Source organism: Vigna unguiculata, chromosome 4 (genome assembly GCF_037176805.1).
Source record: "Vigna unguiculata cultivar grain cowpea cultivar isolate G323 ecotype 2 chromosome 4, ASM3717680v1, whole genome shotgun sequence".
NCBI classification, from domain to species: Eukaryota; Viridiplantae; Streptophyta; class Magnoliopsida; order Fabales; family Fabaceae; genus Vigna; species Vigna unguiculata.
In genome coordinates this window covers 46,791,678-46,935,856 of record NC_140795.1, presented here as the reverse complement: position 1 = coordinate 46,935,856, position 144,179 = coordinate 46,791,678, and the positions used below count along the sequence as shown (strand labels likewise).

Here is a 144,179-nt window from a genome sequence, read left to right as displayed (position 1 = left end):
TCTATGGTCACTGTCCCTTTCAGAGGATCATAGAATCTCTCTATTAGCCCTATTATTGTTGATTTTCCAGACCCACTTTGCCCTACCAGTGCTGTTGATTTTCCTGCATCTATTCTGATCGAGAAGCCTTGAAAGATCATCACATTAGGCCTTGCTGGGTATGCAAAATGAACATCATGAAGCTCTATTTTCCCTGTTAATTTCTCAGCCTTGTGCCCATCTATCTCATCATCAGGCTCGATTTTAGTGTACCTATCTAGGATTGCAAAAACTGAACCAACAGCATCAGCACCTTTTGCTAGGTCATTGGTCATGCTTCCAGCATCTGCAATGACTCTACCTGTACTCACCAAGATCATGAAGGTCTCAAACAATGCTTTGGCACTGATGAGCCCTTTGAACACAAGTTTTCCACCATACCAGAAATCTAAGGCCCAGGTGCAAAATGTAAGGCTCTGCGAACATGCAAGACCAAGCCCTGCAAACCATGATTGCCGAACGCTTTCGTGACTTGGTCCCTCTTGTGCCTTCTCAAGCATCTTTAGGATCCTCTCTTGGGAAGAAAATGCTGTGATGGTTCTGAGATTGGAAACAGCTTCTGCAGCTATCTTGCTACTCTCATCTTGCGCCTTGATGGCCTTGCTGGACATGCTTTTCAGAAGAACACGCCTTGTGTAGAAGCAGACTATGATGATCGGTTGAACTGCTATCATAACAATGGCCAACCTCCATGCAATGACCAGGCCCATAGTGAAAGCTATCACCACTGCAGAAATTGTTTGCACCACCAGAGCCATTCTGTCTCCCACCAATGACCTTACCTGAAATGAAACAACAAAGGTATAAGGACAACATAGTTAAAGTGTTTGGTCTTTGTTAAACATACATTGATCATGTCTATAGAGAATCCAAATTCCATAAAAATGCATACCACATTGGCTTCTTTGGCAAGTCTAGAACAAACAGCACCAGTGGAATTTTCATCTTGATCGAACCATCCAACTTCGAAAGTGAGAATCTTTGAGAGCATTCGTTCTCTGATCCTTTTGGTCAAGTACTCTCCCATGTACGCAAAGTTATAGTGTTGGAGGATGTTAACCACCAAGGAGAACACGGCCAACCCTAGAAAACAAAGGGAGTAGATCCTGGTTTTCTCTTTTATCTCATCATGGTCTGGGAGAAAATAAACAGATATCACGGACCCCATTGAAAATGCATACACAGGTTGTATTGCGCCAAACAACACTGCGTTCAAACACCCCATGCACGCTTGCTTCCACTCGGGAACATTCAGTGCTAGCAATCTCCGAAAGGAGGGAAGTGGCAGCTTCATATCTTCCACCACAACCTCTTCAACAACATCATCATCACCACCGACAACAACACGAGGGATTGAGTTGGCGGAGCTGGATCGACTCACGAGAGACAACCTACGACTGCTTGTGCTGTGATTGTTGTCTTTGTTTGATATGGATGATGATGATAATAATGATGATGATGAAGGAGGAGGAGGAAGAGGGTGAAAAGGGGTGTCTTCTTTTTCATGTTTTGCTTGTTGCAGACGAACGAGAGAGGTGTAGAGGCCATTGTCGTTTTGGATGAGTTCATGGTGTGAACCCATTTCCATGATCTTCCCACTTTGCACGACAGCAATGACATCTGCATTTCTGATGGTGGATAATCGATGAGCGATGATGATGGTGGTGCGCCCCACTGCTGCTTTGTCCAAGGCTTCTTGCACAACTCGTTCGGATTCAGAATCTAGTGCACTCGTTGCTTCATCCAACAACAGAATTCGTGGCTTCTTTATTATTGCTCGTGCTATAGCAATTCTCTGCTTTTGTCCCCCTGACATTTGAATTCCTCTCTCTCCTACCTGCAAACAATCTCCACTGTAAAATCTTTCAACTAGTTTAACTTTGAAACACTGTAAAACTTCAAGAACACATATATACTTTATCCCACATCGACTGTACACTCATTATTTCTCTTAAATTATATATTTTAAGTACTAAATTTTGACCACCTTCTCTTATAATATAATATGTCATTTTTTAAGTGGTTTTGAAATATTAAGAATGAGAAAATAGAAAAATGAAAAACTAATTGGAAGATGCCAACTAAGGTAGTAAGAGAAAGTTGTCAAAATTTAGTAGTCATAAAATCATTTTCCTCATTTTTTTTTTCAAATGTCAAATGTGGATGAGTTAAATTTAAAATTTACTTTTTAATATATATATATATATATATATATATATATATATATATGGAAAATGATTTTTTGACTACTAAATTTTGATAAATTTCTCTTACAACTTTAGGTGGCATCTTCTAAGTGATTTTCCATTATTCTATTTTCTCATTTTCAATATTTTAAGACTACTTCAAAAATGACACATCATGTTGTAAGATAAAATTTTCAAAATTTAATAATCAAAATATCATCGTCATATATATATATATATATAATATGAACTTAGAGTCAAAAACTTATGAACACCCTGGAAAAAGCATTCTTTTACTATATATTTTGATGTTCATTACATTTTTTTTATCTGAAAATAATTTATATATATATATATATATATATATATATATATATATATATATATATATATATATAACAATAAATATAGCAATTTGATCTTCACTACATACTTTTGATGCATTGAACTTGGCAACACTATTTTTTTTTTTTTGGAATGATTGGAAAGTATGTGGAAGAGGTTCTATCTAGTGATTTAAAAAAAAAAATGTTTTAAAAACGAGTTGTACAATGATAGGAGTGAAGTAAATAAAATTATTAATCGGTTGCATAAACTCATGTGATGTAAGGCAATTTTTAAACATTTTTGGGGATAGTCAATGATAATCATTGATAATGTTAGTGTATATTAATTAATTGGTTATTTTGCAATTTCCCATGAGCCACTTTCGTGTATGCATGATATTGTTATATTTTTCCAAATGATTTTTTAAGCCTAAAATTCAGTGTTTCCTGAAATTCTCCTAATAATTAATAATTTTAAATTTAAATAAAGCTTAAATAGTAAATTAACCTCACATAATGTTGTAGATAAAAACAAATTTTTCAATTTTAAAAGATGAAAAACAGGAAAAAAGTTACATCAAACTAAAAAAGAAAAATCCATTTGTTAAAAGAGATTAAGTCTTTAATAAGAGTTGACTAATAACAAATATAAATAAAAAAGTATTTTAAAAAGGTGTTAATTAGTACAACATTTTGTAATAATATTTTGATTTTCAAATCTAAAATTGTATTGTCATGAGTTGTAGCATAACATGGTTTGAGAAACATTCTACTATTAGATGATTTGATTTAAAATGATTAAGTTGCCGGCCATTTATGGAACTTGTAATTAAAAAGCATTTGGGGGAAAGTTTATGTGCTTTATGTGCGTGGACCACCAAATTATTAGTTGGACTTTTCTATTTTCTTCCAACAAAATTATTATACTTAACATCAACACGTTTCACTTCCATGGATTACACCATGAACTCAAAGAATCACTAATGTCACCCCATTATTATATATATTTTAGTTTATTCGTTTAAAAGTCTTAATTTAATGTTTTTAAACGGCCATGAATTGAGTTTATAAAAAACTTCATATAAGTTTTTAACCTATATATATATATATATATATATATATATATATATATATATATATATATATATATATGCTTAAAAGATTTTACACTATCATCAACTAATAAAAATTGATTTTGACTTAACGGTGAAAGTAATTATTATATAAAAAAAATCAATAAATTCATTATATGATAGTTTATTTATGGATAATGATATTTTAATCCACTTTTTTTTATTTATTTTTAACCTATCACTACAATCACCCTTCAATTATCTCTATTTTAATTTATTGTAATGGTGTGATGTAATAATCTAAAGGTGATTGAAGTTAAAAATGGGTTAAGAAAATGAATCAAAATATCATTATCTTTTATTTATAAAAAAAACTTTGACCTAAAAACATTTAAGTTTTGTCATTTCACTTTTCTTTAAATTTAAATTTTAGTACTATATATTACTTTCACACCCAAAATAATTTTAATACCTTTCAAACATTTTATCATTATAATGAGTTATTAAATGATAGTTATCGGTGTTAAAAAGTTTTTTCTTTTTTTTTTATAAATAACCTTTTTAATAACTAAAATACCTTTAAAAGTAAGTTATCAAGTAACAAGTGTGTAAAAAAACATTTTTCTGTAAATCAGTTGACAACCTTTGAAGGAAAATATTTTTTTCCATACTACTTTACACCGGTTGATTTAATTTAACTTTCTTTTATATAAAAACAACTAAAGACTACACTTGCATGCATAGACTCGAATCATAAAAAAAAAAATGATATTTTAATTATTAAAGTTTGATAAATTTATTTTGATAACATGAGATGAGATGTAATCTTTTAAATGGATTTAAAATAATGAGAATGAAAACGTGAAAAGAAGAGAAAACTATTTAAAAAATAATATCTAAAATTATAAAGAAAAAGTTGTTAAAATATAATATGAGTAGATATATATGAGATGATAGCACTGACCTGAGTATGATATCCCTGTGGCAACTGTGAGATGAAATTATGAGCATTGGAAGCTTTCGCAGCTTCCACAACCTCTTCCTCACTTGCATCTTCTCTTCCAAACAGAATATTCTCCTTGATGCTCGTCGCAAACAGTGCAGGCTCTTGACTCACCAACCCCATTTGAGACCTTAACCACTTCAGCTGCAACCTCTGAATCGCCACGCCATCAACACGTATCTCTCCTTCAACCGGGTCATAGAACCTCTGCAGAAGAGATATCACAGTGGATTTTCCCGACCCACTTCCTCCCACCAGCGCCACCGTTTTCCCTGCAGGCACCCTCAGGGAAAACTCCTTCAGAACCACACTGTCGGGCCTCGATGGGTACACGAAGCTCACATTCTCAAACTCAACCTCGCCACGAACCTCCCCCAGAATCTCCCCACCCATGTTGTCTGAATCGATCTTCGGAACCCTTTTTATCACTTCCATTATGCGTTCTCCCGCAGTGCTCGCCTCTGAGAAGTACTTCACGTTCGACAAACCAGCACCTAAGGCCCTGTCTCAAACAAAAACATGTGTCACCTTAAAATCATCAAATGTTTTGGTAATGAAATGAGATAAAGGGTAGGAATGATTACAATCCTCCGAGTGCTATGGCTGCTCCAACTGCAAACACAGTTCCACCTTTGGCACCATGGTACATGACCAATCTGCTACCATAATAGGATATGAAAGCCCAAATTGCAAACACAACACCATTGCTTCCGATGGCTAAGCCTTTTGCCAAGCCTTGTCTGAGTCCTAACTCCACCGAGCCTTGTAAAGCATCAGAGAAAGCATCAATGGTCTTGCTTTCGCCCACAAAGGAGTAAACGGTTCTGATGGAAGATATTGCTTGTTCTGCCACTGTACCAGCTTTGTTGTACTCTTCTCTTATCTTACTGGCCAACCCCATCAGTGTCCTCCCATACATAAAACCAGGGATCACAAGTAGAACCACAAAAGGGAACCCCACAAGTGTCAATCTCCATAATAATGCAAAACCCACTATGTAGCTCCCCACAAACATAGAGGCATTCATCAAAAAATTTGGAACCTACAGTTTTCAAAATTGGAACAAACTGTTAAATCAAATGATGTGACCATGAGTAGATCTCAACCACATGATTTGTGAACTGTTGCTAAGATGAAAAAAAAATTGTTAAAAGTTTTACAGTAGTATACTAGTACCATGATTTTGACTCCACTCGATATACTTCACTTTATAGAAAGTATACATGTTTCATTTTTGTTTGTTGGAATTTATTATTCTGTCTATAAGAATGTTACATCAACTTAAACTAGTAAAAAGTAGTTTTTGTGTCCGGTTACACTGAGTTTTGATGTCAACTTTGTCCTGAAATCAATTTTATATTATCAATAATAGCTAACATATTAATTAAAGTAATTTTTGGATAGCTATATACAAAAGCACAACATTACTTTAATAAATCTTGTATCATTCAAGGAATTTATTACGACAGTGAAGTGAAACACTTTGTTTAGTATGAAAATTGAAAGTGAAGAAAAAAACAAGTTACTGGTTTTGGTTTTATGCAGACCTTTTCACTAAGAACATCCTGAATTACGAGGCTGTCGTTAGAGACACTGGTGATGACCTCAGATGTGCTACTGACATGCAAATCAAAGTATGCAACTTCTTGCCTCAACACTGCCTTTAGGTACCTCACTCTCATTCTTGCAGCTTGTCTTTCACCGGTTCTTGTCCAACAATAACCCTCTGAAATCCACCACAGTGTTCAAGCTTTAGCATCATGAAAAATGAAGATATATATAAGTTGGTCAAAGTCAAAACCAGAATCATACTCACCTAGAAAACAAGCCACAAAAGACCCACCAGCCAGGTATAACAAAACCACAGCATTCTGCATCACATAGGTAATAATAAATCCAAATCAAATAATCAAGCTACTTTCTCATATTTTGAATTCTCTGGCTAGATTTTCCTGTATTGTTCTTCTGGACTCAGTTTCTAATATTTTGTCATGTGTGTTGAACTAGAGAAAAAAGAGAAAAGTGAGAAAAACAGAAAATAAAACAAATGAAAAACCTTGTTGATGCCATGGATGAAAGTGCTATCTATGCCACCAGAAAAGTTTCCAATATTGTTCATGATTTTGCTGGTGATAAACAACACCAAAGGGGTGCCTATGCCATCACCAATGGCTCCAATCAATCCAAAAATCATGAGAAACACGTCTAGGCGATCAGCATGCATAAAAATGGAGCTAAAGGAGCCACTCTTCTTGTTCTTAGCAGCAGCCATGGAAATAGAAGTATTATTATGGTCAGCATCACCATTATCAGCACTACCACCACTACCACCACCCATTTGGTGCAACCCTTTTGGTTAATTAATAATTTCCTCAGAAACAACCAACAGTAAGATTCTCTGACAACTACTGTGTGACTGGCTCCTTCTTCTTCTTCTTCTTGTTCTGTCTTCTTCCTTTAAAGACCCTCTGAGTGGCCTTATATTATTTTCAATATTGCTGCTGCAACGTTATGATGGAATTTATAGGCACAATTAGAGAGTGGTGTGAGAGAGAGTTGGAATGTGGAGTGGTGGGGGCCAAAAGTAGCAGAAGAAAACAAAAAAGGTGAGGGTTTGTGTTATTCCTGGTAGCATGTGTGGAGAGGCTTATTGCAAGGAGGGTGGAGGAGAGTGACATTTGGAAAATCAATAAACTAATGAAAAACCACAGGTTTGACTTTATTATAATGCACCTCTTAAAGCGTCATTAATGACGTTTCTTAGTAGCAACACAGCATAATCCACACAAACACTTGTCTTTCAAACTTAATTTTGCAGACAAGAAGAGGATACATGTGTTTTGTTCTTATAAACTCTACTGCAAGTAAACCTAAAACTGAAAGTATGATGCTACAAAAGTAAACAAAACTTAACTTTTCGTTTTGTTTAATGAAGTTATTTTTATTCAATTTAGATTATATATAATAACTTTTCTCATGATAATAACAATAAGGCTTCTAAAATAGAAAGAGTTTTCTGGTTTTGATGTAAGTTTTCAAAAAGATTGAAGTCTTCCATGGTGCAAAGTTTAGGTTGTATTCCTTTTTTTTTTCTAATTAATGAAGGTTGCGTGCAGCGAAAATAGTCAAAGAAAAATGAGAAAGAATGGAGAAATGGTGGGAAAAAAATAGAGACAGATAGATTCATGGGGTGGTTGGACTCAGTAGAATTCAGTATTCTTTTCTTAAAATATTCTCTCTCTTTTTCCGCATTTATTATAGAGTTTAATTTATATACTTGCTAACATTTTAAAATGAATTTTTTATGTATTTTAAAGAAACATGTTACGTACATTACTTTTAAATAGTTATCATAAAATTTAACGAACTTATTAAATATGATAATTTTCCATTGGTTTAAAACATAAAAAATCTTTACACATATATTATTTTCTTTAGCTTATTATTACCCTTTTCGAATATACGGGTGAAAAAATAATTTTGTTTTTTCAAAAGAAAAAAAAGAAGAAGAAAAAAAGCTATGTATTCTACACAATCATTTTCTTGTAAAGACCTAAAAAATAGCTAAGAGTAGAAATAGTCTTAAAAATGATATTTGATTATTTTATTATTAAAAGTCAAATTATAAATAAATTTTATTATTAATCGAGTTTTATTTTATAAGAACAATGGTTCCTCTTAAATATTTTGTAAACTTTTCTTTGTTTTTTTTTTACATTATTGATTTCATCATTCATCTATTTGACAATTAGAGACCATTAATAAATTTCTGGTGTCGAGGTTTACAATCCTACCTTATTAGAATCTTAAACATAATAAGTTCAATTTTTGTCCTTAATTTTGGTCTTTTAAGAATTCTGTTGCATGTAAGATGTTTTTAGCTTGCGTGTGGCTTTTAAGGCTTAAGAGGGATACTTGTTCAATTAGGATTGTTACAATGTGTTTTTATTGCGTTAATTAGAGTTTTACATCTGAAGATAGAGCAACATGTTTGAGATAGAGTATGAGTGAAGCATTCTTTTTAATTAGGAGCATTTATCTTGGTAGAACAAATTAGTTATTTAAAATTTATTTCTTCGTGGTAGTGAATTTTTGTATACATCTATTTTGAGCTTATTGAAATTGATGGATGAGATTAATTGGTTGGTTTGAAGAAATAAATAGTGTTTAGTTGATTGGATAGTCTTATTATAGTAGTATATGTGTAGTTGTGATTTGATGGTGTGTTAGTCTCAAGGAATGATAAACTAGACTCAATTTGGTTTCATATGGTGCAGTAGGGGTGGGCAAAAAATCTAATTTTCTTGATCCAATCCACTTTTGCTCCAATCCAATCCATTTATAATCCATTTTATTAAAAACCCAATCCATTTAAAATCCATTTAATGGATCTGGATTTCAATCTAATCTACATTTTATTTATTTTATGGATTAGATATCCATTTTATAAATCAAGATTTTTAAATATGGATAATCCAAAAAATCCAATCCAAATTTTCAATTTAAATTTTTAGTTGGGTCTAAAGATTGAGATGGACTATGCTAAATTCAAACTAGGACGGGCCTTGCTCGACGACCTATACAGATCGGGCAGGCCCGACGACCATAAAAGGTTGGGCGGGCCTAAAGATATGAACGGGCTAGGTGAGCCCGACAAACCGAACGAGTTGATCGGGCCCAACGATCCGAAAAATTTGAGTGAGCCCGATGAACCGAACGGGGCAGGTGGGCCCGAAGATCCGAACGGGCCAAGCGGGCTCGAAGACCCGAACGGGCCAAGCGGGCCCGATGACCCAAATGACTCAAGCGAGCTCACAGAACCGAATGGGTCAGGCAGGCCCGAAGACCCGAACGACCCAGACGAGCCTGATGACCCAGACGGGCCCGACGACCTGAACGGGCCCGAAGACCCGGATGGGGTGGAGGACCTGGACGGGCCCGGCGACCCGGACAGGCATGACGACCCGGACGGGCCGGACGAGTCTAACGACCTACACGAGCCTTACGACCCGGATGGGCACGACGACACGAACGGGCCGAACGACCCATGGGTCGGACGATCCGAACGGACCTGACGACTCAAACGACCCAGACGGGCCTGACGACCTACACAGGCCTTACAACCCAGATGGCACGACGACACGAAAAGGCTCATCTACCCAAACGTGCCCTACGACTCAGACCGGCTCGAAGTCTTGGACGAGCCCTACAACCCGGACGGGCCTGACGACCCAAACGGGCTTGACGACCTGGATATAATCGACGACCTGGATGGGCCCGACAACTCGGATGGGCCTGACGACGTTGACGTACCCGACGACCCAGACGAGCCTCACGACTCGAACGTGTCTGACTACCCGATTAGGCTCGACTGTTTGGACGGGTCCGTTCGGGTCGTCGGGCCCATTCGGGTCGTCGGGCCTGTTCACGTCGTCGAGCTTGTTCATGTTGTCGGGCCCGTCCGGGTTGTTCGGCCCGTCCAGGTCATCGGGCCCCTCTGGGTTGTCAGGCTCGTCCGGGTCGTCGGTCTCATCCGGGTCATCCGGGCCTTAATGACATAAGTTTTAAAAAAAACAATTTAAATTTATTTTATAAAAAATGGATTCTGGATTTTGAACTTGATCTAAATATTTGGATTGGATTTAAATCTTTATCCAAATATTTGGATCTGGATTTTAAAAAAATCCAAACTACTTTTGCTAAAGAAATGGATTTGGATCAAAAATCTAATCTAATTATTTGGATATAAAATGGATGTGGATTGGATCATTAAAAATCCAATCCATGTCCACCCCTATGGTGCAATTTATAAGTTGAAATTTGTTGTGGTTTGTTAAAAGGAAAGAAAAACACCATCAAAGACCAAAAGCGAAAATATACCATCCATTATATTTGTGTTAAAATGTTGATGTGTGAAATTGTGTCTGATGATGGTTTTGCTTTAGGGATAGGTAACTCTTATTCAATTGGTTTCAAAGGGTACATTTTGACTTGGTAAAATTGGCTTTGATATGCTGAAATGGAGAAAAATACCATCTGACGTCAAGGAAGAAATTTACCAATCTGTCGTGACTATTATTCAAACTCGTCGAGCGAGTGTTTCTCTCGTTGAGGAAAGCATAATTTGCAAAGTCAAAGAGGCAGGGGAGGGTTCATTCGTTGGGTGAGTAACATTGTTGAGCGAGAATGTATTTTTGTGCAAGATAGAGAAATAGGGGAGCCTTACACGTTAGTCATGATAGGTCTCGTTGGACGAATTTATGTGAATTACTCTCGGTAGTCCTATTCGTTGAGCGATTCAGGCCTCGTTAGGCGGATATTTCAAATAATTACTTTCAATATTCACTCGTTGCGCGAGCCATAGTGTCGCCCAACAAGAAATGACTTTAGTTATGTTATTAATCTATATATAGTTTGAAATGTTTTTAGAGATATATGTATGTATATAGTTGTGATGACTTATTTTGAATGAGATTATGATATGTGATTGTGATGTGGTGTATGTGGAATGGCTTTCAAGGGAGAAAAAATTTAACTCTTTTATTAGGTGTATTGAGTAGGGACTCAAAAAAAGATTATCCATAACTCATGTAGAGTAAGATATCTAGTTAGTGAGAGTCGATGGAGGTTCCTATGACGAAAATTGGTTTTAAATGTAACCTTTCTTGCTGTCATAGGTGAACTAACCTTGCTATATAGGAAGGTGTTCGGAATAATCCAAGTGTAAATCAAAGTCTCACATCGAACAGAAAAGACAAAGTTAAATATTATATAAGTGTAAAGACCCATAATCCCATTGTCTTAAGGTTTTGGGTTAAAAGTGGTGTCAAATAACTTATATGTATAAAACTAATGTCATATATATATATATATATATATATATATATATATATATATATATATATATATATATATATATATATATATATAACTACAATCTCTCAATGACCAACCCATATGAAACATAACCCATCAGAAGATTGCATAGAGCTATGGTTTGTAAGCTAAAATCTATTAGGATCCTTATGACACGTGCAAAATGTTTGAGGTCTAATTCAAACCTTTGGAGGTAGTAGCAATAGTTAGTACAAATGAGTGTGAATATTTGAAATTAAATGGTTTGTAAGTGATTATTTGCTTTAAGTCTTTTGGTCTATTTTATACCTTTTTTAATAAAAGTAGGAGGGTTGAGAAGTAGTGAAACTATTGATGGTCGTTGCTTTATTAAAGAATATAATAATTATATTTCATAGATCCTCTAATTGTTGAAAACTTTTATATATTTTGAGTTTTCAAAGAAGATTGTAAATACATAATATATTTTTGTGTTTGTTTAATGCTTAATACTCAATTTGTAATTCTTCACTTAGCTATATAAATTTGCTAAGTTAGGATGTTAATGTTATAAATTAAAGTTTTCTTTTAAATGATTAAGATGATTGTATGTTTTAGATTTCAACACCTTTGTATTAGTTTTTGTTCATGTATATTTAGTAATACGATTCATAAGCAACTATACACTATTTTATTAAAAACATTTATTATACTACAATATAGTGATAAAGTTATTAATTTTTTTAATTCAATAATTTAAAATATTAATATTATTTTTTAGCATATAAACCAATGATAGCATATGAGAAAAAAACAAAAGATTTTTTGAACATAATATATAACTGTGTTTAAGTTTAGTAGCCAACTTATACTCAATTATCATATGAAAATTATAGTCAATTAAAGTTTTGTCCCACTTATTCCTAAATTACTATTTCTAGAAAATCTTTACATAATTTGAAGAAAAATAATATAACTGACTAAATATAGGAAAATTTTATCACTATTTTAATTCATTGAAAACATCTTTACCAAACACAACCTTAAAATAGAACTACTATTAAAATAGGTAAACTCTTTTTCACGGTCGGCCATTACACCTTCACCAACATGCTTTTAGAGATTAAACTGTCTATCAAGTGTACCAACTCTTATCGTGCAAAAGCTCATCCAAAAATATTACACATATATACTCGTAAATTTTTCTTTTTTAAGCTATTTTTTAACATAAAAAAAATTAAATGAGGGATTTGAGGTTTTATTTGTTCAATCTTTTATTAAAGTTATTTGATAAACATGTTTTTGTTTTCTAAAAAGTATGTTCCTTAAGCCCATAAAGAAAAAAGAAGGGGATGAAAAAAGTACTTTTTAGTTCTTTTGTTTTCTGATTTTTAAAATACTTATTGCTTTTAAATAATTTTCAGCAACCAATGACAATTTGAATGTCGAAGGTGTTGGAGATTTTATATCAACGGAATCAAGTTATAATATTAGGTTAAAAATGTTGTTGATTCGTTAACTTTAAGTAAATTTTGGAATTAATTTATTTTAAAATTTTGGAGTAATTTAGTCATTCATATTTCGAAATATGTGAATTTAATCCTTTTAATCAAATTTTGTTAGGTTTATTTGATGTTTCTATGTATTTCAAGATTGTATTTGAGTTGTTTATATTGTTTGACATATTTTTATTTTAATGTTAAGTTAAATATTATTATGAAACACACTTGAAATATCAAATAAACTTAACAAAATTTGATTAAAATGATTAAATTCACATATTTCGAAAGATGAAAAACTAAATTGGTCAAATTTTTTGAAATAGACTAATTCCAAAATTCACTTAAAGTTAAGGATCAAAAACATATTTAACCCTATAATATTTATTCTATTATATAAAGAGTTTGTTTTTTATGCACACAATTTTCTTTTTAATTTTATCATTTAAGTAATTTTTTTCAACTGAAATAATTATGCTTTATTTCTTAAGTGATTTTTTAAACTTAACTATTATTTTATTTGACTATTTATTTTTTAAATTTATTCATTCTCTTAAACTAAACTAACTACATATACTACAAAAGTAAATATAAATAACTTTTATAATTTTATTATAAATAATTTTCATTTATTTTGTAGGGAACTTTTTATTATAGATAGTTATTTTAGTTTAAAAGATAGTTAAATTAAAAAAAGTCAAATAAAAAAAAGATAGATTTAAAAATAAATATCATTTAAAGAATAAAATTAATAAACTAATTATCTTAGTTTAAGAAAATGATTACTTAAAAAATAAAATTGAATTTTATTATTTTTTGTTATCATAAAAAAATACACACATGTGCGTAAAACATATATTTTACTAGTATAATTAAATATAAATTAATTTTTATAAAATTGAATTATATTTAAAATTCACTTTCTAACCTAATATATCTTATTGACCACATTGTGTTGGTACTTAAAGTGGAATTCTTTGGTGCAAAGTAAGAAAAAGTTATTGTTTCAAACTTTGTGATGGTTTCACTAATTATAGTTGTCCTGGAATCATGCAAACTTAATCATATAATTCACAAATAATGTTGATTGAACAAAATATAGTTCTCTTTATTTCCTTTACGCAACATCAAAAGCTATGTGCAAAGGAATCTTCAAATTTTTCCTTTTAAATTTTTCTTGTTTCCATCACCCACTTTATTATTTTTATAAAAATTATCAAATAGTGTCAAATAACTTTTTTTCTTCATATTTATTAATTAAATTTAAAAAGATCGATATAAGTTTAAAATATTAACTACTAAACTCATTGAATTCATTGAGTTTTGAAGAAATAGTGCATTCAATACAATAATATCGACATATTTTGTTTCTGGTATAATAAAAGAAAACTTGTACAATAACTTAAATTATGTTAGTTTTATTTGAATTTTTTGACTATTGATATGATTCAACACATGTTTGGTATTTAGTAGTTATCACGTATGTTTATTAAATAAAGAATAAATAATAATATGTAATTAAGGTTGAATGAAGTATGAAGGACTTGAAAAAAGAAATTCTTCAAAGTTAATTGTATACTAATAGTAATTTTTTCCTCCAATAAACATACGTCACAAATCTTAAAAATTTCACACATGCTCAATTACCTCAATCATTAACGAAATTCAGAAAAAAAAATTAACGAAATTAAAGTTAACATATTTATACCGTAATTTGTTTTAGTATACTAAAAGCAAAATACATTAATATTTATTGTACTAAACCAACTATATATATATATATATATATATATATATATATATATATATATATATATATATATATATATATATATATATATAAGTTATTTACTAATATAATATAATCTTTTAGATCAAATTATTCTCCTATAATATATAATCCCAAGCGAAGAAAAAGAGTGAAAAGACTGATATTTTATAAACAATTTCGATGTCTTGTAGACTATTCGAATAATCAACACAAACTACTCTTACATATTAATCTTATAATTTTAAAGAAACATGTCCATAAAGTTGTCACGTTTAATAAAATCATGGGTTAAAATTTAGTATAAATTAATAAAAGTAAGAAAAATGATTATTGTGAATGATAAATTTGTCATTAATAATCTTAAATATATATTAATTATTCCTAACTTTCTTATATGCACCTTTCTTTTCATTGTCTTTCATATCTCACATTCCCCTAATTTATGCGTGATGGTGGCTCCACTGAGTCCCACATGGTCACGATCTTCTGAGAATTTATTAACACAGTGACGAGGAACAACGTTATTCAATTTAGTTATTATAAACATAGGATTTTCAATGTCTTCCGATATATAAGTTTTTTTATGAGTATTTTGACGGTGATCATACTATATATATATATATATATATATATATATATATATATATATATATATATATATATTAATTATTAATTAATTACATGATAATATAAAGGGTCCAACGGACCAGCCCGTTAGCCCGTGCTAAAAGGAATGGACTGGGTTGAAGATTTCAACCCGTCAGTCCATTCTGGCCCGTCCTGTCCAGCCCGTCAACTTGACGGGCCAAAGTACGGGCCAGTCCGTCTTGGTCCGTTGGCCTGTTTTAAAAAAATAAAATAAAATAAAAATAATTAAAAAGATTAATTTTTTAGATTATATATTTTAAATGTATAAATATATAATAGTATTATAATTTAAATCATTAACACTTACAAATTAAGTTTGAATTATTAGTTATAATTGAATAATTTAATATGTAAATTTAATAATTATTTTAACTTATCTAATTAAAAACATTAACTAATCAATTAAAAGTTAAAATAATATTTTATTTGATTAAGTATGACTTTAATAATAATTTATATGTATATATAAAAAAATTTAAAAAATAAAACAAATTAAAAAATTTGAAAACTAATTAAAAAAAAAAAACTAGACGGGCCAGCCCGGCCCGGCCCGTTAGCCCGTCCTATACGGGACGGGTCGTGGCTATTGACCCGTTTCTGTTTGACGGGCCAGTCCGGCCCAGCCCGTTTTTTGACGGGCCACATACGGGCCGGGCCAAAACGGGCCGGGCTGGCCCGTTTGCCACCCCTAAAGTTAACTTTAAATTTAACTCAATTTTATAAAATAAGGTCGTAGGATGAGGTCTGTGCTTATTTATAGTATCTAAATTGACCTTATTTTTAGTTGACGTGAGATTTTCAACACACTTCCTCATGTCGACTCAAGCGTTGACATTAATGGATAGTTCGACGAGTGAAATAATATTTTTAACAAACAACAAATCTCATTATAGGAACTCTAATAATGATTTAAATACCAAGTTAAGAAATATATATATATATATATATATATATATATATATATATATATATATATTCTAAAATTTTAAATAGACATTTTCTTTAGTCGATGTGGAACTTTCTTGAGTTCAGTTTCTTTACCGAGTTTGTTATGTTTTCCTCTGCTGAGCATTAAAAATACATTGTTTTAGTATTTTAAAGATAATTTTAATATATTTTAAAATTTTAAAATTAATGACCACCAGTGTAATCTAAAGACACAACAGAAAAACAATAGAGAAAAATCAATAGAGAATCCAAATTCAACTTTCTAACACAATTATTTTGTAGTGTTTTAAATGGTACTTTTTTAAGTTACACTTGAATCTTTTACTTTTTGATGAAATAATTTGACCGACAAAAGTTAGATTCATGTCGGTTTAACCGATGAATATGTTGGTGTCTTATAGCAAGGATGAATTGTTTGAGGGATTATTATTATTATACATGTGTAAACATCTTCTTCTTCCTCGTGCCGTATGCAAACACGTCAAACCTGAAATAAAATCATTTTAAATACTTGTAGCAAAACACATATGATCACATGCAAAAACATATTCTAAACTGAGAAGAATATTATTTGCAAAAAATAAACACAGACATCACTATCATTAAATCATATATCATTAATCTATACTTTTACGTGACATTCAAGTAAGTATTATTATTTCTAATAATGATCTACATTATCTTTATTGATTATGGTTACATTCCACCACCGTTCATAATAAAATATAATTTCTCTTCATAAATTATGTTTATGGGCCTAAACTAAACCCTGCTTTTTTGTTACCAAGATGAAAATTTTCCAAGTCATGAGAGAAAATCATATACACATGGGTAGAAAAATTTAGAAACCTAAGTTGTTACTCTTGGTTTCTATATTCCATGTTAAGAATAAGAATATAATAACAACAAAATGCTTCAACGCGTATGCTGTTACGTATTCATTGTTTATATCCCTGCTCATCACGTATGCAAATACGTCATACCAAACAATTTCGTACATTTTTTTACGTTAATATTTAAAAGAAATTATTAAGAATAATTATTATAAAAACCAATTATTATCAAGGCAACACTTAGTTCTTATTGTGTTTTTAAAAATTATTATAAAGTTGTGTTTCCTACGTTGCATGAGTTGACAAGATTCAAATTCAGTGTTTTGAAGAAAAAAAAAAGGTGTGGATTTTGAAGAATATAAATTAGGAATGTTTGAAAGAAAATCCAGAATAAAGCATGAATCTTGGTGATTAATATTGGTGAGTGAAACTAGAAATGGGAGAGTCATGTGTGATCGACATTGTTTGTGGATGTCAGTCACAAGTAGTGGAGATGGAGTCACTCCAAACAAAATGAAACTAAAAGTTCATATAAAGATGGAAAAGCCAACCATGATAAGTTAATGTTGGATTTATATTAGATGGATAGTAATTGTAGAATCATAAGTACTAATTTATTATTATTATTATTATTAAATCTTGAAATTCGAGTAGTATATTGACCATGTCCACTTTAAGCAGCATCATTAAACTCATTGAAATAAGGTTAGTTAAGTGATGTCAATTAAGCTAATGTTATTCTACTATTAAGCTTTTAAATTAAGTGAGATTTAACTTTGGCTTATTTCACAACTAAGATAAGAATATTTAAAAAAGTTATTTCACAGTCCTAAATAAATACTAGTGAAAGGATAGTATTTTATGCATGTTAGAAAAGATTTTTTTTATTTCAGGAATCGAAAAAAGAAAGATTTTACTTTCTATGTTGTTTTTAGACCCAGCTTAGAAAGTCCACATTCTATATTGGTTTGCGATAACACACGAAGGAAGTTTCAAAAAAGTGAGAGAAATGAGTCTTTTCACTGGACAAGGGCTTGGATGAAGAAGCCCTTGATGAGTTCATGGTTGGACTTCGCCATGTTGAGGTAGGTGTAGATGTGAAAGCCACTCGTGAACTTCGTGGAGGGCATGTAGGTGTTATTGTGGTCGTTGAGCTTCTGGACCTTGTTGTCAAAGAGTATAAGGAAGGAGGCGACGTCGACTAGTGTGACAACACGTGGGTTAGAGGAGATGAAGGACCCTAGTGGCATGTTGGTGTTGATGACGGTGGAGTATTGGCAACGGATTCTGGAAACCTAAAATATTGATTAAGAGAGACAGATATAAGGAATGAAAAAAATTCTAAATGAGAGAAAAGTACCCATTTACCAAAAGAGGGAGTTGTGAAAGCAAGAGGAAGAGTAATAGCAAGAGGGTAGTGTAGTAGGAAGGCGAGGAGGAGACAAGGAGGCAAAGAGGTGCAAAGAGTAGGAAAGTTGAGTGTGTAAAGTGCAGCGCAAGAAGACTAGGAAGGAAGAAGGAAACTAAAGATTTTATTGTGGTTCTTATGATAACCAACATAGAAAATTTTGTAATTTATTATAAAATTTTCACCACTCTCACTTATGTCGATTCTAAATACAACTGACATAAAAAGTCTTGTACTTTATTAAAAGATTGTTATCACTCCCACTTTCTATGCTGGTTACTTTGTATGCTGATTCTAGGAATAACTGGCATATAAAGTCCTATATTTTATTACAAACTTGTCACCTCTCCCATTTTCTATGTCAATTCTAATTACAACCAACATAAAAAATATCATAATATTTACAATTCTACCACCACTTCACTTATTGTGGTAGGTGGATTATAACTATTATAATAATTCATCATATAAAGTTTACATATTCAAAACACATCTTATTTTCTTTACCATTAAAACTACAAATATTGATAATATACAATACCAAAAACCTACATATCATCATATTTTCAACCTCCTTGAATAATAGAAGAATCCTAAGAGGATAAACCATGAGCACTGATATGTGTTGATAGACCTTTTCTTCTCTACAAAATTGACACCAAGGCACCCAAAGAGTAATTGGTCATTCAAGGTTTCATGGATTTCAACGCCAAAGACAAAAGCTTGAATTTTTTGCCATCTAAGGTGCACATGGTTCTATGTAGTATAATTTCCTTGATAGCTTAGTTTCCATTATGTCTTGACCCCATCAAATACATACATCATTTGTGAGTGTCCTAATAATACTAAATTTGATTTCTTAACAGATTTGAATTAGCAAAAGTTTAGGATATGTATCCCTTAAAGAAATTTCTTCTAATCAAATGTCCTTTCAAAGTATTTTATTTCTTGATCCTCTTTTCCAACAAATACTATTGTCAAATCAGTTTTCCCTTTGCCCTATCTTGCACACTCTTCTAATATCTCTCTGTCATCCCAAGTCTTGACTATGATCCTTATTCTCATTTAATGCTCTCCATGACCCATATTTTGACATCAAAATGTATTTCCACAATCTAGGTTGTTCCTTTCATAAATTACATTTTCACTTGCTAAATATTGCAACGTTTAAAGAGTTTTAAATCTTTCACTCCCAACCACCCTTTTCCTTAGTTTCACAAATTGTTTCCATTTACCCATGCAATCTTCCTACCCTCATACCATCATCCCTATAGGAAATTGCAATGTATTTTTGTTAACTCCTTAGCACACTTGGAAATTTGATAAGAAATATAGGAGCATTGTTGATAACCAAATTTTATCAAAAGTAACTCTACTTGCAAAATATTTTGACAACATTTTAGCACTTTGTATCATTTCTCTTGTTTTTTTTTAATAATTATACAAAGAGCTTTGAAGAAGGAGTCATTGCAATTCCCTTTTTAATCATTAAGAGCTTTTGAACTCAAATATCTCCATCTTTTTCATATGAAAAGTATGGACATGAAGGTGGATTAAATGTGCTTCATGCATTATTAAATGTCACTCTCACCTTCAAGCAACATCTCGATAGCAATTAGTATTTATCAGTACTAGATCAAATAGCTTTTTGGTCAAAAACAAAGTAAAAGTAAATATTGTATAAGGCATATAATTGAGTCATTAAGTCATAATTGTTGTTGAAGCAAAATAATTTTAGCTCGTAGCCTAAGAAATCGTAGACTTGTGTTTTGCAAGGATCATCTTGGTAGATGAAAGATGAAGGCATTTCCTGCAAGAGAGTGATAAGGTAAAACATGTTTTCATTAAGTACAATGTAAATTTAAAGTTGTGTGAATTTACATTTTGATGAATGTTTCAATTATTAAACTGTTATATCATATGTCAAACAAAACAATTGCCTTATTTGATATGCTTATATTTTATATTTTAACATATTATGATGAAGCTTTTTTGTGTCTTTTACTTTCTTAGTGTTGATTTAATTGTCACTAATCTAAATAAATATCAAAATTAATTTAAAGAAATAAAATATCAAAAATAATTAAAAGTAGTTAAGTCAATACAAATTTAATAAATATTAAAAATAAATAAGATTACCTTAAATAGATATTAAAAATAAATTAAAATAATATTAACTAGATTGACATTAACTTTAATAAATTAAACATTAAATATAAATAACATTAACATAAACTTAAGGAACATAACTTAAATATATACAAATATTAAATATAACTTATATTAGTGTTGATTACATTAATACTACCTTAAATAAATACTAGCGTAAACACAGGCGCTATCACGTCTGTGTGTACGCATTTTTTACATATGTATGATATTATATTAGTAGGTGATATATTATAATGTTATTTAGTCAATATATAAAATAAAATTATATTTATTAAAAATAAAAGGGAATATATTAGAAAAGATAAGAAAATAACGGTTGATAAATAGGAAAAAAAGAAAAAAAGTAGAGATAGACAATTTTATATAAAGGTTGTAAAAATAACGGTCAATTTTCAAAAATTTAATAAATAATTATATTTTAAAGGGTAAAATTAAAATTTTGAAATATGGACACAAAAAAATAAATAAAAATAACGGTCAATTTTTAAAAATTTAATAAATAATTATATTTTAAAGGATAAAATTTAAATTTTGAAATATGAACATAAAGAAAATCTCCTTTATATATTGTTATAGATTAATAATAAATTATACTAATGTTGATCAGGCTATTGCTAATTTAAATGAATAAAAACATTAAAACTAAATAAAATCAACCTTCATTAAATATTAGAAATAAATAAGATTATATATATTTAGTGTGTAGTAAACTACCATATAGTATTTTCTTTATTTTTTTATTCTACCTCGAGTTAGAGTGAAATTGACTGACACTATTTGCATCGACGAATATATACTATTTTTGGCTCATATTATTTGTTCTGTTAAATGTCTTTTGGGCAACTATAGTATATAAGACTCATTTGATGTGATGGTTATGGTAGGGTCAAAATGAAAAAGAATATTTTGTTGTAAATTTTTATTATGTATATAAATTTATTTTATGAGTTGTAACATCTCATTTATTTTTTTAATAAAAAAAATCATATTGACATGTGACTTTGTACCATGTTAAGATTTTGAAATATATTCAATAATCTCTTATTATAAAAAAAATTCATATTTTTTTGTTAATTTTGTTTTAAAATTTTTTTTAGGAAATACTTACAAATTTTATGAAAAAAATTTATAAGAAATTGCTATTAATTTTCTTGTAAAATATTTTGTATAAAACACTTTTCGCGACAAATTTAATAATAAATACTTACAAATTTTATAATTTTGTAAGAAATGATTATTCATGAAGAAATTACTTGTCAATTAAAATTTTTAAAAAATACGATAGAAAAAATTTTTTTTTTACAATTATTTTAACAAATTTATAAGAAAAATCTTATGTAATATAAAAATTTCTAATAATTAATAATCAGAATTGGTACGTAGTTAAGGTGAGAAAGACACTTCTACTAGTCTAATATCATCTTAAGTTGATTTAAACATATTTAAATTTTGAAATTAAACTTCATTTATTTATATCACAGTTTCAATCTATGTTTTGAATCATTCCATTCAGTTTAAAAGGTACATTTGTCTGTCAGATACAATAAGTCAAACTCATTATATATTTGGAAACCAACTTATACTAGAAGATTTTGTCAAAACCTATAATCAAATTATCTGAATTTTGAAGAGTATATAATTCATTTGAGAAAATATTTAATTTAAGTAAAAAAATATATGTAGCCTATAATTAATTTGGAAAAGCTACTTAAGCATATAAATGACTTTGTGATAATTAATTATACTAAAAATGTGAAAGATATAAGAATATTTGTGAAACTAAATTAAAAGCAAAGAATAATGGACTACAAGTTTTTGCGTTGAGAAATAATTTAGTACACACTCCAGATTTTCTTCATAACTACAAGATATGCAGGTGACAAATATATTATTCATTTTTGTATTAAGTTTGGTAGGAATTCAAGTGTAAGTCTAAGTCTCACATTAGTTAGAAATAAGAAAGTAAAGAATAAAAACTCATAAATTCATTGTCTTAAGATTTTGGGTTGAGAATGATGTCAATGTCTTCTGATTGGGCTCATGTCTCATTGGTATTTTGTTCTCCTCAGTGATACTCCTCCTCTGTAAACGAGACACACTTACGTGGAATTATTGTCGGAAATTTTCTCCTGATTAAAATGGATTTGATACTAAATTATATACATATATAAAAATTGAAATATATTATTTTACTAAACCATTGTGTGTCTGTAAATTTTGCAGCTACTCGAAACAGGGATGGCAACGGGGCGGGGCGGGGACGGGTTTCGCTATCCCATACCCATCCCCGCATAAAAAATTCATCCCCATCCCCATACCCAAACCCAACGGGTATCAAACTTTTTTCCCATCCCCATCCCCACCGGGTAACGGGTATAATCTCGTACCCATACCCGTACCCGTGTTCTAACTACTTCAATATTAATTTTTATAAAAGAAAAAAAATTACGGTAAAGAAAACATAATATTATGAAATATTCAATATTAGGAGGATTTTCTTCGATGCCAAATACCTTAAAATAAATTATAATTGTTTACATTTTATATTAGAATACCAAATAAAATTTCATGTGAACCAAAACATTTGTTAAATTTGCAAACTACAACATTGATGAACTTAGTTGATAAAATTAAAAAATATTTCAAAAAAATATAAAAGGAAAACAAATATTTAAATTAAAATATATTTTAAATGTTTGTTTACTTCAATTTTTTAAATTCTAATGAATATCTTTTTTATACACTAATAAAAGTTATAATATATCACTTGATCAAAATGACACAAAGAATAAATAATAAACATAATAATAAAAGGAAAACAAATATTCAAATTAAAATATATTTTAAATGTTTGTTTACTTCAATTTTTTAAATTATAATGAATCTCTTTTTTATACACTAATAAAAGTTATAATACATCACTTGATCAAAATGACACAAAGAACAAATAATAAACATAATAATAAAATTTTGACATAGATTTTGTATCTTTTGAACTTCAATATATGTTGGATAGTGACAAAAAAATATTCATAGCAATTACATTAAATTTTTATATTGTAGTAAATAAAAGTTATTTATACAATTAAAGTGGAAAAAATTACAGTATGATTAATAGTGAGTTATAAAATAACAAATAAGTAGATAGAATATATCGAAATATTATTCTACATGATGAAAATAAACAATAAATAAAAATATTAAAAGACTAACAAATGTGTGTTTTAGAAATAATTTGAGAGACTATCGAAAGAAATTGCACAAAGGAAATCAAATGTATAATTAAGGTATGATAAAATGAAAAATACCTTACAGAACTAATTATTAAATTATGTTTGAAGTGGTTAAAATTAAATAGAAATATCATTAGTGACCAAAAAATTTGTCATTAAATTACATATAAATTAGTAATTAAATTGGTCACTAAATCAAGTACAGATTCGATCATTGAATCGGTCACTAATTTAGTCATTGATTCAGACAATAAATCAACTACTACCACCAATGACGAAAAATAGTGACTGATATGGGTTACTGACTAAATCAGTCACCATTTCATGTTTTTCTTGTAGTGAATTATCATATACTATTCCTAAATATCATTATATATATATATATATATATATATATATATATATATATATATATATATATATATATATATAATTTTAACCACTTCAAACAGAATTTAAAGTGAAAAAATTACATTATGATTAATAATGAGTTATAAAATAAAAAATAATTAGATAGAATATATCGAAATATTATTCTACATGATGAAAATAAAAAAAATAAATAAAAATATTAAAAAACTAACAAATGTGTGTTTTAGAAATAATTTGAGAGACTATCGAAAAAAATCACACAAAGGAAATCAAATGTATAACTAAGGTATGATAAGACGAAAAATATCTTAGAGAATTAAGAAAACTTTTCAAATATTAACATATAATTAATGGTTGAAAAATAACGAAAATTATTTTAATGAAACAAAAGAGTTCTTCAAATTAAACAAAAATTAATAATAATAATAAGTAAAGAATTTTTTTTATATTATCTTAAATTGAGAGTATAAACATTCTCATGTGAAAGAAAAATTTATAATAAATAAAAATATTAAAAAATAATATAAATATTCAAATGTGAGGCATAATTTTTTTTTTAATTAACATACATCATTTTAACATAATTACATAAAGGTTATGATAAGATAAAAAATATATTGGAGATGAGAATGAGTTTCATGACAAATGAAATAATTAAAAGAAATAAAAAATAGAAAAAAAATATATATATATATAGGGGTTACTTGATTAATTGTGAATATTTTAATAATTTAAACGAGAATGGAGATATGGCGGGGACGGGTATTATGGCGGGTATATGTACATCCCCATACCCATCCCCATACCCAACTGAAAAAGTCGGGGATTCCCCATACCCATACCCATACCCAGTCAATGCGGGGATTCCCCGTCAAAACGGGGACGAGTTCGGGCAATACCCACGGGGACGGGTTTATTTGCCATCTCTAACTCGAAATCAAGAACAGTAAGGGTTTTTAAAATAGACGTATATGTGAATATGATGCGCATGTATGAAAAGTTCTATAATAAATAATTTTGATTTAGTCCGAAATTTCATGTTAATACCAAATGTTCGATGGTGATGGATGATTATTAAACAAAGTAGTTAAGATTACTTAGATTTCACAATCGATTAAATGAAAGACTACTAATAAATATGAAGTTGAAATTGAACAAAATAGAAAGGAAAAAATATAATTTTGCTTTCCTCTTTTAGTATGATTTGACGAAGTTGATAATAACTGAATGCATGTGAGTCATGTTCGTCACATAGCCATCTTGGACCCTTTGAATCTGATGATTATTGTTCAATACTAATGGACAAAGTCTTCGATTATATTTTGATTTTAATCATCTTTTTATCCATCACCTTCTATTTGAAGGGACTTTCATGACTATTACATTTTCATTTAACAATCAATTACAATAAAATTAGTTATCGTACGAAACTGGATTTACTTGTACAACTCTCTAAACTCATGAGAGCCTTTTTCATGGGACTCGTAGTAAGTTAAATTATTTGAACTGTTTAAACTTTTAAAATTTCATTTTGCTTAGTGTCTTTTGACTCGTCGAACGAGTCTGCATAATTTTAGAAACTCAACAAATGTATTAGATCATTAAATTGATTTATCAAAGTAATTCTATTACTAACTTTCAAAATGTCGCCATTTATTTCAAATTTTCGTTTCAATAGAACAATTTAACTAAAATGATACATTAAAGTAAATCATCAAACTCATGCAACCATGCATACTTCAAATCAATGGCGAATCTTGATCAAGAGTTTTGGAGGGACTAGAATAATATAATTTTTTGATCATTTGATTGGACCATTAGTATAACACTTTAAAAATTGACTCTTCTATAAAACAATTGGATCGTTAGATTGGATTATTAGTATAATGTTTTAAATACTTTAAAAGATGTGAAGAAATATAATTTAACTTGTTTTCATCTTCACGTGTAGCTTCCCTTTTACTACTCCTACAAAATAAATTCATTATTTTATTCTTCATCGATATGCTTTTTTTTAAATATACTAAAAAATAATTTATCATAATCTAATAAAATATTGAGAGACATAAGTATTAGAAGAAAAATATATTATAATCAAGTCACAATTAAAAATCGGTTATAAAAAAACATATAATACATGATTTTTTTTCTTCTATAATCATAAAAAGTAAGTATACAAAAGGCTCATGATATAAAAAATAATTTAGTAACTATTAAAGTAATATTTCATCATCAAGTAAGACAAGAGAGAGTTACATTTTTCTTTCTTCGAGAAATGAAGGAAACAGATGAGAAATGAGAGCAAACATAATGAGTATGTGTCTAACTTCATTTTTTCTTCAAAAAACAACATATGATAGTGAGATATGAGTACAATTTTGTCAAAATTTTAAAAGTCAATGACAGAAGAAAATAAAAAATATTTTAATAAATGTTTGATTTAATTACTCTTTTGGTTATTGTTTCCAAAAATGTAAGTTGATCTTCCAGTTCTTTTACTTTCAATTTAATGGCAATTTGATATTTTAATACGAAAACAGATACCAGAAGACTAATTAAACCTAAATTTTTATTTTTTATTTTTTTATTAATATTAAATATTGTATTTTATAAAATAAATAAAGAGACACAATTTAATTATCATCAATTTCTAAAATATACTATATATAATTTTAAAGTTTTCAAAATTTTTAAAAATTAAAAAAAATGAATATATAATTTTGGAAAAAATCAAAAATATTTGGGGGGGCCTAGGCCCCTCCCTACTCCTATGAGGCTCCGCCTCTGCTTCAAATCGTCAGGTTTATCTATAATTTCAATCACAACTAATTTTTTACAAATCAAATCAGCATACTAAAAAAAAATAGTAATCATATCTCCAAATCATTCAATTAAAGCACTACTAGAAAATAACTTTCTTTTACTTGGATTGAGCCATATGCATCTACATTAGGGAGCTTGATGTATGTTATATTTTGCACCAGACCTGACATAGCAGGGAGTTGTGAGCAGGTTTCTATCAAATCCCATAAAGGAGCATTGGAAAGGCGTGAAGTGAATATTGAGATATTAAATGACACTTCAAAGATGCATTTGCCTTGTAGAAGAAGTAATCTCGCTGTACAAGGGTTTTCTGATGCAGATTTGGGAGGTGATTTGGATGGTAGAAAGAGTACAACAGGTTACATTTTTACGTTGGGTGGTGCAGCACAACTGGTAGCATCTGCTGGTGAACCAGAGGTGTTAAAGGGTGAGGGGTGATAATCCAACTGATATGTTGACTAAGATTCCTGACATTTTTATACCAATTATTTTAGATTTTTTACGTTAAAGATGTATCCAACTGATATGTTGACTAAGATTCCTGACATTTTTATGCTAATTGTTTTAGATTTTTTACATTAAAGATGTAATTAGGTCACATGACATAAATTTTACATCTTATAGGAGAATATACTATATAAATTTACATCAGACTGGAAGTTTACTTTAGACACTTTTATGGGTCCAATATAAATACTCATATAATATTTTTCTTTTTCTTTCTTTTTACAGGTCCAACATAAATATTCATACAGTATTTTTTTTTTCTTTTTTCTCTCAGCATTATGTTCAGAGATTTCTTATAGTTATATTTCAAAATTTTGTCTTCTATATAGTTGTTGGAAATAGATATTATGTTGCATCTCTTTAGCAATGTAATTATTTTGTCTATAGAAGAAAATCTACAACAGTTTCAGATCAACCTGAACAGAACATGGTTCTTGAGTTATTTAACAAGAAAAATATTCAGAAAATGATAGTGATAATTTGACTAGAAAAAGAGAAAAAAAAGGCAATTATTACTATGAATTTGTGTATCCTATGGTTTGGCAAACAGTGGTGTCCCCTACACTAGTTGTGTGTTGGAAGTGACACTTAGATGTGAAAAGTAATAGACAGATAAAATGATAGATGAGTGAAAAATCATTAACTTGTTGTATCTGATTTGTGATACAATTTCAGAATTCAATTATGAAAATGTGATTGTGACTAGACAATGCACATTTATAGGTACCACACAATGGACACTTCTCCAAAGTGTCTTAAGACATGAAATCACTACCATTTCATTATCTTTTTTATTATCTTTTTTGTTCCCATCAATTAATCTATCATCCAACAACATAATCATCATGCTTAATGCATTAATTAAGGAAACTATTCCACATTAATTGGAGCTTATATCTTCATGTCCTTTCTATCCAATCCACTTATTAAGGTTGTAAAATCTCAATTAATTTAGTCAAAATAATAAGTTTATTCCAAACTTAGTATATGTTTTGTAAATCATGGATTGTCATTAATATTCATCTCTCTTTTGATTATTTAAAATACTATTTCTTTTAATTTATTAAAAAAAATAATTAATTCAAGACATTGAATTCAATGATATAGAAAGAAACAAATATATATCATTTTAGATCTTCTAAATTAAAATAAAGGAACTATTATGATCCCATTTTAGTTGTGGTACCACTTAAAGAGATATCCAGCAATAAAATATAAAAGTGTTATTGGTGTGGTGTTTTGTTTTGTACTATTTTTTTTTTCTTCTATACTTTGATCATGGTCTCTCTCATTACTAAATAATTTTACATTACATGAATTTTTTTTTAAATTTATTAAAAGAAAATTATAAGAAAAAAATTTTTCGGCTAACAAATAATTTTTTCGTGAATAATTATTTTCTACAAAATTATAAATTTTGTAAATATTTTTTACAAAATTTGTAGTCAAAAGTGATTTATACAAAATATTTTAAAAGAAAAATAGTTAAAATTTTTTTCCATAACAAAATTTATAAATATTTTTTACGAAAAAAATTTTAAAATAAAATTAATAAAAAATATGAGTTTTTTTAGTGAACAAACTTTTTGTAATGTGAGAGTACTTCTTGTACAGTTTATATTAATTTTGCAGAAGAAAAAAAAACATTTTAAAAGTGTTGTTATGATTTAAAATCAGCAAATATATTATTGTTGTTTTGAAATTATGTAAGTACCAAATGATTGAAACAAAGAATTAAAGAAAGAGGACCATAGACATCGACCCCTCAAAAAATATTATTTAATGATATTCATCACACGTTCTAAATTAAATGTTACAATATTTAACAGACATGATCATATATGGGTTGTTTACATACTAATTAATTCCTTTAAAAATAACTCTTTCAAACATATATGTTTTTTTTTTTCAGAAAATGAAACACGCGACTCATAATACAATGAGTATTATAATAAAAAATGCAACAAGGTAATATGTTGCTTCAGCAATAGTATTATAGTTCATCAAAATAGTATCTAATTTATTATGAATCATGAGTAATTTAAAATAATTATTTTCTCTACCTTTTGAAAGTATTTTTTAGAGTAAAATTGTGATAGAGCAACTAGTATAAAAAAGTAATGTTTTAATTGTCATAAGTCATAATTCTTTCGGGGACTTTGTTGGATAAAATATAACATTAAATCTATGTTGAACCTACATAATATATTCACACATTTTTTTTAAAACCTTAATAAATCCCCTTCCTTATCATATACTCAATTTATATATATATATATATATATATATATATATATATATATATATATATATATATATATATATATATAATACAAGACTTAGTCTCACACACTTAAGTTTCTAATAATATATTTAATAATAAGAACCAACTTAAGATGGAAACATGATAATTAAAAAAAGAACTTACATCACCCATTTTAATAAACTTTTAAATATTTTAATGTAACGAGTAAATTAATATCCCGTGACTTAAGAATAGAAGATAAATTTAATTTATAAATACATTTTCTTCCTCAATCTACCCGTACACCAATAGAATAAAGTACGAATATAACTATAAATACCAAAATATGAAAGTAAATAATATTTGTCATACAACATGTTTAGATAGTTCAGATGAAAGTTGGTACAGAAATTAGTTAATAAATCTAATAATAACTCTGACAATTTAAAAACATTATTTTAAATGGATCGGGAGAAAATGGTGAGATGAGAATAATATTGTTCTTGCGGGTCTACAAACATAATACTTTTTTACTATGATCTATTTTTTTAATCAAAATTTTACCAATTCTTCTTGCAGAATCATTTTAATCATCGATTCTGATTTCACTAGTTAGATTTTTAAGGGAGAGTTTTATTGGAAAGAAACAACAACAATAAAAACTAAGTCTAACCACATAAGACATTGACAATACTCTCAGCCCAAAATCTTAAAACAATGGGTTTATGGGTCTTTATCCTTAATTAGTGTTCTACTTTTTCATTTCTAATCAATATGGAACTTAAACTCATACTTGCATTCTTAACAATAATATTACTACTATGGAGATGTTATTAGTCTAGATGATGTCGTATTAGGTTAACGACATCGCTTCGGCTTCACAGTGTCCAAATATAAAAAAAAAATAATAGTTGTTGATTAGTATGGTATTTGTTCACATATGAAACGAAAATGATTCCAAAATCTTAAGGCAATGAGTTTATGGGTCTTTATCCTTATATAGTGTTATTTTCATTTCTAATTAATATGGAACTTAAACTCACACTTGCATTCTTAACAATATTACCACTATAGAGATGTTATTAGTCTAGATGATGTCGTATTAAGTTAACGACATCGTTTCAGCTTCACAGTGTCTAAATATAAAAGAAAAAAAAAATAATAATAGTTGTTGATTAGTATGGTATTTGTTCACATCTGAAACGAAAATGATTGCAGGATTGATTAAGAGCAGGTGGTATATCCCGGAGTATGATAAATTGTGGTGTTGAAAGTTATGAAAGGTTAATTATTAGTTGATAAAGGAGATTTTTGTGTCCCAAAAAGTACATTCTCTCATCAATAAATCAGACCCTACCAACAAGATGCTCCATCCACATTCTAACGTGGTGTCACTGTGAGATCTAGTTGCCCTTCACTTTTATAATGTGTTAGTGTTTCAAACATTCAACTTCATCACCCTTATTCCTTTCACATCTTCATTTCTTGCTTTACAACCTTTTTTTTCTTTTATTTTTCACTCTTTATACATATTATTCTTGATCTCTTCTACATTGCAAGCTTTAAAGAGATTAAAAATTACACTAGAGCATATATGTAAGAATATAAAAGGTCGATAAAGATACTCTAAGACTCAAACACATATGATACACACAATAAATGTAATAATTAATAGTTAGTGTGTATCTCGTAAAATATACTTTATTTATAGTATTTTAATGAATCATTACCTAGATGGACATAGAACAATTAGATTCATGGTGTTTTAATGTTTGATTATCACTCCTTATCATGTCTTAGTATGATAATTTTAGGTTTAATTAGTCGGATGGTACCCATTTTCATTTAGATGTATCACTTTGATACCCACTTTTTAAAAGGGTGTCAATTGAGTCTCGAATTTTGAAAAAATGTCTCAATTAGGTCCTTTTCAGCAAAAAAATTATTAACACCGTTAACGGTATTGATATTTAAAATGACTTACAAAATTAAGTATTGATATTTATATCAAAATTTAGTGGTAAATGTCATGAATTAAATTAACGGCTTTAGTATTTTTTGTCCGAAACGAACCTGATTAAGACACTTTTCCAAAAGTTTGGACTAGATTGACACATTTTTAAAAGCGGATATCAAACTAACACATCTGAATGAAAGTGGATATCATCCGACTAATTAAACCATAATCTTATTTACATAGATATTCTGAGATGATGTTGTTCTACAGAAAACGAATTCATCTAAGATCATACACAATACACAAATTATTACTTTGTATTTTGTAAACAAATAATTGAAGGGAATGTATATTTTTTTTTAATATATATTTCTATAAATTAGGTTGGTGTAAGTTAGCAAACTTCATATGCATTATGTCTATCTATTTTGTTAGAAAAATAAGATATAATTATTGAATGTATTTTAGGAAATTTGTAGCATTGATTGAACATGTTGTGACATATGATGAACAGAAGCAAATTAGGGTTGGCAAAGATGGGTTGTGAAATCTGGAAAAGACAATATCACAAGGATCATAACCCATTAGGAGAGGTGGGTCATGAAAGCATGCTCTATTCCCATTACTTTCCTTCTCAAAATAATTAGGTCAAATGTGTGGAAGGATCCTCAAGAATAGAGGGACTATTATTTTACCAGCTAAGCTACACCTTCTTCCTTTAATTTCTTGTTTTTCCCAACTAAGGATAGTGGGAATTTTCTAGGTGGGGTGGATCTTCATGCTGCTTTGCCTTTAAAAAAAGATCTTATCGATTTTTATTCATCCAACTTCTTGTCTACATTTCATAAACATGCTCGTGATCAATAATGGAGATTTTGTTTGTGTTACATGATCAAACCTTTAATTACTAGTGTTTTCCACACGTTCATAATTATCATTTTCAATCAATTTTTCATTTTTTTAGCAACTATTTCTGATACACTAATATATATTAAAAATAATAATTTATTTGCTTTCATTCTATTTTTCCATCATTTAATGTTTCTACCCGAATTTCTTATGCAAACAAGTTTTTTTTTTCGGAGTCTAGAATGGATTTTTTTGATGTTATATTTTGTTGAACATTAAACACTACTAAAAATTCTTATATTACATGAGAATTTTCTTGCATATTTATTTAAACAATTTGTAAGAAAATATTTTTTCCTTCTATTTTTTATAAGAATTTTAATTGACAGATAATTCTTTCGTGGTTAATTATTTTCTACAAAATTATAAAATTCGTAAGTATTTTCTACAAAAATTGTTGTGAAAAGTATTTTATACAAAAATATTTCACAAAAACATTGACAACAATTTCTGCAAAAAAAAATTCATAAAAAAATTGTAAGTATTTCTTGAAAAAAAAAATCAAAACAAAATTAACATAAAATATGAATTTTTTATAGTGAAAAATCTATTAATATTAGTATATTAAAAAATAATATATTTTAAAACATCAAAACTAATATTTATTATTATATTTTAAAAACACGACAGAAAAATAATATAAAAAAATTTAACAGAGGATCCAAATCCCTCGAATTTCTTTTCAATAGTGGAATTTTATAATTTAAAAGTTTTCATTTTTTTTCTAACAAGTGAAATTGGACTATAGCTAGATTTGAAGATCAAATAACATGAAATCATTTTAGTTTAATTCATGGTATTGAATTTGAACCAGTTATAATATAAAAAAGAGTTGTGTTCCTCGTACCTTTGTTTTACTTTAGTAGGGGGGAACACGATGTCTTTTACATATATACATACGTGAAGTGTTTAGAAGAAAAAGTTAAATTGGTTTCTAACTACCAATTAAATCTCTTTTTTTCTAGTATAGAATGGAACAAGTGACTTCATATATGTTATGCACCATAAATTGGTATTATTCTATAAGTTGAAGACAGTCCAACATCAAGAGAAAAGCTTTGATTGAGAATTTTTCATTTTCTTGATGAAAGTTTATTTATTAAAAAAATACATAAATGAATTGATATGATTATTTGAAGGGAGAAATTAGAAAGATTTAACATCAATAAAGGTGTGAACGAATTGATATATAAGAAAGTAAAACATTATTTTTAATCTAAAATTTTAACATGACATGTTTATGGATTTTTTTATGGGTTAAATATGTTTTTAGTCCCTTAAGTTTTAGTGAATTTTGGAATTAGTCCCGTTTGAAAATTTTATACCAATTTAGTCTTTCAACTTTAGAAATGCGTGAATTTAATCCTTTTTACCAAATTTTGTTAAGTTTATTTGACATTTTAAATGTATTTTATGATAATATTTGAGTTAACATTGAAACGAAAATGTATTAAACGAGGTAAATAATTCAAATATTATCATGAAATACGCTTGAAATGTCAGATAAATTTAATAAAATTTGGTTAAAAAGACTATATTCACGCATTTTTAAAGATGAAAGACTAAATTAGTCAAAAATTTAGAAGAGGGACTAATTCCAAATTCCACTAAAACTTGAGGGATCAAAAACATATTTAACCTTTTTTTATTTATATAACTTATCTTGCTCCTTTCTATTTAATGTGTGATTCACTTTTGAAGATTCCACATCCATTAAAGCTAAAGTGAATTTACACATAAGTAGATGTGAACTCATCTTACAAGTTGTTTTTGTAGAATTAGGTTACACTTTCACTTCTTAACATCAAAGTCATTGAAACTTATTGTAACGAGATTTATTATTTGTTGGGTATATAGTATCACCCACTATCGAACTATCATTAGTCTAGTCCCACACTATGTTAGGAGAGCATATTGAAAAACTCTATCGATTAGAGATAATAAAATTTACAGAGATACAAATCTCACTTTACAAATTATTTTTGTAAAAATTATTTTTGTAGAGTTAAGTTTCACTTCTTAATACCGAAAGCTTTATAATTAGTTTTACTTTATTTAAGAAATATTGTCTTTTGTAAAAGATATATATAGAGTCTTAGGTAGGACAAAAAAAAGAATGAAAGTGGTTTCTATTTGAAGTCACTATCTTTATTTTATGTATAGTAATACACATGGAATGGGAACCTTTTTAAGGTCTATCTCTAAGAGTTTAGTGTGATCTCTATCGACCATTATTTCTTTCTTATTTCTCTCATTTGATTTCTTTTAATATAAGATGAAGAGAATCCAAGACTAAAACAAAAGTTTTAATTTTGTTTTAGTGAAAGTATATTTTATGTATATAATTGAGGTGACATATATTGAACAATGATAGTAATAAAGATTAAGAGTGCATGCATTAAGAGGTAAAGAGTTCTCACATATTGAGACATAGTTCTCAATTCAAAGTCTTGTCTTGTCCCTTTTCTCTCTGTTCCCCATTGCCACTTTCATCACTCTTTGCCCAATTTGATGCCTCCATTGAAGCCCACACTTAGCTGTGTTCTTCCAAAAACCACTCACAACCACAATAACTCATTATAATTACCTACTACCTTTAGGGTTTAGTTTTCATTCATCATTAATCCCTCTATTTAAGAATATAACTAAACATCTATAGTAAGATCTTCTTTTAATTTATTTTTTTTCAATTCACAATGGAACTTGGCTATAATATTGTTGAAAACTTTTTCAAGGCTGAGTTTTATTCTTTCCAACATAATTTTAATTTAGGGTTAAATATGTTTTTGGTCCCCTAAGTTTCAGTGAATTTTGGAATTAGTTCATCTTCGAAATTTTATATCAATTTAGTCTTTCATATTTAGACATGCGTAAATTTAGTCCTTCTTACCAAATTTTGTTAAGTTTATTTGACATTTTAAACGCATTTTATGATAATATTTAAGTTAACATTGAAGCGAAAATGTGTCAAACGTTGTAAACAATTCAAATACTATCATGAAATGCGCGCTTGAAACGTCAAATAAACTTAACAAAATTTGGTAAAAATGACTAAATCCACACATTTTTAAAGATAAATGACTAAATTGGTATAAAGTTTCGAAGATTGACTAATTTCAAATTTTACTGAAACTTGAGGAACCAAAAACATATTTAACCCTTTAATTTATATTTGAAGTAGTATTTTACTTCTAATATTTTTTTTTTCTTGTAAATGTTGAATCGCTATCTTTACAACACTTGATAATATTTATATATTTTTAAGCCAATGGAGATGGCTAGCTGTCATGTACTTTGCGCATGACAATAGAAAAAACTTTTCTTCCTTCAAAACACTAATTGTGGGTGCCAATGAATCATGCTTCAAAAATAAAATAAAATAAAATAGTAAGCTGAAAATGGATTATTTCAAACCTTGCATTATTGATGTCACAGGACAAAAATTAAAAATATCAAAATTAGAAAATCTTGGTTATACACAGTCATATAATAATAACCATCAACATTAAAGTTTAATTAATAATCATTTAGATCTTGTTGTAAATGGTTAAGAGTAAAACGTAAAACTTATGCAAGATTTTAGAAAATTATTTGACTTTTTTAAATGTTCGCATTACATGTAATTTAAAAAATTCATGTGTAGTTACTCTTCTCACTTTCATATTTTTAAACCTTTTGCTTCATCCGGTCTCAGAATTACTATCTCATATGATTCGAAAAACTTATTCTAAAAAACTTGTTTCAAAATACTTACTCCGAAAAACATCTAATGTATTCCAGAAATCTTGTTTCATAAATTGTTGAGATTCTTGTTACAGAAATTTTGAAAATTTTGTTCGAAAATATTTCCAAAATAGATATTCTATAAGTCAAGCTATGAAGGATTATTGAAGGATATAATGGTTAATTTAAGAAATTATAAAGGTAAAATTAGTAATTCTAAGGTTGCAGTAAGCAAAACCCGACACAAATGATAATAGGACACTTTCTTTTTGCACATCCTTAACTTCTTTCCTGCACCTTATAATTTCTTTCCTATATTAATCTAAAAATTATTTTTTGAGTTTTGAATTGAATAATTTAAAATTCATTTATATTTTTTAACAAAAATATTTTTAATTGTACAATCTAAAGTCAAAATAGCTTTTAGAATGTGTAATTCAGAAATTAATTTTGAAAAAGTAAATTACAGATTCATGATCTATAAGTTATTTTTTAGTTATAAATTTAGAATCCTAAAGCTATTTTTTACTTCTAAATTTATGTAATTTGAAATTATTTAAAAAAAAATCTGAATTATATAATTAAAAAAAAATAATTGTAAAATCTTAAAAAGTAGTATGAGAAAAAAAAATGAGTGCAGGAAGAAAACTGTGGAGTTGCATGAAGAAACCGCTTGACAATGAATCACAACATGGCTAAATGATTCACAAAAATAACCCAAAGACATCTCCCTTCACCTCCAAACAGTTATTCTACACTTCAAAAATATTCTTAAATTCTCACTTTATCTTAAGTTAAAATATATTTTCTTTTTTTCTCTTTCCTATTTAATGCAGAGTAATTGAACCCCACACTCAAATTCCACCAATGTCAGCATTCAGTTTCTGTTTGAAATTTTTTTTTTTTGTCTCTTAAAGGATGTCAAAACATTTGGTGCTTTTTTTTTTTCTCAAATCCAGTGAACGTTGACGTTCGGTTCTTGTTTGTTTGTTTTTTTTTTTTTTACGGATGTCAAGATTCAATATTTTTTTAGGGTTAAATATGGTTTTTTTTTAAGTAAAATTTAGAATTAGTCTTTCATCAAAACTTGTTTATTTTTAAAAATACGTGAATTTAATCTTTTTAATCAAATTTTGTTAAATTTATTTAAAGTTTCAAATGCATTTTATGATAATATTTGAATTATTATTAAAATAAAAATGGTTCAAACGATGTAAACAATTCAAATATTATCATGAAGTACACTTGAAACGTCAGATCTGGTTTAAATGACTAAATGTACACATTTCTAAAAATAAAGAACAACTAAATTGATCAAAAGTTTCGAAGAGATCAATTTCAAATTTTACTAAAACTCGAGGAACAAAAAACATATTTAACTTTTCTTTTTTACAAATGTAAACATTTATAGTTGTTTTGTTTTTTTATACGTAGATTTATTGTAATTATTCTTTTTCATAATTATTTTTAATTTATTTATCATTTTTATAATTTTGTTTTAATTATTTAAATTTAGTAGAAAACAATTGATTCAGTTTTAGGGTTTTTTAAATAATTTAATATCTTTTGTAAAAGAAAAAAAAATTAAACAAATACCAGATATTCACATTCATACAAATCGTAACCGGGTATAAACATGTGTTATCCGTTGTGTAACTATTTTTTTTAATTTATTTTTATTTTTTGTAATTAATTTTTGTTCATAATTATTTTTAATTTATTTATTATTTTTATAATTTTTTTTAATTATTTAAATTTGATAGTAAACAATTAATTCAATTTTAGGGTTTTTAAATAATTTAATTACAGAAAAAAAATTAAATAAATATCGGATGTCTAATACAAATCTTCACCAGAAGCAGACATTTCTTAGGGCGATGCAGATAAATTAGAAGATTAAGAGTCGTGACCAATATTTATTAAAAAAATATTAGAAAAATTATTTAGATATTGGTTTATGAAATTAGATTTTTGAGGTTGGAAGTTAATTACTTAATATTTCTTTGTTAAGTTAGTTATTGTTAGTATTATAATTATGTAAAAATATGATATGTGAGAATATTATATTTTATATCATATTTTGTATATTTATAACTTGACAGAAATAGTTTTATGCTTCTACAAATTTTCAAATGCAATGAAAGAATTAGAGTTTTGTGGTTTTTGGATTAAAAAATTATTCTGTATTGATTTTTTTTTTCAATATTAAATTTCAAGATTTCTAAACTTATGTGATGAAAAATAAATTAAGAGAAATGTACATCAAAATTAATCTCAACAAAATCTTGTTGTTATGTTTCTTTGTTCAAGAGATTGCAATCAGTATAATAGACAATATTTATGCTGTAATTTTTTCTTAGTTAGAACATGACCATATTAGACCTACCATCCACCTTGATTATCAATTGTATTTACCATACCTTGAATTCTAAGAACAACCTTCCAAATCCTGCTATCCAAAAAAATGTTGGGTTTTAGGAAGAAGACCAATTACGAATCATTCATTTTTGTGATGACCATGACCTGTTTGAAAATATGCGTCAACCCTTTAATCTAAAGTTTGTGTTAGCATCTAGTACATTCTTGGTTAACAGTGACAATAAGGAAGATTTTCCATCTTCTTCTCCCACTCCCCTGTTCATCCCCTGCCACAATTAATCAAAATCATAACATGAGAATATGAACACTTTTTCCAACATGATTTTGACAGAATGGTCTTTAACTTTGTGTTAACTGTTACAGAATAGCAATGAGAACTTACATTCTTGGGGTTCAACACTGTTTGAGGTATATTCTGCAACTCCATAAGTCCTCTGCTTGATGATTTGATTTCAATCTGTGTAGAGAAAAGTGCTGAAACTGGGCGATGATCAGAGAACTTGCTTTCACTCCTGAAATAGTTAAGTTGCTCCACTCCTTTGCCATACCATAGAATTCTGTCACACCTGCTCACATATAATTATTCAGTCACCACCTGTTTGATGCAGACACATTCTCTTAACAGTAACTTTAGTTTGTTTATTTTCATCAACATATCTTTAGTAGTATAAGTGAGTGATTGTTATGTACATACCATGCTGGAGTTCTTTGTTTTTCCCCTGATCTGTTTGGGAGGCTACCACAGTATCTATTGGTAGTGGAAGATGAGTATTTATATGTTGGAGCAAATTCTATGTCACCTTCTTTCCAACCCTCAAACACTCCACCTTCTTCTAGTTCTTTCTGGAGTTGATCAAACTCTTGCAGAGCCTTCCAATCTTGTTTCCTTATCAGATGCCTTGCAAAATTGTCCTCCAAGTATAACCTATAGTTGAGGTCCCCAAACCAGAATATTCGGCTGAATCATGAGTTAAAACATGGTACATGGTTAGCATAACATGTTATGTTGCACATTTAAACATTTAACTAAACTCATGTTTCGCCTATGAAGAGTAGTGGTAAGGTGTGTTTAACTAAACTCATGTGGTGTACTTCATTTCAAAATTATTGATGCTGCCATGACATGTGCATGTGGTTTTGGCCAATTAAGATATTAATTTGTTAAGAATGAAGTTTGTATCATCTTTCTTCTTTCACTTTGATTCCTTAACTAAACATACAACAACTAAAGTACAGAGTGACTTGAGTTCCTTCAATAATGCAAGCTAAGAATTTTGTAGCATGTAGAGGTGATTCTAACTATGTTCCTCAATTTAATTAACATGACTCTAGCTACCTCACTAGCTATTTTTTTAGTGGACATAGAGGTCTCATAATTGAAAATTACCTAGTGATGTCCCATTTTTCATTTTGTCACACCTAGAATTGTCACCACATGATTTACTTTTTTTATCACAACTTTTACTAGGCAACTCTAGCTACCATTTAAAACCATATTCTCAATAATTGAACTGGTATTGAACACGAACTATAGGGTAGATTTAATTTTCAGGTTGGTCTTGTCATAACTAGAAACCTTGAAGATTCTCCCATGCACCATTCAACACTTTTTCTTTTCTCCTGCCCAATTATGCAGTCCTCTGGAAACCACTCTCAGTCTAATTAGAAACAATTCAAAATATTCTAACCGATAGAAACAAAAACCAGTCTTATCAGCTAAAAACAGGAAGTAATAGTAAATGTTTATACATAATTACACTCTTCATATCCTTAAGTTTTGGTTCATTCACAAATTTGACATCTAATATGTAATAGAAATACTGATGTGATGTGACAGTCTTCTGCATATTTATGTTGATACATTCGTGCCAATATTAGATATGAAGTTAAGGGATAAAATGAAACAAAATTTCTGAATAATAAATAAAGGAGTGATGCAAGGTAGAGACAAACTCACTCGTGGCCTAAGATGGTTAGAGGATAATGATGGTCTTTTGTGGTCCTAGAAAAAGAGGTTCTCCTAAAAATCTCTGCTACTTGATGGTTCCTTCTCCCTTCATCACCCTTCTTCTCACCAGATGCTAAGTGTGCTGCTACAAAACAAAAACTTGTCCCTTCAATTGACATGCTAACTGCCACTGATCCTTTGTTTCCCAAGTACCCCATCACCCCACATGCCACTGAGCACACTCTCACATTTGAGACACTGTACTTCCTCAACACCTCTTCCCTCAGCCACACACTTATGAACACTCCAACCATCTTCTTGCTGGCCACTAGTGTGTACTTGTCTCTGTTGCTGTTGCCACCTCTGCTGTTTGGATTCTCCACATACTGATAACTGCTGTCATCACATGATAACAGTGATGAAGAATTCAGCACTGGTGTCATCCATGGACATCCAAACTTTGCATTCAGAGTTTTCCCTATTAACTGGTTCCAGCTTGTTGCCACTGCTGGATCCTCTGCTCCTATCACAGTTAAGGTCTTCAGAGGTACAATCTCTTGAAACCTGATAACAAGATCCAAAAGTTTTCATCATCTTAAGAGGTGTAATAATCAAGGAAGGTTCTAATCAGATGCAACATAAACTGAGGATTTTTGTCTAAATAACTTAGGCCAATTTGTTGATTGACTAAAAAAAATAACATAATCAGAAGGGTTTTTTCATTTTTTAAAGAAAATTATTCAAATTTGGAACTGTATACTGTATATACATACCCAAGAACATATATATCTGCAGCATTCTTGAGATTCAACCACTCGTCCAAGTCAACAGCCAAACTTCCTACAGGGGATCTACCAGCAACATTCCATGTACCAACAAAGATCCTGAAACATGAACAGAACTATATATATGTCAAACAAACAAAAACCATAACATTTGAGATAGATAGGAAGAACTGTACACACTCATGCAGTTAATACTATCTCTCACAAGGCAGAGAACAAACAACCCAGAAGATTTTATATATGCATAGTAATAGTTAATTGGTTTACCTTAGTTCATTTGTTGAAATGCATGGATCCAATTCCAGTGAGCGAAGGGAAAGGTTGCCTTCATAGTCATCACTCTCATCTTCTGCTCCATCTGAAATTAACACATGGTGCATGCAGGACCCTCTTGATTAATTCTAGTCTTCGAAAGCAGAAGAAGAAGAAGAAGAAGAGCATAGATACATACACAAAAAACACACACACACGTATATATATAAACCTTGAATCTCGTTCAAACTGAATGATGAAGGTCTATTTTCTTCCTTCTGCTTGCTGTTGAACCAATTGCGGAGCCTGTGATGATACTTTCTTGCCTTCTGATTCTCCACCTCCATGACAAGAAAGGAGGGTGCCCTCTCTCCGAGAAGTTCCTTTTACATACAAATTCAGTTAAAAGATGACAACTTGATGTGATATGTGAAGGGTTATTGTGTTAATCGCCCTTAGAAGTAAACCAACAAGAGGAAGTGATGTGGCTTAAGAAGGGGTTGGTCAGTGTATTGGTTTGATCGTTAAACACAAGAGAGGGAAACTAACAAAACACAGTTTTCAACATTTTTTTTTTTTTCTTAGTCAAAACTGAAGAGAAGTAGCTAAGAAGGTGAAGAGGGTGAAGGGTAAGTGATGCAATAAATGATTTGAATCGAAATTGAAGAAGTTAGATATAGGCCTCAAAAGGTTCCATCATTAGATTGATTATTAGAGCCCCGTTAGGTGGTGCTGGTCACGTATGTCTCATGGATATCTACGTGACATAGCTGTTGTTTCGTTATTATTGCATGTTAAGTCAAATAATTTTGTATACCCTAGCTAATGTTCCTAGCTCCCCCCACTGTTTGGATAATTGGACCATTGTTCATCGAATGAAGACTACTAATATTATTGTTGTACTTAAATACAGTCACTTGCTTCTGCAATGTTTGTCACTCACAGATAAGCCTACACAGCCACTAGTCCAGGTTGTTTTGGTTATGCATCATAGATATATTGTCTTTAATTCATATAGCATTTTGTATGAACATGTGTATATAACATGTTTTGGTTACATCATATTATGTTGTTGTGTCCTAGATTGTTTTCGATCTAATTACAAGGTTTTCAAGTTTTGAATACCCACCTACACTACAACAATGTATTCATTAGATTTTCTTCAAAAAATTGTTCCGGTAGATTGGATTTATAAGTCTTTCAAGAGAATTTACTGAAAGAACGTGATTTCAATTCAATACGAGTTCAACAGGATTGACATCATTTTCAAACCAAAGTCTTAAAATAATAAGTTTAGAGATTTTATTTTTTTGTCATTCGGATATATTCACTAGTCCTACATCATTTAGGAGTCGTGATAAAGTGCAATTTAAATATTTTTTTTACTTTTTAAAACGTTTTTAAAAATAAAACTGTGACGAAACTACCAACTTCAAAGCAGATAATACTTCAAATATTTTGATGGACCACAACAATATTATTCGACCGACTTAGGATCAGACCATTTATAGAATGTTGAATTCAATGTGAAATTTAAACTTACACTTTAATTATCCATGGCTTTTTGTATTTTTAATGAAACCATTTTATTAAGAATAATTCATTGCTTTTTGTATTTCTAAATAAATGAAACAATTTTTTAAAAATAGTTCATTGTTTTATACAAATGTGTGATGTGTGTATGTACTAGTTTATGAATTACCGAATAGATTCCCAACTCTGTGGAAGAATATAGTTCTATATATAATTATTTTTAGTATACTACACATGACTTGAGATGCTTTTTTTTGTCTTATCATATATTAAAAATAAGTTAATGATTATCCAATAATAATCTTGATATCAAGATCCTAAAAGATATGACTCTAGAGGCTAATTTAGAAATTGTTACTAAACAAGTCTTCATGAGGCGTTATGAAATTTATGTGATAAATGGAATGACCTAATTAATGGATTTCTGTGAACTTAGGTCTAGTTTCAAAACAAAATAAGTATTTCGTAAATTATTTAGATCATATGTATCATCATGTACACCAAAATTAAGAAAAATTACATTAATTTAATTTTGTTTATTAATAATTAAGTACAATTCAACTACATTCGTTGAAACTTTTTCCCTATTTGAACAGAACCTTTATACGGGTAGAATTTGAAGATTCAATTGTTAAATTGTATAAATGGGTGTATTTTTATTTTTTTTTTCATTTTGGTTTCTGAACTTGTTTCTATGAATATGTATATTATGATCTTGTATTGTATGTACTATTATTTGCATATATTATCTAATGTGTCTGTATGCAATGAATAAAACCATCGTTTTCCAAAAAAGGTCTAAGAAAATAGTATGAAATTAATTGTTAGCTTATCATAGAGTTTGACTTTGGGGTTGTGGTTTGATTTCAGAATTAAAAAATGGTATGATATGTCTTTTAGATATTATTTCATTCACAATAATAATAATAATAATAATAATAATAATAATAATTATTATTATTATTATTATTATTATTATTATTATTATTAATCTTAAAATCACTATTAATATTAATATTATTATTAAATTTTAAAAAAAAAATGTATAGTTGAAAAGTGATGCATTTGGTACGGATAAGGAAAATTCCGTGGTGGTTAGTTGAAGTTGAACAAAGGCAACAGTGATGTTGTTGGTAGTTTCAACTCAAATCTAGTTCACCAATTTCTCAATAAACAATTTTTAATAAATAAATAAATTTGGACTTTTGTATCTGACGTTAAAAATTTGGACTTATTATAGCAATAATTTCTTAACTTTTATATTATAAATTGAAGTATTTATTCGTAAATAAAAACCAGTACTTTTTTTTATTACACATTTTCTTTGGAAAAAAATTACAGTTTTCTTTCTCGTTAATTTTTGTACATTAAACTTTTAAATTCTAAAATCTCAAATTTAACTGTTTCTTTTTCTAATTTACATTAAGGCTTTTTTAGTCTTAAATATTTACTTCATTATACTTTAAAATTGATTTTCTTTATTATTTATTTTAATTAATGTTTTCTCCCGAATTTGCTTTGCTTTTTTACCTAAATTTAAAAAGTAATACTCCTATAAATGATAGATATTTTCCATTGATATAATATATAAAAAATAAATAAATTTGATGATCATTGAATTGGTCAAAATTTTGTACGAATGTATGTTTGTCTAAATTTTAAAGAATTCAACTTTTCTTAAGACAACATAATTGAAGTTTTTATGATGAACAAAATAAAGGAATAACTACATATAGAAATTTATACTTTTAAATAGTTCATACAAGTTTTAAATATAATTGAGAGCTATTATTCAAAGTAAAAATTGATAATCTTTTTATGAATTTTACAAATTTGAAGCTGTCTGATGGATGAGTTTCATGCTTTATCTTTTCAAAGGACAATATATACAGCTGTAACCCATAGTAAGCAGAAAAGGAAAGTTTAGAGTTTAATAATAATAATTATATATTCTAGCCTATAAAAAAATAATCAGATATTTTTAAAACTTTTTATAAAACTATTATTAAAATCAATAAATTTATTATATTATATAATGGTGGAAACACTTACTGTGTTGCGGATACTTTAATACATTATTATGTTTAATTTATTGAATTTAATTGGATATATTTTATAATAATTTTATTAGATATATATATATATATATATATATTAACTTTTAAAAGTTAAGAGAGATATAAAAAATTAAAATAATGTATAATGACAATTAAAAATTAAGATAATAAAATTTAAAGTATAAAAATGGCTTTACCTTAACATATAAAATTGTTGATAGAAATTTAAATTAGAATTTATTTAGTTGATTTATTTTTAAGTAAATAAAAATGTTTTTTAAAATATTCACTAAAAAAGTATACCAACTTCATAATTGTTATAAATAACCATTATATAATGAGATAATAGTGTAAAATTTAGTTTAAATATATAGAATATTTTCTACATTCCAACAATTAGACCAAATCGATCAATGATATAGAAAGGTTTATATAAAATCAGAAATCAACCAACCACTTAAATGATAGATTAATATTAGCCGCATAATTTAATTAAAGAAACTTAATGAAAAAAAAAAAAAAACAAGTGACAAAAATCAGTTTAGAATAGGTCAATAGAATATCTTAATCAAAACCATTAAGCTTTCTTAAAAGATTAAAATAAACCTAAAACATGATTGTATATTATTAATAGATATTAATGTACATACTTTCAACTTTAACTTTTTTTTTATCAAAGTACGTGACTTAAAAATACTATACCATAATTCATTGAAAACCTATAAAATTATGTTTTGTTTTATTTTTAGAGTTATGAAATTATGATTTTCTATATTACTTTGTATGTTATTAGTTATTAGGGTTAAATATGTTTTTGGTCCCTCAAGTTTCAGTGAAATTTAAAATTAGTTCTTCTTCGAAACTTTTGATCAATTTATTCTTTCTTCTTTAAAAATACGTGAATTTAGTCATTTTAGCTAAATTTTGTTAAGTTTATTTAACATTTCAAGTACGTTTCATTATAGTATTTGAATTGTTTACACCATTTGACACATAAAACGTCAAATAAACTTAACAAAATTCGGTTAAAAAGACTAAATCCACGCATTTCTAAAGATGAATGACTAAAATGGTCAAAAATGTCAAAGATTGACTAATTTCAAGTTTCGTTGAAACTTGAAGGACAAAAGAATATTTAACCCCTAGTTATAACTATTTTATTAACACTTCCTTTAATTATAGTTGAATTATTAAATCTTCAACCAATTTTAAATAGCATGTCTAATTAGCCATATATATATATATATATATATATATATATATATATATATTGATTATTTTTGCAAGTTGAAAGTTAAAAATCTATGATGAATTAATCCTCTCCTCACATTTTGTCCATATTTGAAGCTTAACACCATTCATCCATTATCTCATAATTCTCTCTTTTCATATCCAACAAGATCTTTTATGTGTACCCATTCTCATACATCACCATCATCATGTCACATAATCACACTGTTTTCATCCATAAAAAAAAAAATTAAACCTAACATACTAATTCTCTAAAAGATCAAATTAAAAAAAATAAACTAATGTAACTTTTTCAACATGTTCCTACCATGAATTAGTTTATCTCTTCTTGTCTTCCATTAATACAATAATAGCTTTTATAGCATTTACAAATTAGCACAATCAATCTAAAATACCATTTTGTTTTATAAAATTGTTTTCAATAAAAGAAACACATACAATATTAAAAAAAATTATAATAATCTAATATATTTTTCTCACACTTTTTTTTCATGGCCCAAGGCCCATTTGACGAACTGAGCTTTCTTATTTATTTCTCAAAAAAACGAAATTGAGATTTGTATTTTTGTAGTGTGGATTTTGTGTTGTGGGCTATTTAAGAAAGTGACCCTACTTTACAATATTCAATGGCTGTTATTTTATGAGTTCCTTTGTTTTATTTTGTGTATAATTTCATTTTTGGCTTATGGCAAATCTCAATATGTCTAATTATTGGTTTCTTTTTTGGTTTATGTAAACGTGTTCACTTTCATTTTATGTGTCTTTCATTTTCTTGAGAGATTACCAGTGCTATGTTTTATGTGATACATCAGGATGTCAACAGTGCGAGTAGGGTACAAGTAGTAATTTCTTGTATCTTATCCGTTGGATATATATCAACCATGTACCTGTACTCATATCCATTGAGTATCCGTTATACGGATACTCGTATAATTTTTTAATATTTATGGATATCCACAAGTATCCGTGAGTATCTACAAAAAAATAAAAATAAATATTTAATAACATATTTTAATCTTAAATATAAATTCAAATAAAATACAATATATAACATTCATAAATTTTAAACAAAGTTCAAATAACTCATTTAAATAGTGTTGAAAAACAGATTACAAAGAAATAATTTTTTTTTAAAACTAATTGATAAAAAAAAATAACTCATTCAAAATCAATATGTTAATATTTTAATCATTTTTTTAATTTTTTTTAAATTTAAATTAGAGTATAGCGGGTACGAGTATCCATGGGTACGAATAATATGATACTCGTACCCGTCCTGTTAACATGCGGGTATTAAAAATACCTACCTGCGGGTATCCATTTACAATATCAATTTCCTACCCGTTGCGGATTTTATCCGCGGATACTCGTAGGTACATATTTTTTTGACGTCCTTAGTGACACTATTCTTGTCCTAGATGTGCAGGTGTGCTAGGGTTTATAGTTGAAAATGATTTTTTTATTTAATCTAAAATTATAATATGTTTTTTCAACTTATTAAAATTAATACATGACCTAAAGTTCTTTAAGATAATATCATTTATATTTAATTAGTTTTAAGATCTTTGTTTTTTACTCTAAAACTTTTGTGGTAATTTTACTTTAAAAAGGTGTCTCAAATTATTAAAAAGAAATTATATTTATTTTATTTTAATCTCCGACTCTTCTTTAAGATAATATCATTTAGATTTAAATAGTTTTAAGATCTTTAAGAGATGTTATTTACTTTTTTAGCCTAAAACTTTTGTAGTAATTTTACTTTAAAATGGTGTCTCAAATTGTTAAAAAAAAATTATATTTATTTTATTTTAATCTGGCCTATTAAACAGTGTAAAATTTTTGGATAGCGGAACAAAATATCTTTTTATAATTGATACTATAACACAAATAACATCAATATTATTCGTATTAAGTTATAATTTTGATATTCTTTAACTCCTGATTCATGATTTTGGGTTTTCTGTTACTCACACTCCAAATGTTAGAAAAAAGTTGTGATTGAAAGTTAATTCTCAAGTTTTGGTACATTTATTGTCTTTAATTTTATGTTTTGATAATTAACAGTTTTTTTTATGTATTAAGTTTACTCGTTAGGTTTAGATTTCACAGAATTGAGAGTTGAATTGAAATTGTAATATTAACGTGGAGACTAAAATCATAAAAAAGTAATTATAAATATCAAAATCACGAAAAAGAAAATAAAGAAAAACAAAGACACACTTTAGTTTATTATTCATCAAATCAATAAATTATATTTAAAAAAAATATAATTTCTTAACTTTAAGTTCTTCATAAATATGCCATGAAGTAGGATTAGAAATATGGTGTATGTACAACGAGCAAAGACAAAATAAAATACGAATATTCTTTCCTCGTAAAGTATCTTCTTTACGTTAAGACAAATACACTAAGAATTAATTAATTACGGTTAATTAAAATATCATTTTTTGAATACTCTACTCTAATTGAAAACAAGAGTATATTTGAAAAGAAATAATAATAGCATCTTGCGGAAACAAGAGTATTTTTATTCTCAGCCGTTTTTTTGTGGGAAATAATTTGTTTGCGAAACATTTTTTTAAAAATTTAGTCATTTTCATGACTTTTAAAATTCACAATTTATTGTTTTTTTTTTCTAGATTTATTGCCACTATTTTTTTCCAAACAAAATAATATTTTAAAAACATTTAAGTGGCTTACCTAAAAAAAAATAGTTATGACTATAAAAAATTATAAATTAGATAATGATATTTTGATCCATTTTTTTTATTTACTTTTAACATATCACTTCAATCACTCTTCAATCGTCTATTCTGATCTTTATTTATAGTAGTTTGATGTAATGATCTAAGGTTGACTGAAATAGTAGGTCAAGAAAAGTAAGTCAAAATATTATTATTCTTATAAATGAGCGAAACCAAACTCTTCTGATTAGTGAAAGTTTGAAAATAATAAAGTTAAATATATATATTTTTTAACTTTTAATAAAAATTGAAAATTAATGTCTTTTCAAAATTTTAACTCAATTTAGTTCTATAACTTAAAAAATATATGAATTTGTTTATTTTAACCAAATTTGGTTAATTTTAGTTGACTAATCAAACGCGTTTCATAATAACATTTGAGTTGTTTATATTGTTTGACATAATTTTACTTCAATGTTAACTGAAAAAACGCATTTGATATGTAGAATAAATTTAATAAAATTTAATTAAAAATATTAAATATAAGTTCAGTATTAATTGAGAAACGTGAAATAAACATAACGATGAAATATATGCATTTTTAAAGAGGATGAACTAAATTGATCTAAAATTTCATATCCAAATTTTACAAAGAACAAAAACATATTTAATTCAAAAATAAATCTTAAACAAACTTTATAATAAATCATAAACAAACTTTTAACTGTGGAAAACGATTGAATTTTATAGTCAATACACAGAATGATGAAATGGAACTTTATTAAACTTTGACATAACTAATAATTTTATTGAGGTTCATTATTAAGCTTCTCAGTTAAGTTTCTTTGTTCATAATTGGATTTAGGTTTGCATGATTTCAAAACTCTTTCAAAACTTTTAAATTGTTTAAATGCGAATATATGAATAAATAGTTATTGAGTCTTGGATTTCGGAACACTATTAATGCTTTCGATGTTTATTTGATTATTTTAAAATTTCGAACAAGAAGGACATTTTATACTAAATAACATTTTATATATTTTTGTATACCATAATACTACTCTCCATTTTTTATTGGATATTTAGAAAACTTTATTTCTATTTGTTTATCCTTTTCAAAGGATAAGATAGCTTTAATTTTTATTTTATTAATTATTATTTATTTTCACCGAATACGTAATTAGTTTACTTATGCACCTATTTAGTGTGGGTTAAACATATAAAATTTATGACTATTTTATTATGATTACTTTTTAGTTACTACTTAATAATCTTAAAAGACAAACAAAAAAAAAATAGACGTTAGAGTTTCCTACAAATAAATTAGAGAAAAAAAAGTATTTATTTTTAATTAGAAAATAATATTCAGTTATATACTGTAGAAGTAGGTTATACATAAATTTAAATACAACTTTAAATATATATATATATGAGATTATACTAAAATCCTTTCATCCATGCACAATTTCAATTCATTCCAAATTACACTTGTGTCACTCATCCATGATTTGAGTTATTATTGAAAAAAAAGAAAAATTATTGTTAATCAACTTAGTTTGGATGCACCACTTCCTCGAATTCGTGTCACTTGATACAACTTATTTATAGTTGTAAAATTTAGAAGTTTTGTCCATAATTTTTACAATAATTTCACAATTGTATGTATTATATGTTATTATGTCCACAATCCATAATTTATTTTGGATGCACCACTTCCTCGAATTATATGTTATTACCATCCTTTTACAATAATTTTTTGATTTTGGTGAAACTAGAAAGTATGTTACATGTTATTAACACGTATAATATGTTATTAACATTCTTTTCACAATTGTATGTACCATAGACACATAACATTAACTAAATATAATTTAAGTCACACAAAAAATTAAAACTATATTTTCTATCTTATATCCTATTTAACTTTTTTTAGGATAAGACTTAAACTCATACTTAAATTATATATATTATTACATTATTTTACAACAAATGGTAAAGAGTGCATCATACTTAAATTATATATATTATTACATTATTTTACAACAAATGGTAAAGAGTGCATGATCTTCACATAAAATCAATAATTTTCAAATCTTGTTGATTCTAAAAAGTAAGAATTCATTGAAAGATGAGGAATGACAGAAGAAGAGAGGAGTTATAGCAACAGAAGGGTGGTGGAGGCTGCTACATCAGATTCCTGGCTCCTTGGTAGACAAGACTTTGAAGGCAAGATATTCCACCATGAATCATTAGTTACATGATAAAGAGGGACAAACCCTCTTGGCTAAACTTGGTGGAGAACATAAAAGCAGCAAAATGGGTTCTAGAACAACTTTTCTTCTTTTTTTTTTTTTTTATTTGGATATGGATCCCACCAAAACAGCCATGGATCATAGACCCCTTTGGAGAGGGTGCAAAAGTGTCAGCTTTTGTTTTTGTCTCTTTCTTATTGTATCTCATGAAAAAATGTGTCAAAGCTTTATGGTAGGTATTTTGGATTGCTTAGATACATGTGAATGAATATATAGTTAAACTTGTTGAAAACTTTAGGAGACATTAACAAAGTTGCATATTTTTGTATAACTGAAAGAGAAAAAAGTGTTTGATAAAAATAATACTACAGCATAAAGTTTAAGTTATTTACACTGTTGAGGATAAAGAAACCATGGAATGTCAGAACTTGTTTCTTTAGATCTGGGAATTTTCTCTCAGTTGTTGGTGCTGAACATTGAGTTTTGAAGTCAAGAGTCTTACAAGCAAAAGGAAAACAAACAAAAAAAAATGAAAATGTTTTCATCTACAAGAATTGAGGAGAAGACACAGTAATATACTGTTTTCACAGCCTCTTTGTACTAAATACACGAAGTTTCAAATTAATAGACAAAGATAAGAAGCAGCAGCTTTTCTCAACAGAAAAAATGGAGACACTGTTATCATTAATATTCTTATTCTGATTTCAGACTTTTCAGATGGGTACTGTACTGCCACTAGGCACTTTTGCAAGGAAAGAGATTCTTTCTTTTTTCTTGTTATTTGCAAAACACGTTAAGTTTAAAATATTGTTCAAGATTTCACATAGACAAAGTATCTTAAACCGATGCATAGGGATTTGAGATAGATAATGCACTTTTATTGCATAAAAAAGTGATAATGAAAGTAGTTATGCAAGAAAAGGATTAGATTGTGTTTCAGATCAAAGCACAAGTAGTAGTTATGAAAGTGTTTGATATTTTTCGATTTTCGTGTTTAGATAGTTTCCATAAAGCCCTGAATTCAAACATGCACACAACAAAATATCTCTAGTAAATGAACAATTTGTGTTCATTACTGATAATCTTATCAGTAATGATGTGAAGAAGAGGCCAGGAAACTGGATCAATCCAAACATTGTAGCAGCAGTAAAACACATCCTTGATCATTCAGAACAAATGATGACAAAAATAATAGTAATGAAACAAAATTTGTAGCTGTTTTCTTAGAACATAGGCTCAACAACAAGACACTTCAATCTTGTGGAGTCTGAAATTTTCAGCTTGTTTGACATCAGAAATCAAGTGCTGCCTAAACATGGTGATGAAAGCTTCCACTCTCTCATTCAACTCCTCCTTGGACAGCACTGGAACCTGTTCCTCCTCCTCCTCCTCATCTTCCTCATCTTCTTCTGCAACTTCATTCTCAGCATCAACATAAGTATTACTATTACTACTAGTACTACTACTACTACTACTCCAACATTGCTTTATGTAGCAATCTTTTCCTTCTTCAGTTTCTTGACACCCCCCACTTGGCCTCTTTTTCTCTTTGTTGTCACTCTTCACTTGTTCAACACTGCTTTGAGTTTGTGAACAATGATCTAAGTTGGATGGCCTGAGAGACATGAAAAGAATGGCCAAGAGAATGACATTGAGGATGAGGAACACCCAAGCACGCCATTGCTCGACCAGAAAGTGTTTGAGACACACCATTAGGAGAAATGTGCCTGCTGTGAACACAATGGTGTGTATGCTATCCTCCTTGTTGTTGGTTTCTCTCTTCATCTCCATATCAGAAACACTTGTTTGGTTTGAGTTGAGGGAGTTAGAGAGTTAGAGAGGTTGGTATAAATGAGGAGAAGAAAGTGGTGGTTGTGGAAGAGGGAATGATACCCTTGTAGGTGATGTGGGGAACTGCATAAGCACAATGAAGGGTAAAGTGGTATATTTGTGATGATGGGGGAATATCACAGGAAGATGTGAATGGTGTAAGGTGCTGAGGAGACAAGCAAACACATAGGTACAAGAACTGCCACTTTGCCACTATGCTAAGGTCCTTGTTGTGGTGATCATATATATCCTCATCCATCTAAGGAATTTGGGTTTGTAAGTTAGTATATGTCTGGGATTGGCGTGCACACCAAATCATGCACATAGCCACTACTACCCTTAAAGGGGTGATAGGCTCGTGACACTGCCACAGTGCTGTGTCACTCCAACTCCTCATTCAAAATTTTGAATGACATGCTGCATAAGATATTTTTTGTTGTCTTCTGCTGAACATTAAAAATACATTACATTGATATTTCAAAGTCTTTTTAATATATTTTAAGATTCTAAAATCAGTAATCATAGTATTTTGAAACACAACAGAAAAACAATACAGTAAAACTCGACTCAGAATCGAAATTGGGAGACTTGAAAGACAAAAAGGATTGAAAACGTGATAGAGGGTAAGCACGCTTGATATGCAGATGTTTCACAGAGTGTCCCCACTTGTCCAATGATGTAAGCACTTAACCTTGGATGTTGGTTCCTTTTTTGGTGGTCCTGCCAAAAGTGGCCAACCATAGTACACATAGCATCTTCATAGGTCACCAAATTCTCCGATGTAAATCATGATGTAGGATTTTTGAACCCTTCCATCTTTCATCTCTGGGCTCTCTTGCCTTCCACCCTTGCTGGTGGGCTTGGATTTTGCTGTCATATTACCATCTCAAATAACTCTTTCTTTTTCTCCACAAATCAAACCTAGACACTTCACAAGTAAAACAAATGCTATGTTAGTTCAGACTTTGTGAATATCATTCATTTCATTACACACAATCTTCTTCCCAGACAAACAGGAATTTTATACAAGTTATTACAATGAAAATGCAGACAGTTGTCACCTTTCCCTGATCTTCAATCTCATAATTTGATACGATGAAAATGATTTTTAAATAATTAAATTTTAACAACTTTTTTTTATAATTTAAAATATTTTTTATAATCTGAAGTGACATTTTCTAATTGATTTCTCATTTATTCATTTTTCTATATTTTAAAATCACTTAAAAAATGTTAAATCAAATTATAAAATTTAATTATCAAAATACTAATTTTCTTTCCATTATTAGCATATCGTATGTTTATTACATAAAAATTAGTTTTTCATTGAAAATGATATAGATTATTGTATTAGAACTTTCATACATTTTTTTCTGGATAATGACGGAAAGAAATATTCCAATTGACTAATTAATTAAATACTTCATAATTAGTTTCAACTGTGCTAATTCTGTAAATATAACAATTTTCAAAAACAAAATTTTGATCAAATTTAAAACTGGGCTAATTCAATAAATATAACAGACAATATTACAATTTTAAAAAAAATAAAATTGGAAACTGTCGTATTGGGTTTAAATTGTCATTAAAAGGAGTATACGTGCAAAACACTTTCATGTTGCCTCAACATACACGTTTCAGTTTAATAGACGTGGAATAATTGGCTATTATAAATGGACGTGATGTTTTAGAGTATCTACAAATAATTTTGGACATATTTGAATAATTTTTTTCATAAATAGTTTATTAAAATAAAATTAAGAATTTTTCTTTTATAAATTAATACTAAATTGTAGGTTCATTTATAGAAAAGGTGTATACTTCCTCTAAATTCTTCCTTTTTCCTTTAATCTGAAATTTATGAAAAAGCTCATAATCAAACAATAAAATATCAACTCATTCTCATCCTTATTACTCAACACTATCTCTTAACCAAATCCAGAAGTTTCACTTATAAAAAAACTTCAAATTTTTAATTTTGATTAATTTATTTTAATAAAAGTTTAATGTTAACCTGAAATTCACTAATCCAAATCGTTTTGTAACAAATACACCTTGTTTTTGGCAGTGATCATAGCAAGGTATGATTATCACAGTTACAGCATATTGAGAATAATTTCGAAATATAGACCTCTAAGCAAATAATGCCATAGCTACAGTTAGTCGCGTTACAGTTTCAACTAATGTTTTGCCTTCAGAATTGCATATTGAATACACTCAAATATTCATGCAGTGATGCAGAGAAAGAACACAAGACCCAAATGCGATGTTAGATGAGAACTAGCACTAGATATAAAATTACTGGTTTGGTGATAATGCACACTAAGAATTTACAGTTTCCTATAATACTACCGATCAATGCAGGCAACCCACGAAGAATAATTGCTCAGAAGCAATTTACATGATCATAAGAAAGAAAACCTGCAAGTATCAATCATAATTCAGTAGTTAAGTCTGCAATCTTGGCTGAGACAGCATAAATAAAGTACAGAAAAATACCAGCAATACACTCTTTCGAACATCCCTTTTACTATGGATTGAAATTTATTAACAACTACATATTTTAGTTGGTTTCACTTCTCACTTAATGAGTCTCTTCTGATTTTCTAGTTTTCAGTAAATTTATACAAAAGAGATGTGTTAGAAAAAGTGTTTAAGAGAGTACATTACAAGCACTCTCTATCAAATACATAGTTTTTTTTAACTAACGATGAACATGTTAAAAGGGGCCAAATTCAATAAGGAACAACCACAAACTTTATCCACCAGGTGATGCTAGTATTTAAGAACAAAAGTTCAGGAAAAAAAAATGATAAGAAACTATTTTTCCTTCTAATTATCTTTGTTAGGTTATTTTCTAACAATTAAAGCTAAGAAAGTAGAAGAAATGGTTTCTGCAATGCATCAAAATAAATAATGACCGTTCAGACAATAGTAAAAAGGTCAATTAGGAGTGTATACTATCTGAAGTTGAGTTTTATAAAAAGGGCTTACCAGTAGGCTAAGAATTTAAGAAGGCAGTCTTTTCAAATCTTATTATCAGTAGTGAAAAACAATCTAACACGATGAATAATGCCACTGCTAAATCTTATTATCAATATTGAGGGATTTAAAAAACCACTTTTAAATTATGGGGACTAAAAAAATACTTTGAATTTTGGAGCACTAAAAAAATTATTCTAAAATTTGAGGGACTTGGATTATCAATTTTACATTTGAAGGACAAAAAAAATCACTTCTAAGTTTGGGGTACTCATAAAGTTTTATCCAAATTTTAGGAACTAAAATATATTTTGGGCAAAAAAATAAAAAAGTGAATTTTCAAATCAATAATTTAGTAACAAGAGACCAAAAAGAGCATTTTCAGAAATTCTGAGACCAGAGGAACAACTTTTTCATTTGGAGGACGAAAAGAAAAAAATTATTCAAATTTGAGAGATGAAAAAAATATTTAAGTCTTCTAACAATACGTAGTTTCTTCGATGACTTCTAGAAACACCAAGACGAAAAACTAAAATGGCTATCAGGTTAGCAAAATAGTTTGCAGAAGACAAAGGAATTGGAAAGTAAGCCAACCAGAGAAAAATAAAGCATGAAGTCAAGAACTTGAACAATCACGGTATCTAAAAAACCATGCTATATTCATGCAGTGTCATAAGATTGTATATAAGACAAGTAAGCAACATATTACGTGCCTGGTTGTTGCACAACATTTCAATCGAAGGTCTAAGCTTTTGCTAAGGCTTAAATCCAGATCGAAAGGACCCATCTCCAACTGTTTGATACTGTGACTGTGAACCAGGAAACCCAAGGGCAAAACTACCATCAGCACTTGAGCTATCCAAAGGTTTGTCAAGCACCATCTTCTCAATTACATAATTAATAAGCTAAATCAACCTAAGGAAGAAAAGGAAAAGTTACGCTCGTTATAAAAAAATGTATCATCTACATGTGGGGATATGTTTAGAGAATCCACACTCACGAACAAACAAAAACTAAATAAATTCAAAACGGATAGTACTTTTGGAAAGCATGATCAGAGTCAACTTAAAAAAGACGTGCAAAGATCATCAAGGTAATTATTACCAATTGTCAATTAATATAAAAACTTACCTTGTGAATTCTTAATATACGTGAGGCACTTAGCTTCCCTTGAGTGATAATCTGGACCGAAGAGGCTTCATATGGCTGCAAATAGAAACTGCATCTGCCGTGATTATAAAAAAAAAAACACATCAACCAGAGCATCATGTAACTAGGCTGGGATTGTCATCATGCTCACGCAATCAAATTCAAAGACAATGTTCCATTTATCTCTCTCTACTATTCTACCAACAGTAGACATCTGATAGTTAACTGGCTAATGGTCAAAAGGAAAGCATAGTACATAACTACAAACATAACAAAACTATTCTAACAGTTAATTTGAACTATTCATTTTAGAGTCAACCAGTAGAATATAATTTCAGATTCAGAATTCCTTTTCAATCTCTATTTCCATTCCTCTAACCTTATATTAAGTTCTCAAATTCTGATAGTAAGAGTTTTGACCAGTGAGTATTGATACAAAGCAGCTTCTCTAATGAATTGAACTAAATAGAATCATTTAATTTCCACTCAATTGAATTTCTTGACCAAATTCTTACCAAAAATCACAATCCTCTGGATTCCTACATATTTTACGTCCAACTTCAACTGTGAAAGTTATAATTTCTGACGGCCTCCACCCCATTGGCGTTGTCTAGCTCTCCTCTTCCTCCCATCCTTTTTCTCCTTTTCCTTCTCTTTCAAGTCCCTCTCTCCCCTCCGTTTATACATCTTAAAAGTGATCTGCCTATCAGCTGCCATTTTCCTGACCTTCTCCGTGATCTCTGCTGCGAACTGTCTGTTATATAATTTCCTCAGACCACGCATAAGTTTTGCAAAAGTATCTGGCTGCGGCATCAAATCCTTATCCATCATGTCTATACAGAATGAACAAGCCTCCTTCACGTGTCCTTTTGAAAAGAGTGCATGAATCCAGATTGTCCATGCACTCACATTTAGTTGACACCCTTTAGAAGATGTGATACAATTCCATGCATCTTTGGCCATTTCAAGTTTCTCAGCTCTTAGAAGAGAATTCATCAGCTCCTTCAGGGTTCCATATTGAGGAGCAGTAAAAAGCCCTCTTCCAACCATCTCTTTAAAATACTCACAGGCTTCAACTAGGCAGCCTTGCTCAAGAAAACCATTAATCATGATGACAAAGGTGTCAATGCCAGAACTGAGGCCATTGGATTCCATTTCATTCCAAAGCCCAACACCTTCCTTGACCTCTCCCAACTTGCAAGCCAATCTAATGACTGTATTATAAATACTAAGATCCGGAGGACACCCAATCTTCTGCATCTCAATCACCAGTTCCTTACATTCTTCCAGTTCCTCCTTCTTCTCATGGGCCACCATGATATGCTGATAAATAGCCTGATTTGGAGAATGCCCTTGTTGTATCATCTCATCCAAAAGCTCATACCCCCTTTTGATTTTTCCCCACTTACAAAATCCACTAATTAATGTGGAATATGTGACAACATCCGCCTGACAACCACTTCTCTGCATCTCAATAAATACCCGCGTAGCCTCCTCCAACCTTTCGTGTTTACAAAGTGACTGGATCAAAACTGTGTAGGACGTCGCGTTTGGTTCACAACCCTTCCTCCTCATCTCTTTCAAAAGATCATAAGAATCCCCCATTTTCCCGGCCTGAGCATACCCACCGAGTAAGTTGTTATAAACCACAATATCTGGCTCAATGCCCGCTTCCTTCATCTGAACCAACACATGTTTGGCCTCCATAAGCTTCCCTTCCTTACACCAACCATACAACAATGAAGTGAAATGCTTCACACCCGGTTTCCACCGATACCTCATGTCCTCAAACAGCGAAGCTGCCTCCTTAACACTTCCATTCTTGCATAAAGCATCCAACAAACACCCAAAAACATATTCATCCGGCTCACACCCGTACTTGGGCATCTCATCCAACACTTCCACCGCTTTCTGAACCATCCTTGCAGAGGCAAACCTTCTCATCAAAATAACAAACACTTGCTGCGTAATCAACTCAGGATTCTCCTGCCTCATTTCCTCAATCAGTGCCCAAACAGCACCAAACTGTCGCATCCTACCCAAAATCTTAATCATTGCCTTGTATGCATCCTGGTCATGTCGATGACCAGATTGCTTAGAGGCCCAGGAATAGAACCTATACGCCAAATTCCCGGCATCACCACATCGATTCAACACACGCTCAGTCAATCCGGGCCTCACAACAACTCCGGATTCCCTGAGAGCAAGTTCCAATTTGGGAACCCTAGAATGGTACTTTCGTAATATTCTATAAACCTTTTCCACATCAGAAGCAAACTCGTCATGGCTTTGATCGTTTGCGTGGTTTATTGAAATCTCTTGCAGGCGAATGAGGCCAAAATGGTTTGTTATGCCATTTTTGGTGTTGGTGTCAAATGTTGAGCTTTTAGAATTGCAATGTGCGGGTAACTGCGAGGAGGTCTGAGAAAAACTTACCTCAGAGATAGTACAGAAAAAATGACAGAAGGTGTCTTCAGGTGTGATTACCAATGATTTTCTCCGTAGTAAGGGAGCCAGACCATGTTTTCTAAAGAAAAGCGCCGAAAATCTGTGCATGTTCCTCGGAGGGTTTTGCTTATGCTCGATTTCAAACTCTACATGTAGCCACTACAAGCGTGATATAACATTTCACGAGCCTCGCGATGCAGCTTCTCCCGGTGGCAAGAGAAAATCCGACAGTCCTCACGGTGGCAACTCTCGCAACGACGACTCTCGCGGCGGCGCCTATCACAGCGGCGACTCCTCTCGCAGCCTCGTGATGTAGTGTCTCCCAGCAGCAAGGGAGTAGTCGACTTCTCACGGCGTCAATGCTACTCGTGGTGGCGGCTCATGCGGCGGCGACTCCCGAGTGGCGGCTCTTGCGGTGGCGCGGCTTTGACGCTCTCATGCGGCCATCATGGGTTATGTCTATGTAGATATAGGAACAGTAGCAACAGTTTTAAAGGAAAAAAAATTACACTAATAATTACAATCTGAAAACTTAATATAGGATAAAATAGTCTTTACCAAAATCAAAATTTTATATTTGGAAAGAAAAAAAGAAGTAACAAAATGTAAAAGGTAGCATCATATGTTTGTAAAAACTTTTTTGATGTAAAGTATGATTATTCTTAATTTAATCAAGTTTTTTTTTTCAAGGTTAATCTTTGTAAAAACTTTTTTTATGTGAAGTATGATTATTCTTAATTTAATCAAGTTTTTTTTTTCAAGGTTAATCTGTATCAGAAAATTTAGTTAAGAACTTTTTGCAAAGCTTCTCCTCTTTCTGCATGTTTTTTTCTTCATTCACGTTACTTAAATATCACAATTTACTATAACTAATCAATTATATGTAATCATTTACCTTTAGCTTTGGATAAGGCATTTCGATAATAATAAAAATTGAAATATTTAATGTACTGTATGACCAATCAACACCACCAGTTGGACAGTTCAAGAAAAAGCGATCGAAGGTCGTCCGCTACAGATGAACTATCCAACAGTTGGGATTTAAAGTTGTAAACTTTGTTAATGTGACAATTTTTCCAGAATAATTTTAGAGAGTCCACAATTGAACAATCCCAGGTGTAACACCCCAAGTGGATATTACTAGATAAAACTAATTTTCACAAAACATACTTTAAGAAATTCAGATATTATAATAAGTTCCCAAGCGCGAGAAAATTTAAAACTTAACTCGCTATAATCCATTCATGTTGTCTCATCTTTATTACATGTTCATAATGGATAAAACATCATAGTGTCTATTACAAAATGTAGGAAAGCATAGTATAATGAAAATCCCCCATCGGTAGCCCCGCTCTGTCGCTAAGCATCAGCATGATCACCTGAATTCACATCTGCTCCCACGTGACAAGTCACGTGATCATCACCAAACACAAACACACAAATAAGAAAGAGTGAGCTGAAAGGAACACAATATGATCATAAGATAAAATAAATTGTCCCTTACCCAATCTAACTTAATTAATTTTAGTTTGGTACACTTGTTATCACAATAGACTTCCAATATCATAACCTATATGAGAAAATATCCAACCACAACCTTGGTCCTTAGGGATTATCATGCTCCCACGAACCTACCCGCTCGTGGTCCAACTCTACGGACCTCCCCGCCCGTAGTCCAACTCTATGAACCTGCCCGCTCGTAGTCCAACATGCGTGAATACCTACTATGAACCTCCCCGCCCATAGTAACCTCAGGTGTGAGCTCGGAACATACGAACCTACCCACTCGTATCCCCACACAAGAGTACAACCGATACGGACCTCCCCGCCCGCATCAATCACGCATCTCACAACTCCGTTACGAACCTCCCCGCTCGTAACCAAATCCAGCATATCCTTGACCAAGCTACCAAGGAAAAGGAAAGAAATCATCCATGCAATTCCATCTGCAAAGGACCCCTGCCACTGCACTTCCGCCTGGCGCCTCTCCATGAACCGTTGGGTGAACACGCTCCAGGCCGCCTAGCGGTGTCTTTCTATCGCCGGGCGCCTATCCTCACACTCTTCTCTATTTCGTGGCTTACCGCCTGGTGGGGCTTCTCCCACCGCCAGGCGCCACACTAGTAAAGGCACTCCCCTATTGCTTTATACACTTGCACAAATTTTCATGCACATTCAGCCATTAAATATCACATCCAGATCATACAATCATACATTCATGTTCCTCAAATACAAGTATATATATGTAACTCCTCAAGTCATCGAATCATCAAGACAAACACTCATGTGTTTAAGTGTTGGAGTTTAAGAACACATTCTTCCTAAGTACTAATATGTCACCTTGACAGTTTAAATAGCAACCACTTCATCTAAACACCTTTTCATGCCAGCAATCAAGATACCCGTGTAGCCACACCAAATGTATCATACAAAAATACTCATCCCAAGTTTTTCCCATGCCTCCTTAACTAGAGTTCATACATAATCCCAGCCCCATTTTGATAATTCTAACATCACACAAGTATCCTCCTTTTATACTAACAATCATCCAAACACCCATCACTTAAATCTTTGGTTCCCTTCTGTGCACACCACCCACTGGACATGCCAAAACGCTGCTGGCAGCTCGGGATCGCCTGGCGGTATATCAGGTACCGTCAGGCGGCGTGTCAGTGATTCCAGAACCATTTAGGTTCCTTCACGTCTGCAGAAAGCTATTATTCCCAATTTTTCCAATTCATCTTCTCCTCACGGATTTAGTCACAGGTATTCATACATTTAACACACACAAATCAATTCCATACCAACTGTTTGAGACTTATTATTAACATATTGCCCATTCCATACCTCACATATAACAATCGCATGTAACTCATAAAGATTTACGAGTCTGTACCCAACCCCATAATTATCAAATTTCTACACACCCGCTAATCATCATCCAATCACGTTAATGAAAGTATCATCAGTATTATATAAGTGCATCACAAAAACATCCAAAAACACGTCAATTTACGCAGTCCCAGTGAGTGCCGCCTGGCGGGTCCTCTAAGGCCGCCAGGCGGTTCATCACAGAACCCAGAAAACGCTAAAAAATGTTGCGTCGCCTGGCGGAGAATTCTTAGTCGCTAGGCGGTTCTGGAAATTTTTGCCCAGAACTTACGAGTTTGAACGCGAAAAGGGTAAAACACAATCATCAATCCACAGATACATTCCAAAACAGAGAAAAAAAAAATACTAATAACACATATGAACAGCTCCCATTACCTCGGATCCTCGCTCCAATTGCAATTTAACGATTGGTGCTTGTTGTCCAAGGCCCCCTCTAAAGGTATCTTCTTCAACTCCCTTCAACCCTCACTCTCTCCCTCTAGACCACGAAAATTCCCAGCCTCCTCTCTGTTTTCCTTTGCTATCACTCACTCTAACTCCTTACTTCCTCACACACTCCTTCCCCTCTCACCAATTCAGCCCAATTAAATAAAATTAAAAGAAAAACGAATTAAATTTATATTTTTAAGTTTTATAATCATTATTCTTGTTTAGTGCACCTAAACTGACACCTCTCTGCTTTCTTAGGGAATTCCTATAGTTTTTCAGATTTTCCATCACCTGGCAAAAACAAAAATATAGATAGAGTCCATTTCCTTTAACCCAAGGTTCAAACCCATGACCTCCCAATTACCAAGTTCATGCACAACCACCAAACTAATTCATGTTTCTTATCAATTTACCCATTCGTATGAACTTAAATCATGCTTTCACATTCACAATATAGTAGCAAAATAAAACAAAATTAAATAAATCTAATAATGACATGCTCAAGACTTGAACCCAAGTCCCTTCAACCTAATTTAGTGCTCTAAACCACTTAAGTTCACATTGTTTCTTGTCTAGGATTTTTCAAAGAACTCTCCTAAGGTAGTCTCAACCCTTCATCTCTTATATTCTTTTAATTATTAATTTTATGAATTTCTTGGATCTCACATTACTCCCAACTCAAAAGAATTTTCGTCCTCGAAAATTTTACTTACCAGAAAATAAATATGGATATGATTCCTTCATGAGTTCCTCCATTTCCCACGTTGCTTCTTGTATTGCCTCATCCCAAAGAACCTTTACCATCCAGATCTCCTTCCCCCTCAGTTTCTTGACCTGAGAGTCCATTATCCTTACCGGTCTCACGTTCAATGTCAGATCATCCCTGAACTGGACATCATCAGTCTCTAGCACATGGCTGGGATCCGCAATGTATTTACGCAACTGGGACACGTGAAACACATTGTGCAAGTTGGCTAGATGTGGTGGCAACGCAATTTCATAGGCTACCAGCCCGATTCTCCTGTTGATCTGATATGGCCCTATGAACTTCGGCGTTAACTTTCTAGATTTGATTGCCCTCCCAATGCCTGTAGTTGGGGTGACTCGTAGGAACACATGATCCCCCGCTTGGAATTCTAGCGGCCTCCTCCTTTTATATGCATACGACTTATGTCTACTCTGAGTCGCACGCATCCTGTCCTGAATCAGTTTGACTTTTTCTGTCGTCCGTTGCAACAACTTCGGCCCAATAGTCACTGACTCTCCATCCTTATACCAACATAGAGGGGTTCTGCATCTCCTTCCATATAATTCCTCGTAAGGCGCCATTTCAATGCTTGAGTGGTAACTGTTATTGTAAGTAAATTCCACCAAGGGAAGTATTTCACTCCAACCACCCAAATGGTCCAATACACACACCCGAAGCAGATCTTCTAGTGACTGAATTGTTCTTTCCGATTGACCATCCGTTTGAGGATGATATGCAGAACTCATTCTAAGTTGAGTTCCTAGTGCTGCTTGTAAACATTGCTAGAACCGTGAGGTGAATCTCGGGTCACGATCTGACACTATACTTGCTGGAACCCCATGTAATCTTACAATCTCCCGAATGTATAACTTTGCGAGTTTATCCATTGACATCCTCATATTGATTGGTAAGAAGTGCGCACACTTGGTGAGTCTGTCAACTATTACCCAAATGGCATCATGCCCTTTTACAGATCGAGGTAGGTGAGTCACAAAATCCATAGAGATACCATCCCACTTCCACTGGGGTATCTCCAGTGGTTCTAGGGTACCTCCTGGCCTTTGGTGCTCAATTTTAGCCTTCTGACACACTAAACAGGCTGCCACAAAATCCGCCACATCAGTTTTCATCCCAGGCCACCAGAATGACTCCTTAAGATCCTTGTACATTTTCGTCATACCCGGATGGATACTGAGGCGGCTCTTATGTCCCTCATCTAGGACTCTCCTTCTCATTCTCCAATTTCCAGGCACACAAATCCGATCACAGAATCTTAAGATACCATCAGCCCCCATCTTGAATTTCTTTCCCTTCTCTGTACCCAGCCATCCAACAATCTGTTGTAACTCAGCATCATGCACCTGCCCTTCTCGGATCTCTTCTAGGAAGGTGTTTGTAACCATTAACATACTGCACCAGATATGATCATAATTTAGTTGTAATCCCAAATTCATATCGCGTAATTTCTCTATCAGTTCCAATTCTTTCACCATCAGTGAAGACATATGTACCCGCTTCCTGCTCAAGGCATCGGCTACCACATTAGCCTTGCTTGGATGGTAGAGGAGTTCAAAATCGTAATCTTTAAGGTACTCCATCCATATCCTTTGTCTCATATTAAGTTCTTTCTAGTCAAATAAATACCTTAAGCTCTTATGATCACTAAAGACTCGGAATTGGGAGCCATATAAGTAATGTCTTTAAGTCTTAAGAGCGAAAACTACCGCAGCTAGTTCCAGATCATGGGTGGGATAATTCTTCTCGTGGATATTCAACTGTCGAGAAGCATACGCTACCGCCCTTTTCTCTTGCATTAATACACATCCCAACCCCTGGTATGACGCATCACAGTACACCTCAAATGCTTGAGTTGTATCTGGAATAGCTAATACTGGAGCCGTAATCAGTCTCTTCTTCATCTCTTCAAAGCATGTCTCACACTGTTTCGTCCATGAGAAGGGTTTGTCCTTTCGCGTGAGTTGTGTTAAAGGACTTACCATTTTGGATAACCCTTCTATAAATCGCCGGTAGTACCCAGCCAATCCCAGAAAACTTCTCACCTCCGTCACCGTTTGCAGTCGTTCCCATTTCAACACGGCTTCTATCTTTGCAGGGTCGACTGCGATACCATAAGCCGAGATTACATGCCCAAGAAATTGGACTTCGCTCAGCTAGAACTCACATTTTGATCATTTCCCATACAACTGATGTTCCCTGAGTATTTCCAACACCACCCTCAAATGTTCAGCGTGTTCATCCCAATCTTTGGAGTAAATGAGGATGTCATCGATAAACACAACAACAAACTTATCCAGACACTGTCGAAATATGCGATTCATATAATCCATGAATACCGCTGGAGCATTTGTCACCCCAAACGGCATCACGACATATTCGTAATGTCCATAACGAGACCGGAATGCCGTCTTTTGTACGTCCTCAGGTTTGACCAAAATCTCATGATACCCAGATCTTAAGTCAATCTTTGAGAACACCCCAACTCCTCGCAGCTGATCTAATAGATCATCTATCCGCGGTAATGGGTACTTGTTCTTAATTGTGAGTTTGTTTAACTGACGGTAGTCGACGCATAATCTGGAACTCCCATCCTTCTTCTTAACCAGTAATACTGGGGCTCCCCATGGAGATGCACTTGGCCTGATGAATTTCTTCCCTAACAGATCTTCTATATGCTTTTTGAGTTCGGTTAATTCAGCTGGCGCTATTCTATAAGGGGCGACAGACACCGGACCTGCCCTAAGGATGAGGTCGATAGTGAAATCCACATCCCTGCTTGGGGGTAATCCAGGAACTTCGTCAGGAAACACATCTGTAAAATCAGCCACCACTGATATGTCACGGATCTGCTCTTCACTACTCTTTTTCTCTGGCTGAGCTATCATCATGTAACAGGTAGCTCCTTCTCTCAATTCTTTCATAGCTTCTTGAGACGAGATCAATTTTACCCCTTCAGTTTCTGGGAATATCAATCTGCGCCGTCCACAATCCATTACCACATGGTGATTGGACAGCCAGTCCATCCCCAATATCACATCCAGATCCTCCAACGGCAAGCAGATGAGGTTCACCTTGAACCTACGACCCGCCACTTCAATCGAGCATCCATCACAACTAGTACTGGTTGTAACTTGTCAGACGTCGGTGTCGAGACTACTAGCTCGCACCCCAAGTCATGAACCTCTAATCCCAACCTCCCCACACATGTATTGGAAATAAAAGAATGCGAAGCTCCCGAATCAAAAAGTACCCATACATTCTGACCCATCATTACACACGTATCTTGTATAAGATTACCTGCTCGGTTTGCCTCGGCGCTAGTCAGCGCAAACACTCTCCTTGCTACTCTTGGCCTCTCTGTAGAAGGCAACTGTGGTCGTGGCTCTGCGACCGTCTTCTTATTAGGGCACCTGTCTGCAAAGTGACCGGGTTGATCACACACAAAACACTTCCACCCCCTCCACTACTCCCTACGTTACGAGCAAGTCTGGGGCAGTCTCTCTTTAAATGTGCTCCCCCACACTAGAAACACTTCATCCCTAACGAGGACGTCTGAGGTCGATTATAAGGCTTCTTCTGGTGTCTAGCCTCCACAACATTCCTCTACGATCGGGCTACGCGACTAGGCCCCATCTCTAACTATTCCACACTTTTTGCTTGTTCCACCAAAAGAGGAAATTCTCTGATCCTGAGTGGCACCAAAACCCTGAGCAACTCATGTCGTAGACCCCTATCAAATTTCCAACAACGCCATTCCTCGTTGATATTCTGTGTGTAAAACCTCGCCAGATACAAATCTGTTAACGTAAGCCTGCACAGTCATATTGCCCTGCTGCAAAGTCAAAAACTCTGCCTCCCTCTCATGCTTAGCACTATCTGGAAAATATTTTTCCAGAAATCTCTTTTTGAAATTCTCCCAGCTCACTTCCTCCTCCCTAGTCCCCATCTGTTGCTGCATACCAACCCACCAATATTCTGCATCACTCACCAAGAGAAAGGTGGCATAGGCCAGCTTCTGTTCATCTGAGCAGCCGAGTACACGGAATATCTTCTCGCACTCCCTGATCCACGCATCTGCGTCATCAGGAGTGGCCTTGCCATTGAATTTGGCTGGTTTGTGCCTCATGAAATCATCCATGCTGACAGGTCGGGGTGCAGGCTGTGGTAGCACCACCTGTTGTGGCTGCATAGCGTCAACCAATCGGTGAATAGCATGGGCAATTTCATCAGCTGAGTTATTGGCACCAATCCTTCTACCTCTTCCACCAGCCATTTCCTAGTTTCTAGAACATAAGTATCATACACCATTATAAGTTATCTCGGAAAATGCATTACCAATACACACCATGCAATAACACATATCTCAAAAACTCTAAAAATTCAGTCAATTTATACTAGTCTCACAATCGCAATAAGCTCACTTCCCCAAGGCCCAAAAATCATTTTGAAATCATATGCTCTGATACCAAATGTAACACCCCAGGTGGACATTACTAGATAAAACTCACTTTCACAAAACATACTTTAAGAAATTCAGATATTATAATAAGTTCCCAAGCGCGAGAAAATTTAAAACTTAACTCGCTATAATCCATTCATGCTGTCTCATCTTTATTACATGTTCATAATGGATAAAACATCATAGTGTCTATTACAAAATGTAGGAAAGCATAGTATAATGAAAATCCCCCATCGGTAGCCTCGCTTTGTCGCTAAGCATCAGCATGATCACCTGAATTCCCATCTGCTCCCACGTGACAAGTCACGTGATCATTGTCAAACACAAACACACAAACAAGAAAGGGTAAGCTGAAAGGAACACAATATGATCATAAGATAAAATAAATTGTCCCTTACCCAATCTAACTTAATTAATTTTAGTTTGGTACACTTGTTATCAAAATAGACTTCCAATATCATAACCTATATGAGAAAATATCCAACCACAACCTTGGTCCTTAGGGATTATCATGCTCCCACGAACCTACCCGCTCGTGGTCCAACTCTACGGACCTCCCCGCCCGTAGTCCAACTCTATGAACCTGCCCGCTCGTAGTCCAACATGCGTGAATACCTACTATGAACCTCCTCGCCCATAGTACCCTCAAGTGTGCGCTCGGAAATACGAACCTACCCGCTCGTATCCCCACACAAGAGTACAACCGATACGGACCTCCCCGCCCGCATCAATCACGCATCTCACAACTCTGTTACGAACCTCCCCGCTCGTAACCAAATCCAGCATATCCTTGACCAAGCTACCAAGGAAAAGGAAAGAAATCATCCATGCAATTCCATCTGCAAAGGACCCCTGCCACTGCACTTCCGCCTGGCGCCTCTCCATGAACCGCTGGGCGAACACGCTCCAGGCCACCTGGCAGTGTCTTTCTACCGCCGGGTGTCTGTCCTCACACTCCTCTCTGTTTCGTGGCTTACCGCCTGGCGGGGCTTCTCCCACCGCCAGGCGCCACACCACTAAAGGCACTCCCCTACTGGTTTATACACTTGCAGAGATTTTCATGCACATTCAGCCATTAAATCTCACATCCAGATCATACAATCATACATTCATGTTCCTCAAATACAAGTATATATATGTAACACCTCAAGTCATCGAATCATCAACAAACAATCAAGACAAGCACTCATGTGTTTATGTGTTGGAGTTTAAGCACACATTCTTCCTAAGTACTAATATGTCACATTGACAGTTTAAATAACAACCACTTCATCTAAACACCTTTTCATGCCAGCAATCAAGACACCCGTGTAGCCACACCAAATGTATCATACAAAAATACTCATCGCAAGTTTTTCCCATGCCTCCTTAACTAGAGTTCATACATAATCCCAGACCCATTTTGATAATTCTAACATCACACAAGTACCCTCCTTTTATACTAACAATCATCCTAACACCCATCACTTAAATCTTTGGTTCCCCTCTGTGCAGACCACCCACAGGACATGCCAAAACACTGCTGGCAGCTCGGGATCGCCTTGGCGGTATATCAGGTACCGTCGGGCGGCGTGTCAGTGATTCTAGAACCATTTAGGTTCCTTCACGTCTGCAGAAAGCTATTATTCCCAATTTTTCCAATTCATCTTCTCCTCACGGATTCAGTCACAGGTATTCATACATTTAACACACACAGATCAATTCCATACCAACTGTTTGAGACTTATTATTAACATATTGCCCATTCCATACCTCACATATAGCAATCGCATGTAACTCATAAAGATTTACGAGTCTATACCCAACCCCATAATTATCAAATTTCTACACACCTGCTAATCATCATCCAATCACGTTAATGAAAGTATCATCAGTATTATATAAGTGCATCAGTTTAACCATATCACAAAAACATCCAAAAACATGTCAATTTACGCAATCCCAGTGAGTGCCGCCTAGCGGGTCCTCCAAGGCCGCCAGGCGGTTCATCACAGAACCCAGAAAACGCTAAAAAATGTTGCGTCGCTTGGCGGAGAATTCTTAGCCGCCAGGCGGTTCTGGAAAAGAACTTACGAGTTTGAACGTGAAAAAGGTAAAACACAATCATCAAGCCACAGAAACATTCCAGAACAGAGAAAAAAATACTAATAACACATATGAACAGCTCCCCTTACCTCGGATCCTCGCTCCAATTGCAATTTAACGATTGGTGCTTGTTGTCCAAGGCCCCCTCTAAAGGTATCTTCTTCAACTCCCTTCAACCCTCACTCTCTCCCTCTAGACCACGAAAATTCCCAGCCTCCTCTCTGTTTTCCTTTGCTATCACTCACTCTAACTCCTTACTTCCTCACACACTCCTTTCCCTCTCACCAATTCAGCCCAATTAAATAAAATTAAAAGAAAAACGAACTAAATTTATATTTTTAAGTTTTATAACCATTATTCTTGTTTAGTGCACCTAAACTGACACCTCTCTGCTTTCTTAGGGAATTCCTATAGTTTTTCAGATTTTCCATCACCTGGCAAAAACAAAAATATAGATAGAGTCCATTTCCTTTAACCCAAGGTTCGAACCCATGACCTCCTAATTACCAAGTTCATGCACAACCACCAAACTAATTCATGTTTCTTATCAATTTACCCATTCGTATGAACTTAAATCATGCTTTCACATTCACAATATAGTAGCAAAATAAAACAAAATTAAATAAATCTACTAATGACATGCTCGGGACTTGAACCCAAGTCCCTTCAACCTAATTTAATGCTCTAAACCACTTAGGTTCACATTATTTCTTGTCTAGGATTTTTCAAAGAACTCTTCTAAGGTAGTCTCAACCCTTCATCTCTTATATTCTTTTAATTATTAATTTTATGAATTTTCTGGATCTCACACCAAGGACAAGCGGACGAAGGCCACCTGGAACGGTCAGTTGACCCTGACGATATGTAATTGAAAATCACATTGAGATCCTCCTTAATGTGAGCGTTGACAAACATCGGCCATGACTTGTCATTCTCATCCAACTATTTGGACACAAGGACATGGTCGGTCAGTGCAGGTACGTTCAACATCATCAGTCGCGCAAACCCAAAATAAAAGATCTGCAATTAGAGTAAAATAGGTTAGTAATCAAGTTTATAAAGCAATTGGATCGTGATTAAGAAACCCTAATACAGCTCCATGCGAAAAACTATAAATAGGAGCACAAAGTAGGTTAAGTTGGTAAGGACTTTTTACTTCACATTTATTACAACATTAATTACATGCCCTGAACTGACTTAAGCATCAGAGCCTGATTGACGAGCAGGAAGAAAGGAGAAATTGTGACAATAGAGAAAAAGGAGACTAGTGAGTGTTTTAGATAGTGCTCAGTCCCTACACCTGAAACACTTAATAATTGAATTATTTTTATTTTTTAAATAATTTTTTTCGTTGAAGTAATTAAAATATTTTAGATTTTAATTTTTTGTCTAGATAAAGTAATTTAATTTTTATTTTACAACAAACTCAATTGTATCTTTGAGTCTAACTTAACTTAGTTTGACCTTCAAATTGATACAATTCATCTTGACTTTTTGTTCAAGTTAATTCGAGTTGATTCGACCTCAACTAGTTCGACGTGTGCAAATTAAAATCACTTCAACCTTAACATAATATGAATTAATTTGACCTCAGTTGATTCAAATCAATTCGGTCTGAATTGACCAGACTCAACCTTCAATTAAAGTAGATTGATTTAAATCTTATGTATAAACCAACTCGACTCAACCTTTGAACTAGGCCGGCCTAGCTCGACCTTCAGCTAGGGCCAACGTAACTCATAGTCATTTCCTTTGGACCTTTAATCCGGGCCGACTTGGCTTTTGACCTAAGCCGACTCGGCTTTCGACCTAAGCTAACTCGACTTGACCTTCGACCCATACCGAATTGACTCGAATGTTGACTCGGACTTACTAGGCTCAACCTCTGACACAAGTTAACTAAGTTAATCTTCAACCTGGACTGACTCGATTCACAATCATCTCGTTGTGATCTTCGAATAGGAAAAACTTGGCTCGACCTTCGGCCTGAACCGACTCGGCGGACCTAGGACCCGGGCCTACTTCAAGCCATCTCCTACGACCCAGATCGAATTGACATTACCTCTGCCACGTGGCAAGACCCCTCATTTAACACAGGTAGGAGTGGCAGAAAGGGTCTGCCTAGCCTGTTTTGGCTCGACCCACCCTTGGCCACCAAAAACGAGCTAGGCCAAGCTGGCCCGCCACTTTGTTTAATTTTTTGTTAAAATTTATTTATAAAATTTGTTTGTATATATACTTATTAATGAATATTTAAAACATATTTAATTTTGTAAATATTTTCTAAGCTTTTGATTATTAAATAATTTTATTGAATAAATTAAAATAATTATTACAATTATATGTTATTAGTCTATTATAATTTAGTTTGTAAGTTTTAATGATTTAAATTATAATAATATTATATATTTACATCTTTACACAAATATAATATAGAAAATTTAATCTTTTTAATTATTTTTAATTTAAAAAAAGAAAAAAAATAATAAAAAAGAGCCAACAAGCCAAGTGTGGAGATTGGTCTGCCTTTGATTTGTCAGTTTGGCGGACTAAGCAAATTGGATCAAAACAGACTTGTGGGTTGAAAATGCCAACCCATCCCACTTTGCCACCCGTAGACAGGTGGCAATTTTATTTATTACAAAAAACAAGAAGAAAATTAACAAAAATTAAAAGGCATGAATTGACACGTAACATATAAATTAACATAAATAACCAAATTAAATCACGTTTTCAATAATGAGGACTCAATTAATACTAATAAAAATCCAATAACCTAATTAAGATTTTTGAAAAAAATAGAACCAACGGAATGTTTAAACCAATAAATAAAGGGTTAAATATGTTTTTGGTCCCTCACGTTTAAGTAAATTTTGGAATTAGTCCATTTTCGAAACTTGATACCAATTTAGTCCTTCATCTTTAGAAATGTGTGAATTTAGTCCTTCTTATCAAATTTTTTTAAGTTTATTTGACATTTTAAATGTATTTTAAGATAATATTTAAGTTAACATTGAAGCAAAAGTGTGTCAAACGTTGTAAACAATTCAAATACTATCATGAAATGCACTTAAAACATCAAATAAACTTAACAAAATTTGGTAAGAAAGACTAAATTCATACATTTCTAAAGATGAATGACTAAATTGGTATCAAGTTTCGAAGAGGAACTAATTCCAAAATTCACTGAAACTTGAGGGACCAAAAACATATTTAACCCATAAATAAACTATGAAATCAACCTAGTGTAAAAGCAAAAGAGATTAACAACCCCCGAAATGGTATTAATTACTATTTTAACTCATGTACTACACAGAACAGATGTTTATTTTGATACAAGTGAAATTCATAATAAATAAATATTTTGAAATATATATAAATAGGTTTACAATAAATTATTTAAATTGTTCTGATGAATAGTGAATACTCTGATTCCATTTCTGGAATAGAACTTGATCTGATTAATAATCAATTGGTACCAAGCTTCATTTATTGTCTTACTACACAGTTTAAGTTCATCAGATTACAAAATAATCATACAACTGTATATAAATACTCACTGAGGTTTCCAATTCTAAAATTTTTCAAGCTTCAGCAACTCCCAAATTCAATAACCAGCGTAGTGATGTTCTTGAGAAGCAGAAATGATACACTTACAATCAGTATAAGTTCTAATCTGCCAGCAATAAAAACTTTTCTTCATATAAAGTTCATTGTTTATGATGGAGAAATATAAAAATAATACCAATAATAATAATAATAATAATATAATAATAATAATAATAATAATAATAATAATAATAATAATAACAACAAAAAACATCCTATAAACATATCCATAAGCTATCAAGGGTTGCCATCAACATGTCATGGCTCAAGTGTTAAGCTAGCTTGAATTAAGCACTTAACAGAGGCAACCAGCACTGTAGAAACAGCATTTTTTTTTTCTATATGGATAGAAATGCAGAAATAATTTAAAAAACAAAAAACTAGAGTGCCTAATTGTTTACAAAAACATCTTTGATGTGCTCAGAGAGATGAAGATAACAACTTCAAAGGTCTGCTACAGTTGAATCGTTGAGCCTTAAGCATTCATATTGATATCAATACCATTTTGCAGTTTGCACACAATGATAAGCTGCATAAAGAAAACAAGTAAATCAGTCTGGTGCTTAAATCCAAAACAAACTACCAGATAACCCTTCATTTTGCTTTAACCAAAGTTTTCTTAAAACTTAATTCACATTCAATTTATTCATGCTTTCTCCTAATTCAATCAGGAGGAGTTATTGTGTGAATTAGAATTGAACAAACCTGATCCAGGTGCTGATTATTTGCAGAAGTTTCTTCCATCATGCTACATTCTGGGGTTCCCATGCACCATTTTGTTTGTCCTCCACCCTCCTCTTCACTGTGCTCTTCTTAGAATCATCAAAGTTTTGGTGTATGTTTCCCAAGGATTCTTTTTTTCGCTTCCTTTGGAATGTATACTTCAGAGGCTTACATTCATCTACTTGACTGCAAGATCTATCTTTTTCTATAAAAGCTTTTTCATCTTTCATACCAGTATTTGTAGATGAAACATCAACAACAACCTCTACTTTCATGTCAGAGCTTGGACCTGTTAGATTCTGTTCAGCACTTTCTCCTGAATTCGATAACTTGTCATCCTTCTCAATTGCTTTCTCCACTAGCTCAGTGGCTTCTGCATCAGTCAAAAGTGGCACTGACTTCATATTTGCATCATTTTCATCTTCACAACATTTGGCATTACCACAGACAGATGAGCACTGCTCAAGAACAAATGATGGTTTACAACTTCTAAAAGCAGAAGGTTTTAATCCTAGATGTCTATGTCTTCTTCTCGTTCTTTTCCATCTAATAATGGCACTAAGGTTGATAGAAGGTAGAGAGCACACATCTTTGCTCAATTTACCGCTGTCATGAAAACGAAATTTACAAGAAAGAAATCGAGACCTGTAGAAAAAGATCTTCCATTTTGGTATTTTAAGGAGCTTGAGATGCTTATGAATTTTCATTTCCTCAATCAGTGCACTATATTTTGCAACTTTCCCATGAACATCTTTAGCAATGACCCCAAGCTTTTTACCATAATGTTCATTGCGTACATCTTGCATGAGAAGCTTTTCATCCAGCAAATTTCCTTCAAGTGCACGGATTCTCTGAGTAAATCCATTTCGGCAAAGTTCAGGTTCCTTGCTTCTTGTGATGACCGAAGCAAAGTCAGAGTCATGACCAGAAGAATCCTCCAAATTAGAGATGTGCAATTGCTCAGTTTGTTGTTTTGGATTACAGCACTTCTTATCTAAGATGTTCATAGTCAGTGATTTGTTTACCACATCACAGCTTGTTATACATTCAAGTTCTTCATGAGGAGAAGATATTGAAGTCTCAGGTTTTACACTCACACAAGTTGCAACCTGCTTTATGTTCTGCCCATTCAAAGGCTGTACCTGGTTATTCCTTATCTTTTCTAGCACAAGGTGTACATGCTTCAGTTCTGCCCTAAGATCTGTTACCACATCCTCAGCTTCATTCAACTGTGCTTCAAGCTCTTCAATTTTTCTTTGCTGCTGCAATGATGCTTTCTCTGCTTCAGCTGTCTGTTAACAAAGAAAGCATTCGTTTATGGAAATGCATTAGTTTGTGACTTTCAAAGGAGAAACAAGAAAATCCAACCGAGATTATTAGATTATAAGTTTGTTCAAACTTCAGTAAAATCAATGTTTTAAACCCCGGATTTGATTCCAAAAATGCTATAGCAAGATAGCATATATGGAATAGCTGCTATTAGATTTTCTTTTTTCAGTCTATACAATGTATACTAAACATATAGATTCTCAAAAAGTATGAAAATTACTATAAAGTAATAACATTCATAATTAACAATAAGTCACAAGTGTCTTAAATATAACATATAAGTAACTACCATCACAAAACATCAAAGCATCCTACTGAAAACAAGATCAATGCTTACTTCAGAGGATAACAAAAAACAATTTGTTCAGGCCTTTTTCAACAACAAGCCAAAATGAAATACACAATAGTAATATAACCAAGAGTTTTGATTTAACATATTACTTCATCCAGAAAATGATAAGTGTGAATTTGATAGAAATGGGATCAGATTTGGATCTAGAAACAGAATGTCTTTACTGATCTTAAAGAACTTCTCACACAGAAACAGTTCTCAATTGAATTAGTCCAAGCTATTTCAAGAAACTTGAACCCTCCCACACAACTTTAGAATTGTCCTGACAAACTTCCCTCTATGCAATATTCCTGCCAACTATTAACAAATTTCCCTCTATACAATATTCCTGCCAACTATTAATAAACTTCCTTTATAAATAGTTTCTACTCAACTAACCAACAAAGGACCCAACTAACTTCTTTCCCTGACACATTAGATAGAACATTGTTTTGTTCTATCAGAATTCCACTTCAACAACAAAAAGAAAAACGTCATACTACAAGAACATCACATGTGATCCTAAGGATGTTCCACTTCAGATTCCAAAATGAAGCTCAAAGTAGGCAGACACTGAAAAATTGAAAATTCTAAGACTAGTTTATGTGTTTGGCTACTCTGGCTTATAAAATAATTTACTCTGCATAATAGATTGATTCAGTGAAAAGTGAATTGTTCTTGATTCTACTACATAGTTCTTAAAAATGGTATGTGACCCATAAAGTTTTCAAAACATACTCATAAATACATTTAAAAGTGACTCTACTTCATCATTCACACAAAATCCATTCTTATACACTGGCGTTAAATGCTCACTGTCAGTCAAATACAAATCTAACATTTCAATATCAACTAAATTAAAATCTAACCTAAGCAGATTCTCGAATCATTATAATCATCAAATAACCATAAGAACCACAAAATTTATCACTGCAAATAAAACCTTAGCATCCATCATCTTCTTCAGACGCATTAACATACAAAGAGCATTTTCTTTGGTTGCATTGAGCTCCTGCTGGAGCACAAGTGCTCTCTTTTCCGACACCATTACCCGACCTGCAGACTCCTTCATAGTATTCAGAATTACATCTGCATATGCCCTCTTCAAAGCCACCACTTCCTGCACAACCAAATATACTGTTACTGGAAGAACCACCATTATCAAAACTCAATCACATAAACATAAACACAGAAAACATCAAACTTTCCCTGTTCTTCCCTAATCAGAATTTGAATTTTACATCTATGTTATACTAAAATTCAATACAAACTTTTAGCATCCTAATTTTCAAGGTAAAATCTTGATTTGGGTTAAAGTTTGAAGCTAAAAACAGTTAAACTGACATCTAACACAACTTTAATTACGCAGATTGTCACAGTAAAATATCAATTTCAACCATGATCAGATAACAACACTACAAACATTAAAGCTGGACTTGAAACAAACTTTTATTTCATAAATTATCACTTGGTAAAATTCTAATTCTAAAAGGAGGAAAACAATGCTAAAAAAAAAGAAGAAGAAACAGTTAAGGAACTATATCTACCGTTCTGTACATAAATCAAAACCAAACAAAAAAACCAGAAATCAAAACTAACAACATAACATTACAAAAATCAAATTTTGAGGCCATGGGTGCGTTCGAATAGCCATAAAACCATCAGAGTCGTCAGATATGGCGCTAAAGGCGACGGAGAAAGCAATCAGTGATGGTGACGTTAGGTAGTTAGGTTAGTTTTTAAAAAATTCAAAATTTCAAATTTTGAAGATAACCAAACTCACATGAGATTGATGCTGTAACATTGGAGTGGAGAAAGAAGAATGGAGAGTGTGGAGAGGTTCCGGTTGAGAGGAGAGAGAAAACTTTCTCTCTCTTCCCTCCATTGTTGCTGCTTGAACAGTGTGCAAATGAGTTTCTGTTACTTAGGGACAGTTATTGACAATTTTCTTTTGCTTTTATTTGAATTTTTAATCTATCTTTATTTATTAGAAAAACTTAATTGAATGGAAACAATATTTCAGTTTAATTATTTTACCTTTATCAGGAAAACATTAAATTTTTTATTAATGAGTTTATTTACATTTTGTTGTTGTTAAATTTATTTTATTTTTTAAAATTGAATTTTTCATATAAAAGTCAATTATTTAAATTTGTTTCTTTAAATGTTAGAGCATGTTATTAAGGTAAGAAAGTAGTTTACAAAAAAAAAATTTAAAACTAAAAATAAAAACGTTGTTTTCGTGAATCACAAAATGTTTAATTTATGGCTATTTCTTAATTATTTTTCTTTTCATTTTCACATTTTTTAAAGCTGATTTTATTATATTTAAATCAAACTAGTTATATTAAGAACACTTTCAATGAAATCCAACTAAAAAAATATGATTATAATAGAATATAAAATAATTAATTATACGCACAATTAAATAGTTTTATGGTTTTATATATGGGAGATACGCGAGGTATCATGTTTTATACATAAGTTTCATAGTTTAAATGTTTTGTACGTGGACTTTTATTATATTAATAAAAACAATTTTTCTTTTAAAATTATAAAATTTGAAATTTAAAGAAATACTTAATTATCAGTGTGTTTTATTTCTTTTTTTTTTGTTTTATTCGATCCTAAATTTAGCATAATTATGTAAAGTGTCATAAAAACATTTAATCAATTAAAATTTAAAATAAAAAACAAAATGTGGACAAAATTAAAGATTTGACTAAAATGATGATTTTTTTAAAATTAATATTAGGCATGTTTATTTTAAATTACAGAGAATAGAATAGAAAATTAAACAAATTATTAGAATAAAAATTATATTTAAGAAAAATAGAACAAAAGTGATTACAGATGTTTGACAAATGGTATTTGTTGTATGTCATCTAAATCTTATATCTTAAAAATATTCTTTTAATTTAATATGAAATATAAATTAAATTTGATTTATTTTATGGTCTTTAAAGTGTAAAACTCATATTATCATATATATATATACCTCAACTATAAAAGTCTTAGATGAAATGAATTTGTAAAATGCAAGTCCCATCAAAATTAGAATAATATCATAAGTATAAAACACTAATGTATGAATATCGATATTGATCTTACAAGCATTGAATACTAAATGATACAAAGTATTTAATAACTTTAAGTCATCTTAAATCTCTTTGAGCATAGTGTGTTTAAATAGATAGAGAATTATAGTAGTATTTTTCTCATCCAAGTTTTTTCTTCACTTCAACCACTATGAACACTTGAGAAAAAAATGTGCAGTAAGAAAAATTGTTTAGTTCTCAAGTTTGATGATATAATTGTTATTAATCATCATGCATTTGAAATATTATGCATTTAAAATATTATCCGTTTTTTAACATATAATGTATCATGATTTTATTTTTAAAAAATGTCTTAAAAAAAGAAAAAAAGAAATAACATTAAAAGTGTCTTAAACCTCAGATTCTAAATCAGATGAGATAGTTGTTTGTAATAGAATAATTGCAATCTCATATATTTTCCTTAAATCTTAAATTATAACTTTATCAATATAATATATTATTTCGAAAATTCACTAAAGTAATATCGAAGGATGCGACACTACTTATCTATTTTCAGAAACTCTTATATTCAAAATTAACATTATTTGACCGATTATTCTAAATTTAACTTGTATGAATTTTATATTCAATAATTATTATAATTTACATAAAAAAATAGGTATTTGAAACTCTAAATACAATTTAGCTTAAACTAACTCAATTATCACCGTCATTTTCAAATAATTATCACATACAAAAAATTCTACCTCAATCCAGCCAATAATACATTTCACTAATATAATTCAATACTACTTAATAAATGTAAATAAAGTAACTTTTCTTGCTTTGAGACAATGCATTTACTAGCAAAATCACTTTTATTTTATACACCTTTAAAAGTCCAAATTGTACTACTAAAACTTCTAAAGTTTACAAGGTCACCCTCTTTTCTTAATCAAACTTAAAAGGAAAAAGAAGAATAAAGGATTGAATCTCAGAAAAAAAAAAAAAAAAAAACAAGTGTTTATTTTGATATGAAAGTCTATGATGTGCCTATTGTTATCTTCTTATAGATAAAATTTCTTTAACATGTAACTCATATTTCTATAAAGAGAGAGAAAATAGAGTATATAAAAAGATGCTCTTTTTTGTCTTTATAATTTAAAATTTTAGTTTTATCTTTTAAAATATAATTATTTATTAAATTTTTAAAATTCGACTGTAATTTTAAAAGTTTTTTATAAAATTGTGTATCTTTACTTTTTCTTTTTTTTTCTTATTTTTTATACATTTTACTCTATTTTTAATAAATATATTAATTTAATAACATTACAATATCATCATCTATTAATATAATATCACACATATTTAAAAATACGTACACAGGCACGATAGTATCTGTATTTACGTTAGTATATATATATATATATATATATATGAAAAAAATTATATTTTTAAACAAAATTTAAAATATTACAGTTAGGTGTCAATTTAGATATAATATATGAGAAATTAATTAATTAATTAATTTAAAAAATAAAAATTAAAACTAATGTAAAGGAGTTATGAATAGCCCATACCAGAATCCACACGATTATTGGCGTTGGTTCGACGTCGTTTTTAAGAGGCGGGAAATCTCGCAGTGTTCCTCTTTTCGCATCTACAAAAGCTGGTCGTTGGTTTTCGCTTTTAACTTTTCTAATTATTATTATTATTATTATTATTATTATTTTAAGATTGAAAAGAAACACTGTTTTTTTTTTTTTTCTTTCAAATTTCAAATTTGTAGAAAAGTGAGAACATTGAGGGCTGAGTGGGGGACAAAGACCTGGGTGTGCCTCCAATCCATTACTTAAAATGATGGAAAATTATTGGTATTATATTATCATGACTTTAGATTTTATAAGATATAAAATAGTAATTTCTGAAAAAAAGTTATGTCTAATATTACTAAGCATTATATCAAACTAATAACATAGTAGCTTATTAGCAATATTAAGGTTCACAATGTTATATGCATGTTTATTTTCTTCCTAACTTTAAAATTCGTTGGAGAACACATATTAACACATTTTAGAAATTAATTAAAAATTTGACATCCAATAATTAAATTAAACAAGTGTATTAATTAATTTGAAAAATAACATCAATGCTTTCTTTTTCCACTGGGCTTATTGTGTCTCAAGAAAATTACTATGGGCACCCCCATAATGTTTTCATACACCCTCATTTTCACAAAATGTCGATTTTACCTTTTGTGATTTATATTTTTATGGATTCCTAAAAGTATATCTTCTGTACTTCATCTTAATTGGTCAACTGCCACTTTGGGTATGAAGTTTTGTTCTTACTTCCTGCACCCTCCTAAATTTCAACTATTTTATCCTCTTCAAAAGTCACTGGTTACTCGTTCCATTCCGAAACAAACTATTCAGAGTTTCTGAAATAAGGTTTTCAGAACAAAATTTTCTTAATACCTGAAATGCATTACAAACAAAAATTCAAAATAGAAATTTCAAAATAAACCTTTTCAGAACACATATAATACCTTTTGAAACGAATTTTTAAAAACACCTCATGTTAAATAGATTATTGAAAAAGTTTTCCGGAACACATGAAATACATTCCGGAAAGAACTTAAAATAACAAACTTCTTTTTCACGTTTTCTCTACTCTTCCTATAACAAATAGTGGTGTGGTGTAGTAGTAAAAGATAATTTATTTTTGAATTAAATATGTTTTTATCTCTTAATTTTCACTCAATTTTAGAATTAGTCCATTTCAAAACTTTGAACCAATTTAGTCTTTCATCTTTCGAAATACGTAGATTTAATCTTCTTAATCAAATTTTGTTAAGTTCATTTGACATTTCAAGCACGTTTCATAATAGTATTTGACTTAACATTAAAACAAAAATGTGTCAAACAATATAAACAATTCAAATACAATCCTGAAATGCGTACGAAACATCAAATAAACCTAACAAAATTTGATTAAAAGGACTAAATCTACATATTTTGAAAGATGAAGAACTAAATTGGTTCAAAGTTTCTAAATAGACTAATTTTAAAATTCATTAAAAGTTAAGAAACCAAAAACATATTTAGCCCTTTTTTTTTTTTATTAGTGTGGAAGTGCAATTACTAATTGTCAGGGTGCAAGAAGCAATGATCGAAGGTTAAATTCACAAAAGATATAGTCGAAGGTTAAGGTTTTGTCCAGCTTAATAGTAGCTAACTCATTTACTAAGCATTGGATTTTTTTACACCACTTTTGAATATTTGAGTTTGATACTGGTTTTCAAGTTCCTTTCAAACTTCACACTTCGAAGTTGTATTAGTTTATACAGTTCATAAACAAATGTTTCTATGTATACTTTTGTTCTGTCTAAACCGTTTATCTGATGCTTTATCATATGAGAGAGTTTATGATCGGCAGAACTCTTATCCAAAACCTAGACCAGATATTTGACACATTTGCATCATGTTCATGAATGCATTTGATAAAATACAAAGTTTAGATACCGTTTTTAGGGTGTTCTTGATGTTGTTCTCAAATAGTAATTAGAGTGTCCTCCCCAATAACTAGTATGACTTTTAGTGTATAGATGATGATACTGAGATCCTTATCCTAATTAGAACAGTACTAAAAAATTACCTATGAAACTATGCTTGATAATTCAAAATCCATACTAGTTTTCTTGAAATGGATTTCAAAATCCAACAAAACACATGTCAATGATTTTCAAGACATCATTTCACAACAAAATTGAAGGATGACTGTAATCTGCCAGAACTACTTTATTAGTTCAGAAACAGACGTTTGGTTTGAAGGTTGATGTGTAACCTGACACAGCTTATATGAGATTGGTAAAAATACTTTGATCCAATATAAGATAAAAAATAACATTCCTCAAGAAAAGGCAGTTATGTCTTAGGTAAACGAGTTGGAAGATCAGCTGGTACATCTGCACTTGCCTGTCATACAAACAAACAAATCAATTCAGTAATCTTCTAAGATGAAGTAACAAGAGAATTCTAACACAGTCTTATATATCAAGATAAGAAACATGCTAATTCTTGAACTATGTTTAATCATCTTATATTTTCTAGATAAGTATTTATTGCATTCTAATCTGGTAGGGAGAGGCTTTCTCGTCGTTATAGATTAATATTTATTGGGTGAAGAACTCAAAACCAAGGTTCAGTTTCAACACCAACAAATATTACAATTAAGAAAATAATTCTTCTTGGAACAAAATTAATATCCACCACACCTTAAGGTATCTTGTCAACATAGAAGTAGTACTGAAATTAAAGCCTTGAACTGGTTCTCCTTTTGTGCGAGATGCATTGAGTTGCTTTCTCACTTGAGTGGCTAAAGACTGAATGAACATTGTGAAATTCAGCAAAGTCAAATTAAAAAAGAAATGTGCATATTGACATGAAAATCCCGTCAGAAAGAAACAACTATAGCACAGAATATTTCATTGCAAGGGATAGAAGTAAGAACATAAAGGGTCACTTATCAACTACTAACCTTCCCAAGCTCCACTCCCCACTGGTCAAAAGAATTGATTCCCCAAATAAAACCTTCCACAGCAATTCTATGTTCATAGATTGCCAACAACTGGGAAAGCAGGTAGGTGATATTAGGGCTAAAAATTCAATTTTCATAGCTCTTTAAAGAAAAGCATTAGTATAAACTGCTCAAGTATGGAAAATCCACATCTGATTGGAACATCAGTATATTGAGAGGTGAGATCTAAGGGTAGGAAAAGGATATTTTCCGGTTGGACATGTTCAATGGAAAGAAGATACTGATAAATTCAAATTCCTGCAAACAGGAATGAATTATTTCCTCTCTAAATTTTCATCATAATAAGAGGAGGGACTTCAAACCTGTCCAATGTTGTAAGCATTCAATGATGGAAGCAGAAGGCTGAGAGAAGGTCGATTCCCGGAGAATGTCTGCAGCAGGAAGAATACATACACTGAGGGGACTGGTGATTCAGAAATGATAAGTCATGAAGCAGCATAGGAACAGAAGGGAAACTACCTTGTGTGACACAAGATGTGGAGGAACATTCTCCTTCTTCAACTGTTCAGATGTCTGTTAAAAGAAAGATTGATTTAGTTAACACTCAAAACAAGTAAAAAAAAAATGCATGTAAATACAGTGTATAACTGCTGAAAGATTCCAACATAGGAATCTTTGAGAAGAATGCTCATGACATAAAAAAAAATGTATGTAAATACAGTATATGGTTAGGCCTTATTCTTGGACAAAACAAGAATAATCTTGACGATACCAACATCAAGAATCTTGTTTATATTGTGCAGCGACCAGTTCAATCTAATTTCCAATATCCATTTATTCAAAAAAGCATGAATTAATCGCTTCATTGTTTTATGATTTATTATATTTTTCTGCATCAGATCTTGAGAAGAGAGAAGCTATTAGGCTACTTGACCCATAAATAAGAAAGAGAGCACAAATATACCTTCCTATATGGAAGTGCTCCCTTTGTTTAGTTAATAAATATGAATTAAATTAGAGAAACTACATGTGTACCTTCCCATAGGCAAGTGCATCTGGTTGTGCAAAAAAGTTTGACATTAGCTCATCATGGTTGCTCACCACCTCTCCTGCGCAGAAAGTGCATGAATTATAAATTACATGTCTCAAACCAAGATAACCAGAGTGTAAACGTTGCTTACCACTCAAGTAAACAGGTTGCTGACTTTTCACAACCCCAATAAAGTCACAAGGAATAACACGTCCCTGCAGACCAGGAGATGGATATAGATGTGTTATTTCACAACAAAGTCATTCATACTGAGATAAATGTAACATATGTTGAATTCATGAGCACATTCGATGGCACACATCAGAGAATGAATGTTATCAGACTACATGGTACTTGAAGCAAATAAAAGAAATAAGCTTACAGATTGAAATCAATTCCACTTTTTGGTATGATTGATCCCTCTCCCAAATACTAATGAATAGAAAACTTTGTAGAAATTCTTTAATGTTATCCAATAACATTTTTTGTCCTCTAGTTTATGCTGGAATGCCCTTGTATGGTATATATCCAAGCATGCCTAACTTCTGATTTGTTTTGAGGCCTAAGGGTAAACCATGACAGGAGAAAACTAACTTGTGAAAAATAAACCATGAATGCATATGCAAATGTGAATGATCTCCCGAGTAACCACCACTTGACTCAAAGGTCAGCATAGAGGAAGGGTAAAATAATCTTCCATTAAATTTGTATATGACCTTATGTCCTCATCAATCATAATATAGATTTTACCCAAGCATTAACATGCAAACTGCACAAATTAAATTAAAGTTCAAAATGTCATGACAACACAAATATCACTATCTGTATCTCACCTGGTGTATAAGTTGATAAAAACTGTGCTGCCCATTTGTTCCTGGTTCGCCAAAATCAATTTCACCAGCCTCAAATGGTAGTGGCACACCATCAATTGAAACACCCTTGCCATTACTTTCCATGCTAACCTAGTTTGAACATACACTAAACAATATGAACAATGAGGAAAAAAAATTAACAAATGCATGAGCATTCAATCACAAGACAATAACAAACATACCTGTTGAATGTGAGGGGCAAACTTCTCCAGGGCTTGAGAATATGGTAAGATAGCCTGGGTGTGAACCAAAGTTTCAGTTATTGAAAAGGATCGGTTAATAATAAAGAAACATGAGTTGTTCAATAGAACAAATGGTGAGGTACTCACTCGGGCAGGATATCCAAGAAATGAGACATTCCATACACTCAACAGTCCCAAAAGCACCTGGCCCATTGACACAATTGAACATGTCATCTTGCATTTGTAAAGAAACATCACTACTGCCATATAGATGTATAATCCCAAGAAAAGGAAGGATTGGTGTGGTTAATCATTACTCACTCTCCATCAATGATAACAGTTTATTGATTCAAAGGGAGATTACTTTTCAAACCATGAAATCCAATTCAAATTTTGGCAGCAACAAATTGTTCATCAAACAAGGTCAAGGAAGCACTGAGTAGAGAGAAAGAGCACTAAGTAGGGAGAGACAGGCAGAGAGTGAAAGTAGATATCAGGGAGACCATGAGGATTGCCCTCACATACTGTATTTCTACATTGGGTTTTCCCAAAATTAAGAAAAAGTAGTCACATTACCCTTCTTTCTCCTAATCGATGTTGGACTCTATTCTAAGACTATATTGCTATCACAACAAAACAAGACTAGTAACGTAAGCTTTTAGAACTATGATGGGTTGGTTTATGATAATTACTTTCCGGCCACCAGATTGAACCAAAATAAATGGCTTAAAATCTGTCTAACATGTGCAGGAGATCCATTAGGACAAAAAAACAAACATCGAAAGACACAAAGGCTGCTGTAGGGGTTCTTACAGGTAGATTTCTTTCAAATTGTTCTGAATGCATATGTTGATCAATGCTGGAAGCCCCCTTTAAAAACCTTCAAAAAAGAAATACGATGTCATATACAAACCAAGCATATGAACAAGAAAGGATACTCAATCTATCAAATAGGAACCAAAAACAGACAAATAAATAAATAAATAAAATGAATAGATGGATGAATCTTTACTGTCCTGGAACTAAGGCTAGAAGCCAAGAGAAAACCTTATTTTCTTTTCATTAATTTCCACAGAAAATATAGAAGCATTGGATTGGAGGCATTATAAATTAACTACTTAGGAGCTATTATTACAATTTGGGGGTTTTCAGCAAGATTTGATTGTATTTTAAAATTACTGTGAAAGTAAAGATACTGTCTGAATACAGATTCAGGGACATATATATCCTCATTTTTTTTCTTATTGTAGATCAAGAAATCAGGAAGAGTATATGCACAGGAACATTAATTTCCATCAATGAAGTTGAATTTCCTTCTTTTTCTATTTTTTAATTAAAAAATAGAAGTGATACAGGCAATGCAATGCTTGGTAGACTGCATCTATAATAAGTTATACTAAAAAAACAATGAAATAAGCTACGGTTAAAACCATTATTATCAATGAAAAGAAATTCGTGCTATAGAATCACAGAAATAATAAATCACATACTTCTCAATTACAGAGAAACCATATTGTAGGGATAATGGCAATACTCCAACAGCACTGCAGACTGTAAACAACACACCAAATAATAGTTAAAATCAAATTACTGGTCTTATTCAATAAAGGGCAGCCTATTGCATGGGCTCCCATCTAGTACGATCAAGGAAAAGTATGCGCAAAAAAAAGTTACCACTATATCGGCCACCAACCCAGTCCCAAAAGGCAAAAGCATTATTAGGATCAATACCAAACTTTTCCACAAGCTGCATCAGAAATGAAGACAACAGAAAAAGATAACTGCAGGCTCAGCCCTGAACAATTGATATATGTCTTCACACGAAAACCACACATAGGATTTTTAACATATCTTGATGAGCTAAGCAAAGAAAAAAAAAATGGCCATACTGTGAGATTGGTACTGACTGCCACCATATGTTTTGCAACTGCTGAGGCCCTGACGGTAAAATAGAATGATAAGCCAGTCTTCAGATTACATTTAACATTTCTATTTTACATGACTATGGATATGTTTTGAAGGAGACATTACCGGATGAGGGCATAATGCTTATAATACTAAAGTGTAAAAGGTAAAATCCCAGAAAAAGAATCAGATTAAGAATTATACAATTACTCTTGAAAAATAGTTTTAACACTACACTTACCCTAGGGCAGAAGAAATCCATTCCCTGAGTGTTCGGGCATTCAACATGGTTTCAGCAGTCGTAAAAGTCTTTGAAACAATCACCACTACAAAAAAAAAAAAGAAGTTACAACAGTGTAGAAAACAAAAATGGAATCCCAGTCACTTAAGTCAAATATCAAGTAAAAAGGAAAAGCCAAAACCATATTTACCTAGGGTTGTTTCAGGATTTAATCCCGTGATATTTCTAGCAACATCAATTGGATCAACATTTGCAAGACTGCACATAGAAGCATATATTGATTTCATGATAAGTTTAACATAGTGAAGAGTTTAATCTTGTCAACACTAAATGAGATAAAAAAGAATATAAAATGAAAACCAGGGGAGTGGAAGAGATCAAGAGTAACTTGCATACTAGAATTGGATGGCAACAAACCAGACTTCAAAAACCAAAGTGATATCAGATACTTACAAGCGTAGCTGACGCCCTCTTGCAGATTCAATTGCTTCAGGATCTGAAAGATGTGATAGAAACAATATTCAGCACTTCTACTTGCTTGAAGAAAATATACATGGTTCTTATGTTCATCTACATAAGTATTAAACAAAGTACAAATATAAGGAGAAGAAAGGCTAATTATGTGAATACCACCAAGAAACTAGAATGAGTCAATGACCTGTTTGAAGAGCTGTGTGCACAAATAATGGACCTAAGAAACTGCCACCAATACCAACGGCAACAACATCCTTCAATTGCTTTCCTGTAGCTCCAACCTACAAAAATATAATTTATACTCTTAACTCTACATGAACAATGTCTATATACCAAAAAAAGAACAAAAAAACTGGCCAATATATTACCCAAGATCCACTGCGGATCCGCTCCGAGAACTCCTTGATCTTGTCCAGAACGTTCCAAACATCTGGGACAACATTCTTTCCATCACTCTGTATAACAGAATCTCTTGGAGCACGAAGAGCTACATGAAGTACTGATCTATTCTCAGTGCTGTTTATCTGAAAGTCCAAGAACAATAAGAAGAAAGTGTGATAATTCAGAAAATGTAGCAATTATGTCAACATCACATACACATGCAAACTTTTTGCACTACAAAATTTCCCAGAGTAAAAGCGGGAATTTCAGAAACTATGTAATTAAAACATAGTTGAGAATTAACTCCTTTGTTACAGATGGAGAAAATTTTAAAATGCAAGTATGACATGAGCATATGTACAGCTCATTGGTTCAGAATACTGGAACTTACATGCTCCCCTTTGTACATCCGGTTTATCTTTTCCTTGAGGGATGCAACCTGCGTCACATCCAGAGATATAATAATCAGATGATTGCATTGCATTTCAGTTAATGGATCTTTTATTTTTCTAAAAGAAGGACATGACTGAGGGCCACAACAAGATAAAACATGTTGTCCAAATATCTAGAAGGAGTGAACTAACCTCTGCCAATTTGAAGAGTTTTTCCCTTGTTTCAACAGTGGCTAACTGCCTCGAGTAGTCCAATAGAATTCCATCAAATTCACTTCAAAGAATGCAAAAGTCAGAAGGTTATACATCAAGACATTGCAAGCACATTGTAGTGACCCAACTTTTTTAGCATAAAATATATTCAATTCCTAAATGGTAATCTCCTAATTTTATTGATACCCTTATAAAAAGAATATAACAGGTCATAAGTTTATAGAGTTTCATAAATTAAGTGTCATACACCACCATTGACCGGGATCTCTCCTCATTGCTCAATAAATCACGTAAGTGAGTCTTCTTAACATCCACAGCATGGGCCTGCACAAAGAGATGCAATTAGTAGAATGTTTCAGTACCTCCGAATTAGAGGTATCTAGGAAGTGATTATCCATCACCTGTAACTCCTTCCATGGCTGAGTGTCAGAGATGAGAGTGGACGAAGCCATTTGGAATTATAATTGATAGATTTTTCCTGCAGATGAAGAAAAACCTACAGGTGAAAGAAAAAAACAGAAAACAACAACAAAAAATACGTTGAAGCCTCTACTTTGAAGAAATTTAGAGCAAGTGTTAGCCACATATTTTAATAGGTCATAATCATGTAATTTACACACTGTGAACCTAGTCTCTAAAATTTATGTCATATGTATAGACTATATGTATAGATTATATGCCCTATAGGTACATGGTCAATACTAATAATAAAAAAGTATGAATACCCTTCCATATGTTGAAGAACTGGAATGCCTAAGACAGACCGCGTAAAACAAAATCAAATCCAATGTAAAAAAGATGTAGTTTTAAGCTAGAAGGCATGTACATCGTATATGAAATGAAACCAACTTTATCTAAGATGCTTATTGCAAGAATGATAATCCTATTGCCTTCCATTTCTAGAGGGATAGCTAATTTCTAAGATATAATCCCTAAAAAATTAAGAATAAAAAAAAAAAAAACTTTAAACTTATAGGATAGTAACTGTACCAGAGATTTGTATTCCAATAACCCTATTTGATTCTATATGCTATAAATATTGATTCATAAGAAATAAATAATTTTCAAATAGAAAACCATTGTTGTTCTCCACGAAATAGAGAATGATTATTTTATTCGTTAAATAATAGCCTCCTGCTATGAGGTCAGGCTGCGGCATTTCTTTAACTTCAATCATGAAGAAAAAAAAAATAACACGACAAAGTGGCCAAAGATAATTCAAAGACTAAGCAAACTTAACACTGAACCAAGTTTCTGTAGGCCAACAACTCAAATAGCTACATGACAAAGTATTAGGTATTCAATTCATTTTAGCTACTAACTCAGTAAATCAACTGCTATTGAAAACGAAAGGAAAAGCGAAATCAATAACCCGATTTGGAATCAGGTTCATTCAGGCATGAACCATATATATAGACTCAACTGAAGTTTTATAACAAAAACCAACTCAAATGAATCAAAATATGCATTGATAAGAATTGAAATACCAGATGAGTAACTAAGAAAAAACAAGATCATACACAACAAATGCAAACCCCCAAAATCCAAATAAAACCATCAAACTCACAGAAACCATAAAAGCATAAAACTTAAAAACAGCACTAAAGGACATGCAGATTCCCATCTGTTTCAAAGAAGTTCAACGTTGAAAACAATAAACAGAGCATCCAGACACCAGGCATTGTTGGCTAAAAGCGTGAAAACAGAGAAATGGGATTCGTTTCAAACCTGAAAAAGGAATGAACTTTGGGAAGAAATGGAAATGGGGTGTTACGAAATAGGATTTGGAAGGCAAAAAGATGGTGGCGATCAGAAAAAGCAAAGGTGGGTGGGGATTTGAAAGTTGGTTCTGATTTGAAGCAATGTTATTGTATTGTATGAGAAAGAAAGAAACAGAGAAAAGGTGGCAGATTCAGGTTCTGTGGATGGAAATAGATAATTTGTAAGCTCACGGGAATGGACCTTAAAACTCGTTATGGCACACAGATACAACCATAGGAGTGGTATCAACTATAAACAAACAAATTTTTTTTTTTTCTTTTCTTGTTTAGTTTCAGAAACTAATATGACAGTGAAACATAACTTGAAGTTGACCAATTGTTTTTAATACGATATTTTTTATTTAACTCATCTTATTCAAAATATAATTGGATTTGATAAAATGAAGATAAAGTGTTCTCGAGTAATCTAATCATTTTTCAAGAGTAATTTAATTTTAAGTTTAATTTTTATATGTTTTGTAACATTTAAATTAAATATTTATTAATTTTAATATTATTAACTGAATTTTTATTAAAAAAAGATTTATATACACTGTGTATTCAAAATTGTTATAATTTTTAGGTTTTGGTTTCTTTTTAAAGTTGGAAACTTTCAATTCAGTTTATAATAAATTTTTGTTGTCCATCGATTCCTTCAAAATTTAAAAAAGTTTCAGTTGAGTGACTACACTTAAAATGTTGGTGTTAATTTTATGACGTGATATTATATTTATTTTGCACTTTCACTTACTTCCAACATCACCGCATAGTATTTTGTTATGAAGATATATTTCTCAAATATTTAATATATTTAATAAAAATTATTTTTAAATTTAATTAAAACTATAAAATTAAAAATTAAATCAAAATTACAAAAATATAAAATATGTAATTATAAAATTATGAAATAAAAAATTATAAAATTAAGAAACTAAGAAATTTAAAATTACACACGTTAACAAATTACAAAATTATAAAAATATATAATTTCATAATTACGAAATTATAAAATATATAATTATATAATTATATAATTATAAAGCTATAAAATTAAAAAAAAATATAAAATTACGAAATTGAAAATTATAAAAATACAAAATTATCAAATTTTAATTTTTGTAATTTTATAATTCTTAATTTAAAATTTATATATTTAATATTTTTATAACTTATATTTTTTACTTTAAAATTTATAATTATAATTAAAGTTAAAAATAATTTTTGTTAAATACAATCGATATTTGAAAAAGATTTCGTCATCAAGTCTTTTGTAATAAAATATTATGCGAGGGTGATAATGCAAAACAACTATCAGATCATAGAATTGACCATTGACAAAACCATTTACTTGCAGTACTCAATTGAAAAATTTTAAAATATCAAACATTCAATCGACTACAAAAATTTATTAAAGACTGGATTAAAAATTCTCAAATTTATCATAGACTCAAAACATAATTGAGTTTATTTTTTTAATTAGTTTTTTGTATAATTACTCATTTGGTACCCCAACTTTTTTGGAATTGTTCAATTTGGTACCCAATTTTTTTAAACGGTTTTATTTTAGTTACTTCTCTTAAACACTACTTAACATCATTTGACTTCTATTGAGATGGCACTGTGCAGCACATACAAGTGTAAAAAATTTAAAAATTTCAATTGTAAAACAATTGTAAAAAATTACAAAGGTAAAAAATGTAAAAAATAAAATAATTTAAGTATTCAGGTGAAATGATTTTATGTATATATTAAAAAAAAGTTATTGTAACATGTATATATAAGTTATAATTAAGCTTATTTACTAATTTGGTCTCAAATTGGACAGGACAAAATTTGATCGTTTTAAATACTCAGTTCACCTGTACGGACACGCTGTTAACTCCAACTTAACTGGAGATGACCAAATTGAATCCTTTTAAATTATTGAGGTACTAAATTGAACAAACCAAAAGTATGAGGATCAAATTTTTAAATTATTGAGGTACTAAATTGAACAAACCAAAAGTATGAGATCAAATTGAACTTAACCAAAAAAATTGGGATACTAAATCAGTAATTATACATTCTTTTTAATATCTTTCAGATAAATTTTAATTATTATTTACTTTTATTTCCTATGTTATTTTTTTCTAAAGTAGACTCAGGTTTTTCAAAGTCAATTAATGAGTATGAACTTAGAGTTTCCAATGTATAGATGAGTATGAAATCAAGAAAGTTTCGAAAGAAAGTTTAAGTGAGTTTTAAACGTTAGAGTTTTGAGGGGAGGAATAGTTCATACCTAAGGACCACATATGCAATGGCTTCCACAAGAGCATATTCGGGACATTTTAAAAGCCTTTCATTTTCTATTTTCTATTTTCAGTAGTAGTGTACTATGCCTTTTAATTACACAAATAGTATTATTATTATTTTGTTCTCGATTACAATTTAATTCTTTGAGAACCGATTCCTCTGAATTTCGGATTGTTTTTGTTTTTTCTTTTTTTCATTAATATAATAAATGAATAAATAAATATAATAATTATTTTAAAAAAATTAAATATATTTATTACAATGTGATAGATATATTAAATATTACAATTAAAATATAAATCATTTTAATAATTATTTAAAAAAGTAGTTGAAATTTACTTATTTGTTCATAATAAATATGAATGTTGTTTCGGTGCTTTTTAAAATAAAGAGTTCTTGTATCTTCCACGTGGAACTAATCAGAACATATCATATATGCCACGATCTCATGCTATCTTTTACCATTATTTTATTTATTTATTTACCTTTATAAAGGCTTAAATGTAATTTATTATAGGAAAATGATAATTTGGTGAAAAAAAATGGCAATATTTGACAAAGTCTATGTGGCAGTTCATTTATTTATTTTTTAATTTGCAGTTGACAAGGAAGAAGAGAAAACACGCGATTTAAAAATTTTAATTTCGAATGTCAAACTCTTTTGTGCTCGTTCTGCTCCGTTCTTTCTCACTCTTTCGTCTACACTGCTCCACCGCAAAGGTTTTCTTGTCTCTCTAGCATGGCTTCGATATTTAGGGTTTCTTTCATCACTATATGGTTGTGCCTTCGTCTCTTCCATTGTTTGTTCCTTCATTGACGAGTGTGTGGTGTACTTTGTTCCTCTGATCACTTTCACTTTTACAGCAAGTTCAAAGACATTTTAATGAAAGTGATCATAGGAACGAAGTGAGTTAGTTAGAGTGTAAGTGAAGAATGAAGGGTCAGCTATTATGTGAGTGAATATTCCGTGAGGGTTTAGTAGGGGTGACAATGTTGGCTTGGCTCGACAGATCGGTTTATAAGTCTGCCAAAATAACATGGGACGGACTAAGATATTGAGTTTGCTGGTTTGTAAAAGTCCGACACACATAGTCTGCAACTTGTGCGGGTTGGCTAGTTGACTCGCATAAAAAAACTTGTATTTGTGTGTGTCAGTCACTTTTCTTCTGAACTTCTGTATGAATGTTCCAAATGATTGTATGACTAAAAAATATAAGTATTATGTATTTTTGAATGTGCTAAAATTTGAAGAATACATTGTTCATGTTAAAGTATAAATATGAATATGATTAAAATATTGAATTATCAATTTATCAACATACAATTTGTGAAAAATCTAGCTCCCCTCACTTTAGGAGACAACCCAACAAACTCGAAAAGTCCTAAACTGTCTTCTAATTCGTGAAAGCTCTACCACAACCTAGGGACAACAAATAACAATTGGACCAAACCAAAGGAATCACTGGTTAGTAAGGAAGGAAAACAAAGACTCTGGGAGCACCCGCAACCCAAGAAAGATTTCATGCATTGTCCAAAACATAGTGGGTGTCGAAAAGACTGGATTTTCGAATTATCCGAATGGAGATTTTGTTCGATTGGACTGGAAAGTGAATTTTAAAACAATCGAGAAAACGTCATTTTTTCAGAAAATGATGGGATTTGGACAAGTTCACAAGTGAATATGAAGGTTTTTGAAGAGGAATATGTTTGAAAGAAAGGAGGATTTTCAAGTTTTTAAGCTCACATAGTGTTTTGGTTCTTTTAAATAAAATATTGTCATGTTTTAGAAAGGTTTTACAAATAGGAAAAAAAAGAACAGAAAATAAAAGTGATGTTTAAATTCTTTTTAAATAATATGTAAAATGTTGTAAATATATTAAGTATATAAAATGTAAAAGATGTAGACGATATTTAAATTTTTTGAAAATAATTAAAAGAATTGTACATATAACATTTTAAATTTATATTATAATGATTCAAGTATAATAATATCTAAAATTTTATGATAAATTACTTTTTATAAATAATGTATTAAAGTTATAATTATAACTGCGTAATATAATATAATATAATATATATAATTAATAAATAAATTTTAAAAAATATAAAATGAAACAAGTTTATTAAAAATAATAAGGTAAAGATTGTAAAAGCAAAATACCATCAGAATATATATTAAGTACGTGTACGTATAATATTTAAACGTGTATATATATATATATATATATATATATATATATATATATATATATATATATATATATATAAAAGAAGTACATTTTTAAGAGTACAAAATTACTCACACATGCATATTTCTATATTTCTGTAGCACGAGATTAACTTTTGTAATGTCATTCAAAAATTTAAATAAGTCAATTCCACGTATCAATGTATAAGAGGTTCACAATGTAAACCCAAATAGAGTTGTGATGAGAGTTGTAAATAAAATGAGAGCTAACATAAAAGTGAAAGAAAAAAAGAAGAAAAGCTAAAAAGGATAATCATATCTAATGTCCTCCATGCTCATTCTTTCCGTTTTGACTACATGGATTCCCATTCCTTTGATGAGTGAGGTGTCACACATACCTTGATACGTAACCTCCACATGCTTCCACTCTTCTTCTAAAGGCATTTCCATCAGATCATCTTGGAAAGGTGTCACTCGTAGATCAAAGAGGTACACATGATCCAATTCCACAATCCCCTCTTCTCTCTTCAAATAACTATAAATATAAAAGCCTCGATATTGGCCATTGATCAACACCCTGGGGCTAACTGTTTCTGCATATTCAGGCTGCTGTAAAGCCAAAATAAAAAGACAAACAACTTTGGCGGGAAATTTATTACGAAACCAGAAAGAAATTGAAGGTCCCCGACCTTGTTTATCGAACCATCTTGGGATACTTCCTCCTGGAAAGATAAAATCAGTCTCTCTAGCCTCGTGAAGTTGCTGCTAGTCACAATTCATCAACAATTCAGTAAATCAACAATATATTATCAAATCAAATTCATTAAAAACAAGACAAAAACCTGATTTAAGAACATGCTTGAACTCGAGGAAGTCAATGATCTACATTCTATCGCCCTGAACGTTCTCAACTTCGGTGGAATCCCTCTAATTTCCTGTAGATACTTGCAATAACTCACATCAAGATCATCCAGGTGCTGAAATTCTTCGATGCACTCAGGAAGGAATGTGATATCAGTGTACGATAGGTTTAAAGACGTAATTGTGGTCAACTGCGTGAAACCTGCTGAAAAAATATCATCATTCATGTTGCAAGACGCAACCCCAAATGAACGTAGATTTAAAAATACCGTTGAGCCCACTTCTGTTAGGAATCCAAGTGTGAGTCTAAGTCCCACATTGACCAGAAATGAGAAAGTAGAGCACTATATAAGAATAAAGACCCATAAACCCATTGCCTTAAGGTTTTGGGTTGAGAGTGGTGTCAGTATCTTATGTGGTTAGGCTCAGATCTCATTGGTGTTGTTCTCCCCAGTGAAACCCCCCTCTGTAAAACCTGACAAGTGGTATCAGAGCCGATGGTTAAAACCGGCTTAGACGAGTGCAGGTCCCTGTATCGAAAGTCTAGAAATGAGAAAGTAGAGCACTATATAAGAATAAAGACCCATAAACCCATTGCCTTAAGGTTTTGGGTTGAAAGTGGTGTCAGTGTCTTATGGGTTGGGCTCAGGTCTCATTGGTGTTGTTCTTCCCGGTGAAACCCCTCTGTAAAACCTGACAACTTCTTCACCATCTTTTGAATTTATCCATTTCCACTCCTTGCATTCAAAAACTCTAAAATCAGTAAATGCGGGCGTCAAGACACTGCTATTTAACTGAAGGAAATCACAGTGAACGTATAATTCATGGAGTCCAGTAAGATTTTGAAATGAAACTGGCAACTCTTTTATGGGAAGTCCATCCAAACTAAGTTTCTTTATTTTTCCCGTCTTTCCTAATATTTCTGGAAAATTCTCAAGACTACAACAGTATGAAAGTTCAAGAATTTCAAGAGAGGGCAAGTTGAGAGGTGGAAATCTCTTTAGCTCCACGCAGTCTTCCGCAATCAATATTTTAAGTTTAGTCAGGAAACCAACTGAGTCGTCTACTGAAATTAAACTCGCACATTCTTTAAAAGAAAGCTTTTCCAAATTTGGGAGATGAGATACGTCAGGTATCTGTTCTAAAAGATCGCAGTAGTCAAAATTCAGTTCGGTCAGATTCTCGAACTTCTGCAAAGAAAATAATGAGAAAAAGAAATAAGAACATAATGAATAAATTAGAACTGTATTTACAAATTTGGCTCTTTTACACAAATGAGGTAATTCCTTTTTTAAATACGAAAATAGACAACTTTTAAACAAATTACCAATATGAAAAAATCGTATCAAACTCGTACAACTTCAATAAGAAGTCGTATCACTACGAATTCAGGAAATTAGACAAACTTACAAGTCATAAAAAAAACATTTTGTTCGTATCACTACAAAGACTTCAGAATAATATAAGAAGTCGTATGAGACAATAGGCATTTCAGAACAATTAAAAAAACATTAAAGTTGTAGGAGGCAATAGAGACTTTAGTTCGTATTCAAGTAATACGACTTCTTAGGAGTGAAGTTGTCCGAGTCAACTTCCCATATCTGTACTTTTTTTAAAAGTTGCCTATTAACAAAGGGAATTACCCCATTTGTCTCAAAAAGCCTAAAAATTTACAAGATGAGGAATATATTCCATAAACTTGCCTTTGATGAGCCAGGGAATTCAAATGACGTAAAATCACCGTCAGGTAACTTGCATATCAGAAGTTTGTTTGGATCAAAATTTGATGGAAAACAATTCGAAGGGTATCCATGCCATTCCAGCACTCTCAAACTTTCTGGTAAACAATTGGGACCTCCAGAAATTTTGCAATTTCTAATAATAAGTGCTTTAAGGTTTTTCATATTTCCAAAGGCGTTTCCATTCCAATCCAGTGTTTCTACTTCCTTATATATTGAGATATCAAGACATAGAATCTCAATCATGCTAGTTTCCTGTTAATGCAAAGAAGCACACATATCAAGTAGTTTTGTGTAACAAATCCAGAGAAATTGCAAATCATCTAGACAAAAATAACTAGGACAGAGATATATGATTAAAAAGAAACATATATCAATTTGGGAAACAAAAGCAATCATCCATGAGTCTCACTTACTGTGTTCTCCTTTAAATCTTGAATTATAACTTTAGGTAACGATATTCTCCTGCGCTTCCCTGACCCTTCAGGTGATTCTTGTCGGTCAATTTGTCTACCCATTTCCTCAATCAGGTCGTGTATTTCAACTGTACTCCACCGACCAATCTTTATGAGAGATTTGTCAACCAACACACTAATATGATATTTCATGCAGTCATCATAAATAGCTCCAAGAATATCTTCTACCTCTCCTAATGTATATCCTTTGAAGCAACAAGCTATGTCAAGAAAAACACTCTTCTCTTCTCTCTCCAGACCCTCAAAGCTTACTTTAAGTATCTCTATGATTTGATTGTTAGGAATTCTTTTATATTGATTGATAGCAGATTTCCATTTTTCTACACTTTTTTTAGCCAAGTTGGAACCTATTACTTCCAAAGCCAATGGAAGGCCAGAAGCATAAGTTACTGCATGATTCAAGACCTCCACGTAACTTGCATCAACCTGTTCCGTTTGGAAAGCTTTCCATGTAAGCAACCGAGAAGCATCATCTTTGTTCAATGTCATGACCTCATATGTTTCTTTGACATGATGAGATGCAAGCGGTTGTGTATCTCGAGTTGTGATGACGACTCTGCTGCCGGGACCAAACCAATCAGGGCTTCCAGCAAGTGCCTGCAACTGCTCGCACTTGTCAACGTCATCAAGAATCAAGAGAACCTTCTTTCGCTGCAACCTTCGTTGTATCATTGAAATTCCTTCGTGCTTACTTGCTAACTTGATGTCCTTCTCTCCAAGTATTTTTGAAAGAAGAATGCTTTGGAGGTGTTCCGGCCCATCCTTGTTTGATTTCTCTCGCACGTTTCCAAGAAAACAAGAACCATCAAAACAGCCTGCAATCAAATTATAAAGTGCTAAAGCTAGTGTTGTTTTTCCTACACCGCCCATTCCATGGATCCCTATCATGTGGAATCCATCACCACATTCAACATTTAGAAGCTTCCTTAATCGAAGCACTTGTGGCCCTAATCCAACAGTGTAATCCGCATGTAAACGAGCAGGATTAATCTTGTGGCAGACCTGGTCCACAACACTCCCAATAAACTTGTATTCGTACCCATCACTATTTCAAACAAAAAGGTTTAGTGAAACTAAAATTGTTATGAAATCAGAAAAAGTTAAATAATAAAAGAAGTAAAACTAAATCCAAGAAAAATTATGAAGTAAAAAGATGGGTAAGGTGGTGTACCCTTCTTCGAGCCATCTTCCATTTTTGCAACTTCTCCTTCTTATCTTTGAACCTTCTCTGATGCTTAGTCAATGCTTCTCCATAACTACCTTTCTGGTGTCTCAGATCTGAAGGGTGCACCTTATAAAATACCGGTATAATAAGTAGCCCTTTATTCTTGCAGTCAAGGATGGCTGCAAGTTCATCCAAGCAGAAGGAGGAAGAAGCGTAGTTGTGAGAGAGCACAACGATGGCAATCCTAGACTCTTCAATTGCTTTCAGAAGTGCTGGTGTGATTTCATCTCCACGCTGAAGGTGCTCATCATCGATGAAAGTGTGAATTCCCCTGTCACGGAGAGCTTTGTAGAGATTGCCGGTGAAACCATAACGCGTGTCTTCCCCTCTAAAACTGAGGAACACATCGTACCTGAATGCAGGGGAACTTGGAATCGCCATTGGAACAAAATTTAGAGTGATAGTGGTGATCGTGTTGGAACAGTAAGTGGAATCAAACTTTGTATAAATATGAAATTAGAAGAGTAAAGCGTAAAGTAGACTCAAGTAGCGAAGAGTAATTAGCGTGAGTGGTGTTGAATGTTAAACGCGTTAAACTTTTGGAAAATATCTCTGTTGCTGTCTTTCTAGTGTGTTTCGGTTTTGGTCAATGCAAACACTAGTCAACAATAATGCTGAACTTATGTTCATCTTATAAAGATAATTAATATACTATAAACTCACATAATTAACTAAGTTGGTTACTTTACTTCATTTTCACTCTGTTAATTCTATCTATCCAAATCGTTCAGTTTAAATTGATTTGTGTTGATTAATTTGAATTTCTTTAATCCACATTTGTTCATAATGGTTTTAAAATATTTTTTTCGCACTATCTCTTACTTATATATAGAATAACTGTTTCTTTGTCACATTTATTATTTACTATTGGTTTTTTAGTTTTGTTCTCAATCTTAATTTTTCTTTTCTTTTTACTTACGTACTATTAAAATATTACTCATTTATTATGACACTGTTTATAATTACTTTTCTATCAATTTAAAACTCAATCTACCGAATAATATTTTAGAAAATAAAAAATAGTTTATCTCGAATATAAATATGGGTATATAATACTAAGCAATTTCGACTACGGCAAGTACACGTTAAACAGAGTTGTTTCTGTAATCAATTTCCATCTTTGTGGGTGAGAAAACAGAGTTGTTGAATAAAAATGTTGAATTCGACTACGGCAAGTACACGTTAAAGAAATAGCAGGACCACTGAAGCTTGAGTCCATGTTCTGATGTTCATGCTAACATATAATCATTTTTCAAACTTTGACAAATTAAAGTAAGATTTAATAAAAGCCTCTTGTCATTGCTTGTAAACTTTGTGTGGAACTTTTTCCACTCTTTTTTATGAAATACTAGAATGTGATTCAAATGGCATATGAATTACAAGTTATTATTTGAATTTGTTTTAGTGAGTCTTCTACAAATAACTCTTGAGTCTCATTATTTGTAATTTTGTTCGGTGAATAACAAGATTTCATTTCTCTCTTTCACTTTTCTCTTCTCTCTCGTTTGCTCTCTTATTGTTCTAACACTTTTTATGCTTTATACAAATTAAAAATACAATACATGTCCTACATAAAGTCCTTTTATATGAGTACAAAATCAGCACTCATGCTAACCTTTGTAATATGTTAATAAAATAAGTTACTAACAATTGGCATCAGAAAGCATTATTGTTGAGGGCCTTAAGAGTGGAGAGATAATACACCAGCACTTGTGAAGAAAAGTCCAAGGTTGCCATTAGTGTGTTCTCTACAAACCATGTTTCTTCTTTTTGTTTAGATGAACTTTCTATCATTCATCAACACATGTACCCAAAGATGGAATAAGACTCCTATTCAACAAAGCACTTCTGAGAGCCTGTGTCGTAGACTTCTTAAACAACGAAGTTTAGGAAAAACAACATATAAAATGGCATAGCGTTCTGTCCATAAATTTAGAAAATCACAATAATACTCTTGCATAGACAACTTATCTCGGTTGTAATTAGTTATTTTGGTTGTAAATGTGCTTTAAATAATCTAAATTTGTTGAGCAGCTTCATCCTTAAATGGCGGCGTTATCCAATTCAAGTGATCCATAATTCTTTTCCTTTAACATAAATCTTGAATTAAAATTTCCGAACAAAATAATTCTTGTCGGAGAATACCAAAATTATCTTTCTCTAGAACTAGATTGAAACAAAATAACAAATATAGGAATCAAATCGAGATTTTTCACATAAATAATTGACATGTGACATAATCATATTTTGACACGTGGCATATTTTTTTTTAATTTTAAAATTAAAAAAAATTAAAAAAAATTAAAAAAATCACAAGCTAACACGTGACAAAACTCTAATTTTATATGTGTCAGCTGTTTTTTTTTTCAAGAAAATAAAAAGTAACAAAAAAAGTAAAAAACTAAAAAAACCACGAGCTGACACATGCAGCACACAGTTAACGTCGTCAATGATGCCCTAATAGAAAGGACAAAATTGGAACAAATTTTCAAAAAATAGGACCCAATTGAGATAATTTAGAAGTTGATGATCTAATTGAGATTTTGTAACGAAAACGAGAACCTACCGTGTGATTAAACCAACTTTTAACCTTGAACCAATTCTGAATAATGAAGAGTAAGCCCAAGTTGACATATTTTAATAAAAATAAATAATTTTATCTTGTAAATTTTTAATATTTAAAACTATGGCAATGATTATAAGACAAAATTAAACGGCAAAACAAGACTAAGTTGATTTTAAAAGATGTAATTTTATGAAATAATTAATCGTTTTAAAATATTTAAAAATAAACGTTTTTTGAATGTTAGCAATGGCAAGAAAACTATTTATACAAAAAAGTTTTTTCAGATCGATTGAATTCAACTATAATTATTTATCAACTCTCTATTTCTGTCATAAGCATCCATCCTACTAAATAATGCAAACTTTATTGACAGATAATTTTTTTAAAATAATATAAAATGAGGTAACAAAAAATTAAAAGTCATGTCACTAGAAGAAAAATCCATTTCTAGACCACTTTAACATATTGATTTGTTTGAATCTTCTACGACATTGCAATAATTAAGAACAATTATAGTTTACTCAAGACAAATTATAGTTTCTGAGATTTTATTGTAAACAATTTTCCTACTCAAAACACATAAGCCCACAAGATTTTTTAAAACAAAAAATAAAAAATTCACTGTGCAATGACATTAATAAACGCATAGTGTCAACTGGGTGTACAAAAAAACCAATGCTACCCTAAGAAAAAGGCTAAAACCTGAGATTGAAAACGCAAAGTGATGAAAGATTTACAAAATCCAAATGGATCAACAATGTCAAAAATAAAATGAGAGCAAACAAAAAGCGAAAAAAGAAAGGAAGAAAAGTTACAGAGAAGTTGCATGGCCACACTTTTGTGGTGGTGTTAGGATCATCATATCTAATGTCCTCCATGCCCCTTCTTTCCGATTTGACTATATGGATTCCCATTGCTTTGATGAATGAGTTAATAAGCAAACCTTGGTATGTAATCTCCACATGCTTCCACTCCTTTTCTGAAGCCATTTTCATCAGATCTTCAGAGAACGGTAACACATGTAGATCAAAGAGCTGCATATGATCCAATTCCGCCATTACCTCATGCATATAATAACCAGCTTTATATCCTTGAACTTTGCCATTGATTAACACCACGGGTCTAACCAAGTGATAAATGATATCATTCCGTACAGATGCAATAAAGAAACAAAGGACTTTGGGAGGGAATTGATTACGAAACCAGAAAGAAATTGAAGGTCCCCAGCTTTCTTTATCCAACCACTCGGGAATACTTCCTCCTGGAAGCACAAAATCAGTCTTTCCAGCCTCGTGAAGTTGCTGCAAGCCACAGTTCATTGAAAATTCATTAAATGAACTATAGATTATCAAATCAAATTCATTAAAAACAAGACAAAAACCTGATTTAAGAACATGCTTGAACTTAAGAAAAAATATCATCATTCAGGTCACAATGCTTAACCTCAAACGAACGTAGAGTTGAAGATACCCTTGAGCCCACTTCTTCACCATCTTTTGAATTTATCCATTTCCACTCCTTGCATCCATTAGCGAAAAAACCAGTCAACGAAGACGTCAAGACACTGCTATTTAACTGAAGAAAATCACATTCCGCGTATAACTCATGGAGTCCGGTAAGATGTTGAAATGAAACTGGCAACTCTTCTATGCCAACTTTAAACAAAAAAGGTTCCCTTATGTTTCCCATCTTTCCTAATATTTCTGGAAAATTCTCAAGACTGTAACAATGTGAAAGTTGAAGTACTTTAAGAGAGGGCAAGTTGAGAGGTGGAAATCTCCTAAGCTTCGTGCAGTGTTGAGCTTTCAATATTTTAAGTTTATTCAAAAAACCAATTGAGTCGTCAACTGCAATTACTCTCTCACACCGTTCAAAGGAAAGTTTCTCCAGATTTGGGAGATCAGATACGTCAGGTATCCGTGTTAAAATTTTGCAATTGTCAAAGTTCAATTCGGTTAAATTCTTGAACTTCTGCAAAGAAAATAATGGGAAGAAAGAATAAGAACAATATGAATAATTTAAAAATGTATTTATCAATTTACAAGACAGAATTTATTCTCTAAACTTGCCTTTGATGAACCATTGAACCCAAATGACGTAAAAGAACTGTTAGGCAACTTGCATGTCACAAGTTTGTTTGGATGAGAATTTGAAGGTAAACAATTTGAAGGGTATCCATGCCATTCCAGTATTCTCAAACTTTCTGGAAAATAATTGGGACCTTTGGAAAATTTCCCATTTCTAATGATAAGTATTTTAAGGTTTTTCATCCTCCTGAAGGCGTTGGCATTCCATTCTAGCGTTTCTTCTTTCTCAGATATAGACAAATCCAGGCATAGGATTTCAGTTTCGCTAGTTCCCTGTTAATGAAAAGAGCCACACAAATCAACTAGTTTTGTCAGTAGAAATTGTAAATAATCTAGAAAAAGAAAAACTACGAAAGAGATATATGATTAAAAAGAAAAATATATCAATTTGAGAAACAAAACCAATCATCTATGAGTCTCACTTACTGTGTTGTCCATTAAAACTTGAATTATATCTTTAGGTAACCATAATCTCCTGCCCTTTCCTGGCTTTTTCGATGATTCTCTCTGGTCAATTTGTTTACCCATGTCCCCAATTAAATCATGCATTACAATTATACCAGGGTAATTAATCTTAATGAGAGATTTTTGAACCAACACCCCAATATGATATTTCATGCAGTCATCGTAGAGAGCACGAAGCATAACCTCAACCTTTGTCAGTTCATATCCTTCGAAGCAACAAGCAATGTCAAGAAAAACACACTTCTCTTCTTCCTCTAAAGCATCGAAGCTTACTTTAAGAATCTCTTGGATTTTATTGTTAGGAATTCTTTTATATTGATTGATAGCAGATTTCCACTGTTCCACACTTTTTGCAAACAGATTGGAACCAATTACTTCCAAAGCCAATGGAAGGCCAGAAGCATAAGTTACTACATCATTCAACACCTCCATGTAACTTGGATCAACCTGTTCTGTTTTGAAAGCTTTCCATGTAAGCAATTGAAGAGCGTCCTTTGCATCCAATGTGTCGACCTCATATGTTCCTTTGACCTGATGAGATGCAAGCAGTTGTGTATCTCTAGTTGTGATGATGACTCTGCTGCCGGGACCAAACCAATCAGGGCTTCCCGTCAGAGCCTGTAACTGCTCGCACCTGTCAACGTCATCAAGAATCAACAGAACCTTCTTTCGTTGCAACCTTTGTTGTTGTTGGATATTTAGAGGAGGAAGATTATAGAACCAGATGACAGAATAATAAAAGAGAGAGAGCTTACTTTATTTTTGTTCTCCTCACACACACTTTTTCTTAAAATGCTGAACAATACAATGTTTATATATAAAAAAAACTTGGCTAACTATCTCCACTAACCACGTCTAACAATCCTACATTAGTGGTGCTAAGAATAACTTAAAAACTGAATCTTAAATTGCTCCTAACTAATAGCCGAAAAACCTGCAACAGACTTTTGACAAAGTCTTCCAACAAGGTCACTAATTTTCTCTGACTTTTATTCTGCTTCTTACGTGTGCACATATGAGCTTGAATTATATTGCAACACCTCCCCTTAATTCAAACTCATACATACCAATTTTCTCCATAAAGAACTGATGTTTGGTTTGAGCTAAAGCCTTGGTGAACAGATCTGCATTTTGGATATTTGTGCTGCAGAATCTTAGAGCGATTGTTTCATCTGACACAAGCTTCCTTATGAAATGATGCTGAACTTCAATATGCTTGGTTCTTGCGTGAAATGCTGGGTTTCTTGTCATAGCAATCGCAGACCTGTTATCACACCATATCTCAGTTGCTCCTTCCTGCTCACAACATAAATCTTTCAACAACTTTCTAAGCCAAACAGCTTGTCTTGCTGCTGCACCAGCAGCTACATATTCTGCTTCAGATGATGATAGAGCCACGGTGTCCTGCTTCTTTGAGCTCCAAGTAATAGCTCCTGAGCCTAAACTGAAAACTGACCCTGAGGTACTTTTCCTGTCATCCAAACTGCCTGCCCAGTCACTGTCTGTGTAGCTAACTAACTTGAACTCATTTACATGTTCATATAGGATTCCAAAACGAGTTGATCCTGCAACATACTTTAGAATCCTTTTTGCTGCACCTAGTTGTTGCTTTGTTAGAGAGTGCATGTATCTGGATACCACACTTACACTATAAGCAATGTCAGGACGTGTGTGAGTGAGATAATTCAGACCTCCTACTAAACTTCTGAACAGCTTTTCATCAGCTTTTCCTGTGCCATCCTCCTTCTGCAGTTTCTCATTTGGATTCATAGGAGTGTTGACAGTTTCACATTTTTCCATTGAAAATTTTTTCAGTAAATCCTCTGCATACTTCCTCTGGCACAGAAATATTCCATTTTCTCCTTGCCTTACTTCTAGACCCAAGAAATACTGAAGCAGTCCCAAGTCTGTCATCTCAAATCGCTTCATCATTGATGCTTTGAACTCATTTAGCAGCTTCTGAGAGGAGCTAAAGTAGATGATGTCGTCCACATAAAGACAGACAATAATGAATCCATTCATGCCTTCCTTTTTCACATAGAGAGTTGGCTCATTCTGACTTCTCTCAAACTGATTTTGAAGAAAGAATGAGTCAATCTTGGTGTACCAGGCTCTTGGAGCCTGTTTCAGTCCATAAAGTGCCTTTTGCAGCTTGTAAACCTTGCCTTCTTCACCATCTTTGACAAAGCCGAGTGGTTGCTCAACAAAAACTTCTTCTTGTAAGTCTCCATTGAGAAATGCAGATTTTACGTCAAGCTGAAACACCTTCAATTTCCATTGGGCAGCCAAAGCTAATACTACTCTTACAGTTTCAAATCTTGCCACTGGTGAGAATGTCTCCTCAAAATCGATTCCTTCTTGCTGTGCATACCCTTTTGCCACCAATCTTGCTTTGTGCTTTAGAATACTACCATCTGTATTGAACTTAGTTCTGAATACCCACTTAAGTCCAATAACATTCTTTCCTTCAGGAAGATCAACCAATTTCCAAGTCTCATTCTTTTGAATGGACCTGATTTCCTCGTTCATTGCATCCTGCCATTCAACTTCATCTTTAGCTTCATCAAAACTGGTTGGATCTGCAGCCATCAGTGCAAAGTTGCAGTTTGCATACAAGTCAACAAGAGTCCTGTATTTTCTCGGTGCTGAATCATCTGATGAACGTGATGATGAAGGACTTGAAGAAGATGATGAGCTGTGAATTGAAGATGATACTGGTGTAGGAGGACTTGAAGATTGCTGGTCATTTGATGGCACAGTTACGTCTTCCTCTGAGCAATCAGTCCCTACTATTTTCTGCTGAATACTGTCACAACTATCTCTTTGCTTCCAATTCCAGCCTGCATTCTCATTAAATACAACGTTCCTACTGACCACAATCTTGCCAGTAAGAGGGTTATACAGTCTATATGCCTTGGATTGAGTAGCATACCCAATGAATACACATTTCATAGATTTATCATCTAGTTTAGATCTTAAATCAACTAAAGCATAAGCTGTACAACCGAAAACTCTTAAATGACTTACTCATGGTTTTTTTCCTCTCCATGCTTCAAATGGTGTCATATTCATGACTACCTTTGTAGGAGAGACATTTAGGATGTACACTGCAGTAGCTACAGCTTCACACCAAAAGTTGTTTGGTACACCTCTAGCTTTGAGCATGCTTCTTGCCATCTCTACAACAGTTCTGTTCTTTCTCTCAGCTACTCCGTTTTGCTCTGGAGTATATGGTGCAGTCAATTCTCTTCTTATTCCATGCTCCTCACAAAATGTGATGAATTCATTTGACAAGAATTCGCCACCACGATCTGTTCTTAAGGCTTTCACACATAGACCAGATTGTTTCTCAACCATAGCCTTAAAAATCTTAAAGTTTTCAAAGGCTTCAGACTTAGCCTTTAGAAAGTAGACCCAACTCATTCTACTGTAGTCATCAGTTATGAGCAAGAAATACCTACTTCCACCAAGAGAAACTGTCTGCATTGGTCCACAGAGATCAGCATGCAGCAGCTCCAAACTTTCACTTGCTCTCCAAGCTCTGCCATTAGGAAATGGTCCTTTTGACTGTTTTCCATATAAGCATCCTTCACACAATTCAAGCTCACCAATTTCAGGCAGCCCTTGCACCATGTCTTTGGAACTTAGAAGCTTCAGTCCCTGCACATTCAAATGGCCATACCTCAAATGCCACAGCTTGGCATCATCATCTCCTCTAACTGTCAGTGCTTTGCTCATATTGCCAGATAAATCAAGAGGGAACATTCTGTTTCTCCCCATAACAATCTTTACTACAACTTCTTTGGATTTCTTATCACAAATCAAACAAAAATCATTCTCAAACAATACTGAATATCCAGAATTGATTAATTGACCCACACTCAGCAAATTGTGAGCCAAATTTGGCACATACTGCACATCATATAATAGCTTGGTGTTTCCTTGCTCCGTTTTGATTGCAATCGTGCCTCTTCCTTCCACTTCAAGTTGCTTTCCATCTCCAAGCCTCACCTTGCTCTTCAAAGATTCATTCAGTTCTCTGAACATAGACTTGGCACTTGACATATGGTTGGAACATCCACTGTCAACATACCACACGCCACCTCCTGCATCATTTCCAGCTGCACTTTGTGCTAAAAACAACTTTTGCTCATTCTCCACAAAATTGGATTTTTGATCACCCTTTTGTTCATCCTCCTCCTTCTTCCAGCAGCTAGCTTCTTTGTGGCCTGGCTTCTTGCAATAGTAACATTTGAGTGGACCCTTATATGATTGCTCTTTTCCTTCCTTATTTTGTCCTCTTCCACGGCCCCTTCCTCTAGAGCCAGCTCTTCCTCTACCTCTTCCACTGAATTGCCCTGTCTTTTCCCTGTTTGAGGAATCTCCTTTCACATGGAATGCCTTCTCTTCCTTCTTCTCACCATTTCTATTGAGCCTCTCCTCATGAGCTTGCAAGGATCCCATGAGTTCATCAAAGGTGTAATCTGCCATGTCCTTTGACTCTTCAATGGCTGCTACAACATGGTCATATTTGCTTGTGAGACTTCTTAGAACTTTTCCAACCACATGCTCATTGGTCATTGTTTCTCCATATGACCGCATTTGTTGTACCACAGTGGATACACGTGACAGGTATTCTTGGACAGATTCTTTGTCCGTCATTAGAGCTGTTTCAAACTCTCTCCTTAGTGATTGCAACCTCACTGTAATCACCTTCTTGTCACCTAGATACTCTTGCTTTAGAGTATCCCATGCCATCTTGGATGTGGTTGCTGAAGCAATTCTGGGAAAGATTCCATCATCCAAGGCCTGTTGTATCAAAAATAATGCCTTGGAATCTTTCTTTCTCTTTTCTTTCAATTGCTGATCAGGTTCTGGAGATTGAGCATCATCAAATCCTTCTTCAACAAAACTCCACAGTTCTTAAGACTTGAATAATGTTTTCATTTTCAAGCTCCAAAACTGATAATTTATGCCTTTAAAGATAGGCAATTGTGAAGTGGCTCCAGATCCATTGTTCTGCATTATGAACACCCTTTTCACTCTCTCCAACCGTGTTTATCCTTGTGTTTGAGTGCTCTCTCTTCTCACTCAACAATTCCCTGGATATGAACCCGGATAGCTCTTGATACCAAAATGTTGGATATTTAGAGGAGGAAGATTATAGAACCAGATGACAGAATAATAAAAGAGAGAGAGCTTACTTTATTTTTGTTCTCCTCACACACACTTTTTCTTAAAATGCTGAACAATACAATGTTTATATATAAAAAAAACTTGGCTAACTATCTCCACTAACCACGTCTAACAATCCTACATTAGTGGTGCTAAGAATAACTTAAAAACTGAATCTTAAATTGCTCCTAACTAATAGCCGAAAAACCTGCAACAGACTTTTGACAAAGTCTTCCAACAAGGTCACTAATTTTCTCTGACTTTTATTCTGCTTCTTACGTGTGCACATATGAGCTTGAATTATATTGCAACAGTTGTATCATTGAAATCCCTTGATGCTCACTTGTTAAGTTGATGTCCTTCGCTCCAAGTAGGTTCGAAAGAATAATGCTTTGGAGGTGTTCCAGCCCATGCTTTTTTGATTTCTCTCTCACGTTTTGAACAAAACAAGAACTATCAAAATAGTCAGCAATCAAATTATAAAGTGCTAAAGCGAGGGTTGTTTTTCCTACGCCACCCATTCCATGGATCCCTATCATGTGGAATCCATCACCACATTCAACGTTTAGAAGCTTTTTTAGTTCCAGCACTTGTGGCCCTAGTCCAACAGGGTAATCCGCAACATGTAAACGAGCAGGATTAATCTTGTGGCAGACCCGGTCCACAACACTCTCAATAAACTTGTATTCGTATCCATCACTATTTCAAACAAAAAGGGTTAGTGAAGTTAAATTTTTTATGAAATCAGAAAATTGTAATTTGTTTTAAAACCAGAAAAATAAAAAACAGAGAAGAAGGTTTTTGTGAAGTTGCAAAATGTTTCTTTCTAATTAATACGCACGGTACATATGTAAATCTGAAAAAAATAAATATCTCTACTTCTTACCATTCAACTAACTTTTTCCACTAAAAGGTTTGTCATTAAATTGAATCTGACAGGATAGAACAGAAAATAATTTGTACGGTAAAGGTTAACAAGAATTTTAACGTTAAATCATTAGAGAAGTAAAACTTAATCCAAGAAAGTTATGGTAAGGTGGTGTACGCGTCTTTGAAATGATAGCCAGACAAATCAGCTACTTGACGCAGAGCCATCTTCCATTTCTGCAACTTTTCCTTATCTTTGAACCTTCTCTGATGTTTAGTTAATTCTTCTCCATAACTACCTCTCTGGTGTCTGACATCAGAAGGTTGAACCTTATAGAAGACCGGTAAAACCAAGTGTCCTTGGGTGTGGCAGTGAAGGATGGTTGCGAGTTCATCCAAGCAGAAGGAGGAAGAAGCATAGTTTTGAGAGAGCACAACTATGGCAATCCTAGACTCTTCAATTGCCTTTCGAAGTGATGGTGTGATTTCCTCCCCTCTCTGAAGATCCTCATCATCGATGAAAGTATGAATTCCCCTGTTACAAAGAGCTTTGTAGAGATTGCCAGTGAAACCATGACGCGTGTCTTCCCCTCTAAAGCTGAGGAACACATCATATCGGAATCTTGGAGTCGCCATTGGAACAAAGTTTAGAGTGATAATAATAAGCGTGTTGGGACTGTAAATGCAATCAAACTTCGAATAAATATGAAATTACAAGAGTAAAGTGTAATGTAAAGGGATGTACCAAACCATAATCAACGTGTGATCTTGCGAACATTAAACGCGTGAAACTTTTGAAAAATAATGTTTTTCCTCTCTTTCTAGTTTACTTCACTTTTGGGTCAATGCTTAGAATTGTGGTTCATTTTATAAACATTATACACTTAAAACCACATAATTAACTGTGTTGGTTGTTTCACTTAATTTTCATTTCTTAATTGGATATTTGTAGTGATGTTTTTCACAACTATATTTCCTGTAATATTAAATTTATTTCTACATTAGTGGTATGCTCAACTTAATTGTTAATTTTTTTTTCATTTACTTTTTTTTTCAATCACTGTCTCTTCTCTCCTTACTCTCACTCCCGTGTATTCTAAGGATGACTATACGTTTATTATTTCATGATTTATGAATAATTTTCAATCAATTTAAAAGTTATAATTATGATTTTTTTTTTCTTAATCCAAAATTACGAGGACATCTCATACTTTACCCAATTTGCTCTTAAAATGTTCCTTTTCTTTGTACCTGGTTCTCACGCGGATGAACATTCGAGTTTCCTACGAAGCATCGTATGTTTATTTTTTCCATGTCATAGTGTAACGTCTTCGCCTTCTGCCTCCATTGCCAATTTTGTGCAATAAACTATAGCAGCTGGAACTATGTTGTATATTAAACTGAAGAAGAAACCTTGCTTCTACCCTTATTTAATTAAGATTTTTAAATGAAAACAGTGAAAGCCACCTTAATAAAAATAAGAGAAATCAAATATAAATTATTAATCCGTATTAATTTCCAAATCATAGGATGTTTTGTTGCAATAAGCGGTGAAAGAAAGAAAAAATAGTGATAATTTTTAGCACGTTGGAACTGTAAGTGGAATCAAACTTTGAACAAATATGAAATTATGAGAGTGAAGTGCGTGGGACCTATCATCACCCATTTGTGTAAGCAATTGTGTTCACTTTTGGAAAATAGGTCTTCACTTTTTTTGTCAATTCTTAAAATTGTGGTACATCATTATGATAAAAGAAATAATTAAAAAAGACCAAAAGAGTTATGTATATACCTTTTTATGGTACATACACCCTTTTAGTCGATATATCATACCAAAAAGTGATTAATATATCTTTGGGTTTATTTCACGTATTGATTGACAAGACCGACTAATACACTTTTGAACTGATTGACAAAATCGATCTTGGACCGATCTTTACTGGCAAGACTGATCAGTTGCAAGATAATAATATCACTTCTTTATTAATAGAAAATATAAATTTATTAAATACTTAATATAAATAATAAAAATTTATTAGAATTCTCAAATTTAGCATGATTTAAAAATCAAGCCAATAAGATGAGAGCTAATAAAAAAAAGAAAAGGTAAAAAAAAACAGTTGTATGGCCACACACTATTGTGGTGGTGTGAGGATTATCATATGGAATGTCCTTCTTTCCGTTTTAACTACACGGATTTCCATTGCTTTGATGAATTAGGTATGAAACAAATCTTGGAATGTAATCTCCACATGCTTCCACTCTTATTCTATAGTCTATCCAATTTTATAGTCATATGAACCTGTAGTACAGCAACATAATAAGACAAAGAACTTTGGGAGGGAATTTATCACGAAACCAGAGAGAAATTGAAATAAAGGCAAAACCAGATTTAACAATATGCTTGAACCCAGTAAGATTAGGAAATGAAACTGGGAATTCTTCTATGGGAAGTTCTACAAAGAAAGTTCCCTTATGTTTCCCATCTTTCCTTATATCTCACACATTACTCAATTTACGCGGATGAAACTTCTCTCAATAAATAAATAATCCCTATTCATTTCCAAATCATACGTTGGTTTGTTGGAATAAGCTGTGAAAGAAAGAAAAAATAGTGTAAGATAAAATAAATGCCTTTCATATCTTGATGACTGCATCTAGACCATAATGATAAGTCATGCAAATTGCAGATTTGAAAGAGAGGGAAAAAAAACTGTCAAATGTTCAGTATAGTAGAAAGTGAGAAATATGGAATATCCCAAAAAAAAAAAAAAAAACTATTGTTCATTTTCATTTCACATAATACAATAGTCTTGTAATAGCCTTAACGCAAGGGATTGTGAAGTTATATTCTTGAAAACTCCGTCCTTGCAGGCTCTTGACTTTGGACCACTAAATCAGGAAGGTGTGAATTATTTTTTAAACCAAACATGGCTCCAATGCAACATAGTTACATAATAAATAAGTGCATTTTCATTGAAGGTTGGTCAAGGAGTGTTAATAACACATGGCTCCAATGTTACATAGTTATGTAATAAATAAGTGCATATTCATTGAAGGTTGGTCCAAGAGTGTTACTAACTAAACTAAACATGGCTCCAATGTTACATAGTTATGTAATAAATAAGTGCATATCCGTTGAAGTTTGGTCCAGGAATTTTAATAAATAGAGTAAACATAGCTCCAATGTTACATGGTTATGTAATAAATAAATGCATATTTGTTGAAGTTTGGTCCAAGAGTGCAACTAAAACTTTGTCGTTAATGGCTATAATATCACTTTCCCAAGCATTCAGCTACGATGTGTTCCTGAATTTCAGAGGCTCAGACACGCGCCAAGGTTTTACTGGCTATCTCCACAAAGCTCTTCATGACATGGGAATCCACGTTTTCATTGATGATGAGGGCATTCAGAGTGGAAAGGTAATAACACCAGAACTTAAAGTCTGTTTAGATGAACTTGCAGTCATTCTTGAAACCAACCCTCTACTTTGTGAAAAAAAACTTTATTCATCTCTTCTTGTTGTCTCATACAATACACGATACAATTTATATACTTGACCGTTAGTACTCAAAACAGCTATAAAACAGCTATAAACGGCTAGTGCATTAACTACTCACAACGGCTAATTTCTTACAACAGCTAGTTACCCATAATGGCTAGTTTATTAAAAACCCAACAGGAATGGACTCTTGGTGTTGCTTGTCTTTTACAAGGTGCCTCCTTGTCATGTCAGACACCAACAACGAAGTTATGGAGAAGCAATGGCCAGACTAGAGAAAAGGCTTCTTGAGGAACATAACATGGAGAATTTGAAGATGGCACCGAAAGAAGTAGCTAGCCATTCATGATGAAAGAGTTAGAGTTCATTACTTGATTGAGGACATGTGTAAAGAAAACTGACCATCAGCAATCACCGAGAGAGCCAGGGAAGCGCAGGAGATTATGGTTACAGGAATATATAATTCAGGTTCTGAAAGACCACTAGGTGAGTGACTGACTTGTGAATGGTTTTGTTTCATCTATTTTCTGTCTATTGAATTTTTTCATCACAGTAGTCTTTTTTCTTACAATCTTTAAAATTTTCTCAATAATTAATGTCTTACATATATTTGTATTGTGGTTGATTCGTGCATTTTGCTATAATAGGGAACTAGTGAAATCAAAATTATCTTTCTGGATTTCCCCATATCCGACATCCAAGTAGTAGAATGGGATGGAGACGCTTTCATAGAGATGAAAAGCCTTAAAATACTTATTGTTAGTGATATTCTAAAAGTGATGTTTGCATGTATTGTTAGTGGTATTCAAAGATTTCACTTCTTATACAATATAGTTTGTACTCATTTTGCAGTGTAGTTCAAAAATATTTTCAGAGCATAGAAACTAGAGAAGAGACACCTCTATTTATAGGAGCTACCCCAATTTCATGTTCACGAAGCCCACCTGCATAGCGTACCACATTTAAGTCCTTAAGAATAGTGTCCACTTACATAACTATAAATCATTTTGTCAAGCCCTAACCATGATGCTAATTCACTCCTGAGTTTGATCACACATAGTTTGTGTTTACTTGTATGGCTATTTAAGATGAATGTCTTTGTATTACATGACAGCTGATTTGTTTTAGACTTTAGATGTGGAATTCCAATTTCTCTGACAACATGTCCATTAAACTAAAAAATGATTTCATAATAATTCCATTCACCATAGAATTAAACTAATCATAATAACAAAGGATGAAAACAATGACACAACATTCTTTTCCTGGTTCACTAGTTTACATTCTGCAACTTCTCCTTATCTTTAAACATTATCTGATGCTTATTCAATGCTTCTCCATAACAACCTCTGTGATGTCTAACATCAGAAGTTGACCTTATAAAAGAGCGGTATAACCAACAATCCTTTGGTCTGGCAGTGTAGGATTGTTGCAAGCTCATTCAAGCAGAAGGAGGAAGAAGCATAGTTTGTAGAGAGCACAACGATGGCAATCCTAGACTCTTCAATTGCTTTCATAAGTGCTGCTGTGATTTCATCTCCACGCTGAAGTTCCTCATCATCGATGAAAGCGTGAATTCCCCTGTCACGCAGAGCTTTGTAGAGATTGCCAGTGAAACCATAACGCGTGTCTTCCCCTCTGAAGCTTAGGAACACATCATATCCGAATCTTTGAGTCGCCATTGGAACAAAGTTTAGAGGGATAATGCTGAGCGTGTTCATACTGAGTGGAATCAAACTATGAAATAAATATGAAACATGCGTGGGACCTGTCGCACCTTATATCTCCTCCAAACACTTTTATGGCCTCTTTGCAACAACATTGTAGACACAGGATGCCTTTTCAAAACATAATAAATAAATAGAGTACGAACATGATTTTGCTGCAATTTTAGTTGTTGTGCTTTAAGATATTAAAGAGTAATAAACTCAATTTTTTAAAAAGCGAAATTGTTTTAATTTCAAAGTTTTAGATATTAATGTTTTTCTATGCATAATTTTTGTTTTTAATGTACCAATTTCTATTTTTATTATTTGAATATAAAATTTTAAAGTGAAGTAGATTTATGGCCAGTGGTGAGAAAAAAAAAAAAACACCCTTGCTGGCCAAAAATGCTAGAGTGTCATTTTCAAGTGGTTTTATAGTTGAAATCCTTGATGAGTGGGAAAAATTTGGATCAAGACTTAGTCAAATCTCATCAATACTCCATCACATTGGTTAGTTATTTATGTTTGTTCGTTCAAATGTGTAGTAAGTTATTACATATATAATAAGATATTATTTCTTAATTTTATACTTAATTAACAAGTTCTACTAATAAGAGAAGAAAAGGTCTTCTTGTGACTTGAGATATGAGGAGCGTTTGCCTATTAAACTTAATGTGGGAATATTTGCTAGGAATACACACCTAACATCCCTAATTCTTACTAAATGGAAAGGATCGAAAGAACATTGGGAACACATGTGAAAAACAATTTTGGTATTTCATTTCACTAACTTTTACCTTTGATTATATATATTACTTAAATTTTAATATCTTTGTGGGTCATAAAACAGAGTCGTGAAGTAAAAATGTCCAGTTATACTACTGCAACGCGTTAAATAATAGCAGGAACACCATAGGAGCTTGAGTCCTTGTTCATGCTAACGTATAATCATTTTTCAATCTTTGACAAACTAAAATAATATTTAATAAAAGCCTCTTGTCATAACATGTAAATTTTGGGTGGAACTTTGTCTACTTTTTTGTATGAAATATTTTTTATGCTTTATAGAAATTAAAAACACAATACATATCCTATATGAAGTACAATTTTAGGAGAACAAAATTACTCACACTTAGCACGAGATTAACTTTTGTAATGTCATTTCTCCTTACTATCAAGGAATGTTCCCAAAGAAAAGTTAAGAGGTTCACAATTTGGTTGATTAGAAAAATTAATAATTTAAATAACTAGATTGAAAAGAAAAACGCTTAAAACCAGAAAGATTGAAAGCACGAAGTCATGAAGGATTTTGGAAATATATGTTTTACAATGTAAACCCAAAGAGAGTTGTGATGAGAGTTGTAAATAAAATGAGAGCTGACATAAAGCGAAAGAAGAAAAGAAGAAAAGCTAAAAAGGAATATCATATCTAATATCCTCCATGCTCGTCCTTTCCGTTTTGACTACATGGATTCCCATTGCTTTGATGAGTGAGGTATCATACATACCTTCGTACGTAACCTCCACATGCTTCCACTCTTCTTCTAAAGGCATTTCCGTCAGATCATCACGAAAAGGTGTCACTCGTAGATCAAAGAGGTACACATGATCCAATTCCACAATCCCCTCTTCTCTCTTCAAATAATAACTATAATCATAAGAGCCTCGATATTCGCCGTTGATTAACACCATGGGTCTAACTGTTTCCGCAAATTGAGGCCGCTGTAAAGCTAAAATAACAAGACTAACAACTTTGGCGGGAAATTTATTACGAAACCAGAAAGAAATTGAAGGTCCCCGACTTTGTTTATCGAACCAGCTTGGGATACTTCCTCCTTGAAAGATAAAATCAGTCTTTCCAGCCTCATGAAGTTGCTGCTAGTCACAATTCATCAACAATTCAGTAAATCAAGAGTATATTATCAAATCAAATTCATTAAAAACAAGACAAAAACCTTATTTAACAGAATGCTTGAACTCGAGGAAGTCAATGATCTACACTCTACTGCCCTGAACTTTCTCAAGTTTGGTGGAATCCCTCTGATTTCCTTTAGATACTTGCAAAAACTCACACCAAGATCATTCAGGTGGTGGAATTCTTTCATGCATTCAGGAAGGAATGAGACATTACTTCTAACCAGCCACAACTGTTTTACTTGAGCCAACTGAGGGAAAACTGCTGAAAAAAAATCATCATCCAGGTTGTAAGAACCCCAAAATGATTGTACATTTGAAGATACTGTTGAGCCCACATCTTCTTCACCCTCTTTTGATTTTACCCATTTCCACTCCTTGAAAGTAACAACGCAGAGGCTAGTCAGTTCGGGCGTCAAGACATTGCCACTTAACTGAATAAAATCACAGTTCAATTCTAACTCTTGCAGTCCAGTAAGATTTTGAAATGAATCTGGTAATTCTTTGATGGGAAGTCTACGCAAACTAAGTTTCCTTATGTTTCCCATCTTTCCCAATATTTCTGGAAAATTCTCAAGACTTAAACAATGCGAAAGTTCTAGTGTTTCAAGAGAAGTCAAGTTGAGAGGCGGAAATCTCCTTAGCTTCTCGCATCTTTCAGCTATTAGTATTTTGAGTTTAGTCAGAAAACCAACTGAGTTGTGAACTGAAACTAAACTCCCACACCATTGAAATGAAAGCTTCTCCAAGTTTGGCAGATCAGATACGTCAGGTATCTGTTCTAAAAGATTGCAGTCGTCAAAATTCAATTCGGTTAGATTCTCGAACTTCTGCAAAGAAAATAATGGGAAAAAGAAATAAGAACATAATGAATAAATTGGAACTGTATTTACAAATTTGGCTTTTTTACACAAACGAGATATTTCCTTTTTTAATTACGAAAATAGGAAACTTTGAAAAAAATTACTGATACGGGAAGTGATACCAAACTCATACCACTTCACCAATAAAAAATTGTATCACCAGAATACGATCTCAGGAAATTAGAAAATATTCATACTAAAGTCGTACTTCACAACAGTGACTTCAGAATAATACAACAAAGAAGTCGCATGAGGCAATAGAAATTTCAAAACAATTAAAAAAATAATGAAGTTGTAGGAAGCAATAGAGACTTTAGTTCGTATTTCCATAAACTTACAAGATGAGGAATATATTCCATAACTTGCCTTTGATGAGTCAGGGAATTTAAATGACGTAAAACGACCAAATGCTAACTTGCATATCAGAAGTTTGTTCGGGTCAAAATTTGATGGAAAACAATTTGAAGGGTATCCATCCCATTTCAGTACTCTCAAACTTTCTGGAAAACAATTGGGACCTCCAGAAATTCCGAAATTTCTAATAATAAGTACTTTTAGGTTTTTCATATTTCCAAATGCATTCCAATCCAGTGTTTCTTTTCCCATGTATATCGAGATATCAAGACTTAGGATCTCAATAATGCTAGTTCCCTGTTAATGCAAAGAAGCACACATATCAACTAGTTTTATGTAACAAATCCAGAGAAATTGCAAATCATCTAGACAAAAATAACTAGGATAGAGATAAATGATTAAAAAGAAAAATATATCAATTTGAGAAACAAAACTAGTCATCCATGAGTTTCACTTACTGTGTTCCCCTTTAAAACTTGAATTAAATCTTTAGGTAACAATATTCTCCTGCGCTTCCCTGACCCTTCAGGTGATTCTTGTCGGTCAATTTGTCTACCCATTTCCTCAATCAGGTCGTGTATTTCAACTTTACTCCACCAATCATTCTTTACCTTTATGAGAGATTTGTCAACCAACACACTGATATGATGTTTCATGCAGTCATCATAAATAGCTCCAAGAATATCTTCTACCTCTCTTAATATATATCCTTTGAAGCAACAAGCTATGTCAAGAAAAACACTCTTCTCTTCACTCTCTAGATCCTCAAAGCTTACTTTAAGTATCTCTAGGATTTGATTGCTAGGAATTCTTTTATATTGATTGATAGCAGATTTCCACTCTTCCACACTTTTTGCTAACAGGTTGGAACCAATTACTTCCAAAGCCAATGGAAGGCCAGAAGCATATGTTACTACATCATCCAAGACCTCCACGTAACTTGGATCAACTTGTTCCTTTTTGAAAGCTTTCCATTTAAGCAATTGAAGAGAATCATTCCTATTCAATTTTTCCACCTCATAAGTTCTTTCAATCTCATGAGATTTTAGCAGTTGTTGGTCCCGAGTGGTAATGATAATTCTGCTGCCGGGGCCAAACCAATCAGATCTTCCTGCAAGTGCCTGTAACTGCTTCCACTTGTCAACGTCATCAAGAATCAAGAGAACCTTCTTTCGCTGCAACCTTTGTTGTATCATTGAAATTCCTTCATGTTCACTAGCTAAGTTGATGTCCTTCTCTCCAAGTATTTTCGAAAGAAGGATGGTCTGGAGGTGTTTTAAACCATGTTTCTTTGATTCTTCTCTTACATTTTGAAGAAAGCATGAACTGTCAAAATCATCAGCAATCAAATTATACACTGCTACAGAAAGTGTTGTTTTTCCTAACCCGCCCATTCCATGGATCCCTATCATGTGAACATCATCAGATCCAACATCCAAAAGTTCCTTGACTTCCAGCACCTGTGACAGTAGGCCAACTGGGTAATCCGCAACATGTAAAGGAGCACGATTAATTTCCCTGGAAACCCGTTCAATAATTCTCCCAATAAACTCGTACTGGTACTCATCTCTGTTCCAAACATTAAAGATTTATTAATTTTCAAATGGTTAAGTGTCATAAAGTAAAACATGATCCAATAGAATTTAAAAAATAAAAAGATTGGTAAGGTGGTGTACCCTTCTTTGAAATGATCGCCAGACAAGTTAGCTACTTGACGCAGAGCTGCCTCCCATTTCTGCACCTTCTGTGTATCTTCGAACCTTCTCTGACGCTTAGTCAATGCTTCTCCATAACTGCCTTTCTGGTGTCTCACATATGAAGGGTCCACCTTATAAAATACGGGTATAACAAGTAGCCCTTTATTCTTGCAGTCAAGGATGGCTGCAAGTTCATCCAAGCAGAAGGAGGAAGAAGCATAGTTGTGAGAGAGCACAACGATGGCAATCCTAGACTCTTCAATTGCCTTCACAAGTGCTGCTGTGATTTTCTCTCCACTCTGAAGCTCCTCATTATCGATGAAAGTGTGAATTCCCCTGTCACACAGAGATTTGTACAGATTACCTGTGAAATCGTAACGCGTGTCTTCCCCTCTAAAGCTGAGGAACACATCGTACGTGAATCTACGGGAACTTGGAGTTGCCATTAGATCAAAGTCTGGAGTGATAATTGTTAGCTTGTTGGAACTGTAAGTGGAATCAAACTTTGAATAAATATGACATGAGAAGAGTAAAGTGTAAAGTAGAGTAATAAAGTGCCAAACAATAATTAGCGTGGGTCCGGTTGTACGTTAAAGTGCGTGAAACGTTTGGAAAATATCTTTGTTTGGATCTTTCTGATTTGCCTCACATATGTTGGTCAATGCAAACAATAGCCACACATAATGATCCACGTGTTAACGTTCATTTATAAAGATTATAAATTATAAAATGACATAATTAATTAACTTGGGTCGGTTCACTTGATTTTCGCCTTTGATAATTGAATTCCCAATCCAAACAGTTGAGTTTAAATTGATTTGTTTGATCCAAGTCATATTCATTCCTAATGATCTCAAACTATTGGAATTGGAAAACAAAATTACAATGCAAAACTAAATAGAGTTCAGGGATCCGTGCATGTTCAAAAACAAAAGTCCATCTCAGTTTTGGAATTGGAAAGGAAAATTACAATGCAAAACTAAATAGAGAGGTGATACATAGGTTGGATTGTTTGTGATGCTTGCAGATAAAATATAAAATTAAAAGTAAGAGAACAACAGAAAAGAACCAGTAAAAAATATGAATGTCAACATTAAAGCTGTGTATTTTATGATAAATGGTTTTGTGATTGCGTAAGGATCATCATATCGAATGTCCTCCATGCTGCTGTTTTCCTCTTTCACAACATGGATTCCGATTATCTTAATAAGGGAGCTCTGTATCAAGCCTTCATATGTGATCTCCACATGATTCCATTCCTTTTCTAAAGACACTTCCTCCATCAGATCATCATCAGGGGAGAAATGTGATTGTCGTAGATCAAAGAGATGTGTATAATCCAACTCCATCTTCTTCACTTCTCTATTCAGATAATGTAGCAAATATTGTTTTTTAACTTTTCCATTGATCAACATCATGTGTCTAACCAATCCTATTATGTTATCACCCAGTACAGGTGCAATAAGAAGACAAAGAACTTTGGCAGGGAATTTCTTACGAAACCAGAAAGAAATTGAAGTTCCCTTCCTTTGTTTATGGAACCACTCTGGAATAGTTCCTCCTGGGAAGATAAAGTCAGTTCCTCCAGCCTCGTGAAGATGCTGTTAATCGCAATTTATCAAGAATTCATTAAATGAACAACATCTTATCAAATCAAATCAAATCAAATTCATTAAAAACACTACAAAACCTGATTTAACAGCATGCTTGAACCCGTGGAAGTCAAGGATATACAGTTTATTGCCCTGAAATATTTCAAATTTGGTGGAACCCCTCTAATTTCCTGAAGATGCTTGCAATCATTCACATCGAGAGAAGATAGGCTGTGAAATTCTTTGATGCATTCCGGAAGGAATGTGACATTACTTTCCCTTAGCCGTAAATCACTCACTTGAGCTAACTGCTTGAAACATGCTGAAAAAAAATCATCATTCAAGTTGCAAGATAAAACCCAAAACTTATGCATCTTTGGAGATACCATTGAACCCACTTTTTCTTCACCCTCTTCTGATTTTACCCATTGCCATCCTTTACCTTTATATACTCTAAAATCAGGCAGTTCGGGCGTCAAGGCAATGCTGCCTAACTGAACAAAATCACACTGTATCGCTAACTCTTGGAGTCCAATAAGATTATGAAATGAAACTGGCAATTCTTTTATGGGAAGTTCAAACAAACTAAGTTCCCTTATGTTTCCCATCTTTCCTAATATTTCTGGAAAATTTTCCAGACTTGAACAGTATGAAAGTTCAAGTTCTTCAAGAGAGGTCAAGTTGAGAGGTGGAAATCTACTGAGCTTGGTGCAACCTTCAGCTTTCAATATTTTGAGTTTATTTAGAAAACCAATTGAGTCGTGAACTGCTAGTAAACTCGTACACTTTTCAAATGAAAGTACTTCCAAATTTAATAGATCAGACAAGTTTGGTATCTGTGTTAAATAATTGCACTTGTCAAAATTCAAGACGGTTAGATTGAAGTTCTGCAAAGAAAATAATGGAGAAAAAAAATAAGAACCGATTGAATACATTTGAATTGTATTTATCACTTCACAAGATAAAGAATTTATTCTCTAAACTTGCCTTTGATGAACCATGGAACCTAAATGACGTAAAAGGATTGTGAGGTAACTTGCATATCACAAGTTTGGTCGTATCAAAATTTGATGGTAAACAATTTGAAGGGTATCCATGCCATTCCAGTACTCTCAAACTCTCTGGAAAATAATTGGGACCTTCGGAAAATTTACCATTTCTTATGATAAGTATTTTAAGGTTTTTCATCTTTCTGAAGGCATTTCCATTCCAGTATATCGTTTCTTCTCTCTCAGATATGGAGATATCTAGACATATGATCTCAATTTTCCAAGTTCCCTGTTAATGCAAAGAGGCACAAATTAAAAAGTTCATTTTATGTAACTATGATATGAACATATGATAAAAGAAAAAGACATCACTTACCGTGTTGTATTTTAAAACTTGAATTATATCTTTTGGTAACCATAGTCTCTTGCATTTTCCTGGCTCTTTAGGTGATTCTTGCTGCTCAATTCTTCTACTCATGTCCTGAATCAAGTCGTGCATTTCAACCGTTCTACGCTGACTAATCTTTATGAGAGATTTTTCAACCAACACACCAATATGATATTTCATGCTGTCATCATAAAGAGCACGAAACATATGCTCAATCTCTGCCAATTTACATCCTTTCAAGCAACAAGCTATGTCAAGAAAAACATTCTTCTCTTCTCTACCCAAAGTATCAAAGCTTACTTTAAGTATCTTTAGGATTTCATCACTAGGAATTCTTTTGTAATGCTCAATAGCAGACTCCCATTCTTCTACACTTTTTCCAACCAAGTTGGAACCTATTACTTCCAAGGCCAATGGAAGGCCTGAAGCATAAGTTACTGCACGATGCAAGACCTCTTCATAACTTGGATCAGCCATTCCCGTTTTAAAAGTTTTCCATGTTAGTAACTGAAGAGCATCATAATTCTTCAATTTTTTCACCTCATAAGTTCTTTTAACGTCATAAGATGTCAGAAGATGTTGGTCCCGAGTGGTAATGATGACTCTGCTGCCGGGACCAAACCAATTTGATCTGCCAACAAATGCATTTAATTGCTCAAGCTTGTCAACATCATCTAGAATCAAGAGAACCTTCTTTCGCCTCAGCCTCTGCTGTATCATTGATGCTCCTTCTTGCCAACTTGTTAAGATGATATTCTTCTCTCTAAACATTTTTGAAAGAAGAATGCTTTGGAGGTGCTTTAGCCCATTTTTGTCTGATTCTTCTCTAACATCTTGAAGAAAATATGATTCTTTAAAATTTTCAGCAATCAAATTATGAACTGCTAGAGCAAGTGTTGTTTTTCCTATCCCACCCATTCCATGGATCCCTATCACAACACCATCATGAGATCCTAAATCCAAAAGCTTCTTTACCTCTTGGACTTTTGACTCCAGTCCAACTACATAATCATCAACAGGTAAATGAACACTGTTAATCTCCCTAGAGACCCGCTCAACAATCCTCCCAATAAACTCGTGTTCATATTCATTTCTGTTCAAACAAAAAGTTAAATTATATGTATATCAATTGACAAAGTTAACAAGTATTTCTTTTCTTTTCAGAATTTCAAGTTAAATCGTTAGACAAGTAAAACTAACCATATAAATAAATTACAAAGTAGTATGAATAGTAAGAGAAGTACCCATGTTTGAAATGATAGCCTGAGAGATCAGCCACTTGACGGAGAGCCATCTTCCATTTCTGCAACTTTTCAGGTTTGAATCTTTTCTGATGCTTAGCCAATGCTTCCCCATAAGTACTTTTCTGTTGTCTTACATCTGAAGGGTCCACCATATAAAAGACTGGTATAACCAAAAGCCCTTTCATCCTGCATTCAAGGATGGTTGTAAGTTCATCTAAGCAAAATGATGATGAAGCATAGTCTTTAGAGAGCACAGTGATGCCAATCCTGGACTCTTCAATTGCATTCAAAAGTGCAGGTGTTATTTCCTCTCCGCTCTGAAGCTCCTCATCATCAATGAAAGTGTGGATTCCCTTGTCATCAAGGGCTTTGTAGAGATTGCCAGTGAAACCGTGACGTGTGTCTTCCCCTCTGAAACTGAGAAACACCTCATAGATGAAGGAAGAGGAACATGATCGCAAAGCCATGAAGAAAGGCTACTATGAGTATGGATGGAGAATGGGATCCAAAATCAATAACGGAAAATCACTTTGTTTCAATTGAAACTTTGATTAACATAAAATAATCAATTCAACTAAGCTTGATCCTGCAATCAATAACAAAATTGTTTTCAAATGTATTAATCTTCTGGATCCACCGTCCTTCTGGTATAAATTATATACTAATGCATGTTTTCTTATACCTTTTGAAGTAGTATATAGTTCAACAACAATATAAATTTCATTGAATTAGCCAAAATCGTTGACCTTATCCTTTATGCATAAATTATACAAGTCTATAGATAGAGAAACATTGGACCATAAATTGAATCTTTCAGGCTACTCTAAAGTCCCAGCATCCCTGTAATTCAGAGTTATGTTGCCCAGTTACGGACACGAGTACGGATACAACACGGATACAGACACGGAGATACGGCTAAATTGAAAAAACATAGGACACGTCGTGTATATACATGTTAAGTTTGAAATGGTCAACTAACACATTGTCAACCAACACAAAAATGAATTCAATCTATCTATCTAATATCCAATATGCGAAAAGTAGTGATAGAATAAGATTTGTTCCTTATTTTAATCATCAAAACCATGTCAAAGATAAAAAAATATCTTTCAGATTAGACATAGTGTGTCCTACAAGTATTCTACGAGTGTCGATGTCCGATACGTGTCGGACACGAGACACGGCATTTATGAGGCGTGTCGGAGCATCTATACAAGTTACTAAACCGTGAAGTTGATCTATTTTTCTACTGACTTGAACATCAAAACCTCACTTGAGACAAGTTGATAAATTCTTCCTCTGCAACACCGCTTGCAGCACAACTGCTTCTTTTTCTGCAGTACCGCTTGCAGCACAGCTGCTGCTCTTTCTTTTTTTCTGGTTTTCATTGCTAAGTCTTACTTTTCACCGCTTAAGGATGGTTCTGTTTGCATTTTTAGTTTTTTTCTGGTAGATATTAGTTTCTGCTTTACCTTGTATAAATCCCTTCTCTGTAATGGAATGAAATGAGCCCTTCAGTTCTTTTCACCGTTTTTTCTCTGCTTTATCTTTTTTTCTCTTTCTCTTGTTATGGAGAAAAACTTTACAAAGGAAGTTGTTTTTGATATGCATATCAGGTAGCATTGTATTACAAGTTGTAGTGAGTCCACTGTGTGGAAACTTGATGCTTTTGATGATTCAACATGACAGTGGTTCGATGAATATGACGATAATTACAAGCTCGTGTTCTACCCAAAATGTGCAACTTTTGCAAACTTTGTGAAAGAATGTTGGGGAGTTCAGGGAAGCCTTATCAAATGCAAAGAAAAAAAAACAATGGATTTTCAATTTTACACTGTTGATCGTCCATTATTTAGTGTTGGTTTTGATTGATATGCAAGTAATAAACACATGATATTTAATCTACAAAAGCATGAATAAAACTTATGCGTTTATATTGTTTTAATTTTGTATGAATAAATTGTGTATTAATCTCTTCCTGAAGTGCTTTTGTGATTTAGTTCAATTTCCATTGTGCTCTTCAATTATTTAAGAATTATTTATGGTCACTAATTATTTTTACAACTTTAATGGTAAAGTTCCAAAACAGAGAAGTTGATTAAGTAGGCAGTTTGTTTTGCAATTAAAAACTACATGATCCATCTCCAATATCATTAATAAAATTCATATGATGATAATTTATTTCCAATAACACTAAATCTTATTTTATGACATTCTGATCATTTTTCTTCAGGAACAATTTGTCCAACCACAAGGCTCAATTCAAGACATACTTATCCGTAAAGAACATTTCTCGCACGAAATTGATTTTGTTGGAAAAACTATATTTAAAAGCTTAAAAACTCATAAATGGTTCTGGAATAAAAACTTGTGCTAATTTTTAATAATTAATTTACAACTCGTATAATGTCTTTCATAATTGATTAACAATGTAAAACTCATTATATTTGTAGTTTGATTGATGTAAAAAGACAGTGTATATAGTTTGTGCAAAAATAGTAGTATACCTAATATTTTATTATTTATGTGAACCTCTTTTTCTCTCCCCACCTGCTTAAATTTAGAGAAAAGAACAATGAACCTAAAGAAAAGAGAAGAGAGAGAGAAAGAGAAAAATAAGATATTCATTAATCTCACAGTACAGACATTAAAAAAATGGAAATGCTCTAATCTATGTGCTACTTTTTTCTTTGCATCCTAAACAGACGAAGCACTTTCACTCTAGTCTTAAACATGGTACAAGAAATTAGGCTCTGAAATATTGAGCATAAACAAAACTGTAAGTTCATGAAACTTAGAAATCTAGCCAACCACAGCATTGTGAACTACACAACTTTTTAAGAAAATTGAATCTTTATAGGCCAATTGTATGAGAAGAAAACCATGACTTTGGTGCACATGGGTACATATAGATTCCATCCCCTGCTTATATAAATGTACATCACCCCCTTCTTCCATATCCATCTCACAAGAGTTCCAAGAACAATAGAAATTAAACACAGAAAAATGAAGATGACATTGGTAGCATTGGTCCTAGTGGTTGCCTTGAGCACAAAGGCACTACTAGGGGAAGCAGGTCCTGCACCAGACCAAGTTGTGGACAAATCAGGGAAGAAGGTGCGAGCTGGTGACTATTACTACATTGTTCCAGCATCCTCTGACGTAGGTGGCCTTAATCTCTCAACCACAGGTCAAGATTGCCCTCTTGATCTTGTAGTTGTTGATGGTTACCAAGGCCTGCAATTTATGTTTCTACCTGTTAATGAGAAGAAAGGTGTTATTCGCGTTTCCACTGATCTCAACATTTTATTCGCCACCTACACAGCTTGTCCAGATTCCACTGTGTGGAAGCTTAAGGACTATGATTATTCATCATCACATTGGTTTGTCACAACTGGTGGCGCTTTGGGCAATCCTGGCCCTCAAACCATCGAAAGTTGGTTCAAGATTGAGAAGTACGAGGATGCTTACAAGATGGTTTATTGTCCAAGTGTGTGCAATTATTGCAATTATCCATGCAGTGATCTTGGGATATATCAGGACCAATATGGCAAGCGTTTGGCTCTAACTTCTGAACCATACAAAGTGCAGTTCCAGAAGGCTCAATAAACATTGAAATCCAAATCTTAAGAAGTGTAATGCACCACTTGCACTTTTCAAACAATATTATTCTCAAGTTGAGTTCCATGTACTGAACTATACATTATGAATAAACAAGGTGTCTTCTATTTCCAGTCTTGATAAAGTTTCTAGTTTCTGTTTGTGGTTATTTACTTGTAAGAAAATCTTCGCTATGAACGTAAACTCCTACAAATATATTTAAGCTAAGAAAAATTGCACTCGTAGAAGTATTTTCCTTTGAACAATTGCCACTACCATTATTATGGTTTGTGTTATTTTCTGACAGACATTGAGATTGAATTATATCATGCAGTTGAGATTGCGATTGTATTATTTTCTGACAGAAATTCAAATACACACTAAAACTTATTATTGTGAATAGGCAAAATAGTACTGAGTGCCAATACTCAGTTAATTTGAGCATTCCTCTTCCACTCCTCAATTAGTCTCTTAATAGTAACCTCACAACTCCCACCAACACCACAAGCCTTCCTTGCTGCATCCTTCATTTCTCCAGCTTTGACCCTCAAAGACTCATTGCTCATCATCTCTTTGATTTTCTTAGCAATCTCCTTTCCCTCCACCACTTTTTGTGTCCCCCAGTCCCATTCCTCAGCCCAAATCCCAACCCCTCTCATCCTAAGCAGCTCTGCATTAATCTTCTGATCCCCACCCTGAGGCCATGTCAGAATGTTCACTCCTTCCCCTATAGCCTCAGTTATCGAATTCCAACCTCCATGAGTCACAAACCCTCCCACTGCAGGGTGCTCCAGAATCTTTATCTGATCCACAAACTCCTTCACAACCACACCCTTCTCCCTCAACTTACTCATCAACTCCCTCCCCAACACATCCTCCAAATCCTCCTCCTCTTCTCTGTCAACCCTCTTCAACTTCACCACCCACAAAAAACTATACCCACATTCTATTAACCCCAAAGCCATGTCCTTTATCTGCTCCCTCCTTGTCTTAGTTCTGTTCCCCAAGCTAACATACACCACCGACCCTTCAGCACGTTCATTAAGCCACTCCAGTATCCAACTCATGCAACCCTTTTGACCTTCATCTACATTCTCAAACTCACCCGCCCTTAAGGGACCGATTCCATACACAGGGGGCAACCCTCTAACCACTTTTCCTTCATTCAACGCTGCTAGTGCCTCTCCTTCCAGTTCCTCAAACGAGTTCATGAAAACCCCATCGAGCTTCGTGAGATTGGGACTGTCCTCCATGATCATTCTCTGAAAGGGGTTGCTACCTTCAAGAAGAAAAGGGGGAGGGACCGAGGATCTTGGTATTGGTAATGTGAAGCCCGGGATTTGAATGGCATCACCAACGAACTTAGAAGGGTGCCGTTGTGCAGCTTGATCGGAATCGGCAAGAACAGATACGTACGCAATGAAAGATAACATTCTAGCTGAGGAGGTGAAGTTAATGTAACTGGGACAAAAGATTTTGTCAGCAATTGAGAGGATAGGGGAAACTAAGAAAATATCGAAGATGAAAGCTGAGAGAGAAGTGGAAAGAGAAGATAGGATTGGAGATAGAAGGTGAACCGAACGACGAATGGTTTCATACTGAAGGAAAAAAGGGTCATTGGTGTTAACCGTGTTTGGATCCAAAGGGGTGAGTTTGAAGTCAATTTGAGTTACCTGATGAGGGAAAGAAGAAGAAAAGCTAGAGATGAGGTTTGACTCAGCGAGAGAGACAGTTGGTCTGGGAATGATGAGAGTGACTTTGCAGCCATAACGGAGGAACACTGACGCTAATCTGAGACATGGGTTGAGGTGACCCATGCCAGCACTTGGGAGGAAAGCCACGTGAACAACAGGTTCAGGAACAGACATTTTTTGGTGTGTTGGATCTCACAAGAGTCAGAGGTTGCTGTTGTCCTCTGAGATCAAGGAAGAGAAAAAAGTTTGGTTTTTCTTTTTGGTACACTTGAAAATCCAATGCATGTTCTTACCTACTTCACTACTTCATGTTCTTACCTACTTTATAAAAATGTAACACAGATCATGGAAGATATATGTCTTTTATACGTTATCAACAAATCATTGTAGACTATCTCGTGTAAAAGTAATAGTGAAAGACAAAGAAAGGAAAATGAAGACAAAGAAAAGTAAGTAATTTGGAAGGGAGAAAGAGAAGTAAAGAAAAATAAGATAATTGTTTTATTAGTAATTTTATTTGTTATTTTTAATAGTGCATTTTTATTTTTTATATTTTAACAATAGAAAAAAAACATAAATATGTCCACAATAAAAAAAAACATAATAGATTATTGAGATTATTTGTAACTTTTCAGGCGGATTTTTCATGAAGTCGTGTCACTGTCTCTGTGTATCTCGAAGGTCTTCCCAGTACACTTGCACAGTCTGTCAACAAATCTTAAATAATGAATAATGCAGAAGTGGTGATATGTTGAAACCACAACCGTCAAAATACATTTGTATTATAATTTAAAATAATAATATTTTAATTGTATTTACATTATTTTTTAATTTAAAATTTTAATATATATTATTATATAAAGATCTGTATTTTGGTGTATATATTTTTTTCCAAATTTACTTTTAATTAAATAACCATTAATTTTACTATTTTACGTAAATGTTTTCTAAATTTAACCATTTTTAAATTCTATCTTTTCTTCGCTTTTTAAACTAAAATAATTATTTATAATAAAATATTATCTGTAAAATAAGTAAAAACTTTTTATAATAAACTTATAAAAGTTATTAATATTTATTTTAACAGTTATAATTTTATTATTTTTTATTATCATAGGTGAAATCAATATTTTTAAAGAGGATTATTAGTTGTGTGGTGTTATTTTTCATCAATATTATCGAAAAGGGTTAAGGATTATTAGTTTTGTAGAGTTGTTTTTCATAATATAGGAATAACAAAAGTAATGTAATAAAAAACATTTTAATAAACAAAATTATATAATAAGCTAAAAATTTTAAATTTATATAAATCTTGATTATTATCTAGATCAAATTAATTGAAATATATATATATATATATATATATATATATATATATATATAGTGTGAATAAGCAAATTTTTTAAAAGAAACTCACGTGACATATTGTGATGTTGATGTTGTGTGAATGCTACTAAATTTTAGGAATTTAAATCAACACGAACTACCTAGGCATATTAAACGCGGGTCAGTCTCGTTGTTGACTCTTGTGGTGTTTGAATCATGCAAAATGGACCCAAAAGCGGGTCAGTCTCCATCCACTTTTTCATGTGAACTTGCAAATTGACCCATATGGCCCGTTCTGCGTTATCATTCCAACTTTTTTTTTTTTCTTGCAAAGTTTAGGATCTCACAAAGTTATTATGACACTGGTATAAAATATTTACTAAATCTATTAGTTATTAACTTTTATAAAAGGATGATTAATCACTTTTAATAGTTTTTTTTATCCTAAACCACGGTCGTATGTTCTAGTTTCTTATTAGTTTAACCTTGATCTCTCGTCACTCGTAAATAGACGAATTTATTAGAATATTTATGTTACTATTGAGTGATACATATTTTATCTGGGCTGCTATAAAATAACATTTAAGAAATAAAAAGAAACATGAATATAGAATTATAGAATACACAATTCATTTTATTGTCAGGATCTTTCGAGTTCATATTTTTTAGTGATTTTTTTATACTATTTTTTATTAAGTTTTTAAAATGTATTGATAAAAAGGGCATGTCAGATTTTCATTATTTTGTTTCACCTTCCTCCTCTTTAGGTCTTAAAGAACATCCAAACAAAGGAGACACAATGCTCTTAAAACGAATAATGTCTTCATTGCAGTATGCCTAGTAAATCTCTAAGTAATTGTCATATACTTGGATGTTTCATTGATGTAGAGGCTATGTGGTTTGTGAAAAACTAGGACTGTAACTAATGCATTGCAACTTAACAAATGGAAAAATCTAGTAATTCAATCAAAGTGAAGTTTCGAAAAACACTCTCATGTAAAAGAAATTATTTTATCAGTCAAGAAAATATTATCATTATATACAATTTATAACTAGTTGTTGTGAAGGTCAAAACAAGATTGTGAGAAACGAGTGCGAAAACTTTAGGCTTGGTGATTTTTACTCATAAAAGTTGCAGCACGTAGAATTTGTTGAATTATGGGTTTTCTTCAAAAAGTTGGAGTTCTGGGTTAGGGTGACAAAATATTTGATTATTGACTGTGCAGCCTCTTTTTCTGCCCCCACCTGCCTAAATTTGAAGAAAAGAACAATGAAGCTAAAAAGATAAACGAGAAAAACAGGATATTCATTAATCTCACAATACAGAGCTTAAAAAATGGAAATGCATTAATCTATGTGCTTCTTTTTGCCTTACATACTAAACAGACGAAGCACTTTCACTCTTGTCTTAAACATGGTACAAGAAGTTAGGCTTTGAAAGATTGAGTATGAACCAAATTATAACTTCACCGAAAACTTATAAATCTAGTCAATTACAGCATTCTGATCAACACAATTTTTTTGACAAAATTGAATCTTTATAGGCCAATTGTATGAGAAGAAATCCATGACTTTGGTGCACATGGGTACATAGATTTTGATCCATCCCCTGCTTATATATATAAATGTAAATCTCTTCTTCCATATCCATCTCACAAGAGTTACAAGAAAAAAAAACTACTAAACACATACAAATGAAGATGACATTGGTAACATTGGTCCTAGTGGTTGCCTTGAGCACAAAGGCACTACTTGGGGAAGCTGGTCCTGCGCCAGAGCAAATTGTTGACACATCAGGGAAGAAGGTGAGAGCTGGTGAGAATTACTACATAGTTCCAGCATCCTCGGATGTAGGTGGCCTTGCTCTTTCAACCACAGGTCAAGATTGTCCTCTTGATGTTGTAGCTGTTGATGGTTACCAAGGACAGCAATTGAGCTTTCTTCCTGTTAATGATAAGAAAGGTGTGATTCGCGTTTCCACTGATCTCAACATCTTTTTCTCCACCTACACAAGTTGTTCTCAGTCCACAGTGTGGAAGCTCAAGGATTATGATTATTCAACATCACAGTGGTTTCTCACAACTGGTGGTTCTTTGGGCAACCCTGGCTCTCAAACCATCACCAATTGGTTCAAGATTGAGAAGTACGAGGATGCTTACAAGATGGTTTATTGTCCAAGTGTGTGCAATTATTGCAATTATCCATGCAGTGATATTGGAATATATCAGGACCAATATGGCAAGCGTTTGGCTCTAACTTCTGAGCCATACAAAGTGCAGTTCCAGAAGGTTCAATACTAAATGTTGAATATACAAATCTTGATGAGTAAAGTGTAAGGCACTACTTGCAGTTTTCATACAAGATTATTCTCAAGTTGAGTTCCCTGTGCTGCATAATAAATAAACAAATGTATTTCCACTCTTTCTAATTTCTAGTTTCTGTTTGTCGTTAACTTATAAGAAAATATTCGCTAAGAACGTAAACTCCTAAGCTGAGAAAAATTTCATTCCTAGAAGTATTTTCCTTTGAACAATTAACACTACGACTATGGTTTGTCCAAATATGAGTTACGCACACAAAAGAATGTCTGTTTCTGAACCTGTTGTTCAGGTGGCATTCCTTCCAAAAGCTGGCATGGGTCATCTCAACCCATTTCTCCGAACAGCAATATTGTTTCGAAAATTGTGGTTGCAAACTCACTTTCATCACTTCCAAAACTACACTTTCTCTTCACCAGACCTGTTAAAGTTCCTTTCCTTTCTGTTATTCGGTTTTGGGTCTTAGCTTTCGTTTAGGTCTATATATATCTCTTTACGCTGCACCTTTTTAAGAAAGATATAATACACCGTTTAATGCAAAGTTCTGTTTTACGTTCTTTCTCTCTCTTCCCATTGCAGCTGTCTGATGCAAACATTGTAACAATGTGAATATCGGATTTTGATAATTTTCCAAACCCAACTGCAATATTATTGTAACAAAGAAATACAAAGCATTAAACACATACAGTCAACCAAATTGGAAAATTTAACCACAAATTACTGCTTGAGTAGCTGTTTGCATACTATATGCAATTGGGATTGCTTTTGTATTATTTTCTGAAAGAACTTCAAATGCAAACTTAAACTTAATATTGTGAATAGGCAAAATACTAGAGAGTGTGAATGATCAGTTAAGTTGAGCATTCCTCTTCCACTCCTCAATTAGTCTCTTAATAATAACCTCACAACTCCCACCAACACCACAAGCCTTCCTTGCTGCATCTTTCATTTCTCTAGCTTTGACCCTCAAACACTCATTGCTCATCATCTCTTTTATTCTCTTAGCAATCTCCTTCCCTTCCACCACCTTTTGTGTCCCCCACCCCCATTCCTCAGCCCAAATCCCAACCCCACTATTCCTAAGCAACTCTGCATTAAACTTCTGATCCGCACCCTGAGGCCATATCAGAATTTTCACTCCTTCCCCTATAGCCTCAGTTACTGAATTCCAACCTCCATGAGTCACAAACCCTCCCACTGCAGGGTGCTCCAGAATCTTTATCTGATCCACAAACTCCTTCACAACCACACCCTTCTCCCTCAACTTACTCATCAACTCACTCCCTAACACATCCTCCAAACCCTCATCCTCTTCTCTGTCAACCCTCTTCAACTTCACCACCCACACAAAACTATACCCACATGCTATTAACCCCAAAGCCATGTCCTTTATCTGATCCCTCCTTGTCTCAGTTCTGTTCCCCAAGCTGACATAAACCACCGACCCTTCAGCACGTTCATTAAGCCTCTCCAGTATCCAACTCATGCAACCCTTTTGACTTTCATCTACATTCTCAAACTCACACGCCATTAAGGGACCAATTCCATATACCGGGGGCAACCCTTTAACCACTTTTCCTTCATTCAACGCTGCTAGTGCCTCTCCTTCCAGTTCCTCAAACGAGTTCATGAAAACCCCATCGTGCTTCTTGAGGTTGGGACTGTCCTGCATGATCATTCTCTGAAAGGAGTTGGTACCTTCGAGAAGAAAAGGGGGAGGGACAGAGGATCTTGGTATTGGTAATTTGATACCCGGGATTTGAATAGCATCACCAACGAACTTGGTAGGGTGCGGTTGTGCAGCTGAATCGGAATCAGCAAGAACAGAAACGTATGCAAGGAAAGATAACATTCTAGCAGAGGAGGTGAATTGAATGTAACTAGGACAAGTCATTTTCTCAATGATCGGGAGTATAGGAGAAACTAAGAAAGCATCGACGACGAAAGCTGAGAGAGAAGTGGAAAGAGAAGATAGGATTGGAGATAGAAGGTGAACAGAACGACGAATGGTTTCATACTGAAGAAAAAAAGGGTCATTGGTGGCGTTAACCGTGGTCGGATCCAAAGGGGTGAGGTTGAAGTCAATTTGAGTTACCTGGTGAGGGAAAGAAGAACAAAGGCGAGAGATGAGGTTTGATTCGGCGAGTGTGACGGTGGGTTTGGGAATGATGAGAGTTACCTTGCAACCATGGCGGAGGAACACTGACAATAGTCTCAGACATGGCTTGAGGTGACCCATACCAGCACTTGTGAGAAAAGCCACATGAACTGCAGGTTCAGGAACAGACATTTTTCTGGTGTTTTGAATCTCACAAGAGAGTCTGTGATTGCTTTTGTGTTGTGAGATGAAGAGAAAAAGATAAATTTTGTTTGGTACAGTTGAAAATCTAATGCATAGACTTATTTAAGATGAGAAATGATAGTTTCAAAAAGTTATGATCGATAAACTTGATAAACTTGACAAACAATTATTTTATTGTTTTTTAAAAGAAATACTTTTTTTTTAATTTTCATAAAAAAAGTAAAACAATTATTTTATTTTCAACAAAATATTTATTAAAAAATCATTTTTAATTTAAAATTTGTCCCAAAAAAAATGAAAAACAAGAAAGGAAGAAAAAGAGAAAGAAAGAAAGTAATTTGTAATGGAGAAAAAAAATGTAAAGAAAAATAATGTAATTGTTGTATAAATAATTTGTTTATTATTTTTAATAGTGTATTTTAAATTTTCTATAATTTGATTCTAAAAGAATACCTATAAAGTTTCAGGATTTTCGACGTGATTTCAATTAATTATATGTAACGGGCTTAAGTCACATATGTATATATACATATATACAATCTATTTTTAATAAATTTTCTTAATTAAAAAAATTATTATTATTATCAAAGTTGATAGTCGGTTTTCAGAGAAATATATTATATAAAAGAGTTGAAAATAATATAAGAATAGATTTAAGTTTTGCATTTAATTAAATGATAAAATTAAACAATAATATATATATATATATATATATATATAAGTCATTAATTTAATGTTTCAGAATTTTGAAATTGGTTCTAAATTCCTTAGATTGGACCGATGCTATATATAGAAAATATCGTTCTAGTGAATACGTAAAAAGTAGTTCCATGATAAAAAAAATGATAGATTATTGAGTTTATTTGTCACCTTTCAAGGACTTTTCATGAAACTGTATACCAAGTTGACATGTCTACATCTCAATGTCTCTATCTATTTATGTTGAAAATATTTCCATGACACGTGCAAAGTCTGTCAACAAACTTTAAATTTATGTTGAAAATCTTTCCATGACATATGCGAATCTGTCAACAAACTTTAAATAATACTATAATCTCTATGCGTGGAACAGACGGTCATTTTAAAAATTACAACATATTTATTATATTAATTTAAATTTATGAAAATATAATTATATTTTAAAAATTATATAAATATGATTATGAAGGCATGTCTAACAACGACCACACTTGCATAATGATGTTGCACAAGTTTCGTAATTATCATAAATAGAGAATCAAGATTAGAAAGTAATTAAGTAATTAGGTCATGATTAGGTGAATTATAATTACAAATTCATATAGAAAACTATAAATAGAAGTTAAAAGTATGATTATTAAGATTTTTCTCTTATAATTTTTACAATATTAATTATTATTGTCGATCAAATCATTGCTAATTTAAAAATCAAAATTTATTTAACAGATCCATCGATCGAGTGTAAAATCGAACGAACAATGGAAGAATCGAACGAAGAACTAAAGTGAAAAGATGGGACAAAATTGTTTAGACCTCTACATCCGAAACACACACTATAAACTAAATGTACTCTTCCATTCACCTTTCATTAATACTCCACAATTGTAATAAAGTTGTGGAGAAACTATTCAAACATTTCTTTTATATTACATAAAAGAGGACATCCACATCGATTATAAATTAATAGTCAAGAGAACTTAATAATAGAGTAGCTGACAAAACTATCAAAACATTACCAAACTTTTAATTGGAGCATAATACAGAACATCATGTGTGTCTACAAACTCCCTTATGTCCCCACATCAAGTGCAAAAATTTATTCACATCTTTCATTCTTCAAAATTCATTATCCATTAAGATCAAAGAGCTTGCATTTCAATGTCTACCACCTTTAAATTTTTAAGTTGAGAAAATATCTCGGATATCGTTAAAAATAATTTAAAAGTGTGAGTTAAAAAATCTTATATTAGATTAGATAAAAAAGACAAAATTAATCTAAAAACATGTAATAATGAAACGGTAACTCTCCATAATAGTTTGTTAACTAAAAATATATTTAATATTTTCATTTTTTTTATAATTTAATTATAGATAAAAAGAAAACATAGTTTACGTAAACAATAAAATAACATAATAAATTGTATAGAAAGTTTATATGTCTACATCTCACTGTCTCTAATTTTATTTTTTATGTTAAAAGTCTTTCCATGACTCTTGCACATTCAGCCAAGAAACTTTAAATTTATGTTAAAAATCTTTCCATAATGCACAGTAAGTCAACAAACTTTAAATAATATTGGTTACAAATTGCTGAAGTTTCTTCTATTGAAAAAATAAAAAAATCTGGACCAAATAATTGGTTCGGCTTCTCCTAGAGAAAATGGCTGATATTTATAAAACTCTGGTAGCTAAGGTCGGTAGTTAAGGATCGAGAATCTAACCAAACCTTTTAGATTATAACAAAAAGAAACATGTCCATTTTCGATAGAAGACTATTATTTTGTCATGATCCAATTTAAATTAAACAAGTGTGAACTAATTGTAAATCATTACTACTTATAAAAGTATAATAAATAATAAAACTTATAAAATGTGCCGAAAATAAAGAAAACAAGTGTAAATTCGGTGTACCAGAGATGCGATATGATTTTAGTTAAAACATTAGTTCAACAGAAATTTGTTCATATATTTTAATGTCAAAACACTAACATAAGATTAATTATAATAGTAATTAGATTGTGATGGCTAATCCGTCCAAATTTACCAAAGGTATTCAATTTTAGGCTTAAATAGTTATTTGGTCATAGTTTTGGTCGACTTTTTTCACTTTGGTTTTACTTTTGAAATTGTTTTCAATTTGGTCTTACTTTTCGTTATATTTTTTCAATCAACTCCTTTTCGTTAACTCCGTCTAAATCGTTAAAGGATGTGAACAGTAATTGCCACGTGTCATTTTGTGATATTTTTTATTTCTTTTAATTTTTTTTAAAATTTTTTAAAATTTTTTAAATTTTTTTTAAAATGTACACTTGTCAAGCTCATATTATGCCACGTGTCATTATTAATTTTTTATTTTTTATTTTTTTTAATTTAATTTTTTAATTAAAAAAAATCCACATGTCAAGCTAATATCATGCCACATGTCAGAATCATATTTTTATATTCAATTTGGTCCTAATATTCGTTATTTATTTTCAATTTGGTCCTAGTTTTTTTTTTAGTTTAGTATTTTTGTTCCTCTCCAAAAACAAAATATAATTTGTATATAAATGTGGCTTAATTGCAGTTATATGAATATTCTTATTAAACTACATATTTTTATTAAATATTTTTAATTTAAAATTAGAGTTGGTTTAAAATTAAATATTTTTAACCTCTTAAAATTTTAAATTAATGGTGTTATTGCTTTTTTTCGTTTTAATTTTAAACTAATGCTAATTCTAAATTAAAAATATTTAACAAAAATATGCATTTTAATATATACAAATTAAATTTTGTCTCAATTTGGAGAGGAATAAAAATGTTAAATTTAAAAAAAAATTAGGACCAAATTGAAAATAATTAACGAATATTGGGACCAAATTGAATATAAAAAACTGACTCTGACATGTGGTATGATATTAGCTTAACACGTGGATTTTTTTAAAATTAAAAAAATTCAATTTTAAAAAAAAATAAAAAAAATTTTAAAAAAAAATCACAAAAATGACACGTGGCATGATATGGGCTTGACATATGTACATTTTTTTTAAATTAAAAAAATTAAAAAAAATTAAAAAAGATTGAAAAAAATTAAAAATAAAAATTAAAAAAAAAATCACAAAATGACACGTGGCGGTTACTATTCACATCCGTTAACTATTTTAACGATGTTAGCAAAAAGGACTTGATTGAAAAAATATAACAAAAAGTAGGACCAAACTGAAAACAATTTTAAAAGTAGGACCAAAGTGAAAAAAGTCGACCAAAACTAGGACCAAATGACTATTTAAGCCTTAATTTTATAAGGATTAAAAATATTTAAGTAATAAATATTTTATTTGAGCTGCTATAAAATAACATTTGAGAAATAAAAACATGAATATAGAATACACAATTATATAATTACACGTGAATAATTAATGAATAATCTACTATATGTACTATATAACCAAGAAAATTTAAGCATAACGAAAATACTTAATTATTCCAATTTAATGTCCTGACACAGTCCATTACTGTGGCTATTTAGTCATTTTTCAAAATTGTACACATCACTTCTTATACCGACACGTGTACACCTCCTTATAGTTCATATTCATTTCATACTTTTTTTCCACATCCTTCTTCACATTCATCTTTTTCTTTCGACCTTGAAATATTTTCACCTCCTTGTTCATATTCATTTTCATCTTCTTCTTTTTTGCTTGAAAGTAAGTTTATTCCTTTTTTTCATAGTTTGGTTGAAAGGTTACATTTGTAGTTGCTTTGATATTCTTTGGTTAAGTTTATTTTTTCTTCAACCTGTTTTAAAGCTTCAACCTTTCTTGATGGACAAATGGATTGATTTGTCATACAGTAATCTTTCTTCTTCATCAAAAGTAGGAATGGTTCGAAGGTTAGGTATTCTTCTTCTTCTTTTGCAATCTTCCTTCTCTTCTTCTTTTGTAGTTCTCCTTCTTCTTCATCAAAAGTTTTTTCTTTTTTTTGTATTTCAGGGCTACTATATCGGATGGACACCAAAAAATGATGAATGGATGGTTTCCACTCTTTCTTCTCTTTCGTATCTTCAAATTTCTCTGTTGGGTTTCTTTCTCTCCAAATCTCCATTGCATGGAGGATGAAAATGAGAGCAAAGGTGGTGTTGGGTTCAATGATAGGTATTTTCTTCTCTTTTTTTTTTTGGAATATGTTTAGGTTTTGATTGAAGTTCGTCCCCTTTATTTTTTTTTCATTTACGTATTTTCACTCTTCGCACTCCTTTTTTGTAACCACGAATGATGGATTGACAATGCTTTTGCGTTTTCGGCCTCTACACTCATACCTCCTATCGTATCTAACTCACCCATTACATTTCCATTCAAAAAATCTATCCTTTTGCAATTTATCCTCGTGTCGCCACTAAAGAAGCCCTCAAACACTCTTCCACTCTTTTCCATTCCCAACCCTAAAAAAAATACTTTTCTTCATTACCAATCCTAAAAAAATGCTTTTCTTCATCCACAACCCTAAAAAACACTTTTCTCCATTGTTTTATTCTATAAGCCAACAAGTTTTTTTCAAAAATCATTAGCCATGTATGATTTTTATTTCATTTCATGTTTGTTCTATTTTATATAGGTTTTCTGACTCCCTTTACACTTTCATTATTTTTGGGTTATGTAGAAAGAAAAAGATTTTACCGTGAAAACCTAAGGTAACGTATTTCTATATTACCAACCAAAGTAAGGCTTTTGGATTGTTGAAGTTGATGTAAAATGTCAAATTTTTTGACTTTATTTTTGCTTACATGTGATTTTATTTTCATAGTTTTGTGGGTTTGTAATGTTTGTATAGGACAAACTATATGATATTTTTTTTAAATTAAAAATTGATGTATGGAAATACATGAACCTTGAACTAATATTTGTTTGACAAGTGCTTGGAAATGTGTCACCTATGTGTTCTTCTTAGGTTCATTTGCTATTTGTTGGCAAGTTTTTCAAAGTCAGACCCTTTCTATTCACCATGTTTTTAATCTTAATTTTAAAATAGATAAAGGAAACTAAGAAATATAAGAGTTTCATCTTAATGTGGTTGAGTTGACCAGAATACTAGAAATTGTTGCTGCTTGAAACCCAAAAAATTCATATAGCCAATTGGAATGAAGGTTCAAGTAGGCATTATAATAGACCTATAATGCTCAATATGCTTATTTGTGAAGGCTTAAAAATATTATTCCGATAAATGTGGTTTTGGATGTAAATTTCTTACTTTACTGTATAGATGGTGTATGAGATTTGTTGGGCAACCCAATACTATTATTTTCTTCCTTTTGATAGATTCTTCTATTACAATAACAAAAACAAATATTTGAAAAATGAAAAGACTTGAAAAGTTGAGAAATGAAAAAATAAGTTATCATTACAATAACAGAAGTAAACGTGAAAATTGAAAAAGAAAAGACTTGAAAAGACAAATTATTATTACAATAACAAAAGCAAACATCAAAATTACAAAATGAAAAGACTTGAAAAGACAAGTTATCATCTATATTCGTTGATAATGATAAATATTTAATTATGTATCATTTTATTATTATAAATCTTTATGTATGCATCAATAATTAGTTATTATAAATTTAATGTCTTCATTGATAACAATATCTATATGTATTTATGTTCAAAAAATTTCAATCTCAATTTTATTTTACTCTAACTTATTTTAATAGGAATTACACCTCACAATGGGTTTGTATTTTACTTTAACTTCATTATTCATACTTCCATGTCGCTTTTGTTTAGAATATTTTAAGTTTAATTTTGTTTTCTCTGATTCAGTATGTCAACCCCTTTTTAATATTTTTATTACTTCTAAATTGTCTATATATACATGTGTTTTTATTTAAAAATCTTTAACATCAACTTTATGTTATATTTACTTATACTAGACCATATTATACAATATATCTATATCTTACTTTAATAATGACATGTACATACACATCTTATTTTAATATATTATATAACTCAAAAAAATTAATTATAAATTTTGATCATATAACAATATTATTTTACTACATATCACTAATCAATTAATCAATTAGTATGAATTTTATAATTTAAAACAAATAAATCCGAATTTATTATTTTTTATAGTATAAGTATTGTTACTGTTGTTATTATTAATATCATTGCTATTAATAATATTAACATTAGTATAATCCATTATTATTATTATTATTATTATTATTATTATTATTTTAGTTAGATTTTCTATAATCTATTATTTTAATATAAACGAATCAATATTAAAAGAATACTATTTATTTTCAATTAATTTATTATAAAATAGTAATAATAATTAATTATTTAATTTCTTA

General features: G+C 32.0%; 9 protein-coding genes, 1 long non-coding RNA gene and 5 pseudogenes across 17 annotated transcripts in view; 3 read left to right on the top strand and 12 right to left on the bottom strand.

Annotated features, from left to right (window-relative positions):
* The window catches only part of LOC114181594 (ABC transporter B family member 15-like), an 8,296-nt gene extending 1,162 nt beyond the window's left edge, over positions 1-7,134 (bottom strand). Inside the window, exons 1-7 of the mRNA XM_028068091.2 lie at positions 6,684-7,134; positions 6,444-6,498; positions 6,175-6,353; positions 5,212-5,669; positions 4,589-5,129; positions 932-1,876; positions 1-821 (exon numbers count right to left, since the gene is read on the bottom strand). The exon at positions 1-821 is cut by the window's left edge and continues 1,162 nt beyond it. Coding sequence (XP_027923892.1) covers positions 1-821; positions 932-1,876; positions 4,589-5,129; positions 5,212-5,669; positions 6,175-6,353; positions 6,444-6,498; positions 6,684-6,965 — 3,281 coding nt within the window. The 5' untranslated portion in view covers positions 6,966-7,134. The remainder of the gene's footprint in view (positions 822-931; positions 1,877-4,588; positions 5,130-5,211; positions 5,670-6,174; positions 6,354-6,443; positions 6,499-6,683) is intronic.
* A 31,769-nt stretch (positions 7,135-38,903) lies between these two features.
* Positions 38,904-42,516, bottom strand: LOC114181409 (type I inositol polyphosphate 5-phosphatase 8-like). 3 transcript variants are annotated; one of them, XM_028067856.2, is made up of 7 exons: positions 42,073-42,511; positions 41,889-41,979; positions 41,610-41,720; positions 40,846-41,400; positions 39,583-39,846; positions 39,271-39,454; positions 38,904-39,154 (listed from the first exon to the last, which is right to left on the bottom strand). In XM_028067856.2, exons 1-7 carry the CDS (start codon positions 42,218-42,220, stop codon positions 39,050-39,052), a joined length of 1,458 nt encoding a protein of 485 aa, XP_027923657.1. In that variant the 5' UTR covers positions 42,221-42,511; the 3' UTR covers positions 38,904-39,049. The 3 variants fall into 3 exon arrangements, with proteins under 3 accessions (XP_027923657.1, XP_027923658.1, XP_085528308.1); XM_028067857.2 differs by having other exon boundaries at positions 42,106-42,509; XM_085672182.1 differs by lacking the exon at positions 38,904-39,154 and having other exon boundaries at positions 39,305-39,483; positions 42,073-42,516.
* A 10,180-nt stretch (positions 42,517-52,696) lies between these two features.
* LOC114181699 (Putative membrane lipoprotein) lies at positions 52,697-53,841 on the bottom strand. The gene has a single exon (XM_028068224.2). It carries the CDS (start codon positions 53,439-53,441, stop codon positions 52,887-52,889), a length of 555 nt encoding a protein of 184 aa, XP_027924025.1. The 5' UTR covers positions 53,442-53,841; the 3' UTR covers positions 52,697-52,886.
* Positions 53,842-55,606: 1,765 nt separating this feature from the next.
* On the bottom strand, positions 55,607-60,322 carry LOC114182144 (putative pentatricopeptide repeat-containing protein At5g65820). The gene is made up of 4 exons (XM_028068925.2): positions 58,127-60,322; positions 57,594-57,687; positions 57,176-57,377; positions 55,607-55,901 (listed from the first exon to the last, which is right to left on the bottom strand). Exon 1 carries the CDS (start codon positions 60,165-60,167, stop codon positions 58,185-58,187), a length of 1,983 nt encoding a protein of 660 aa, XP_027924726.1. The 5' UTR covers positions 60,168-60,322; the 3' UTR covers positions 55,607-55,901; positions 57,176-57,377; positions 57,594-57,687; positions 58,127-58,184.
* Positions 60,323-74,429: 14,107 nt separating this feature from the next.
* On the bottom strand, positions 74,430-78,603 carry LOC114181289 (uncharacterized). Its single transcript, XM_028067706.2, has 4 exons — positions 78,466-78,603; positions 77,626-77,802; positions 75,005-76,314; positions 74,430-74,828 (listed from the first exon to the last, which is right to left on the bottom strand). The coding sequence occupies exons 1-3, from the start codon at positions 78,565-78,567 to the stop codon at positions 75,043-75,045; spliced, it is 1,551 nt and encodes a 516-aa protein (XP_027923507.1). The 5' UTR covers positions 78,568-78,603; the 3' UTR covers positions 74,430-74,828; positions 75,005-75,042.
* Positions 78,604-83,391: 4,788 nt separating this feature from the next.
* On the bottom strand, positions 83,392-91,940 carry LOC114182764 (glucose-6-phosphate isomerase, cytosolic-like). Of its 3 annotated transcripts, none has more exons than XM_028069694.2 (24): positions 91,678-91,940; positions 90,351-90,445; positions 90,197-90,273; positions 89,929-90,010; positions 89,736-89,783; positions 89,332-89,487; positions 89,148-89,244; positions 88,943-88,985; positions 88,680-88,747; positions 88,490-88,574; positions 88,233-88,281; positions 88,018-88,090; positions 87,834-87,894; positions 87,157-87,223; positions 86,491-86,547; positions 86,344-86,397; positions 86,123-86,251; positions 85,441-85,504; positions 85,295-85,368; positions 84,779-84,832; positions 84,622-84,690; positions 84,260-84,349; positions 83,997-84,104; positions 83,392-83,697 (listed from the first exon to the last, which is right to left on the bottom strand). In XM_028069694.2, the coding sequence occupies exons 2-24, from the start codon at positions 90,399-90,401 to the stop codon at positions 83,647-83,649; spliced, it is 1,707 nt and encodes a 568-aa protein (XP_027925495.1). In that variant the 5' UTR covers positions 90,402-90,445; positions 91,678-91,940; the 3' UTR covers positions 83,392-83,646. The 3 variants fall into 3 exon arrangements, with proteins under 3 accessions (XP_027925495.1, XP_027925494.1, XP_027925497.1); XM_028069693.2 differs by having other exon boundaries at positions 90,351-90,427; XM_028069696.2 differs by lacking the exon at positions 91,678-91,940 and adding an exon at positions 90,940-91,646 and having other exon boundaries at positions 90,351-90,427.
* A 4,397-nt stretch (positions 91,941-96,337) lies between these two features.
* On the bottom strand, positions 96,338-101,012 carry LOC114182236 (disease resistance protein Roq1-like). Its single transcript, XM_085672503.1, has 6 exons — positions 100,408-101,012; positions 99,206-100,316; positions 98,754-99,044; positions 97,753-98,240; positions 97,032-97,335; positions 96,338-96,951 (listed from the first exon to the last, which is right to left on the bottom strand). Exons 1-6 carry the CDS (start codon positions 100,869-100,871, stop codon positions 96,490-96,492), a joined length of 3,120 nt encoding a protein of 1,039 aa, XP_085528629.1. The 5' UTR covers positions 100,872-101,012; the 3' UTR covers positions 96,338-96,489.
* A 2,654-nt stretch (positions 101,013-103,666) lies between these two features.
* LOC114182237 (disease resistance protein Roq1-like) lies at positions 103,667-112,478 on the bottom strand. The gene is made up of 6 exons (XM_085672504.1): positions 111,829-112,478; positions 111,102-111,482; positions 105,570-106,296; positions 105,126-105,416; positions 104,500-105,027; positions 103,667-104,357 (listed from the first exon to the last, which is right to left on the bottom strand). Exons 1-6 carry the CDS (start codon positions 112,284-112,286, stop codon positions 103,752-103,754), a joined length of 2,991 nt encoding a protein of 996 aa, XP_085528630.1. The 5' UTR covers positions 112,287-112,478; the 3' UTR covers positions 103,667-103,751.
* A 5,664-nt stretch (positions 112,479-118,142) lies between these two features.
* On the bottom strand, positions 118,143-122,199 carry LOC114182221 (disease resistance protein Roq1-like). Of its 2 annotated transcripts, XM_028069039.2 has the most exons (5): positions 121,667-122,198; positions 120,449-121,559; positions 120,003-120,287; positions 118,815-119,603; positions 118,143-118,734 (listed from the first exon to the last, which is right to left on the bottom strand). In XM_028069039.2, the coding sequence occupies exons 1-5, from the start codon at positions 122,131-122,133 to the stop codon at positions 118,270-118,272; spliced, it is 3,117 nt and encodes a 1,038-aa protein (XP_027924840.1). In that variant the 5' UTR covers positions 122,134-122,198; the 3' UTR covers positions 118,143-118,269. The 2 variants fall into 2 exon arrangements, with proteins under 2 accessions (XP_027924840.1, XP_085528626.1); XM_085672500.1 differs by lacking the exon at positions 120,003-120,287 and having other exon boundaries at positions 121,667-122,199.
* Positions 122,200-122,573: 374 nt separating this feature from the next.
* Positions 122,574-126,590, bottom strand: LOC114182235 (TMV resistance protein N-like; annotated as a pseudogene). The gene is made up of 4 exons (XR_014994544.1): positions 125,901-126,590; positions 124,645-125,749; positions 123,378-124,557; positions 122,574-123,288 (listed from the first exon to the last, which is right to left on the bottom strand). The product of XR_014994544.1 is annotated as a TMV resistance protein N-like (transcript).
* Positions 126,591-128,866: 2,276 nt separating this feature from the next.
* LOC114182231 (miraculin pseudogene) lies at positions 128,867-129,634 on the top strand (annotated as a pseudogene).
* A 187-nt stretch (positions 129,635-129,821) lies between these two features.
* On the bottom strand, positions 129,822-131,495 carry LOC114182227 (UDP-glycosyltransferase 708D1 pseudogene; annotated as a pseudogene).
* A 2,691-nt stretch (positions 131,496-134,186) lies between these two features.
* Positions 134,187-134,948, top strand: LOC114182232 (miraculin pseudogene; annotated as a pseudogene).
* A 485-nt stretch (positions 134,949-135,433) lies between these two features.
* LOC114182226 (UDP-glycosyltransferase 708D1 pseudogene) lies at positions 135,434-137,238 on the bottom strand (annotated as a pseudogene).
* A 4,193-nt stretch (positions 137,239-141,431) lies between these two features.
* Positions 141,432-143,021, top strand: LOC114182238 (uncharacterized). 2 transcript variants are annotated; one of them, XR_003604047.2, is made up of 4 exons: positions 141,432-141,531; positions 141,634-141,716; positions 141,817-141,978; positions 142,484-143,021. It is a non-coding gene; the product is annotated as an uncharacterized LOC114182238 (long non-coding RNA). The 2 variants fall into 2 exon arrangements; XR_003604048.2 differs by having other exon boundaries at positions 141,634-141,721.
* The last annotated feature ends 1,158 nt before the right edge of the window (positions 143,022-144,179 follow it).

Coding starts and splice junctions, on each gene's coding strand:
- LOC114181409 (XM_028067856.2), bottom strand. CDS start 42,220: ATGGAGGTGGAGAATCAGAAGGCAAGAAAGTATCATCACAGGCTCCGC. Junction 41,980..42,072: donor CGTGTGTGTGTGTTTTTTGT/GTATGTATCTAT, acceptor TGTTAATTTCAG/ATGGAGCAGAAGATGAGAGT. Junction 41,401..41,609: donor GCAGATATATATGTTCTTGG/GTATGTATATAC, acceptor TCTTGTTATCAG/GTTTCAAGAGATTGTACCTC.
- LOC114181699 (XM_028068224.2), bottom strand. CDS start 53,441: ATGGAGATGAAGAGAGAAACCAACAACAAGGAGGATAGCATACACACC.
- LOC114182144 (XM_028068925.2), bottom strand. CDS start 60,167: ATGCACAGATTTTCGGCGCTTTTCTTTAGAAAACATGGTCTGGCTCCC.
- LOC114181289 (XM_028067706.2), bottom strand. CDS start 78,567: ATGGAGGGAAGAGAGAGAAAGTTTTCTCTCTCCTCTCAACCGGAACCT. Junction 77,803..78,465: donor TGTTACAGCATCAATCTCAT/GTGAGTTTGGTT, acceptor TTGGTTGTGCAG/GAAGTGGTGGCTTTGAAGAG. Junction 76,315..77,625: donor AGAAGATGATGGATGCTAAG/GTTTTATTTGCA, acceptor CTTTGTTAACAG/ACAGCTGAAGCAGAGAAAGC.
- LOC114182764 (XM_028069694.2), bottom strand. CDS start 90,401: ATGGCTTCGTCCACTCTCATCTCTGACACTCAGCCATGGAAGGAGTTA. Junction 87,895..88,017: donor GGTTGGTGGCCGATATAGTG/GTAACTTTTTTT, acceptor TGTTGTTTACAG/TCTGCAGTGCTGTTGGAGTA. Junction 87,224..87,833: donor GGTTTCTCTGTAATTGAGAA/GTATGTGATTTA, acceptor TCTTTTTTGAAG/GTTTTTAAAGGGGGCTTCCA.
- LOC114182236 (XM_085672503.1), bottom strand. CDS start 100,871: ATGGCGATTCCAAGTTCCCCTGCATTCAGGTACGATGTGTTCCTCAGT. Junction 100,317..100,407: donor CTTACCCATCTTTTTACTTC/ATAATTTTTCTT, acceptor CCTTTTTGTTTG/AAATAGTGATGGGTACGAAT. Junction 99,045..99,205: donor AAGATTTAAAGGAGAACACA/GTAAGTGAGACT, acceptor TTGCATTAACAG/GAAACTAGCATGATTGAGAT.
- LOC114182237 (XM_085672504.1), bottom strand. CDS start 112,286: ATGGCGACTCCAAGATTCCGATATGATGTGTTCCTCAGCTTTAGAGGG. Junction 105,417..105,569: donor AAGTTTTAATGGACAACACA/GTAAGTGAGACT, acceptor TTTCATTAACAG/GGAACTAGCGAAACTGAAAT. Junction 104,358..104,499: donor CAACTCTACGTTCGTTTGAG/GTTAAGCATTGT, acceptor TGTGGCTTGCAG/CAACTTCACGAGGCTGGAAA.
- LOC114182221 (XM_028069039.2), bottom strand. CDS start 122,133: ATGGCAACTCCAAGTTCCCGTAGATTCACGTACGATGTGTTCCTCAGC. Junction 120,288..120,448: donor AAGTTTTAAAGGGGAACACA/GTAAGTGAAACT, acceptor TTGCATTAACAG/GGAACTAGCATTATTGAGAT. Junction 118,735..118,814: donor CAAGCATTCTGTTAAATAAG/GTTTTTGTCTTG, acceptor TGTGACTAGCAG/CAACTTCATGAGGCTGGAAA.